The 117,220-nt window shown below is 40.2% G+C and overlaps 2 protein-coding genes and 1 long non-coding RNA gene across 3 annotated transcripts; 1 reads left to right on the top strand and 2 right to left on the bottom strand.

The window, feature by feature from the left end:
* Positions 1–4,435: 4,435 nt before the first annotated feature.
* LOC131257897 (protein transport protein SFT2) lies at positions 4,436–31,849 on the bottom strand. Its single transcript, XM_058258827.1, has 4 exons — positions 31,413–31,849; positions 9,133–9,400; positions 7,225–7,329; positions 4,436–5,366 (listed from the first exon to the last, which is right to left on the bottom strand). Exons 1-4 carry the CDS (start codon positions 31,610–31,612, stop codon positions 5,256–5,258), a joined length of 684 nt encoding a protein of 227 aa, XP_058114810.1. The 5' UTR covers positions 31,613–31,849; the 3' UTR covers positions 4,436–5,255.
* LOC131257898 (uncharacterized) lies at positions 24,876–30,401 on the top strand. The gene is made up of 2 exons (XR_009177696.1): positions 24,876–25,014; positions 30,189–30,401. It is a non-coding gene; the product is annotated as an uncharacterized LOC131257898 (long non-coding RNA).
* A 21,490-nt stretch (positions 31,850–53,339) lies between the features above and the next one.
* Positions 53,340–82,795, bottom strand: LOC131257899 (calcineurin B-like protein 3). Its single transcript, XM_058258828.1, has 10 exons — positions 82,662–82,795; positions 78,245–78,325; positions 77,985–78,138; positions 77,295–77,377; positions 76,545–76,604; positions 71,394–71,502; positions 70,029–70,081; positions 59,294–59,374; positions 58,598–58,710; positions 53,340–53,590 (listed from the first exon to the last, which is right to left on the bottom strand). Exons 3-10 carry the CDS (start codon positions 78,106–78,108, stop codon positions 53,533–53,535), a joined length of 681 nt encoding a protein of 226 aa, XP_058114811.1. The 5' UTR covers positions 78,109–78,138; positions 78,245–78,325; positions 82,662–82,795; the 3' UTR covers positions 53,340–53,532.
* Positions 82,796–117,220: the final 34,425 nt, after the last annotated feature.

Raw genomic sequence — 117,220 nt, forward strand, 5'->3', positions numbered from 1 at the left:
ACCTAAATCACCTCCTTCAGTTGGCATTTTGTGGATGGGTGACTCATGCCCTAAGTATCTGCAAGATTTCTGAATATACTAGCTACCCATTGTACAATAGATGCATATGAACATCATTAGCTGTCTAGTAATAAGACCGTGCTGAGTGAGAAGATAAGAAGTCCCAAGAAAATGTAATAAGAAAACCATGATAAGAGGGACGTGGAATAGGTGGTGTTGCCAACACCCCCAGCTGTGGTGTGTTGGGCGTTGTGGGGCCAAACATGATGTATGGGTTTTATATCCATGTCATCCATCCATCTTTCCAGCTCATTTTAGGGCATGAACTAAAAAATAAGCAGATATGAAGCTCAAGTGTACCATACCACGTGAAACAGTGGCAATAACGACCCCACTTATGAAACATTTCTAGGGTCCACTGTAACGTTTATCTACAATTAGGGGTGTACATGAACCGAGCTAGCTCGGTTAGCTCGCTCGACTCAGTTCAAAGCTGAGTTCGAGGTGAGTCGAGCTAATTTTTTGAGCTCAAAAATGAGTTCGAGCCGTGTTCAAGCTGGCCCCAGCTCGACTCGACTCGGATCAAACCCAACTCGAATCAAACTCGGATCGAACCAGTTCGGTGACTCAATTACTTTGATATTGATGTTGCTCACCAAAGTGTTTGATGAAATGACTCAATGGAGTGTGGCTGGTGGCAAGGAAGGTATGTATAAGAAACAAATACTATTTTTTTCTTGATTTTTATGTTGCTTAGAAGGTGTTTGATAAAAATACCTGTAAAATCACTGCTGTTGTTTTACAAACGGTGAGATTTTGAAGGTGCAGTCCATGTGTTTGTGAAAATGCTGCATAGGCGAACTCGGCTCGAACTTGGCTCGAACTGGCCCAAGCTGCTGACCGAACTGAGCCGAGCTGGCCAATCAAGCTCGAGGACCTAGCCGAGCTGAGTCGAACCAAGGCCAGCTCGACTCGGTTCGACTCGATGTACACCCCTATCTGCAATCCAACGTGTTGATAAGGTCACTCAGACTGGGATGGAGGAAAAATATAAATATCATCCTGGTCCAAAACTTATGTGGTCCCCAAGAATTTTTAAATGGTGGCCATTCAATCATCACTGCGCTTACTGTGGTGTGGTCCACTTGAACTTTGGATCTACTTCATCTTTGGGTTCATACCCTAAGATGAGGGTGCAAAACAGATGGACAGATAAAACACATACATCGCGTTGGCCCCCCAGAGCCAAACACATTGATACCCCACCCAGCCTGAGTATGACTATTCTTAACCTACTCTGTAGGTAAAAAAATTCAAATGCATACACACCCCGCTATCGGTACCCGAGTATGACTATTCTTAACCTACTCGGTAGGTGAAAAATTCAAATGCGTACACACCCCACTGTTAGCCACCCTCACTAGGGAATCGATGCCAAGACCTCAAAGTTGAAACGAGGTATCTTCACTCAATCTACCACTTGAGTATCATTTACAGACACAAAACTTGACTTGATTTCATGTGTTGTCCACTTGACTTAACCAAACTCAACTTGATATTTAGCGGGAATTTGGATCTTAAGTTACTTAAGACAAGCAACTTATGCCTCAAGTAGGTTATCTTGGTTTCTACTTATTAAGTAGAAGTGAAAGTACCTATCAGTTTAAAAAAAAGTTACTTATAATTGATCGTGAACTAAACTTACTTATCTCAAATAAGTTACTTATCTACTGCTGTTAAGTATAAAAAGTAACTTAGGGCGTGTTTGGATTCACGTATAGTATTGTTCTGCACTGTAAATATGTATAGATATTGTATTCGTAATACTGTAGCTCGTGTACGTCTATTTTGTTATTGACAATCGCAACGTTTGGATTAGAGTGGAGTTGTATAGGCATACATTGCGGATTTCACAATTGATGTTTGGGAAAGGAGGCTTGGTCGTGTGGGATCCGTTTGTAATTGAATGAAGTACGACAAACCTGCTGGTGTAATTTACGTTCATACGCTACCATATAAATTCGTATATATATAAAATAGTTCCATACCCAATAATAAAACATGATTATTATCGGGTTAATACTTAGTAAAACGTCTGATCTGATGTAGGTAATGCGATGAGGGTGGGTATAGGACCATTCACACCCTCACCTGGAACATCCTCACCGGCAAAATATGAAATCATAAACACCTAAATTTAAAAAAGTACACTATACAGATGAGTAGAAGGATTGAAAAGGAGCAAGCTCAAGAAGTTTTAATGGCTGGAAGCAGGATTGAAAAAGGGCAAGCTCCACGATGTCATGACGATCTAGCTCTGAACAATAGACCACAGATCCATCACCGAGGACGAACATGCAATACCGCTGGCGAACGTGCGATCTACCTGATGGCAGAAGGATGATTTCTCTATCAGTCGACTGTGAGGATGAAGAGATACCGTGGACAAGAGAGTATATGGTATGAATGGTCATGAGAACCATCAGCGCCAGAGAGGTTTTCTTTTTCTGTTGTGGCGGTGCAGTGCAATAATAGCACTGCACTGCTCGATGCACTGTAAGCTGACACCGTTGACGCGTGGCTACCAAAACTGGTTCGGTGACATAATCTGGCTGGACATGGACAACGGGTTTGAATTCGAATTCAGACGCACGGTAATGTAAATTTTATTATAAAAAACAATACCATACCATCTGGGCCGTTCATCCAAACACGCCCTTACTTGGTAGTATCCAAACGGGTCCATAATTATAAATTATTATATTTCTACTTATGAAGAATGTTTAAATTAGTTTAGTTCGAGTCTTATAAAATAAGAGATCTGACATGGCAGAAGGTGTTATTACACTCCCGGAGGACGTGAGTTCTATTGTTGTTTGTTGCCATTTTCACATTTTAATAATTACCGATTTCACAAGCTGACTGATTTGGTTTGAGTCACAACGAGCTAACTCAGTCTCAAGATCAACTTTCCCAAAGGGCTCACCTCAAAATCTCACCGAGTTCACTCGGCCAAGTTTCAAGTCAACTCAGGGAGTGTTAGAACTAAAGACCATCATATGGAGGAGATTATTAGGCCATGCTTCGGCCAAGGTGGGACTCAACGAATCCAATAGTCTCCGCTGCCCATACATGGTCCCACACCAACTGAAAAGTGTATCAATCAAGGTAGCATCTCAGCCACTAGTGCTGGGCACCCTTCTGGCTGATCATCATCCATGGATCCTTCCCCATGCCACGTCCTTTTACTAAATAATCATATAGAAATTAAACTGACTGAGCTTACCCAAATGCAAAAGATACTACCAGAGAGAAATCTCCAACCAAGAGTCACAACTCACAAGTATCCGAAATGCAGTTAAACTGGAAATGAGTGGATCAGAATCTGACGACAGCGAAAGAAGTGTACATCATCAAGAAGCTTGAGCAGAAGAGAGCCAGGAAAGGGCATTGGCCGTGCATAAATCGGAAATCAACACGCTTGGGTGTTAGACATCAGGACAGCTGTTCCATCACAGATCAATCTAAAACCTCAAAACAGTCCAGATGGCCAGGACCCATGGATGGGCCTGATCTGTGTAGCAAAGCAAATGCAGTAACATGTGTACATGATTGATGATATGAAAGGTGCACATGAATGGAATGGAACCACGTATCAATTCAATTTGAAATACATTAGAATTACACAGAAAATGCATCAATACACGCATCAATATGCTAAGATACAATATACATGATAAACTAAGGTTCTAAGTTAAATGGCTGTTGGATGTAACAGTTCTAGTGGAAAAAAATTGAGTGCTAAGAGCCGTACCATTGCGAAAACAGGTGTTGCAGGCCCACCTTTCTAGCCACACAAAGAGGGAGAACTGGAAGAAAAGGTTAAAGCACACAGGATGGGGAAACTGCCCAATCCAGTCAAACATGATGCTTGTTTATCAGCAGCCATCCATCTCCACTTCCCAATGACCGTCCATCTCATTGTATGTGCTCGGCATTGCCAGCATTTAAAGAACAGCAGACCTTTTTCTAAAGATGAAAGGATTTCGTTTGAAGGACAAAAATAAAAAAGCAAATATTCAAGTTTGAGGAAAATGGATCCTAAATACATAGTTGGCAGTGGCTCGGACTTCTGAAAAATAAATAAACAAATAAAAGGATAGCAAACATACCAAGACCAGAAAAATAAACTGCTGCCCTGAACACTCAGCAGCATTCGGATTCGGCTCCAACCATCTGAGTTTCTCAGTTCGATGGGTCAAAATATTTAAGGCATGAGAGTCTAGGCTTTGAGGGAACCAATTTATGGGGACGATAAAATAAATGTCCAACGAAACACTCCAGCAACTATTTACAATTCCAGTAATTTTGGTATGCTTTCCAGCACAGCACATAAAATTCAATTTCCAAGTACCAGGGAACCAAAAATCAAGCATTAAAACATAACAGGACTGCACAAGCAATATAATAATGAGAGAAGATGCCCTTCAATTTGACATGTAAAATAGTCTCCCAAAACCCAAAACATCCATCTCTACATTTCCTCCAAAGAACAGAAAAATAGTCTCCAATCTCAAAAACTCTCTGCAGGTGACTAATCAGCCTCATATACCATAAAAAACCCCCAGTTTCCTATTACAATCTCATCACTTGATTGTTTTCATCCTAACCCACCCAAAAGAAGCAAGGAACTCTAAATAAAGATTTAAATGGGATCCACATAGGGGGCCCAATGGAAAGGCTCAAAAGCCATCCACAACTCTAGCCACATTGGAGGTTTGGACTCTTATGCTGAAGCTGCCGTTGGACTAACTCTTGGACCCCATGGAAAACTGTTTTGGGCCCCACTTCGGATCCAGGCTTGCTCTTAGGTCCAGGCCTGGGCCTTCACCAGGATATCCTCCTCTTCATCTTCTTCTCGTTTGCATCACAAATTTCGAGTCTCCAACGGATCCACATCTTTCAGTCTTCCTTTTTTTTTTTTTTTTTTTCTTTTCATTAATTTAAACTAGTTTTCGCAATTCAATTGGATAGTGCTTCCAACAACACCGCCAATTAATTATGGCAGGTAAAATCAGATTTGCGTTTCAAAAAGGAATGGATATGAAGCAAACAAAGCAACCAAAAGAAATATAGGAGTAATCTGATCACTGTTACAGCTGAGTATATCTAACATTTTATATCTTACTGGCGGTACCCCTGAAGAAAGAAATGGAAAAAAAAAAAAAAAAAACGAAACGAAAAAAACATTGATGTCACCTTCCAAAGCATTTCAGTATTGAAGATGTAAGAGTGGAAGAGAGGAACTTCAGTCCAGCAGATCCTCCCGGGAAGTATGAAATAGAATAGTATGAAAGTGAGAGGACCTAGATCAAGGAAAAACAAAATTATTAGAGCTCAGCATCAATTTGCACAGTGAGCACATTATCTAGTGAGCAAGCATTTCAATTCAAACCCCCATACTCTGAAATGCATGTTAGAATTCCTGACCACCATTTACTGGCTGATGGGAGATATGTGTGCCACGAATCTCAGTGCAGATTGTGTGCGCCAACTCACAAATTTTCACTTTTGTTAAATTAGAAGAGAGCCTATTAACATCCTTGATTTCCTATGGACTGATATGAAGCACACAGAAATTTGAAATTTTCTCAAGAGAAGGCTCCCACTGGTTCGTGTTTAAATGATCCGGGTCGTTCATTTAGTGCTCCTCAATGTGGATGTGCCATCATAAAAAATCAGGCTGCTTTGGTGCACTGGTGGGTCACATGTGAACAAAAAAATGGGTAGTTCGTCCACAGACCTGTCCCATCAGATGACTGGACAAGCTGATTTGAGGCGATGGCACATACAATGTTTTCAATATTAATGATATCAACCAATATATCCCACGATATCTCTTGTACTCCACCCATACGATACGAAATACACAAGTAGTGTTTAAATTTTCTTGTATCGCATGAATATTGTGAAATATTGTGACTAATCCTTTACAAAAAATACTTCATATCAACAAATATCGCATGAACACATGGGAAGTCTAGGTCTGAGGGCAGAAAAATTGAAAAAAATAAATAAATCCAAACTCCTTCGATCAAATGATCAATTGGCCCCTATTTCAGAGTATTTAAGGTGTTTGATGAAATCATTGTCACATACATTCTAATTTTGGGATTTGAGGAAGATGGGCTGCTTTTCATAAAATTGGAGATTTTTTTTACAAATTTTCTCAAATCGGAGAGGATGAGTACCAGTGTTATGGTAGAGAGAGTATCTTCACTGGTATCATTCTACCATGACCTAAGCACAGTATTTGTCGGTTTGTGGAGCAACAGTACTATGCCCAGCCCCATTGAGATGGAGATGCTGATTTTGAGCCGCCATGCAGCTCTACGTGGATCTGAGCCATAGCCACATATATTATTCACATGTATATTTCTAGTTTTCTACTTCTTCTCTTGCTTTTGAATGTATTGCTTGCATTTCCATACATGCCTTCTTACATTGAATATACTTGCATCAATTCAGTTAGACAATGCATAGATTAGGACCCCATACAAACAAAACTTATAAATGACACTTGTTTTTTTGTGATGTTTTGATTTCTAAGTGTGTATTGATGTCTTTTTTTAACAATCCCTGAATTTTCATTGAAAAATTTGATCAATTTCCCTATGTTTTCAACAACAATAATACATTACGCGATACAACCGATATATCCCATGCGATAACCGATATGTATCTGTATCCCAAGGGTGTGATACATTACGCGATAACGATACAGAAAACGTTGGGTACATACATGGTGAGGCCATCCTGATGGATGTATTAATTTGATCTCCCATGCATGCCACATGAGCACATGTGGAGAAAGGACTCAACATCCTACTCTCCAGGTAGCCTTAGCAGGGCTCCATTCCATGTGGAGAAAAAAACTTGAAATTCTTTCAGTTGCTCAAGGTCCTTGGTGATTGTAAATTGTATCAGCATGTAAAGGGATGAAATGGGTAAGGAAACAAATAAAAGGAGCCGATCATTGAGAAAAGGAAGAAAGAAGAGGCAGCCAGGATGTGCAAACGATAAAATAACAGGCAATGCAGTCATTAACCAATAAGCATTACCACACACACACACACACACACACACAAAGGGTCATTAACCAATAAAGAAACAAGGTAAAAGAAGAATAAAGCCAGAGAAACGTCAAGACAAGGAAGTGAATACCTGTATCACAGAGAAAAGCACAGAGAGGATGTAGCTGTGAAGCACCATGGACACATATATGGTACCCACCATGCTGCCAATAAATCCCACAGTGAAAGGAAGTCTCTGCCAAAAGCATAGCCAGACCCACAGAAGCAAATTAATTTCTTATTGCCATTTTTGTTTGGGTTGGTGAAAAGCATAATACTTTACAAGTAGAGAAAATTCAACTGACTAAAAATTTGCACAAAGAAACAGAATCCATGCTGCAAAGTATATTATATAGAACTCAAATTATATATTTGCAACAAGGAACGTACTCCATGCTGTAATGCGAAGAATGTTTTCTAATGCCCAGGTGCCAAAACAAACGGATGTGAAAATAGAAGCTCAGTAGAGACAATTGTCCGAGTAGGATTTGAGTCCTATTAACCCACAGAAGCCAATTTGGAACATGCCCAAGATCTGGGCCAGGGCCACTAATCTTGGGGACCCCATGGTGTATCTTCCCTGGCCCAAAATTCAGCCAGGTCCCTTTAACTGGTTGACTACACATATGAAAAAATGGATGGTTAAAAAGACCAGCATTCCACATTCAAATGTGCACTCACTTGATACCAGACTGGTCAGACTTACACAGTACAAAACATGGCAGAGCACACTTGACGACCAGCATAGATCTCGCAGATGTGGGGAGAGTATGATCTGAAATCCTATTGCATCCAAGCAATAGAAGAGCTCAAAGCATAATGATAACATCGGATTCTGTTCCATCAGCTCATCCAAGGCATATGGCTCAAATACAAAATTCAATCATCTGCTCCCCTGATTGGTAGTCAATCTCAATGTGGTGGACCTAAAAGACCTTCCCCAATTCCCTAAGAGGCATTATAAAATACAGTGCTTGGGCCAAGTACAAGTGAATGCAAGTGTGAAACATGGTTCAATGATCCAAACAGTTCATATCATAGGATTTGATGGCCCATGTGCAAAAATCCCTCAGATTGGCATTATGTTAACCCTTCAATAAGTGGTCAAGTAATTGATAGTTATGAGAGAGAATACAGCAACAGTTCACATTCAGCCAAGAGAGAGGTCAAATATTATATGAATAGGATCCTCCAACCTGAAGGGATTTTGTCTTCATCCACGGAGAGGCCTGTTGTACCAATGTTTTGGTTCATTGAAATATGGGCTCCACTAGTACAAATTAAAAACGAGAAAGGTACTACACAGCCTTCTAGCATAGGCTGGTGCATTTATTTCTCATCATGCCCTTTGATTTCAAAGTTGCTCAAACCCTAGCAAGATACAACCAATAATACCTCACACCAGATCTCCAAACTGGCCCGATTCAAATATCCTACCGAAAACACAATTTTTTCTCATTATATCCCACCCAAAACTAGCCTGATTCCCAGCAAAATCATACTGTTACTTTGGTATTACATAACATCATTATTTAGGCAATATAGCCAAGCATGCAGCTGTTCTAAAAAAGGGACGGACATATAATCGGCACAATGATAATGTTTATTTCAACATTCTTAAATTACAAGTTGAACTTTTCCCTTTGCACGATATCAGGACCTGTTTGTTAAGTGAAATGTTATTCCCACTCCCAAGAATTGTTAGTTCCAATGGAGGGGTAGCTTCAGCAATATGGTAATTGATAAATGCACTTAATTACAGTCATGTTCCTTCCAAACAAAACTTAATTACAATGTGGAGCCCAGTCCCACAATATGTCGTTACATTTTGGACACTTCCACTTTATTACACCAATTATTGCAATTTAATCTAATGATGTGTCCAAGCACAAGTTAAAAGAAAGAATGTTACACAAATACTAGCTACATCACTTACATGATAATTGGTGCAAAAAAAGAAAAAAAGACTGATCAAATAAGGTGGGAGGAGCTGAGATACCTCTCGTGATGACATGTGCGCAAGCTGATTCTTTGGACCTTTGAGGGCAAAGAACGATGCGATGATAAAGGTACAACCGAGAGTGAAACAGATAGCGAACTTTTGAGGCATCAGCACCATGACTGGAAGGAACATGGTGAATGAAATGAAAATGAAGAAAATGCCAGTGGCCAGGAACAGCCCAAAGTACATGAGCGACTTCCCAGAAGGAACACTGCTAGTGGCCGACTGCAAGTTGCCGGGTATGTCCCTCACTCCTTTTGAAACCCTAGGAAAGATCAAAACAACAGATGGTGAATCCGCTAATACTTCCATGGGAGAAGCAATTAAATCCAGCAGCCCGCCTCATAGCTATACAGACTGATTGTCACGGGGAATAAAGGAAAAATGCCAACATGAACTTCTTTGTAGCATTTGAATCAAGTGGACAATTTTAATTGATCTCAAGGAAAGTTGTCTTGATGGGGCATATAGAAAAATATAGGTCAAATTTCCTATTAAATGCGAATAGGAAACTCCCCATTTGATATCTAATTTTCACAAGTGGGGCCAAGCCATTAACCTGATATTACCCATCATGGACGAACCACGCTAAAAAATTCTCCCAAATTGGGAGATACTAACCATCAAATCTCATCTTTTCTCCGTTGAATGTGTACTCTTGGTGCATTGTTTTCTTAACCATGTATTTACATTCCAGCAATGAAAAAGGTTAAGAGTTGATCAAATAAAAAGATTTCTCTTGGCATGGTTCATCCTAGATGGGGGCCAATCAGATCAATGGATTTGATAAACCAATCATGGGCACGTGAACAGATTAGGCATCAAATAGGGAAGTTCCCTATTCGCATCGAATAGGAAACTCGGCCCCATAAAAGTAAAAGAATGTATCAGAACAGTGATAGTTTCTGCACAGTAAAAGTGCAAATAGGCATAACACCAAATTATCATGCAATTCATTCTTGTCATCCTATTCTGTCATTTCTGTATCTGTAAATGATCATGGATTGAAAAGAAATTTTGAAATAGATAACTTCTGAGAAATAATTGAATAGTTACACAAGCACAGTGATTCATACCAAACAAATTAAACACACTTATATACTACCTTCCAATACAAATTTGCAAATGCAGTTAACACCCAGTTGCGGCCTTCAGGAACCTTTTTACCTCAGATGTCCTTCCCACTCCATGTTCATGCTCCTGCTCTTGCTTCCACAGAGCTTACATTGTCTATATTTTTAAACCTAATGTTTCCATGCTCCTGTACCCAAATATACTCCTGCTTGCCCCCACAATTTGCAACTAATGCACAAATTATGAAACAAACCATACACATCTCCTTAGTGACTGGACTAACTGCATGCAAACAAGCGCAATCTTTCACAATACAAAGGCAGTCTGGTTTGTTGGAAAATGCCATCACAACAATGTGAAGGCCAATAAAGTCACAATATAACATGGCCACCTATACTATAAACGCCATGGTCAAGATCATTGCTACAACAACACATCATACAACAACCTTGGTCCCTTTTACTAACAGTCCATGCAATTTTATGTGCATCTCATCATCGTTATTCAATTTCATAAGAGTACAGGTGGCCTATTGTTGCCTGTCTCTAGTCGCATGAAGGGAGCATTTAAAACAGAGGAACAGAGGCACACAAAAATTTAGAAAGCACAAGCAGTTAAGAAGCATCTATATAAAATAATGAGGTGTTACACAATGCTAAGACTGAAAGCTTATACAAAACCTTCCAGATTTTCTGTTTGTACACTTTGGGCCCATGGTTCAATGATCCAAATGAAGCAGCACCAAGTGGGCCACGATCAAGACACCTGGCCAATCTACTTGTAAGATTATGGATCCAACATGGTCCTAGTGATTGTGGATTTGGGCCCCACAGTATCGGTGACAAAAATGCTTACTACTGTAGGGGAACTTGACGAACAAGACACTTACTCCAATAAGCTATGAACTTGTGCACCATGTTTTGACTACACCACGCGTATGGGCACTAACTGATAGGACCACCCTGTGGGCCCATATATCTGATTGGCCAGTTTGTCCAAATCTTCCATTGCAACGATCCTGTGGGATCTGTAGATAAGATTAAAAGGAAGCTTGATACAGGCCAGAATGATCTAACCTAATATGATGCCATGAAATTAAAAGACGGATTAACTAGAGCAATGGAACGACAAAATAAAGCTAATTTACCATAAATTCAGAAATTTCAGATTTATGACATGTCCAAATTCAAGCCTATGACAGTCCCACAATGCGAATCTCATAAATAACTGATTAACCAGGACCTATGGGAGATAGAACCCCCATCCTAGCATAGGGTTAAATATGATTTAATGGAAATCATGTGTCTTGAACGAGTTTTGCCATGTTAGGGCAATTAAAAGGTTAGGGAATGTGGAAAATGGGTTAGGGGCATCTAGGCTAAGAGGAATTAAGGTTGGAACATTAGAGTTGAGGTTTTGGGAAGTTTCGGGTTGGGATTTCAGATTTTGGGTTAAGGGTTTTAGGACTTAGGGTTTGTAGAGTTGGGAATATGGGTTTGAGGTTGTGGGAATTAGGGATTTATGATTTGGACAAGGGATTTTCAGATTTTGGGGATTTGGGTTTGGAAAAGTTGAGGATTTTGGAATTTGAAAATTTTAGGGTTGGGATTTGGTGAAATTAGTTTAGGGTTTTTTTTTTAATAGGGAAGCAAAGGGAAGGGAGGAGCATTCATAACGAGACAAGGGGGCCACCATACAAGGTTGTGGTCAGTTTTGGGCTTGGGATGGGTCGATTTAGGTTTTGGATGGTAACAAAGAAGGGGAAAAAAAAGGAAGAGATGGAGAAAGAAAAGAAGAAGATACCTCGTTCATAAGAGAGGATTAGAAAAGATAACTAGGGAATCGCTCGTGGTTTCACACCACCAATCTAATCACAAGATGAATTTTTTTTCTCAATCTCAGAGCAAAATGAGAGAAATCTCTTTCATTCATAACATCCATAATAGCTAGGGTGGGAACATCCAACCCTTTATAGTCTCAGAAAAGACATTTTACAAGAAGGCACTCTGAGATAAGATTCTCAACATAGACGCTTAAAGAATTAAAAGTTATTCCTAACTCCCTAATCTCAACACAAATATAAGCCATACAAAAAATAACAAAACATGTAAACAAACTAAACAACTAAACTATTTCATGGCCCATGGGGGTCCATGATCGAGATGTCTAATGATGATGACCCAACCATCAGAATGGTCCACGGTTGAAATCCGACGGTCCGATCATCATGTCCATTCGATCCAATGGTCTGATATGTCTATCAAGCTCTTATAAGCAGCCCACATGCATCTTCCTAGTGTAGGGCCCTCAAAGATGCACAAACATGCACGTAAAGTCTTCAACATGGCTAGGAATGTGAATAAGGTCAAGTGGGCCCCATGTAATGATCGTGTAGCCATAAGGAGACTAGCTTAGCGCTCCTCTAGTATGATGCTTGGATGTCCTCATTAAAGCCGAGACTCAACCACTGGTTGGATGCCTTAATCATGGTGTGTGCTATGGTTGCATTGCCAAACCATTACTATGGCACCCAACTGTGAATGGCTTGTGCACCAAAAATTCCTAGATTGGAAGATCCTAGATACATAATATTCAGTTTTTACTTCACTACACGACCATTACATGGGGCTCACTTGGCCCAATTCACATTCCTAGCTACGTTGGAGACCCCACGTGCATGTCCATGCATATTTGAAGGCCCCACACTGGGAAGATGCATGCGGGCTGCATATAGTAGCTTGATAGACACGATAATCAGACCGTTGGATCATCATCATCAGACATCTTAACTGTGGACCCCCATGGGCCACAAAATAGTTTAGTTATTTAGATTATCTACATGCTTCGTTATTTTTTGTATAACTTATATTTGTGTTGACATTAAAGAGTTAAGTACAACTTTTAATTTATTAAGTGTCTTTATGTTGAGAATCTTATCAAATAGCGCATTTTTGTAAAAGGTCTTTTCTGAAACTATAAAAAAGAAAATGGGGTGTGTGGAGCCTTAATGCCATTATTTTGAAAAAAAGAAAAAAGAAAAAAAGTTGTGTTTTCTCTTCTTTATGTGATTTGAAGAATACTCCATGTGATTTGGAGCTTGGGTGTGGTATGATTCCATTCTCCATTCAATGGAGGTGTGAGGCTTCCATCTATCATCTTCATTTCTATCCAAAAGAGGTATTTTTTCAAAAAACTTCATCTCTCTTCTTCCATTCCTATCCAAAACCATCTAAATCATCTTTTTCTTCAACTTCCCGAACCGAAATTAACCATTGAGGACCCCAAAATCCATAACTTTCCTTCATCCAAAACCATAATTCCCCTACCAATACCAAAATCCATCAATCCCCTTAATCAAATCACCCAATTTATTCCTAATTTCATCTTTTCCCAAAAAAAAAAAAACCTAATTCCAAAATTCCCAATTCTCATGAACTCCAATTTTCCAAATTTCATATTTTCCCCTTCCTAACCCTAATCATAGATCCTACAAGTTAGTCCCTTAAGTGTGGAATGTGCCTATGCTAAATTGGAAGTTTTATCCTTCCATCGGGCCTGATTCTAATTGATTTATGTGATTTCTTAACATGCGGGCATGTCGTTTAAGTTGAATCAGATTTTATTTCCTATTATTTACTCTTAATTATGTGATGGGTTAACATCTTTGTTAATTGAATTACTTTGTGAATTCTTTCATAATCTCCATGTTGCATGCTATGATTAAATCATGTGTCCTGCATCAGAAGGGTTAGGATTCTTCCAAGCCAGAGGACTTTTGGTTCATGGGCCATCCAGTGGGGCACCTAGTATCAACTGTTCGGATAACTGAATCATGGGCCCTAGTTGCCCTCAATTATGCAAACTTAACCCCTATGGTATTATAACAGTATAACCTTTCGACCACCTATTTTAGGGTTAGGATTCTTTCAACACGAAGGATTTTCTGGTGCATGGACCATCTACAGTGGGCTTGGATTATGAAATCATGGGACCCACTTGCCTCCACTTCAGCAAACTGCATGGTACTATACCAGTACAACCTTTCAACCCGAGCATTCAATAACACCCAAATAATAATAATACTACCCCAAAAGTAATATTGAATTATTCTAAAATACATTTTATATTTACCAAAACATAAAAAATACTTTATTCAAAGATTATCTTTAGAATGTCTAGAATGAGAAATAATAAAAAGCTACAACCAGTACAGAATTGATATGTTAAACATGGGAGGTCCTGCCCATCAACAGATGTGCAATTTGCTATCGTACGGCAGTACCCCAACTTCTGAAAAGCTCTCCCACCTTCTCATTGAAATTTGAAAGGCCCGACTATACTAAACAAATTTAGGAAGGAGCAGCAAAGCGATCTTACCACCCTGCAGTCAATGAATAAATGATGCAAAGCTTCCTCATTGACTGGGTGTGTTGATTATAGTTGCACAAAGTGTGAAACAAAGCAGCGACAGATTCAGGTATGAGGGCAGGAAAGAGTCTGTTTCAAAATGTTAACTAGTATAAATGGCTAGAAGCAGGGAGCAGGAGCACGTTTCCTGGTGCAATTCAAAAAGGGAGAAACACCTTATTAGAAGGATCATGCAGCTAAGGTCCTGATCGTTGATCATTCTAGGCTGCATCACCTCACCATGGATGGAGGATGCCTAAAATCTTCCAAATCAAAAGATTGTAATGCTTCAATCAATAGCCTAAAAATTGACAGTTGAGAAGAAAATACAAGGCTCAACCTTTGACTGGAAACAATTGAAAGATTGAAGGGTTAAAATCTTCAAGTCCTGGAGATTTTCAGGGTTCTTCCATGCAAGGTGAGGCCCATTAGATCAATGATTCAGATCAAAAGAACTGTGGGCCCCACGCATATGGATTTTTTACCTAGCAAGCTAAATGGTATGTTGATAGCAACACATGATAATTCCTCCAAATATGGTCATCATTGAATTGTGGTACCAGTAGTTGCTGGTGGGTTAGAAGTGAAAGCAGCAGCACTTCAGGTAGATGGCTCCTAAGACTAACTTTCATGCTCATTGTTTTTTTTCCCCATCCCGTGATGCAAATAGTTGACGAATCTAATGGAATAAAGTGATAGAAGAAAATTCTAAATGACCTATGTTCAACATGAACCCACTTTGATCTTGACATTGATTATGAACTTTTTTCAAGTTACAAATTTTATTAGAGAAGGAGAAGTATAAATAAATAACATCAGAAAAAGAAGTGACTCCCTAGTACAAATTAATAAGATGTCAACCATAAAATCCTTTAGCAAGGGAATCGGCAGAAATGCTTGCTTCACCTGAAACATGGTAAAAATAATATTTAGGATCACCAAGACTTGAATTTCACCAATAGTAATTGACAATCCTGAAAGACCTAGTTCCTGATGATGCTCATGTTATCACATCCCAATATTTCATAAGTTCACTCTGCTATTTGTGAACTCAAGAAGGCAAAAGAAAAGGTCATTAAAAGCCCTTGAAGCAAGGTATTCCATATCGGTAACGGTCACTATCGTTACCAATACGGGTATCGGCTATAACGGCCGATATGGGGGCAAAATGACATTTACAACCTCCGTAACGGTTGATTTTATTATTTTTTTGCCCAAAAAAATTCTGAAAAATATTTAGAAAATCGAAAATAATGTAAATATTCCAAATTTGTATTCATTTTTTTTAACATGTTTATAGTAGCATAATGGTTCGCTTTTTGGTGAGAATGTTGTATCTGGTTGTTTGGTGAATTTATGAACATGGTTATGACTGTAATATTTACACATCACCATCAAGCATTAAAACTAGAAATCGGAAAAAAAGGGAAAAAAAAAAAGAAGAAAAAGCATTCATACCACTTTTTTTGATTTTTTGTAAAAAAATAAAATGCCCTTAAAGCAATCACTTCAATCTACGATTTTAATCCTAAAAGCTATAGTAAGAGTTGTTGAAATTTGTTGTAAAATAATCTAGGAAAGTTCTTGATATAAGAAAAAAAAAAAGTGGATTAAATAGGAAAAAAAAAAAGTTATTGTTTTTCGACCGTTATAGGGGTAATGGTCGTTATGCCTTGTAACAGTCGTTACAACCCCCGTACTGGTTGATGCGATCCCAAAAAACCAACTGCCCCGTTTCACACTTGTATTGTGTAACGGGTTACAGCCGTTACCTATATGTATCGGCCTTTACAGCTGTATCATAATGGACATGGAACACCTTGCCTTAGAGAGCTTTTGCTTCTTCTTGTAGTTACCTGAATCACAATTCAACTAATTCGCATTTTGTAGTTCGTAGTTCAAAACATTTTAATTTCAAGAATTCTTGAGGTAGATTCATTTAGTTTGTTTTTCAATTCGTTGGATTTGTAACTCAGGTTCACCTGGTTTGAGAGAGTAGTAATTCGACATTGCTCATTCCAATTCATGAAGTCAACTGTCCAAATTCACAAACATATTGACTAGAGGTTTCGGTTGTTTAATTGGCCTTGCATGACAACGATCTATCTACAATGGGTCCCATAGTTGGAATGTTTAACTTGAGTTAGTGTATGTCATCTCTACAAGTGCCATCATAATTGGTAAATTGTACACATCCATTCTTTTCCAACACAGCCCTATAAGAGTATAAAATTTTGAATATGTGTTGTCCGTATACACTGTCATATTATCAAATCTCTCACAGGGCAAACCACTTTTTAATGCACATGTGATGTTGAAAACACCCCACCCTACGTGGGATGACCAATTATAGCAGGATCCGAACCATTTCAAAACTGCACATGTTTACCCCTAAAAAGCCCCAAACTAAACTCAATTCCATATCTAAATTAGGCTAAAAACCAAGGCCAATTCCATACTCCTATAAGGCCCCAAACCAAGCCAAATCCTAAGCCATTCCCTAGGCCTAGCCAAATTCAAAACCTAAGTAATAAATAAGCTCTCACCTCAAATTGAGAATCATGCCTTCCAATTTCTTAAAATGCCCCTCACACTTCTTAAAATTATAAGAAATACTACATTCAAGAGGTGCATTAAGAGGAGGCTTAACTAAGGAAAGGCACATCCAAAAGTCAAATATCCATCTAAAATGCCGCTCACACTTCTCAAAATACAAGAAATAACAATCTCGAGGTGCATCAAGGAGAGGCATATTTGGGGGAGAATACATCCAAAAATCAACTTCCCCTCTAAAATGCCCCTCACACTTCTCAAAATAACAAGAAATACCACATCTAAGAGGTGCATCAAAGGGAGGCTTATCCAAGGGAGAACACATACAAAAGTCAACTCTCCCCCAAAATGCCCTTGGATTTCTTCTTAAGTACACCATCTACCACTCTTAACGACTAATGAGGGAATGCTATCTAGTATCAAACTCTATTATTCAATCACAAGGCACCATTTGGCATTTTACCTCTCACTTACTCCCATATTACCAAGTTGTCATCCCCTCACCTCCTCCATTCTCAATACACATCAAGAGGGGATGAGGGAGAGGGCTCCCATCCAACCTAGCTACCTATTTTCCAAGCTTAGTCCATCTAGCCCAAGCCTAACCCATCCTTCCCAACTAGCCTAGCCCATCCAAACCAATCTAGTCAATCCAGCTCATTGCTCACATCTAAACCAATCCAATCCGTTCAAAACCATCATCCAACCAATACAAGTCATCTCAACAATTTATATCTTGTGGAGTAGGGTCGAGGTTGAAGACATCCGACTATCTCCTCTACAAATAGTGTCGGGCCACTTTTTTTTCTTTCCCACATCTCCATTTGCCGGTCACCAAACATGGTCCATTTATTGCCTTTAAAAAAAAAAAAAAAAAAACTTTGCTTATAATTAGTCACAACATTTATTCTCTCTCCAGCCTCCCTGCCTCTCTAGTCTATTCAAGTGCATGCTCTGGGGCTTGTCAATTATCCGGATGTTGCCACATTAAAAACTAGAATCGACTGGAGCAATTTTTGTTACCGTCTTTCTCAGGCAGGGTATTCTGCAACAGTAATGGTGGCCGTAACTGCCACAACCATTACCTTTACGATACGGGGTGTAACAACTGTTATGGGGGTCGTAACGACCTCTTTTTTTTAATATTTAAATTGAAAAAAATCTGAAAAAAAAAACTATATCAGCCCTGTAACAATCCATTACAGGGCCATTACGGCCTTTATGACCCTTAACATGTAACGGTTGCCACCTTACCTTTCTATAATGGCCTTTACAGCCCCTTAATGGTGCACCATGCTCTCAGGTAAATAGGTCCTGACAAATTGCCTGTGTTTTGATCCCCCACTCCGACTCCTAAGTTGGACATTGCACCCTTTACATATTTTCATCCTCGCATTTCACATCTACATCATCACATCTCTTCTCAACCTCCCAATTTCTCTAGTCAAATCAAGTGTATACTCTGGGGTTTAATGGCTCTTGGGATCCTACCACATCAAAAACTCAGATTGACCGAAACATTTTCTTTTCTTTATTATATCTTTCAGGTAAATGGGCCCTATTGGATCACCTATGTTTCGATCCCTCACTCCTGAGTTGGGCATTGCACTATCACATCATTCTTTTTTTTTAACTGTCACTCTCAGGTAAACGGGTCCTAGTGGATCGCCTATATTTCAATCTCTTACTCCCACTCCTGAGTTAGGCATTCCACTACTGTAGCAAGCATTGTACACGAGTCGAGTTAGTAGACTCGGAAAAGCTTGACTCGCCTAGGCTCGAAAAATTGATTCGGACCAAGTCGAGCTGGTTATTGGAGCTCGAAAAAATTTTGAGCCAAGTTCGAGCTTACCCAAGCTCGAATCGACTCGGCTTGAACCTTGACTCGGATCAAATCAGCTCGGTGGCTCGGTCATTTTGATCTTAATGTTGCTCATCAAGTGTTTGATGAAATGTCTCGACGAAGTGTTGTTTCTTGGACTGCCCTCATACCGGGTTATTTTCGAAATAAGTATTCAAGTAAAGATTAAAGAAACAAATCCTCACAAAAAAAAAAGATAGAAAACTTTACATTGTAGGGTTGGCCTCATATCTTAATCTTGATGTTGCTCGCCGAGTGTTTGATAAAATGCCTGCAAAGCACTTTTACTGATTTTGCATTCGAAGCGTGGAAGATTGAAGATGCAATCTATGTGTTTGAGAAAATGTCGCACAAGCTTGAACTCGGCTCAAGTTGGCCTGAGCTGCTGACCGAGCCGAAGCAGAGCTGGCTAGTCAAGCTCGAGGACCGAACCGAGCCGCGTTGGAGCTAGGGTTTGCCGCTACCCGAGTTGTGCCAAGCTTAGCTCGGTTCAACTCGTGTACAACTCAACCAATACATCATTAATCTATCTACAGAGTTAGGACAATCGAATCCCTTGAAATTCATTGAATCCCAAAAAGTAAAGACTGTACTCGTGTGGTCCCTTACTCTGAATCCTAGATCAGGAGCCATTATAAAACAAAGGATCCTCATATACCTAAAGATTCTGCAGGGTCTAGCAAATTGCAAAAATCGGAGTTAACTGTCTAGTGAAAACTCCAAGTCAAACATTTTATATCCCGAGTCAAGCAATAAAAAGCATACGAGCAAGAGCCTAAAAATGGCCCCCGTGAGAGTGATCCTAGCGTTTAGCCTTCACTCACAGCTGAAGTTGTACACGAGTCGAGATTGGCATAGCTCGGCTCAGCTCGGCAAGCAGCCAACCCCACCTCGAACTCGACTCAGCTTGGTCCTCGAGCCTGACTGGCCAACTCGGCTTAGTTCGGTTAGCAACTCGAGCTAGCTCAAGCCAAGTTCGAGCCTGTGCGACATTTTCTCAAACACATAGATTGCATCTTCAATCTTCCACACTTCGAATGCAAATCAGTAAGAGCGCTTTGCAGACACTTCATCAAACACTCAGCGAGCAACATCAAGATCAATATATGAGGGCACTCTTATAACGTAAAGTTTTCTATTTTTTTCTGTAGGGATTTGTTTCTTTAATCTCTACTTGGATACCCATTTCGAGAATACCCTGATATGATATCAGTCCAAGAAACAACACTTTGTTAAGGCATTTCATCAAACACTCAGCGAGCAACATCAATATCAAAATGATCGAATCACCAAGCCGGTCGAGGTTCGAGCCGAGCTGAGTTGGGCTCGGGTAAGCTCGAACTTGGCTCGAAATTTTTTCGAGCTCCAAAAACCAACTTAACTTGATCCAAATCTAGTTTTGAGCCGAGGCGAGTTGAGCAAGCTGACCGAGCTAACTTGACTCATGTACAACTCTACTCATAGGTGGGGTGTCTACAGTCTCAAGGCTCAATTCCCCAGTGAAGTCACCATTCTCTGAATGTTGTATTTTGGCATCGCGCTCACGGGGGGCCCTTTTCAGGCTTTTCCTCGTGTGCTTTTATGATTTGATTTGGGATATGAAATATTTGACTTGGAGTTGCAACTAGCCAGCTAAGTTAGTTTTTTGCAGTCGGCTAGACCCTGCAGAATTTTTAGGTATTGGAGAATCCGAGGATCCTTTGTTTTATAATGACTCCTAATTAGCGAACCGGGATTCAAAGTAAGGGACCTCAATGATAGGGAAGGAAGGTTTTAGGCACTTTCTTCGTTCGCACATGAGTGCGGTCTCTACTTTGTGGGATTTAGTGAGTTTCAAGGGATTAAATTATCCTAATTTCTAAGACAAATGAATGGTGTAAGGGAATGAATGATGCGTGATGTAATAGCGCAATGCCTAACTCAGGAGCGGGAGTGAGGGATCGAAACATATGCGATCCTCCAGCACCCATTTACCTGAGAGAGACGATAAATAAAAGGAAAACATGAATGAATTCAAGGTGCAATGTCCTACTCAAGAATGGGAGGGAGCGAAACACGAGTGATCCACCAGGACTCGTTTACCTGAGAGAGACGATAAAGGAAAGGAAGAAAATACCCCGATCACTCCGAGTTTATGGTGTGGCAAGATCTGGAGAACCGATAAGCCCCGAAGCATACACTTGGATGGACTAGAGAAATAGAGGGTTAAGGAGGGATATGATTATGCAAATGCTAAATATAAGAATGATGAAGATGATGAATGATGCATTGTGCAATGTCCAACTCCGGAGTGAGAGTGTGGGATCGAAACACAAGCGATCTGCCAAGACCCATTTACGTAAGAGAGACGATAAAGAAAAGGAAAATATTCTAGTTCGTCCGAGTTTTTGATGTGGTAAGTTCTGGAAAAACTAGCAAGCCCCAAAGCGTACACTCGAATAGATTAAAGAAGCAAGGGGGTTGGAAAGAGAATAAGTATTACCACTAATTATAAGCAGAGTAAAAGAAAATAGTAAATGTACCACTTGAGGTGACCAGCATAATGGAGATGGGGGAGAGGGAAGAAAAGACCCAACACTCTTAGTAGAAAAGATGATTGGATATCCGCAACCCCTACCCTATTCCCCAAGATCTAGACCGTTGAGATGACTTGTATTGGTTGAACGATGGCTTTGAACAAGTTGGATTGGCATGGATATGAACTAGGCATTGGGTGAGTGACTTGAAACTAGATTATATTGCAGGGTTTATATGGTTTGGATGGGCTAGGTTGGTTTGGCAAGATGGGTTAGATTGAGTCAATAGGATGGGCAGGATGGGCTAGGTTGGTTTGGCAAGATGGGTTAGATTGAGTCAATAGGATGGGCAGGATGGGCTAGGTTAGTTGGGTAAGGTGGGTTAGGCTTAGGCTAGATAGGCTAAGGTTGGAAAATGAATGATTGGACTGGATGAGAGCCCTCTCCCTCCTCCCTTCTTAGTGTGTGTTGAGAATGAAGGAGGTGAAGGATATTTATGGGTGTGGGGATGACAACTTGGTAATATGAAAGTAGATGAGGGGCAAACATGCCAAATGATGCCTTGTGATTGAATAATAAAGTTAGGTGCCGCATGGTATCCTCTCAATAGCCCTTAGAGTGGTAGAGGATGTAATTAAGAAGAAATCCAAAGGCATTTTAAGGGGAGAGTGGACTTTTGAATGTATTCTCCCTTAGATAAGCCTCCCCTTGATGCACCTCTTAGAAGTGGTATTTCTTATAATTTAAGTAGTATGAGGGGCATTTTAGAAGGACTGAGGGAGAGCTGACTTTTGGATGTGTTCTCCCCCAAATATGCACTCCCCTGATACACCTTGAGGTAGGAAATTCTTATAATTTGAGAAGTATAAGGGGCATTTTAGATGGATAATTGACTTTTGGATGTGCCCTCCCTTTGTTAAGCCTCCCCTTAATGCGCCTCTTGAATATAATATTTCTAGCAATTTCGAGAAGTGTGAGTCGTATTTTAGGAAAATAGAGAGCATGACACTCAATTTGAGGTGATAGCTCATTTATTACTTATATTTTGAATTTGGCTCAAATTTGGCTTGAATTGGGCTTAAATTTTGGGGGTGGCTAGACTTAGGGAATGGCTTGATTTGGGGCTTTATTTGGGTATGAAATCGAGCTTAGTTTTGCGCCTAGTTTAGATATGGAATAAAGCTTAGTTTGGGGCTTTTTTGGGGTGAACATAAGCGGACTTTCGAAAGTTATCACGGTTAGGATCCTATTGCAATTGGTCATCCCACGCAAGGTGCGGTGTCTGCAGATGTAATCCGAAATACCATTAAATCCTCCAAAACTCATGGTGTGGAAACTAAGGTATTCAATAACGATAACAATAGCTATAACAACCACCACCATTAACATTATGATACGGGCCTTAACAACCATTATGATCTCTCTCTCTTCTTCTTCTTTTTTTGGAAAAAAAAAAAACCTGCATCAATCTCGTAACAGACCTCTTTTTTTTTTTTTTTTTCTTTTTTCTTTTTAAAGATAACCTGTAGCAAACCGTTACGGTCCGTTTTTTGTTTCCATATCGCCATTACAGCCCCATGACGTGCAATGGTTCCCACCGTTACTATTACGTTATAGTTGTTACATAACTGTTTTTGAATACCTTGGTAGGAAATGCTAAAACAGGTCCCAGCATTGGGCATCCTTGGATGGAAAGAAAACGATTTCCACCAGTCATGTTGATCTCTGGTTAGCAGAAGTACTATTCTCGCGACCAAGGGATCCCCCTCTAGAACGCTTACATTGGCTCTCCCAGTGTTTTCAGTAGCGCTGTAGCGTACGCAACGTAGCGTAGCGTAGCGTAGCGAAAACGCTACATAGCGTATGCATGTAGCATAATTCCTTGGTAGCGTAAGCTACAAGGTATGTAGCGTAAGCTACGCTGCATGTAGCATAGCGTAGCGTGTAGCATGGATAGCGTAAGTTGCCTGAAATCTCATTTTTTTAAAGTGTTTTTTCTATGTTAGTTAAACACCTATTTTAAAATGGTGATGACTTATACCTATGACACATGGCACTAGATTAAATTAATCCAGACCATCCAAATTGTGGTCCATACCATAGATAGAGCACTTAGATCAATCCGGACCATTCAAATTGTGGTCTATATCATGAATTTGTGATGTTTCAATAAATAAAAAAGAAGTCATACTCAGAGATGTCTGAAGGCAAAGAGAGGGATTTTGCATGGAAATATGTGGTTGATGATCTGGATTCATAGTCAAGAACTCATAGAAATTATGCATTTTGTAAATTTTATCATATGTTCTATTATTTTAATTAAAAATATTAAGGATTGTGTAGCTTACACTATACGCTATACGCTATAGAGGGTCAAACGCCACGCTATACGCTACACGCTATTTAAAACACTAGGCTCTCCTAATCGGTGACCTCATGGAGGCATAAATGGCCCATGGTTCAGGTACAACCTAGGGGGCTTCTCTCTAGGTGTTCTTCAGTGCATCCATATTTCCAGATGTACTCCACCATCTTCCTCCTTGCGACTCATTCAGCCTATAAAGGTGTCTCAATATTCAAAGTAGGAACTATTATTGTCAATGTCACTAATGTTACAAAGCGAGCACAATGAAAAACATCCAGATCGTCTCAACATCCATTGACAAGCCAATAGACAACAACCCAACCCACCTTCTAATTATGCGTACGTTCCTCATTGAAGGATCTTGGGTTATCTTTCTTGGCAACTAAAAGACAAATTGTGTACCAAATTCATCTACTAGTCCATGCTCAGGCCAAAAATACCCATAGTGAACTGGCCATAACTGTCTTCTACATCCAAAACTAATAAATCAACAAGCAAGATCAGTTGGCACTCACTTAGAAACCTAGACACTGAATACTTACCAACTTGATAAATTTTCAACTCTTAAGCCTTTAAAATTTTAAATCTTTGCTTTTAGATCCTCCAATGAGACAAAACAAGTAAAAACCCAAAGAAACATTTTCCCTCTCATTACCACCTGGAATTGGCCAACATTCTACCTCTTGGCCAGATTGAGATATTGTGCAAGTCATGGCTTCAATAAAGATATATAACAACTGCGTCAAGACAAAAGTGGGATGGAGCTGTAGGATTTGTGGGTTAGGTGATTACTTGAAAAATCCCATCCACTACTATCAAATAATTACCAAATGAGGATGTCATACTAAAGATTCTCCAGAACATTTGCCTCCTATGCATGCATGACAAGGAGACTATTGACCACTTCTCCATCCATTGCCCTTTTGTGAGCATTATTTGGGCGGAATTTTGAGAAGTTTTCAGATTCATTGGTCCTTTCCACAAATGGTGGGTGACCTTTTATTTGCTTGGCACGGTGCTCATTTTGGAAAGACAAGGATGGTGCTTTGGAGAATGACTCTATTGGTAGTTTGGTGGGCTGTTTGGGAGGAAAGTGTTGAGAAGTGGAGCCACATCTGGGGCCGCACACAACCGGTCGTGGAGCCCACTCGACCGGTCGTTACCAGTCGTAAACTGGCACGACTCGAACTCCAGCGAGCATCAGTTTTTGGGTCCGAGGTGCTCGACCGGTCGTGGGCCATGCACGACCGGTCGTGGGGTCCGCTCGACCGGTCGTGGTTACGCAGATTCGTTTCCGAATCTGATGCGAACTGTGGATTTCTGTGTCGCCTTTCACAAGGGTGCAAAAGGGAAGTTGTCAAAACTATAAATTGGGGTCCCTAGGGCTATTCTAGGGTTAAGGTGAATATTTGGAAATATTTCTAAGGTGTGGGCAAGGGATTTTCTCTGTACTTCCAAGGAAGAGGTTAGTATATTGCCTTGTAATCTTCGTTATTCTTCATAGTGGAAGTTTGCATCTGTGGTTTTTTACCCTAGTTTGGGGTTTTTCCATGTATATCTCGTCTTGTAGTTTCTTTGGATTGCTTTGATCTGTTTCTAGTTTATATTTCTTCTTGTTTATTGTTTGTGAGTGAGACTTGAGATTGGATCTAGGCTCACTGCGTTGTTGGCGTGCTGCGCAACAACTGGTATCAAAGATATTGGTTTTAGTTCTATTGGGAGCTATGACGGAAGAAAGGAAAACTAGAATTGAGAAGTTTGATGGTTCAAACTTTGCCTTCTGGAAGATGCAGATGGAAGATTATCTGTATCAGAAGGACCTCTATATTCCTCTAGGAGGAAAAGAGAAGAAACCAGAAAAGATGGCAAATGATGAATGGTTTTTACTAGATAGGAAGGCTTTAGGAACGATCCGACTTTCTTTGTCTAAGAGCGTCACCTTCAACATATCCAAGATGAAAACTACAAAAGAATTAATGGAAGCCCTAGTTACCATGTATGAAAAGCCCTCAGCATCCAACAAGGTTCATCTTATGAAGCAACTATTCAACATGAAGATGTCAGATGGTGGGAGCGTGGCTGAACATCTAAACGAGTTCAAGACAGTCACCAACCAGTTGGAATCCGTTGGCATTGTTTTTTAGGATGAGGTCAAGGCGTTATTGATCTTATCCAGTTTGCCAGACGGTTGAGATGGTTTGATGATTGCTGTGAGCAATTCTTCAGGATCGACAAAGCTAAAATTTGATGATGTGGCCAGTCTAATTCTTAGCGAAGAATCTAAAAGAAAGGCATCAGGAATTTCAGGGGATTCAGGAAATGCTCTAAACGTTGAAGAAAGAGGAAGATCACTGAACAAAGGAGGTAATAAACACGGGCGTTCTAAGTCGAGAAAGAAGTCCAAGGGACCGAAAAACAAAGATGGGTGTTGGCATTACGGCAAGAAGGGGCACATGAAACGTGATTGCAAGGTGCTCAAGAAACAAGAAGGAAGCTCTCAAGGTGGGAATGATTCAGTGAATCTATTTGAGGAGAGTGACACAGAGGCATTGATCTTGTCTCTTGATGCGAGGAATGAGTCTTAGGTCATAGACTAGGGTGCTTCGTTTCATGCCACCTCATGTAAGGAAGTTCTGTGTGATTATGTGTCAGGTAACTTTGGGAAAGTCTACCTTGGTGATGATGAGCCGTGCAGTATTGTTGGAAAGGGAGACGTTCATATAAATCAGAAAGACGAAATGGTGTTGAAATTGAAGGATGTCAGACATGTACCGAGTTTGAGAAGGAATCTGATCTCAGTGGGGCAGTTGGCCGATACCGGTTATGTGACAACATTTACCAGTGATTCCTGGAAGATCACAAAAGGTTCCTTGGTGATATCTCGAGGTAAGAAGGAAGGTACTTTGTACGTGACTTCAAAATCGTATAGTTCACTCGCAGTCGCATCAACTGGGGTGAATGGGCAGTTATGGCATCAGAGGTTGGGACATATGAGTAAGAAAGGGATGAAAGTGTTATTGTCAAAAGGGAAGCTACCAGGGCTAAAGTCTATTGACTTAGAATTCTGCGAAGACTGCGTGTATGGTAAGCAGAAGAGGGTAAGTTTCAAGAAGATGGGACGCGCTCCAAAGACGCATCTGTTGGAGCTTGTACACACTGATGTGTGGGGACCGGCATAGGTATCTCTTGGTGGCTCATGTTATTTTGTTTCCTTTATAGATAATGCTAGCAGAAAACTGTGGGTCTATTTCTTAAAACATAAATCTGATGTGTTTGATGTATTTAAGAAGTGGAAAGTTATGGTAGAAAACGAGATAGGTAAAACAGTAAAATGTCTCAGATCTGATAATGGGGGAGAGTACTCTACTAAGAGATTTGAGGAGTATTATGCAGCAAATGGAATCAAACATTAGAAAACGATTCCAGGGACACCGTAACAGAATGGTGTGGCTGAGCGCATTAACAGGACCATCCTTGAGCGCGTCAGGAGCATGAGGTTACATGCAGGGTTACCCAAGACCTTTTGGACAGATGCTGTGAATACTGCCGCATATCTCATCAATAGAAGTCCCTCAGCACCATTGGATGGTGGGCTATCAGAAGAAACGTGGACTGGGAAAGAAGTGAACCTTGCACATCTCAGAGTGTTCGGTTGTACTTCATATGTTCACATTGATGCAGAGCACAGAAACAAGCTGGATGCAAAGTCCAGGAGGTGCATGTTTTATAGGCTACGGGCAGCATGATTTTGGATATAAGTTTTGGGATGCAGAAAACAGGAAAATCATTAGAAGCAAGGATGTAGTTTTCAATGAAAAAGTGATGCATAAAGACAGTGTGCAGAAAAATAAGGCCGAGAAAAAAGAATTCGTAGAGTTGGAAGAGTTACAGGACACGGGTGTTACAGCGCCATAGGATGATCATGCACATGAGCATTATGAGGCAGAGCTGCATACACCGGTTGTGAGGAGGTCTACTCGGGAGAGGAGACCCATGGTCCGATACTCACCCTCCTTACATTATCTACTGCTGACAGATAATGGTGAACCAGAGTGTTTTGAAGAAGCATTACAGTCGGATACACGGGTTAAGTGGGAGCAGGCTATGGATGAGAAGATGGACTCTCTTGAGTCCAATAGTACATGGGAGCTAGTCACTCTACCCAAGGGTAAGAAAGCTCTTCATAACAAGTGGGTTTACAGACTGAAGGAGGAGCACGATGGTTCGAAACGGTACAAGGCTAGATTGGTTGTGAAAGAGTTTCAACAAAAGACATGTATCGATTTCACTGAAATATTTTCACCGGTACTGAAATGTCTACGATTCGCATGGTCTTGAGTATAGTGGCTACAGAGGACTTACATCTAGAGTAGCTAGATGTTAAGATAGCCTTTCTTCATGAGAACCTTAAAGAAGAGATATATGCATCAGCCGATAGGATACGTGGCACCAGAAAAGGAGAACAAGGTGTGCAGACTGAAAAAGAGTCTATATAGCCTGAAGCAGGCCCCGAGGCAGTGGTATAAGAAGTTCGATAGTTTCATGTCGGGAAACGGTTTTAGGAGATATCATGCAGACCATTGTTGTTATTTGAAGAAGTTTGATAAGTCGTACATCATCCTTCTTCTGTACGTTGATGATATGCCTGTGGCCGGTTCAAGCATGAAGGACATCTCAGATCTCAAAAGACAACTGTCTAGAGAATTTGCCACGAAGGATTTAGGAGCTGAAAAACAAATCCTAGGCATGAGTATAAAGCACGACAGAAAAAACAAGAAATTAGTTTTGTCACAGGCAGAGTACATAGCCAAGGTACTTGATCGATTCAGTATGGGAGGTGCTAAGCCGGTTAACACTCCATTAGCCAAGCACTTCAAGCTATCTAAGGAGCAAGGTGCAAAGACACAGGAGGAACGGGACTACATGGCTAAAGTCCCATACGCGTCAGCTATTGGGAGTCTCATGTATGCTATGGTGAGCACGAGGCCAGACATTGCTCAAGCAGTGGGAGTTGTTAGCAGGTTCATGAACAACCCCGGGAAGGAACATTGAGAAGCTGTGAAGTGGATCCTTAGATACCTGGTAGGTACTAAGGATGTAGGGCTATGCTATGGTGGAACGGAAATCAAGCTACAAGGCTACGTGGATTCAGATTTGGCAGGAGATATCGACAGCAGAAGAAGCACTACAGGTTATGTTTTTTCTCTGGGTAGTGCTGCAGTCAGTTGGGTCTCTCAGTTACAGAAGATAGTATCTATCAGTACGACGGAAGCAGAATATGTTGCGGCTACAGAAGCGTGCAAGGAGATGGTGTGGATGCAAGGTTTTATGGAGGAGTTGGGTAAGAAGCAAGCAGATTGCAAGCTGTACAATGACAGTCAGAGTGCAATACACTAGGCTAAGAATTCAGCCTTTTATTCAAGGACCAAACATATTGCCATCAGATATCACTTCATACGTTCATTATTGGAAGATGGATCGATTGCTTTGGAGAAGATTCATAAAAGTGAGAATCCTGCGGATATGCTAACCAAGGCGGTTACATGGGAGAAGCTGAAGCTCTGTTCAGCTTTGACTGATCTTCAGGCTTGAAGACGGGAAGGTGGTGCACTCCGGATGAAGAAGACAAAGGTTTATGGCGATGTGTCTCCAAGTGGGAGATTGTTGAGAAGTGGAGCCACATCTGGGGCTGCGCACGACCGGTCGTGGCCCCTGCTTGACCGGTCGTGGAGCCCACTCGACCGGTCGTAGACTGGCACGACTCGAACTCCAGCGAACATCAGTTTTTGGGTCTGAGGTGCTTGACCGGTCGTGGCCCATGCACGACCGGTCGTGTAGTCCGCTCGACCGGTCGTGGTTACGCAGATTCGTTTCCGAATCTGACGCAGACTGCGGATTTCTGTGTCGCCTTTCGTAAGGGTGCGAAAAGGAAGTTGTCAAAACTATAAATTGGGGTCCCTAGGGCTATTCTAGGGTTAAGGTGAATATTTGAAAATATTTTTAAAGTGTGGGCAAGGGATTTTCTCTGTACTTCCAAGGGAGAGGTTAGTATATTGCCTTGTAATCTTCGTTATTCTTCATAGTGGAAGTTTGCATCCGTGGTTTTTTACCCTAGGTTGGGGTTTTTCCATGTATATCTTGTCTTGTGGTTTGTTTGGATTGCTTTGATCTGTTTCTAGTTTATATTTCTTCTTGTTTATCGTTTGTGGGTGAGACTTGAGATTGGATCTAGGCTCACTGCGTTGTTGGCGTGCTGCGCAACAGAAAGAAACGCAAGGTGCTTCACAAACAAACCGAAATAGATGAAGCGAACCTCCCAAAGGGCAAGACTTCTTGTGATCGAATGGGCTTCCTGTCTTTCAAGTCTTGTAAGATGTAATTTTCTTTTTCTTGGGATGTAGCTGGGTCACCGCCTTGGCACCTCTGTCTGTTGTCTGTTTTGTTGTTTTCCTTTTTCTTCTTCAATAAAAGCTCATTATCTTTCAAAAAAGCAATAGAAGACAAGAAAATCACTTCTCATTCAGAAGAAACAAAGGAAAAAATAAAAATAAAAAATCACTCTTTTCATATGGATAACAAGAGCTCTACAAAGAAGAGATACAGCAAAGGGAGAAAGTTCTGATGTAGCCAGAAGCACCAGAATGCAGTCTGATGGAGAAAGAGATTGACCACACATGCCTCAAACCACATGCTAGCAAGGAGTATTTTCTCAAAAGGAAGTAGGAAAAAAAAAAATCATAAAACCATGAGATAAACCACACGTCCAAAAGGAGGTTTTAATATATCACAATGAATTCATGCTCCACATTGTCCCAAAGCAGCAAAAATTACTAAAAAGTAGATGACGAAGCAAGCAAATTGGTAATTTAATATAACAATTTTGACAGAGAAACAAAATTCAAAAAATAAAATAATGATCCACATAGCTCATTAAAATATGCAATTTCAACGAATTTCAGCTAGCAAATGCAAGAAATATTAGAAAGGCAGAGAAACATATTCAAATCTACACTTCACAAAATTTGCACAATTCAAATAAATAAAATAAATGGAGCAGCCAGCTTCTATTTCCATCCCACGTATAGAATTCCACGTCTAACATTCAAACAACCTAAAAATGGGATAGGTCAACAAGATCAGGACTGTTCATTAGGTAGGCCCTAATGATGGAGGGTTCATAGCTCAAAATTAACACTGGATGGAAGTTACTAGCAACAAAGCAGTGATCAATATTCGATGATAAAAATTCATGTACTGAGGGTAAGTGTTGTCTGATGAGTGCGATTTTCAAGCTATGTCCCATCCAATGTGGGGGCCATCTGATGAACGGTCCAGATCTCTTAAGAGTCCACCAAGCGTTCATTTTTCAAAACTCCGGACACAGAATTCCACGACGAGAATTCACGCTCTCTAACGCTACAAGCACAGAATCAACTCAAACTGAAAAATTAAAAGGAAAAAGATCTGGAATTCGAATTTCCTGATAAAGATCGTCTCTTACACGTTGAAAGTTCCGGTGACCGTATCGTTGGCGGTCCGCACAGCCGCTTCGAGATCGAAACCTAGGCTCGAAGATCCGCCGTCATCGGGAGCTGATTTGGAAGCAGCGTAGGAATTCCAATCGGCGAGCAGGGACGACGACTGCTGTTGCTCGCTGCTGCTGGGGCCCCCCATAAACCAAGATTGCGCTGTATTCTGCATCTGGACAGAGAGAGAGAGAGAGAGAGAGAGAGGAAAAAGGATGTTCAGATCTGGAACTGGAAAAGGCCAGGGAAGGATGCGTCGGGATTCGTGCCGGAGTTATGGTGTCCGTACGGATCTTCTCTCCAATTTCAGTGGCAGTGGGGAACGGAATGACGGAGACGGGCGAAAAATGGAGGGTAGAGATCTAAGAAGGAAGAAATATTGGCGGTAATTGGATGCGTACTCCGCACACCGCGTAATTCTTCAGGGTGGTTGCTAACGTGCACCGGATTCATGACAAGATGATTGATGTTTGGCTTGCATTTTCTGCACGGTGTACATGGACTTTCATGTGTGAGTAGTGGGACCCATGCAGAGGTAATCTAGACCGTTTGTATATTGTTTCTTGAAGTGGATGGACTAATATTTGGAATTTTTTCTTGATAAGTGGTTACTGACCTTCAGATTTGTGGCATTAAAGTTAGATGGCTAGGAAGAGAAATAAAATGGTGTTCAAATTTCACATAAGAAAGATCCCAATAAGTGGGCTCACGGTTCATTGATCCAAACCGTTAGTCCGGTGGATATCTATGTTTAAAGTCTATTCCGGCATTCATGAAATATTCAGTGTTTTTATGATTGAATGTGAACGGTTAATACGTTTTTTTTTTCTCAATCGTCTATTTTGCAAATATTGAAGGGCTAGGACTATTCCGATCTGAGGATTTTCAAGTGCATGGACAATCAATGGTGATAGCCACAATACCAGAGTTTTGAACGACTGAGATCATGGGCACTACTCGTGTGGATTGAAAGGCTGAGCACTACTGTACAGAAATCCCGCAGCGGATTGTATAACACCTCTCCTTTGTTAGGACACGGATTGCCTGTGCCGCCTGTTTTCAGAAGCTGTGTGGGGTCCAAAGATATGCCTGTGATAAATCCATTCCGTCCATCAGTTTTGCAGGACCACGATGGGACAAGAATCTAAAAATAAGACAGATCAGGTAAGCTACACAACACGAAACAGTGAGAACGGAAATGTCCACCGTTAAAATCTTCCAGGGGCCGACCAAGATGTTTATATGCCATCTAAACCGTTCATAGGGTTATTACCACTCAGATAAACTGTAGGCACAAATATTGTCCTGACACGAAACTTCTGTTGCCCACAAAGTTTTCAATGGTGTGGTGTGGTCCACCTGAGTTTTGAATCCGCCTGATTTGAGAAATTTACGACTGTGGACTCCACCTTTTATCCAGCGGTTTTTATGAAGTAATACAAACTTAGAATACGCACTTGGACCTCTTCATAAGGAGTTGGAATTTCAGGACGAAAATACCCCTCCTTTTGACGGAAACGGATTCGGTACTCCCCCTGCCACCAGCTAATGCGGACGGTCGGTGGTCTGTGGACCCCACCATGTTGTATACTTTTCATCCATGCCGTCCATATATTTTTCCAGATCATTTTATGGTATAAGACCAAAATTAGGTATATCCAAATCTCAATTGTACCACATTACAGGAAACAATTTTGAATGAGCGTCGACCATTAGAAACTCAAGTGGAGCCCACTGTGATGTTTGTGAGAAATCCTCCCGTCTAAGTTCATTCATAGGGTCACAAAGACCTGGATGAATAGGAAAAACAAATTTCATAATGATCCAAAACTTGTGTAACCCCTAAAAGGGTTGCAATGGTAGATGTTTAATTCCCCACTACCTTTTCCAGTGTGGTCCACTTGATTGCTAGATCTGTCTTATTTTTCACGTCAAGCCTTAATTCGAGTTCTCCAAATAGATGGACAGTTTGGATATAACACATACCTCATAATGGGACCCACAAAAATCGGTGGGGATTACAATAGGGAAAAAGAAGGAAAAAAAAGAAGAAGAAGAAGGAAGCCAGCGTGTTGGGGGTCAGAGCAGGGTCTATCGCTACGGATTATAACCGTAGCCAAAACTTAGTGTTATGCACCTTTTTTTTTTATTATTTATTTTTATTTTTATTTTTATTTTTTACATAGAGAACGTTTTCCCTTTACATTTTTCTATAATACATAATTATGTAAATATGCATATATAAGTATATAAAAATATTTTTCTATCTTTTAATTCATTTCTTTGTCTATTTATTTAATAAGCATATCTCCTAAACTAGAATAATTTACTTAACTTACCACATATGATTTTGGGGTAGGAGAAGCTAATTTAGTCAATCAACCTAGTTATTTTTCAAGATTCCATCGGGTCATTGGTCGAAAATCCATTTCATTCAGTTCATGGTCAATTTGAATCACTTCGTGGTCAAACTAGAAATTCAGCGGGGCAAACATGAAATTGAGCAGGGAAAACTAGAAAGAACTTTATTTTTATTATATTTCAATATAGGACTTATTACATTAGTTTATTATATTTCAATTACGTGCTAATATTTTTGTTATTACATTAGTTTGTTATTTCAATTACGTGTCAATCCATTACATGTTAATATTTTTGTTATTACATTAGTTTATTATATTTCAATATAGGATTTATTTTTGTTATCTATGATTTTATTAATTATATACGTGATTATTCATCATAAAGAACTTTATTTTTTTCTTTAAAAAACTAAGCTAAAATATATGACTATTCCTTTAATAAGTCATGTAGGATAGCACGCAGTCTATTTGGGAGAGAGAAATCCGGCATATCTTGTTAGCTTGAGTCCTTGGAAATGACGTGGACAAATGAGACCCGACATTTGCCCCGTTGTTTTTCTTGTTTGCCCTACTCATATTTCAGTTTGTCTCGTTGTTTTTCTAGTTTGTCCCGCTGTTTTTCTTGTTTGCCCCACTATTTTTCTAGTTTGTCTCGCTCATATTTCAGTTTGCCCCGCTCATATTTCAATTTGCCTCGCTGTTTTTCTAGTTTGCCCCGCTTATATTTCAGTTTGTCCCACTGTTTTTCTTGTTTGCCCCGCTCATGTTTCAGTTTGCCCCGCTGTATTTCTAGTTTGCCCCGCTCATATTTCAGTTTGCCCCGCTATTTTTCTAGTTTGCCCCACTCATATTTTAGTTTGCCTCGCTCATATTTCAATTTGCCCCGCTATTTTTCTAGTTTGCCCCGCTCATATTTCAGTTTGCCCCGCTGTTTTTCTAGTTTGCCCCGCTCATATTTCAATTTGCCCCGCTGTTTTTCTAATTTGCCCCGCTCATATTTCAATTTGCCCCGCTATTTTTCTAGTTTGCCCCGCTCATAATTCAGTTTGCCCCACTGTTTTTCTAGCTTGCCCCGCTCATAATTCAGTTTGCCCCGCTCATAATTCAGTTTGCCCCGATCATATTTCAGTTTGCCCCGCTGTTTTTCTAGTTTGCCCCGCTCGTATTTCAGTTTGCCCCACTGTTTTTCTAGTTTGCCCCGCTCATATTTCAGTTTGTCCCGCTGTTTTCATGGTTGCCTAACTCATTTTCATGTTTGCCCTACTGAATTTCTAGTTTGCCCTGCTCAATTTCATATACGGCTGAAAGTTGAGCGGGTTCAACCCGACCGACCCGACATTGGGTTGGGCTCGGGCAGGATATATCGGGCACGATCTCTAGCTTGGGCTATAAAAACACCAACCTGATAAAACTTGGGTTGGGTTAGGCTTGAGCACCAACCCGAACCAACCCGCCCGACTTTCAGCCCTAATTTCATGTTTGCCCTGCTCAATTTCATGTTTGCCCCACTGAATTTCTAGTTTGCCCCACCGAATTTTTAGTTTGACCGCGAAGTGATTGAAATTGACCATGAACTGAATTAAATGGATTTTCGACCATCGACACGATGGAATCTTGGAAAATAACTAGGTTGGTTGGCTAAATTTGCTTCTCCTACCCCAAAATCATATGTGGTAAGTTAAGTAAATCATTCTAGTTTAGGAGATATGCTTGTTAAATAAATAGACAAAGAAATGAATTAAAAGATAGAAAAATATTTTTATATACTTATATATACATATTTACATAATTATGTACTATAGAAAAATGTAAGGGGGAAAATGTTCTCCATGTAAAAAATAAAAATAAAAAAAATAAAAAGAGAAAAGAGAAAAAAGTGCATAACACTATAGCTATGGCTACGGTTATAATCCGTAGCGATGGGCCGAGCTTTGACCCGATCGACCGGGTCCCAACCCGGTCGATCCCAACTCGCTGATTTTGTTTTTAAGTAAGTTGGCCTATGGCTATAGATTTAGCAGCCTCTATGGCTACAGATTATAACCATAGCCATAGGTACTGCGAATCCGTAGCCATAGGTACCTTGGTCCAGGGACCTGATAAACTGGGTCAGCTAGTTGGGACCCGGTCGACCGGGTCGGTTGTCTTGCCCACTTGTGTTTTTTAGATTTGTCTCATTTTTTGTCTTATATCATAATGAGAGTAGTCAATTCATTTTTTTAGATTTATCTCATTTTTTGTCTTATATCATAACGAAAGTAGTCAAAATGAATTGACATGAGACCCACATAGCTTTCAATAGTAAGGGATTCCTACCCTAAGTTGTTGTGGGCAATCTGCATCCCTTTGGATTATAGGGAATTCATCTAACCCTAGGTTACAGGCAAGTTGCATAACTTTTAGACAATTTAGTTTGCATATGGCTCAATTGAGTTTCAAAACTCAAGATAAACTCGACTCGACTCGAACCACTAGCTCGAGTCGAAAGCTTTGGCAAACAAGCCAAGCCTCAATGTTGAGCTCGAGGGCAAGCTCGAGATCGAGCTCAAACTCGAGTATAGCATGGACGAGTCAAGCCGAACTTGGCCCATCTCGACTTGACTCGGCTTGATGTACAACCTTATTTACAGATAATGTGCAATAGTTAGGCCTCAAGTCCAGTTTAGGCATGATTTTGCTGACATGTGAGTGGTGTAATCATGCATCAGTGAGCTATGCCCTATTCTCGGCAATAAATACTCGAACATATCTTATTTCACTCGGTATTGGATAGTGGCATATTTGTATACATGCTTAGCGGGCTCATCTAGCACTACAAGCTCTAGATGTCCTGCTTGTGTAATTCAGATAAGGTATGGATACGAGGAATAAGACATGTAAACTAGACATGACCCATTCATGATGGTTTCCTCCGTATCAATGGCTTGGATAAATATACAACTGAGTTTGAATAGATGGTTCTTGTGAGCTATTTTGGATGCTTAGCTAAAAGCATAGACTTCTTTAACTTAGCCACGGAATGTTGTGGTTAGATTTCTTTCGTTCATTGGAATTCCTGAAGAAGAGTTTTAATGGATAATTGAAGTTTAAACATTGTAAACCCCATGAAATTAGATTTTTCAAGAAATCATTTTTAAAAAATCTGTTTTATTGAAAGATCAAAACATCTCATTTCCCATTTCCCATTTCCTATGAAATATGAGCGAGGCAAACTAGAAAATCAGTGGGGGAAACTAGAAAATAAGCGGTGCAAATTAGAAGATCAGCGGGGCAAGCATGAAAATGAGCGAGTCAATCATGAAAATGAGCGGGTCAAGCATGAAAATGAGCGGACCAAACTAGAAAATCAGCGGTGCAAGCATGAAAATGAGCGGGTCAATCATGAAAATGAGCGGGTCAAGCATGAAAATGAATGGGGCAAAGTAGAAAATCAGCGGGGCAAACTGAAATATGAGCGGAGTAAACTGAATTATGAGTGGGGCAAACTAGAAAAACAGCGGGGCAAACTAGAAGATCAGCGGGGCAAGCATGAAAATGAACGGGGCAAACTAGAAAATCAGCGGGGCAAACATGAAAATCAGCGGGGGAAACATGAAATTGACCAGGGGAAACATGAAATTGACCGGGGCAAACATGGAATTGAGCGGGGCAAACTAGAAATTGAGCAGGGCAAACTATAAAATCAGGGGGGAACATGAAATTGAGCGGGGCAAGCATGAAATGAATGGAAATGACCATGAAGTGAAGCAAATTGACCATGAAATGCATGGAAATGTGGGTTAGCTTGCTAGTAAACACCCATGCCAGTACACACCCTCCATGTTAGCCACCCCCACTAGGGATCAATACCAAGGAAAACGTACCTAAATAAGACTTTAATTTCACTACTAAACTATGGAGGTATCCTAAAAGAATACTTTATGGATCTTCTGAGAATGCTTTGAATCATGCTCGAAATGTTCGTTTCAATAAGCACATTGCAGCTGTCTGGCTTCAATAAATGCCCAATGTGATGAATGTTGCTCTGGTTGCTTTGGTAGTTCACATGGTTGGAGTTGGTTATAAAGAGTGCTCCATGTAGAAACCTCTGCCATGTACTTCCTAAAAGCCAACCCAAATTCTTAGGAGAAGACTAAGATAATAATGGTGATGATGATGCATTTATAAATTCATACACATATACAAACATACATACTTATAGAAATATATAGATATGCATATGCACATACAGATACAAATACAGGCATGCAGTTTTAATTATATATGGTGATCACACAATGCAATTCTTGAGATTCCAGAAAAGTCCATCTTTTTCATAGCCAACAATCATGGCCACCTAAGACTTATCACTTGCCATGAAAGAGAAAAAGTCCTTAATTTATTTTCAAAATTGCAACAAACCCAAGACATCAGTTCAGTAGCAATAGTGTAGGATACGATGTAAAGTAAAAACCTACTACACCTCGTGAATCAATGTAATTTCAAATGAAATTATGCATGCATATAGGACTGATTTAGATAGTGGACTCAATCCAATTCCAAACAACATATTCCATCCAATTCCATTGCAAAATTCTTTTAAAAAATTCCGAATCAAGTTGAGAAGTATTAACAATATCCACTAATCAATGCAAAAATGATACCTATCAAGTTGAGATGTGACATGCCAAAGTATGCATATTACACCATAACTCTTTCAAGTTGTTTTGAACTTTCAGTAACATTCCTCCATATTATCATGCAACAAGAAAGGCTTGTTATTTGATTAGTTGCTCTTGAATTTAACAGGGACTCAACGTTTTAATCATTTTATGAACATGTTTGATCACAAACAAACATCACTGTTGGGCCTAATATGGTTTCAATGGTGGAAATCATTATGTCCACTGTTTCCCGTGGTATGATCTACTTGATCTCTTGATATGCTTCAATTTGGGGCTTAACCTTTTAAATTAGATGGAATAACGGATGGACGACGTGGATATACTGCATACATTTAATGTGGGCCCAACTGAGTTTACTCAGTACGATGGGAGCGTACTGACTAGCTCAGTACGCAATCCGATTACGCTTGCTACGCCCCACAATGGTGTTTTATTTGTAATACATCATGTTCATCGGATTATGTAATACCCCTCCATTTTCATCGTAATATGTATACACCAAAACCTCATATGTGGAAGGGAACCTAGACATAGAGGGAGGGAACTTAGACATTCAACGAGACAAACATGAAATTCAGCGGGGAAAACATGAAATTCAGTGGGGAAAACATGAAATTCAGCGAAGCAAACTGGAAAATCAGCGGGGCAAACTAGGAAATCAGCGGAGGAAACTGGAAAATCAGCGGGGTAAACTGAAAAATCAACGGGGCAAACTAGAAAATCAGCGGGGCAAATTGAAAAATTAGCGGAGGAAATTAGAAAATCAGTGGGGCAAACTGAAAAATCAGCAGGGCAAACTAGGATATCAGCGAGGCAAACATGAAAATGAGCGGGACAAACATGAAAATCATTCTGCCTACTATTTCTCATAGTATGATCCACTTGATCTTTTCATATGCTTCAATTTGGGGCTTAACCCCTTAAAATAGATGGAAAAATGGATGGCTTAGATATCAAACTTATCTGCCACATAGGCTCTTGTGGGGGTGTGTTGATGGATATTCTTTGAAGTATTTGTCTCTTAGTGTACTCGTAGTGCAACGATTCTTCGGTACAGTAAGATCTCCAATCTTAAGACCGGTAATGAGGGCGAAGTCCATCTCCGAAAACTGCACTTGCCTCCCCCTGATCTCAAATACTAAATCACCTTTGTATCTTAATAAAAGAATGTGAAATAGAGCCCCTATAAATCTAAAAGATGTAACATGCAATAAAAATGAGAAAGGGGAATGCTTAAACAGATTTAGGCGACTATTGTGCTTCTCCACTCCACCCTTCGCCTTGTCAAACCACCATGTCAATATACACCTGGATGTTGGGTTGGACATAACGGCAGAATATTCGTCGCCTGCAGAGATGAATTGAAAAATATATCAAACATAAAATTCACAAGATAAACATAGTGTACAAAATCAGACATAATTGAAAACAATGTATCATTTCATTAATTTGAACAAGCTTCATATGAAATAGAAATAGAAATTGAGCGGGGAAATACCGAAAATTGTGCGAGACAAACTATCAACATAAGCTATAAATTGATCGGGGCAATCTGCAAATTGTGCGGGGCAAAGTGGATATTGAACAGGGCAAGCTAGACATTGACTGCTGGAAGGGTTGTTTTCAGTTTCCTTTTATTGATTGCTAGAACGGCCGTTTTCTCTCAATTGGTTGAAGATCTCTCTTCTTAGATCTGTATCCATTCATTTTTGGAGGCAAAAACTCATTTAAGTTAATTAAGTACCATCATTTGCCCTCCCTTTTTGTTGTATATCAATCCACATCTCAGTTAGCTCGTGGATAGTGTGATCTGCGCAATTTAGGTAATATGTGTCTTTAGGTATGGGTTTAGAAGATGAGTAAGGTTTGGAATAATACACTCTAAATAAATATGCATTCTCACAACATCTTTTAACATAAACATCCTGATGAACATCAAGCTGTTTCTTTGTTTCAATAGAACATCGTTCCACAAATGAGAATCAAAGGAGACCTATGAAATGTTGTTAGCAAAATCTCCTTCAAAGTAGTATCCTTGTGTCATGAGCTCGTATAAGTGGAGGCTATGGTCTTATGATCTAGAATGTTAGCCAGATGGGCTCCACTGTGGATGATCCATGCTCGGAAAAATACAAATAAGATGATCACAAACCTTATAACCATTGTCGACCAGATGGAATCTTGGAAAATAACTAGGTTGGTTGGCTAAATTAGCTTCTCCTACCCCAAAATCATATGTGGTAAGTTAAGTAAATCATTCTAGTTTAGGAGATATGCTTGTTAAATAAATAGACAAAGAAATGAATTAAAAGATAGAAAAATATTTTTATGTACTTATATATACATATTTACATAATTATGTATTATAGAAAAATGTAAGGGAGAAAATGTTCTCCATGTAAAAAATAAAAATAAAAAAATAAAAAGAGAAAATAGAAAAAAGTGCATAGCACTATAGTTATGGCTACGGTTATAATCCGTAGCGATAGGCCAAGCTCTGACCTGGTCGACCGGGTCAATGGCCATTATAGCCAGATGGGGTCGACCGGGTCAAGTCAAAACAGTGAGTTGCGGTCGACCGGGTCAATGGCCATTACAGCCAGATGGGGTCGACCGGGTCAAGTCACAATAGTGAGTTTATAATGTGTTTTTAGTTTTTTTCCTTCACAATAATCCTGATGGTATTTTTCTTTTTTGTCAACCTCACTTAGCAAAACCAAGTTTGAACTCATTTTGTCAACCATACTTAGCAAGTAATGTTATTATCAAGCCCACACAGGCATTTCGTCGAACACAATACACATCAGTGGGTTTGCATATTTATATAATCCAAATATAACATATGTATAACATTTTTACGGATATTTGGAAAGAGAAAACCCGATTAAATGTTTCAACCTAGGGTTTGGGTCAAGGGTCGTCAGAACCTATCCAACACACGAAGTTTATAAGGATAGTTGGAAAGAGAAAATCCAATTAACCTAGGATTTGGGTCAAGGGTCGGATCTCACCTCTTGGTTGATTTTAGCGAACAACAAAGGAGTTCTTAGCCTATGATTCTAGCGAGGCACATGCATGAATCATAGCCTAAGACTTTAGTGCTGAAATTCCCCGAACGGTTTGTCTTCCGGTTCTCTTTGTGTTAGTTGTGTCAGGACACATGCATGCGGCCATAGCTACGAAAATTGGAAGAGAGCTCGAATTTGTTACCTTTTATCAGCCACACTTCGCATCTACTACGGTAGGACCGAGGTCTCCGGCGAATACACCCACACACACTCCGTCAATGTTGCTGGAATTGTTGTAGGAGTGAGTGAAAGAGAGAGGGGTTAAAGGGTTTTATACCCTGGTTTTAGGTCAGTTGGCCCCAGCTTTCGCTAATTCATCCAAATGGCCTTGTTGGACCCAATTCCGGTCACCATTTCTCAATCAAGGGTCAGATTTGACTGCCCCGCTGCAAGGACATATCTTCAATATTCAAAGTGTAAATTTAGGTGAAATCTGAAGGCCGAAATGCCCCAGTTCACTGTCCCAATTGGCAGGGCCATTTGTTTAAAAAACACAAGATTTTATTTCAGGGCTATAGCGATTTGCACTTTACAAGTGCCCACTGGTCGATGCGATTCGTTCATTTGCAGGTGCGGTCCGGATCTATCGTCCGTGATGTACCACAAGCCCAGTGAGCCCAATGACCTCCCATTCAGTCAGATTTTTTTGCCCTTCACTGGGCGATGCATAGCCTGAAAAGACAGTCGCCAAGTACAATTTGCACAGATCGGCTCTACGGCCCGTGTTTAACGAGGCAAAATGAAAGTTGGACGGGGCAAGTATGAAATAAGACTTATTAGATGTTGTAGCTTCAACTGAATCACCAAACCATGCGTCACAGTTGAATAAATTGAAGACCCCAGAGTACTATTCATATTATCTTTTCCACGATCATATCATTCAAATCAGCGGGGCAAGCATGAAAATCATCGCGGCAAACTAGAATATCAGGAGGGGATACTACAAAATCAGCGGGGCAAACTAAAAAATTAGCGGGGGAAACTGAAAAATCAGCGGGGTAAACTATAAAATCAGCGGGGCAAACTAGAAAATCAGCGGGGGATACTAGAAAATCAGTGGGGGAAACTGGAAAATCAGCAGGGGAAACATATAAATGAGTGGGGCAAACTAGAAAATCAGCAGGGGAAACCGGAAAATCAGCGGGTCTTTAATTTTCATGTTTATTTTCAAAGATGTATAGATGTATAAATGGCCTGTTGTCTTTGCGCATGACAGTTAAATGCGTGCTATCATTTATCTTCAAAGATGTATAGATGGCCTGTTGTCTTCCTTTTTAAGCAATCAGCCAAGGAAAACGTACCTAAATAAGACTTTAATTTCACTATTAAACTATAGAGGTGTCTTAAAAGAATACTTTATGGATCTTCTAAGGAATGCTTTGGATCATGCTCGAAAAGTTCATTCCAATAAGCACATTGCATTGATAGGTATGCATCCCAAAATAAGACTTATTATATGTTGTAGCTTCAACTGAATCACCAAACCATGCGTCACAGTTGAATAAACTGAAGACCCCAGAGTACTATTCATATTATCTTTTCAACGATCATATCATTCAAATCAGCGGGGCAAGCATGAAAATCACCGGGGCAAACTAGAATATCAGCGGGGGATACTACAAAATCAGCGGGGCAAACTACAAAATCAGCGGGGGAAACTGGAAAATCAGCGGGGTAAACTATAAAATCAGCGGGGCAAACTACAAAATCAGCGGGGGATACTAGAAAATCAGCGGGGCAAACTACAAAATCAGCGGGGGAAACTGTAAAATCAGCGGGGCAAACTACAAAATCAGCTAGACAAACAGTGATTTTGATGGGGACATGTAACTAGGTATGAATCATAACTTACATTTCCGGCGAATATGTAAAAAAATTTCAAAATATGCTATCCACCAAAATTACAAAGTATGCTATACATCAAAACTTACAAAGTTTGCTATACATCATAATTTACAATGTATATTCAACGATGTATATAATACAATGTATACAACATATTTCCAAAATCCATCTCATGCCTTGGACAAATATCATCTAAAAACTAGAGACAAGCAATCATATGCTATTGACTTCCTCCAATCGGCCGTGAATTTTTGTATATCTATTCCCGCCAAGGTGAGACCGTTAGACAAAATGTCGATATATTTCATTATGAATATACCATAGTCATAACCATTGTCTTGCTTCGGCGCAGATTCATCGACTCTAACGGTCCACTTCTTCCCTTCAAGCGCAGTGCTGTCTCCAGTGACATGGAAGAGAATGGGGAGTGCATCAGTCATCTTCTTCATCTTTTACTTGTACTTCGGCAATAAATTGGTGCACAAGCTATCCACAACAACAATTTTTCTTGCTCTAGGATAGATGACTAGCAGAAACCAATGTGAATTTTCGTGATTTATGGGCGCATAGACCTGTTCATGATTCATAAAATAATATATTACTCAAACATGATAGAAGACATAATAGTAAGAGATGATGTTCTGTGACAAGTGCATTACCCGTTCATAACACCAAATTGCTTTACCGTATGGTTTATCTCGCTGCTTGGCAATTGCGTAGGCCGTACCCATCTGACCTAATAGCTCGGCCCGTTCTGACGCCGATTTGGAGGCCTGGTATACAATCAAAACAGGTAAACACCCCTCAAGGCTTTGCTGTTACAAACATGATGAAAGTTCACGTCATGTAAGAAAATCAAATTTTCAAACAGATTACAGATTAGCGCAATAAACAGTTAACGTAAAATATGTAGGACAGAACTTGCAATCTTGAGGATATGCTATTGAAAGGTCGTTATGCCTTTTCTCAAGAAACTCGATGTATGTGTCGATAGCCTAATCAATAGGATAGTATGATTTAGTCATAGATTAATATAACACATAATTATATGTCAATCAATGCATATCGAGAATAAATTAGTAATGCTTACCTCGCTATCAACCCACGCATCCTTCAACCATATTGTACTGAACCATTTTCCCACTGCCATGGCCTTGTTTGCTTCGTACCAGTCATCTGCCTCTTCTACCTCATGTGCGGATAGTATCCTGAAAGGATCCATCTGTAGAGGAAATGGTATCGGAGAAGTTGCAGAAGCTATTACTTGCTCGGGTTCAGGAACCGCCGCAGGGGTTGTATCGAATGCAGACAGGGACAAGTACGGAGAAATCTTGTAATATGACGGCTTCGGTATCCTTTTGATTCTCCTTTCATAAACAGGATGAGAAGTGGATGCATTCAATACATTAGCTTTGACATTACTATACGATTGCACATCTAGGTCCTCATGTCCAAGTTCTTTATCTTCAATATCATTTACTTCCCCTCTCTTCCTCAACTCCTCACCCTCCTCCATCATAAAACATCCCCTTCGTGTACGACTACATTCATTCTCCTTAATAAACTCCTCCCTCTCATTCACTAACTTTTTCTTGTCCTCAAAAAACAAATCCTTCTCCCTCTTCAATTGTTCTTTCTCATTCAGCAACCTCTCCCTCTCAGCAAACATTGCTTCTTTCCTTCTCATCTCTTCCCTCTCTTTTCTCAATTTGTCCCTCTCCTTCTTCAATTCCTCTCTCTCCTTCTTCAACTCTTCCCTTTCAATTCGAAATTCCTCCATAAAAACAACATTCTTCATAATACCCCCCTCGGTCCCTCTCCCTCCACGCCTTTCTCATCGTTATCATCTGACTCATCCTCCTCATGATCAGTCTCATTACCCTCATCATCATTATCTTCCTGGGTCTCGGTAAGCTATAAGATGTATAGATGGATATGTAAGAGTAAGGATAACTTTACAATGATAGAAAATTATAGTTCATTTTTCATGACATCTCACTTGGAAACTGTCACGCACCGAGCGAACGGCATCCGTTTTCCATTCTCGTAGAGTTGGTTCTAATTTCATTACTACTAATGTCTGGAAAAGAACAAAGAGTAATGTTAAATAATTAAGCTATACGTCAACTTAAGCAAAGTAAATGCCGGAGATATATAAACTTACAGCTTTACTCTCGAAAATAATATTTATTCTGTTATACCTCCAACATTTCCAGCCTCGGTATTGAATGAACCGTGGAATTTGATGGGGAACATATGAAACAATACACACTTGTAGGGCCGGAAATGTCTCTACTACCCATAGCTATTAGAATGAAATTGTATATGGTTAAAAATCCATAATTGAATATAGAAGGAAAACATATAGAAAATAAAAGGTGTTTTTACTTATAGGGGAAAGATGCAACCACATACAGTGTACCGAGGGGACCTTGATGCGGCAACAACAAATTCGATTCCTTACAACATTGTATAGTATCCCAGACTACCCCAAGGATACATATAGAAATCATCTAACGAGTCCACCAGGTGAATATAATCCAAGTTGCACATGATTTTCGGTTCGGTTCCCCTAAGAAAGCACTCTACAACTAGAAGTAGGGTAACCTTCATGACGTCCTCATGCTTTTTGGTGTCAACTAATCTCTCAAACACATCCATTATGTGCTTCTTTAAGACTGGATATTCTTTGAAGTATTTATCTCTTAGTGTACTCATAGTGCAACGATTCTTCGGTACAGTAAGATCTCCAATCTTAAGACCGGTAATGAGGGCGAAGTCCATCTCCGAAAACTACAATCACCTCCCCCTGATCTCAAATACTAAATCACCTTTGTATCTTAATAAAAGAACGTGAAATATAGCCCCTATAAATCTAAAGGATGTAACATGCAATAGAAACGAGAAAGGGGATTGCGTAAACAGATTTAGGCGACTATTGTGCTTTTCCACTCCACCCTTCACCTTGTCAAACCACCATGTCAATGTACACCTAGATGTTGGGTTGGAGATTACGACAGAATATTCGTCGCCTGCAGAAATGAATTGAAAAACATATCAAACATAAAATTCACAAGATAAACACAGTATACAAAATTAGAATCATTTCTGAAAACAATGTAGCATTTCATTAATTTGAACAAGCTTCATATGAAATATAAATAGAAAATGAGCAAGAAAATACTAAAAATTGTACAGAGACAAACCATCAACATAAGCTATATATTGATCGGAGCTAACAAGAAATTGGAAATTGAACAGGGCAAGCTGGACATTTTACCAAATTCAACGTTGGCCAAATTAGTGAACATTTATAGTGGTAGTATCAACAAGAAGATGTTATTTGCAACTAGTTTTATAGTTGGTGAATTGGTCATATTTTCTTCTTCAAGAGAGTTGTCATCTTTAAAGAAGCACGCCTAAACCCTGTTATGAAAACATAATAGTCAGCGGGGAAAACATGAAATTCAGTGGAGAAAACATGAAATTGAGGAGGGCAAACTAGATGATCAGTGGGGCAAACTACAGATTCAGTAAGACAAATCATTAAAATTAGCGGGGCAAACTGGAAAATCAGCGGAGAAAATTAGAAGATCAGCGGGACAAACTAAGAAATCAGCGGGGCAAACTGGAAAATTAGCGGGGGAAACTGGAAAATCAGCAGGGCAAACAAGAAGATCAGCGGAGCAAACTAGAAAATCAGCGAGGTAAACTGAAAAATTAGCGGGGCAAACATGAAAATGAGCGGGGCAAACTTAACAAATAATTTTGTAGCTTGAGCCGAAAAATCTAAACATATCCAATGTTGAAATGGACCACACCACATGAAATTTTAAATTGAACTTCTAATGTTGATCATTTCTTAGGGGCCACAGAAGTTTTGGTTTAAGCTTATAATTGTGTTTTCTAGTAATCCATATCTGTATGATCTTATGAATAGGTTTGATAACAAACAAACATCACTGTTGGGCCGACTATGGTTTCGGTGGTAGAAATCATTATGCCCACTATTTCCCGTGGTATGATCCACTTGATCTTTTGATGTGCTTCAATTTGGGGGATAAACCCCTTAAAATAAATGAAAAAACAGATGGACAGTGTGGATATATTACATACATTCATTGTGGGCCCAACTGAGTTTACATAGTACAATGGGAACGTACTGACTAACTCAGTACGCAATCCGATTATGCTTGCTACGCCCCATAATGGTGTTTTATTTGTAATACATCATGTTCATCGGATTATGTAATACCCATCCGTTTTCATCGCAATATGTATACACCAAAACCCCATATGTGGAAGGGAACCTAGACATTGAGGAGGAAACCTAGACATTCAATGACAAACATGAAATTGAACGAACAAACATAAAATTCAGCGAGGAATCCTATATAAGTGAGGAAAACATGAAATTGAGGAGGGCAAACTAGATAATCAGGGCAAACTACAGATTTAGCAGACAAATCATTAAAATCATGAGCAAACCGGAAAATCAATGGGAAAGTAGAAGATCACGGGCAAACTAGGAAATCAACTGGGCAAACTAGAAAATCAGGGAAACTGGAAATCAGCATGGGCAAACATGAAAATCAGGAGGGCAAACTTAACAAATAAGTAAACTCAATGGGGAAGACATTAAGCTGGGAAAACATGAAATTCAGGGAGAAAACATGAAATTGATCGGACAAACTTGATATTCAGAGGGAAACATGAGATTCAAGCAGGCAAATCATTAAATTCAATGGGCAAACCGAAAAATCAGCGGGGAAACTAGAAGATCAACGGGCAAACTAGGAAATCAATGGGGCAAACTGAATTCAGTGGGGCAAACCGAAAAATCAGCGGGAAAACTAGAAAATCACGGGGCAAACTAAAACAGCGGGGGAAATTAGAAAATCAATGGCGAAAACTAAAAAATCAGCGGGGCAAACATGAAAATCAGCGGGGCAAACTTAACAAATAATTTCGTGGCTTGAGCTGAAAAATCTAAACATATCCAATGTTGAAATGGACCACACCACATGAAATTTTGAATTGAACTTCTAATGTTGATCATTTCTTAGGGGCCACAGAAGTTTTGGATCAAGCTTATAATTGTGTTTTCTATTAATCCATATATGTATGATCTTATGAATAGGTTTGATAACAAACAAACATCACTGTTGGGCCGACTATGGTTTCGGCGGTGGAAATCATTATGCCCACTGTTTCCCGTGGTATGATCCATCTGATCTTTTGATATGCTTCAATTTGGGGCTCAACCCCTTAAAATAGATGGAAAAATGGATGGACGGCGTGGATAGTAAATTCAATGTGGGCCCAACTGAGTTTAAAATATAAAAGGTGGGGTCCTTACTCTTGCTCGGGTGGTAAACTCTCAGGAGTTTCAACTCCCGGTCAAGAGTTCGAGTGCCATAGGTGGTGAAATTCCACCAGCGTGAGTGTGTGGGGGTGTGTGTGCAGCGTGAGTGTGTGCGGTGTGTGTCTGTGTGTAATAATAATTAAATAATATATATATATATATACACACACCTGTTTGGTGTGCTTTCTTCGCTGGACCCACCATTTCAAGAAGAAAAGACAAAATGCTGATATGAGGCTGATAAAAAGGGTGTTTTTTTTTGTCTTTCTACCGAAAATGCAGTGAGGAAATGGGGGGTGAAAGCAACGGCAGGGAAAGTGGCAGTAGAAAGGGAGAGGAAAAGCAGAGAGAGGAAATGGAGAGGAAGAGCCGTTTCCGTCAGGAGGAGGGGTATTTTCGTCCTAATATTCTGACTCCGTACGAGGAGGTCCAACTGTGTATTCTAAGTTTGTATTGCTTCAAAAAAACCGCTGGATAAAAGGTGGGGTCCACAGTCGTAAATTTCTCGCCTGATTTTGTTGTTCTTGTCCCACTGTGATATTGAGAAACCGACCTGTTCATTTGGAAGGCGCACCATTCATGGCACCATCTATGTTGATACAGGAATCTGGTTAGTCTTTTCTAGACTCGGAAACTTGTACAAGAGATAGACATAGAAGACCTTTGCTCATGTAAAGGACCTCTCGATGACTAAATTAGAAACCTAGGTCTAGTTAAATATTTAGGGTATGGGATTAAAGATTGTGTCGTACCGTTCAACATTGGGATCTTCTTATTTATAGGTGAGGAGATGCGGTGTTGTAAGGGGCACGTATACTTGTTTAGTAGGAACTAATTATAGTAGGATTTAAGTTCTTCAAACGGCAGATTTTTTCAGATCCTTGGTTGAAATTTCGAGGTGATTAGTGGGGAAGTTGATTTCTATGACCTTTGGCCGAGAACACGAAAAGACCTGATTGAGGTCAGGTCGGATCCCACAAATGATGGGCTCAGCCGTCTTGAAGTGGTTTGAGTTATGTCACAGCTAAGGTCGGCACTGTGTTTGTCTAAGGATGAGTCTTGCTGACCTGAGGTAAGTTAGCTTGCTTCATGTTATATTTAGTAGATGCATCAACCTCGTGCTTAGAGGTCGAGGTCGGCCTTTCCCTCTACTTAGTTGAGGAGGTCAAGCTCAGTCTTTCTCCATACTTGAGGAGGTTGAGTTCAGCCTTCCTCTATACTTAGTCGAGGTGACAGAGGTCCAGCCATAATAGGTTGGTTTATTTTCCTCGTAACAAGTTACATGCACAATAGGCAAACCAACATCAACATGTTGATGGATGGACAGTTAAAAATTTTCAATTGGTATTAATTATGGGCTATAGCCCATATTGGTGGGGTTTATACGTAAGGCCCACCTCTGGTGATGGAGATGATCCCAACCGTAGATAGATGGGCAAGGTGTGAGATCACTTTAGCTCATTTTATGTATGGCTAGCAAATAGGATTGTGAGTGCTGCCGTGGGAAGGAAAAACCGTCTCTCTACTTTTTAGTACAGGATAGGTGTGGAATGGACTGCAGGTGAATAAGATGAAAAAACACCCCGATCCATAGCTCAAGTGGTAGACTGAGTGAAAGATACCTCATTTCAACAATGAGGTCTTGGTATCGATTCCCTAGTGGGGGTGGCTAACAGTGAAGTATGAACTGACAATGGGTGTACTAACAAGCTAACAAAAAAAAGAAGATGAAAACAAAAAAAATGCATAAATATAAAATAGATAAAGATGTTAATGTCAAAACTGTATGGAATGGACTACATCTTGAACTTAATTGAAATGTAAAGAAAAGAAAAGAAAAGAAAGAAAAAAAAACCTAGGCTTCATTTTTTGTTTAAAATGAATGATCAAATATCTTCGATTCTAACTCTATTCCTAACCCGGTTGACTTTCTCTAATAAGTTAACTTTTCGAAGCTGATTTCACTGGATTGAACAAGATCTAAGCATTAGCGTGGGAATTTTTTTTGACATTCGTAGTTGGCGGTGTCCCCTCTCTTGGATTACTTTTTACTTAACCCTGATTTTCAGGGGCCTTCTACTATTGTTATGTTGGCTGTTGGGTGTTGAATTTATAGAACGAACCACCTTCTGATGATGAACACCTGTCAACTTTTCAACTATGCAAGATCTATAAAAGGGGATCCATATCTATGATCGGTGAAAAGGGATGCCGGGTGTCCATCGGCTTGTGATGAGCCAACCATCTACTTACTGTATTTTTTCGATCCAGTAGCCTTCGACCCTGTTTCCTTTTCTTGGGCTCTTTTTGGGTCGTACAAGGTAGGCGATCGGGTGATCTGAACCGTCTACCATCTTTAGAGGGAAGTTTAGGCATAATCCCTTCATCATATTTGGTTTCCGTCGTTTCGTTTGATAAATATGTGTAGTTTTATCAGAACATTGCCTGAGTTGGGAATTTTAGTGAATGTTGATCCATGATTTTGGTTGAAGGGTTGGAGCCGGGAATCTCTCGATCTAGTCCTGTGACCTGGTCTGGGTTGGGCCAAGGATTCCGTCTCTGAATTGGCTTGGCCATTTGATGGTGATGGGGGTTTGAGGTGCGGTTCTATCAGGATATGGCCGGCTGGTTCAAGAATAATATCTTCCGATTCAAGTAGAGTGTCTATGGGATGATTAGAAAAAAAAAAAAAATTTTAAAATTTGCCAATGTTCTAACGTCAATGCAGGAAACTGCATCACATAGATGATGTGGATTGTATGGCTAAGGTGAGTTCTGGAACGTGGCTACTTGTTGACTGCTGCATGAGTAGAGAATTTTTTCTTCTTCTTTGATTCTATTATTAAAATAAACCTCAGATAACAATCAATGGTTTAGATCATCCAAAGATAAGCTAGGTAGACAAAAAAGTAATTTTTTTTCTTCTCCTGAAACTAAGAAATACCTCCCACGAGAGATTGGAGAGGACATGCGAAGAGTCTTTCTTTCATATTTCACTCCTCTTTGAATTTAAAATTCAAATTTAAAGTATCCAAGAAAAAAAATTAAAAGGTGAATTATGGAAGAAAAATCGTGAGCCTATACCCTTCACTTCAGCCCTTGACCTTTGCAATTGAATTATACGAGCACCGGCCCAAGGAAACTGCATTTGTCAATGGGCAGAATTAATGTTTAATTGGAAGGCACATGACCGTTGTCTTGTGCCCCGCCATGCTCCCAAAATCTCTCCAATTTTGGAAGATCCTAGCCACGTTTTTCTTTTTAACACATAGGAGAGTCAGATGGAATTCTCAGTTAGTTATATGAGGTGGCCCTTTTTTTACAAAATTGCTTCGTATTTTTCTATTAAGCTACTTGATATAAGGTAAATTTAATACATCACACATCAAAACTTATACTGACGGCTAAGATTATATCCACACTGTATTTCACTTATCTATCCACTGGGCGCCAATTTTTTAGGGGATGCCTTTCTTGTGATGGAGTGTGGACAGTTTAGATCACGCCTCCCTGAGATGCACCCCAAATGATTTTTAGCAATTTCTCTAAGAAAAGTTGGAACATGTCATATCGACTTCTTGGACCTGAGACATGGTGTAATGGTAGGCCCCACTGCGAAGATCACCTTGTGGAAAATCATGCTACTCCACTCATCAGGTGGTTTACACTAGCAATATAAATGGACAACTGACGTTTACACCATTAAAATAAATGAATGATCCAACAAGGCTTAAACTATCATCCAAAATCCTTACATGTTGCCTCATACATACCATTATCACTGAGATCGATACAGACGGCCGAAAACAGCTCAATACCTGGGTGATGTGCAGAAATATGGGGCTGTGATAATACAGACAGCCAAAATCAGCCCGATACATTGGTGATGTGCAGCACCTGGTGCAGGGATGTAGATGCAAAGAGAGTAATGCCAACACAAGCACATGAAATGAACTTGGGCCACTGCATCAAACTAGTGAAGTGAGCTGGCTCGCGCATGCCCCATTCACGGGTGAGTCGGTATCGAGTCTTTGAATATATCCCATCCTATAGGCCATAGATTGCCAATTCAGATGAGTTGTTGCGTCGACCTTGCTCAAGTCGACTCGGACACGGTCTGGTAGGAAAGCTATGAATTGGCACCACGAGTCTCCCCCACTCGGACGAGTCAGGTCCGTTTACCCCGATTTGGGCATGTACTGACTTGAACCCCGACATCGACGGGCACTCTCTTTACCATTGACAGCATTAATAAAATTACAGTTGCAGTTGGCAGATGCTTTCAGCAACGTTCGTGCAGGGCCCACGCATCGTGATACCGACCATTGATTCAGTGGATGATAAATACCCTAAAAGTCTCTTATAGAATGGATGATTGGAAATCTTTTTTTTAAAGGGGCAGGGCCGGCTTTAACCTAGATGGTCCACTCACTGTCCACCGATTGATTCAGTGAATCTCACAATCTGGGTGCTTAGCACCCACCACCCACATTGATGGCCTGGATCACCAAACTACAGGGCCCCACAAATATGGAACTAAAAGCACAGGCACACTTTTTAAACTTACGGATTAATATTTTTGCCTAGGAGGAGACGATTTCTATCAAGGAAGTTGAGAATGTGTAGCAGTTGAGCATAGAAACTGATAAACAATATCATCCCTCACAAACACCAATCTCATCACACACAAATCTTCTGGGCCCCTCAAGCTTATGTGACCCATATAATCTACTAGAAATTGCAAAACCATAATAACAAACCCTCTAATCTTCGAAATTTGAAATGAAACCTTAGGTATCGTCAACTTGCGAGTGGAATACGAAGCTTGGGAATGTAGTCGTGATGTCTCTGCTCAAGACAAATAAAAAAAATCAGTACAAAAAAACCAATTATGTGTGCATTCCCTCCATGTCAAAAGAACATTAACAAATCCACTTTCTCTAAGCATAACCTCTCTCAGCCATAATGGTGAACAAAACATGGCATTGAAAAGGTTGGGTTTAACTCAACTTTAATACCCAAAAAGGACCAAAAGGTCAGTCAAAATGCCACAGAATCCTTAACACTTTTCAATCAGTTCTATCAATTGATGATGATGATGAGAAATTCCTACCCTTGAAATCCTCAAATGCCCTTAATTATTTGGTTTTACCCAAAAGGGCAATGAGTTTTACACGTTAAGGGTGTGTTTGATCGTAACAAATTTCATGAAATATCATGAAATTTTTGCATCAAATTAGACTCATTCAACTTAGGGACTAACGTATTTAAGTTATACCCATAAAAATCTATCTCACGCAGTATGAATAAAAATTTATATAAAGATGCAATTTGCAATATTGTTATCAGTATGAACATGTCAGTATGTCGAGTTTCTAGCATCTTCCATGTTGGATGTGTTTTTGTGTTCAAAAGAGCAATGTGTCAGTTTACAATTACCACAGGTTTATATGTAGGGGTGCAACTCAGGCAGGTCGGGTCGGTTTGAGGGTCGACCCGAGCCCAACCCAAGGAGGGACCCAATGCACAATGCAAACCAATCTGAATTCCAACCCAAGGTGACAACCCAAACCCAACCCAAAGTCTTCCATACTCGACCCAACCCAAACAAACCCGACCTGACCAGACCAGACCTCAACGTGACCCAAGTACATGTAATCCTTCCAACCTGAATCCAACCCGAGGACATTGACAACTTGATCCGACCCGACCTGAAATTGGGTAGGGTCAGTCGGGTTCTGGTTGACCAAAACAAAGGTAGCAGCCCTAGTTATACTGCCAGACATCATGGGGCAAATGCAGAACATACGCTTTTTGGGTCGTGTAGGACTAGCAGGAGCAGCAGTACTTGAGGCTGTTGATTGTTGTTGTTCTTGTAGGAAGCAAAAAGTCAATCAAGAACAGGAACAAATTCCAAATCACAATACAGGAAGACTTCCTCACACCCTTTTTGTCTAGGGTGATGGTGATGTCGTTAGACTCTCTACAACATGAGGTTGAACATCTATCCTAGACGCGATATAATGAATCTCATTCATGGGGGTGTCAAGCAGTATGGTTCAGAGAACGTGTCATCACTTGCCCAAGAGATGGAGTTGCTAGAATCTGCATCAGCCATAAGTTAGTGTGAGAAATAGTTCACACATTCTAAAAGCTTCTCTTAAGCCCATTTGGATCGGTTTAGCCAGCTTATAGTCCGGAATGACATCCCCATTTCAATCAAGAAGCACATTGCACAAAACATGAGGTTGTGACAGAGCTTTTCCAGAAATGGTCAACAGTGTCTGATCTCCACCAAGGTCCACATCCAAATAACTTCAAAAGTCCTTATACAAGTGCTTGCAGTGTCGAAGGATCTACTTCCGTGGCACAATCCCCAACATCCTCTTATAAAGCCCCAAGCCACCATATGGCAAAAGAAAAGCGGTTACGAATATGGTTAGTCATACATCCTACTTCATGAGGTTGAGAAATCTATTCAGGGAAGGAGGGAAGCTTCCCCAACCTACAACACTGCTATGTCTGACCAATGTTTTAAATATCGTTATCGCGTAATGTATCGCACCCTTGGGATATGGATACATATTGATTATCGCATGGGATATATCGGTTATATCGCGTAATTTATCATTGATGTTGGGAAACATGGGAACATTGGGAAATTAGTTGAATTTTTCAATGAAACTTCAGGGATAATTGAAAAAGACATCAATACACAATTAGAAATCAAAATATCACAAAAAGGGGTGCACATAATAGGGGTTTCCTTTGTATAGGGTCCTAATATGCGCTTTCCAATTGAACTTATGCAAGTATATTCAAACTCTATTCATATAATTTATAAATGTAAGAAGCCATGTATAGAAAACCAAGCAATACATTCAAAAGAAAAAGAAGAATTACTAGATGAGGTTATATACATGTTTAATTTTATGTTTGGATATAAAGATTGCAATTGATTTGCAAGAAATTGAGAAATTTAGATTTTTCTTAATTTTCCGCAACTTAACCCATCTCCCCCAAATCTCGAAATCGAAGTTCCAATGATTTTTCATGGCAAACATAAAGAATCATAGATTTGTAACCATTTGACACCGGTTTAACATAATTTACAGCAAAAACATGGATAAAAATTTCAAAATGCTCACCAGATCGAATATGTGGGATATATCGACACTAGTGCGTTTCGTATCGCACAGGTGGGATAAAAGATATATCCTGGGATATATCGGCTGATATCGTCGATATTTAAAACACTGTGTCTGACATTCTTCTTACCCCTCCTACAAGAAGGATATCGATACTTCTCTTTACCTAATACATCGGTACCCATCACAGGGCGTCATGCCCCATGGCCCCTAACCATTATTGGGCATACAAAAATGCCAAGGTGATTCATGTGAAGGCCGGCTGAAGAGGATTTTCACTGCATGCACGAGGGACAAGGGTGGCAGCCATCTCAGACTCTTGAACGCCTTATATATCATTCTTACAAAATGCATTATTGAAATATTTTTAATGAACTATTTTTAGAATATTTTTATTGATTTTGGTTCTAATTATTTAAAATATTCATATTCATATACCAGGGAACCAAATCCAACATGGAACCCATAACCCATGTTTTGTCATATCTGGCAAGGGAATACCATGTGTGAATAAGGATCAGGATATCATAGGATGGGTCACCTATTGGATAGATCATTAGCCCAAAAAGCACCAGTTAGTTGATCTCAAATATCTATGTAAACATTTCATTCAGTGTTAGCAAATCCATGCTTGTGTGAGAAGAATGATATGTCCCGTATCGGTATCGGTTGGCGTAACGGTGACCTCCAAAACCGATACGGATACGGGGCGTAACGGCGATACGGGGGTGTAACGGCGCAAATTATTATTATTATTTTTTTTTGCAAAAAAATATGAAAAAATATGGATTAAATCCGGAATATTCTAAGCATTCCAAATATGCATTCATTTATAAATTGGAACATGTTTATGGTGGTGTAACGGTCCACTCTTTGGTGAGAAGTTGTATCGGACTATCTGATGAATTTATGAACCAGATAACCTGAATTTGACTACAAAATTCATATATTTAATTTTCTAACTATCTACTATCAATGATAGATATATTAGAATGAATGTAATATGAAAATATCTTACATTTAGGTGTTTGCAATTATTTTTGAGGGCCAAAATTCATGCGTAAATAGAAAAAAATATAAAAAAATATAAAATGGCACCCCAAATATGTAAAATGCACATTAACATGTTCTACTATGATTAACACATCATATGACATCATTAAAACAGCAAAAGAATCATTAAAAAATGATTTTTCGAATTTTCAAAAAAAGGGCCGAAATAAATGCGTAAATAGAAAAAAATATAAAAAAAATATAAAATGGCACCCCAAATATGTAAATTGCACATTAACATGTTCTACTATGATTAACACATCATATGACATCATTAAAACAGCAAAAGAATCATTAAAAAATGATTTTTCGAATTTTCAAAAAAAGGGCCAAAATAAATGCGTAAATAGAAAAAAATATTAAAAAATATAAAATGGCACCCCAAATCTGTAAAATGCACATTAACATGTTCTACTATGATTAACACATCATATGATGTCATTAAAACAGCAAAAGAATCATTAAAAAATGATTTTTCGAATTTTCAAAAAAAGGGCCAAAATAAATGCGTAAATAGAAAAAAATATAAAAAATATATAAAATGGCACCCCAAATCTGTAAAATGCACATTAACATGTTCTACTATGATTAACACATCATATGATGTCATTAAAACAGCAAAAGAATCATTAAAAAATGATTTTTCGAATTTTCAAAAAAAGGGCCAAAATAAATGCGTAAATAGAAAAAAATATTAAAAAAATATAAAATGGCACCCCAAATCTGTAAAATGCACATTAACATGTTCTACTATGATTAACACATCATATGATGTCATTAAAACAGCAAAAGAATCATTAAAAAATGATTTTTCGAATTTTCAAAAAAAGGGCCAAAATAAATGCGTAAATAGAAAAAAATATTAAAAAAATATAAAATGGCACCCCAAATCTGTAAAATGCACATTAACATGTTCTACTATGATTAACACATCAAATGGCATGATTAAAACAGCAAAACAACCATTAAAATTTGATTTTTCGAATTTTAAAAAAAGGGGCCAAAATTCATGCGTAAATAGAAAAAAATATTAAAAAATTATTAAATGGCACCCCAAATCTGTAAAATGTACATTAACATGTTCTACTATGATTAACACATCATATGACATGATTAAAACAGCAAAACATATTAAAAAAAGTATAAATACCTATTTTTGACGAATTTCTGAAAAATGGCCCACCGAGCTTTGATTCAAAAAAATCTATGATATAATGTGTTTTCATCTCAAATACCTAGCTAAGGTTGGTCGAAATTAGTAGTAGAAGGAGTGAAAAACAGTTTGGAAGCAAAAGGTTTCAAAAAAACAGCAAAAAATGAGCTAAAAATGAAAAAAAAAAAAAGTTACCGTTACGGGCCCGTTACGGGCCCGTAACGGCCCGTTACGGCCGTTACACCCCGTAACGGGCCCGTATCGGCCGATACGGGTACAAAATCGGGTCAGTGTTAGCAAATCCATGCTTGTGTGAGAAGAATGATCCAGTGCTCCAGAAGCTCAAATTATAGTGCTCTCGGTTGCACAGGAAAACATGGACAGTCCAACCAATGAATTTGGAACTGAATTCGTGTATGCCACATTCACAATCTATAAAATCAAACACTTTAGTCTAAAACAAATGATGATGAGTAAACAGAGAATCAAGTTTTGACTTACTTGAGGTACTGTAGGGTCATATTCTTCAAAAGAGAAGGGTGTCGCAAGACAAGGTTCCGCCACTCTTCCTTATCAATCCTCCCATCATGTTTCGTATCAGCCTCCTCGAAGGTCTGAAGTACCAGAGAGAGAAAAAAAAAGAAGAAGCATATTTTAAGTGGATCCTGCTGAGCCCTCAGCAAAATTAATAGACAATCACATTTATTAATATCATCCACCAAATGACTAGGTTGCAGTACAGAATGTCCAAGAACTTTAAAACAAAGGGAAAAAAGGGGTACAAACTACTATAATTTTTATTTTTAAAGTTGTTCTTCTATGAATCAATGAGTCATGCCAGAGCAAGATGATGATGTGTGTGCGTGCATGCATTTGTGTGTGTGTGTGTGTGTGTAAGGCAAGCAAGATATATTAATGACTACATTTCCAAAATTGTTTACATATATAGTTTTGTGATCTGGCATTGTAAAAGGAGAAGCATGTTAGGGGCTCCTCAAGCAATAAATACAATTAGCACTGGTCATACAAACTCCTTTGAATGAACCATGCCAGTCACAAACCCTCAACATCTCATTCATTCAAAACCAATAGTTTGATTAATCAATTGATTAGAACAGCATATATATAGCATAAAAATTAAAAGAAAAACAGGCAGAAGCAAAGGCAAAGTCAAGCCAATAGGACAAGATCAAGCACCTTATCAATGATACTTTCTATCACATCATCTGAAAGGTTCATTCCAGATTCAGCCAGTGTAGCCACAACCATTTGCTTCACCTGTATAGAATAAATCAAGAGTTTACATAATAGTATTATTTAGAAACAATAAATCTATCGGCACTAAGTACATGGATGTCTAGACTAGAATTCGATGCCCCCATAGTGGGCGGTGTTCACACCGATGGATTGTTTTCTGTCTAGAGGTCACAAGTGTCAAAGTCTAGAAAGGGGAGCCAATTAAAAGTTTAATGGTTTTCTTTACTAAGTTCTTTTTTTTTTTGCACAACCAGCTGATAGGGAAGATCCACCCAAACATAGGCACGTCCAGGCTAAGTTTGACACAAGAACTACAACAAAAGTAGAGAATGAAATATATTTCTTTTATTGAATTCAGAAGTGCCTTGAGAATACTCATGTGAGGCCCTTAATTAGACATCAAAACTACGAAGCATTTCAAACTCGGGACACAAGCAGAATTCACAAACTGTAAATTAACCATGAAAACTTTGCCATATATAATGTACTCCAGTCTTGGTGGAAAAAAATTTAGACACCGCATTTGATCCTACAATAACTCGTAGATTGTAATCAACCTATGTCCTGGACCAGTAGATAACGCTTGATTGTATTCAACCTATGTAATAGTCACATTGCGTCTACGTGAGTTTTGTGCTCTCATTGCTGGTCCCAAGCCTGGATAAAGGAGGGTTGTGTCAGGTTGGGAGTTGGCATCAAACTTATGCCATAACGTCCATCATGAATCCAAAAAATATGACAATCCAAACTCATGTTGGGGCGTTCTTGTAAGCAACACACTGCATCGTAATCCGCATGTAGTGAGAAATGGGTAAAGGCTGGTTAGGGCGTCCACGAAAAGCAATGCGCCACAACAACGGCCAGTTGTTGTGAGAAGCAAGGGTTTCCATGCCATTCTAGATGCACATGGGTAAAGAAGCTAGTCAAGGAGAATAGGATTTGCCTTGCCATATGGAATATAGAAACATTGATTGATAAGAATATAGAGTTGGTAGATACGATAAAACGAATTTGTAAACATAGCTTGCATTCAGGAGACGAAGTGAAAAAAGGGCCAAAACTAAAGAAATTGGTGGATATAAACTTTGGTAAAAATGGTGTAGGGATAGTGGTAGAAAAAAACTTGAAGGATAAAGTCATAGATGTTAAGAGAGTAAGTGATAGGATTTTATTAATAAAACTTGTGTTAGTAGAGGAGATAATCAATGTCATTGGTGCATATGGGCCGCACGTAGGGTTGGAGGATAGAATCAAAGGGCAATTCTTGGAGGATGTGGATAGACTAATTGCAAGGAATTTCAAACTGAGAAGATATTTGTAAGAGGAGATTTTAAATGGTCATGGAGGAAAAGAAAGTAAAGGATATGAGAGCATACATGGAGGATATGGTTTGGGGAGAAGAAATGAGATGAGGGATGCCATCCTTGATTTCGTTATGGTACACAATTTAGCTCTAGCAAACGCATACTTTAGAAAGAGAGATGACCATTTAATAACTTAGAGATGACCATTTAATAACTTTCAAAAGTGGATCATATACAAGCCAAATGGATTTCTTTCTACCTAAGGATTGCAATGTAAGGAAACAAGATAATCAATATGTAAGGATTGCAATGTTATACCTGGGGAGAGTCTGACTGCACATTAGAGGTTAATGGTTATGGATATTTGCATTAAAAGATGGAAGAAAGGGAGTGATACTAATAGGTGTCCAACAACTAGGAAGCAAAATTAAAAAGGAGAAAAAACAATGTTATTTAGAAATAACTTGGAAGAAAGAAAGGGGAATGTCGACAAAGAAAATATTTTGTGGAATGAGATGGATGAGTGCATTAGGAAAGTGCCAAAAAATGTTTTAAGACTAGAGCAAAGTGTTCCATATCTATTACGATACGACCGTAAAGGCCAATACGCATAGGTAACAGCCATGACCGTTACGCGATAAGAGGGTGAAACGGGGCAGTCGACTTTTTTTTTTTTTTTAAACCATATCGGTTGCTATGAGTGTTGTAGCAGCCGTTACGGGGCATAACAGCTGTTACCCCCGTAACGGTAAAAAAACGACTACTTGTTTTTCCATTTAAATCCATTTTCTCCTCATTTTTCCACTTTTCGCATTCTAAAAAGTTTCCTATATTATTCTACAACAGATTTCAACCCCTCTTACTATACTTTCTAGGATTAAAACCGTACATTGAAGCGATTAGAGCGAATTGAAGCTCCAAGGGCCATTTTTTTCAAAAAAATGAAAAAAGTGGTATTTATGTCTCTCTTTTTTTCCGATTTCTAGTTCTAATGCTTCATTGTGATCTATAAATATTATAGACACATAACCATATTCATAAATTCATCAGACAACCAAATACAACACTCTCACCAAAGAGGGGACCATTACACTAATATAAACATGTTCAAAACAAAAAATGAATACATATTTGCATTATTTTGAAATTTCTAAATATTTTTCTAGAATTTTTCGATCAACAAAAATAGTCAACAATTACAGAAGCCGTAACGATCGTTACGCCTCCATATCGGCCAATACCCATATCAGTAATGGTGGTGACCGTTACGGCCACCGTTACATATACGGAATACCTTGATCATGATCAGGAGGGAAAAGCCAATTATATGAAGAAACTTGGTGGTGGAATGACGATGTACAAAAAGCCATTCACGAGAAATGTTCATGTTTCAAAGCTTGCCATTAGACTAGAAATGATGAAAATTTTGAACAATCTAGAAATGCCTAAAGACTGCCAAGAAAGTAGTACATGAGGCCAAACATAAGACTTATGATGATTTTAAAAAAGATTGGAGACCAGAGAAGGTAAGAAAAATGACTTCAAACCTGCAAAAATGAGAGAGAGGAACGGTCGGGACCTAGATCATGTTAGATGCATTAAGTGTGACAATTAGAGGGCACTAGTGAAAAAACAATGAGATCTATGAAAGGTGGAGAAGCTATTTTCAAAACTTGTTAAATGCAACAACTTTGAGAGCATAGGGATAGATGGAACCAACTCAAAAGACACCGGATACCATAGATAATTTCTTAGGACTAAGATATTTGAAGTGAAAGAAGCTTGTAGAAAGATGGAAGGAAAAAAAAAAAAGGCCCTTGGACTAGATGGTATTTTGGTTGATGAAGTTGTTCAATGAGATTGTAAGATCAAAGTAAATTTGTAACAAATGGAGATGAAGTGTCATGGAACCTATTATAAGAACAAAGGAGATATACATAGCTGCACTAACTATCATAGGATTGAACTTATGAGGTATACTAAGGGCATGTTTGGACAAGCAACTTAAGAGGGAGTGGGCGGGATAGGATTGTAAAATCCTATCCCTTCCGTATGGCTGTCTGTTTGGGCGGCAAGGGATTGATATCTCCTACAGATTTCGCTGGATTAGGACGGGACTCCTAAGAGGGATTACGAAATCCCGTGCTAAAGAAATCGCGTCGTCCGATCCCTTCTCGAGCCCATCCCATGCCCGTTCGCAATCCATCGTACGGACTGCGGGATGGGATTTCACAGGGTTTCTTGCTGGCGAGAGAGATGGCGGGTGGAAGGTTTTTGGCGCGAAATCTGGTTACAAGGGTTGCCTTCAGGTCGCGACGGCTGTTTTCATTGATCGGGCGCTGCCATCGCAAGCTGATAGTGTCTGAGGGCTGAGGTAGGTCTTCTTCCTCGCCCCCGAGCATGAAACGCCGTGGTGTAGTGTTCAGAGGTCCTGCATGTTCTAGAAAATGTTTATTTTTGTAGCGTCGAAGAGGTCCACGATGAATTTTCATGCCTGTGATGTACCCCTGTCATCACCGGCGAAATAGGCCCTCCGAGATGCATTTGGCCTGGCTGGCTGGCTGCCATGGCTTCGGGATTTCTGATAGATATGTACAGTTGGATTTCTTCTTTATACTTCATATATACTGTTATTTTATTCCTAATACTCTAAGCTTTCTTATGCACATCAGATGTATTTCCCTGCATCGTTTCATTGTCTTGAAGTTCATTGATCTCGAATGGTGGATTTGTTGTAGGAAGTATGGCCGTGTGGGTTTTCTTCCATTTCGCTTTAAAGAGAGAGAGAGAGAGAGAGAGAGAGAGAGAGAGAGAGTCTCCTCCTTCAAATTTACAAGCAGATTTAAAGGAAATCGCCCCAAACCATGTTTTAAAAAAGTAAATAAATAAATAAAGAATCGCAAAGTCTTAAAATCAAGCCCTTGCGAATGCTATAGGCCTCGACCGTCTGGATAGATGTTAGACTCACCAAACTCTCTTGCCAAAGAAATCGTAAAGTCCTTCCAAATGCTACCCACCAGGCTTACTCTAGGCTGACACACGCATGCATGCGCACATGCACATCCACACGCACAAAGAGAGAGAAGGGGCAGTGAGAGTGCTTGGGACATTTGGCAAGTAAGATGGTTTGATTTTAGGGGTAAAAAGAGGAGGATAGATCTTTTCCCAACCTCTACATTCTAACTTCCCATTGCTTTGATACAAATCATACAATGTTAGAAAGATATGAGAGAACAGAATTAGGTGCACCACCATATGCTCTCAACAGGGGCTTCATCTTCTATATCGATCTATATCAGTCAAAACACAAACACTTAACTGGTACAAAAGAGGATACACAATAATGTACAAAAAATTAAGGAAAAAACCCCTATATATTAGTGTGTACACTATACATCCTTTAGCACCCAGGATTGGAGTAATTGGGTTATTGACCATTCACAACAATTTTGATCTCTTGACACCTTGGCATAAGATACTTGACCATTCACAAAAATTTTGATGTCTTGACACATTGGCACAAAGAAGTTTGTTAATGAAAACATCAGCTAATTGTTGAAACTGCCCTTCTTCTTACAACAAACCCACACAACCATTCTCCTACAACAAATCCACCATCCGAGATCAATGAACTTCAAGACAATGATACGATGCAAGGCAATACATCGGATGTGCATAAGAAAGCTTAGGGCGTGTTTGGATTCACGGTTTCGAGTGTATAGTATCGTATTAGTGAGGTTGATGGGACATGTCCCTCGTTTGGAAACGAACGGCGGGCGACGCATTCAACGCGCTAATACGCCCGAGAACCACTTTGCATCATCGATGGGATTGTACCGCGCAACCGGCCGGACGTTCAGTCAGACGTAAACAGGAAGAAAGCATTTTCTTCTTTCACTGTGTTGTTGGTAATGCCCAGTATGGCCGTCTTTTGACAAATCCACACCGTCCATCATCTTCCTCTCGAGATTTAAACCATGAATGGTGAGCTTTGATCATCCGATGATGTGGCGCATTGAGACAATCAAGTTGAAACAATAGCCGAACAGTCTTCTTTTGATCATTGTAGCAATCATGAGGAAGTACAAGGCCATGAAAGGTCAACATGTTTTTGATGGGTTTTTCTCCCTCTACCTAATGAACGGTTCAGATCCACCTTTCACTGCATGATGGTGGCCCACAACGAAAAGACGGAACCTCTGTTTGGCAACAGAGTCGACGTACGTCGACTCTGTGAAGTTTGGTGGCCCACTTATTGAAGCTTCTTGGAAAATCCACTCCGTCCATTGGATTTAGGACGAAAAACCATCCGGAAGGGAGTGCTTTTGGAGTGAAATCAGCGTGACCCATGAGGGTGTTTACTCTGCCGTCCATTTCATGTTTAACGGTTGAGATTCTGCAATAGTTTGCATAGAAACGAAAGGATACATAGGCAAGGGTAATGCCCACCCTCTGAAGTGAATGAACGACTCAGATCATTCAATGGAACAGTGAGTGGGCCCCACTACACGCACGTATATACATTGTGTGGCCCATATCCGATCGTTTCCAAATATTGATCTGACATGAAATTATATACATGCTAAAGTAATACGTCCTATCCAAGCATCGGTTAGTGGCACGTCTCCGCTGGATGTATTCTGAATATTGCCCAACGTATACGTGAACAGTATCGGATACAATACAATACAACCAAAACGTGAATCCAAACACGCCCTTAGAGCATTAGGAATAAAAGAACAGTATATATGAAGTATAAAGAAGAAATCCAACTGCACATATCTATCAAAAATCCCGAAGCCATGCTAGCCAGCCAGACCGGCCAAATGCATCTCGAAGGGCCTGTTTCGCCGGTGATGACAGGGGTACATCACAGGCATGAAAATTCATCGTGGCCCTCTCAGACGCTACAAAAATAAACATTTTCTGAAATATGTAGGACCTTTGGACACCACACCAGGGCGTTTCATGCTCGGGGGTGAGGAAGAAGACCTACCTTAGCCCTCAGACACCATCAACTCGCGATGACAGCGCCCGGTCGATGAAAACAGCTGTCGCGACCTGAAGGCACCCCTTATAACCAGATTTCGCGCCAAAAACCCTCCACCCGTCATCTCTCCCGTTAGCAAGAAACCCTGTGAAATCCCATCCCGCAATCCATACGATAGACTGCGGACGGGCATGGGATGGGCTCGAGAAGGGATCGGACGACGCAATTTCTCCAGCACGGGATTTCGTAATCCCTCTTAGGAGTCCCGTCCGAATCTAGCGAAATCTACAAGAGATCAATCCCTCGTCGCCCAAACAGACAGTCATACAGAAGGGATAGGATTTTACAATCCTATCCCACCTACTTCCTCTTAAGTCGCCCGTCCAAACACGCCCTAAAGCAATTGACTCCTTGCACTGAATAGAAAACACCTTGAGGCTTTAGTTCGGAGTTTTCAGCTAGCATGTTTGGTAATCTTTACCATGCTTTGCCAACCATGTTTCATCTATAAATTCTTCAGTGCCCACTGCATTTTTGGATGGTAACAAACGAATAACGGTGGCCCATGGAATGTTTTCAACGGTGGTTTGATTATCACCGCACATTCCTTCGGTGTGGTCCACTGGAGATATGGACCTGCTTCATTTTCTGGAATATATATTTACATCAGTCCAATGGCGCGATGAACGGCATGGATGAGACAAATACATCACAGTGGGCCCCACAGAGCCCTGCCCGGACGGGCTGTCTGGCCTGGGCTGTGACATATATGACTTTTGAATCCCGCCCCACCAAAACCCAATCTGCCCAAACGGGCAGCCTTTGAAATCCATGGGATTGCATGCAATCCCATGCCCGGCCAAACGGGACAATTGTTTGGCATCCCTGGATAAGGCAGGCTTCCCAAACATGCAGGATTTTTTGCCATGGGATACATCAATACCATGGAATTGGCACCAATCCACTGACGCTGCCATCATTACCTTAAAACTGATCCCATCCACCCTAATACCATTCAATCCGCCTGGCCAAACAGGCCCTAAAAAACTTTGAGAGAGTAATTGAGCAAAGACCAAGACATGAGACTATTTTATTAGAAAACCAATTTGATTTCATGTTTGGGAGGTTTGCCAATGAAGCTATTTTCCTACTTAGACAACTAATGGGAAAATAAGGAAAGAAGGATCTCCACATGGTCATTATTGACTCAAAGAAAGCATGAGATACGGTCCCTAGAGAGGTAATTTAGTGGATGTTGGGAAAGACAGTAGTCTCAAGAGGATATATTAACATTGTCAAGGATATGTATGAAAGCGCGGTAACAAATGTGAGGACCACTAGTGGAGACAAATGAGTTTCCAATTACTGCAAGCTTACATTGGGGGTCAGCTTTGAGCCTACACCTTTCCCATTGGCTATGGACAAGTTAATGAGGCATTTGCAGGAAGAGATCCCATGGTGAATGTTGTTTGTAGGTAGCATAAAAAAAAATAAAATTTGGAGAGATAACGATGATTTTATTAGGAGACTCGCAAACGCGAGAAAAAATACAAGCCCGACAAGAAGAGCGGCCACTCAAACAAAAGGGCCGACCGGAGCCACCTTAACATGGACCGCCCATTCAAAAACAAAATGGTTGATCCTTTGAATGACCTCATTTACCCCGACATTGACATTATAAAAACAACGAGCATTCCTCGCTCCCCAAATCATCCAAAGGATAACCATGATGAGGAGCCGCCAAATAGCTTTTCGAGTCTTACCAACTCCCATATGCCATGCCCAAAGTAGATCGTCCACAGATTTAGGCATGACCCAACCAACGTTATACCATGATAGAAAATAATCCCAAACCTTTGATGCGCAACCCAAGTAACTCGTCGAATTCCTCATCCACAAGATCTCTACGACAAGGAGGGAGCTACCTTGTCCCCTTCCCAAGAGTAGCACTCTTCCACACAAATAAATCTGTTAGGAGCAACCATAGCTACCCTCGAGAAAACATCTTGTTACGCTTGAGAGCCACACCACACATCCACCCAAAAACGAATGCGAGATCCTCTTCTTAGCCAGAAGGGGACACCTCTGCTCACTAAATGCTAGACGCAATACCTTTCCAAGCACTTGAGTCTCCATATAGAGAGGAGGTTTTAACGAACCAACCACCCTCCTGTAAGCCATACTTTGCAGCAATCAACCTTATCCAATATTTGTCCTCCTCAACCAAAAATATCTATATCCATTTCCCAAGAAGGGTCATATTTACCATAGCTAAGGGTCTAATGCCCGCTCACCCTTCTTTAATAGGTTTAAACCTCTTCTTATTTTAGAAGATGAAACTTGCACCCTTCGCTTGCCTCATTCCATAAGAAATCCCTCAGCTTCTCAAGCTTTTCCAAAACTGAACTTGGGCATTTAATAAGGGGCCAAAAATAAGCCGGCATATTGGAAAAGGTCGTCTTCATCAAAGTTAGTTGACCACCCAAGAAGAGGCATCTTCATTGCCGAGAAGCAAGCTTCTGTTGAATTCTTTCAATAACCATATTCCACAGATGGACAACTGGCTTGCCAATACAGAGAAGTAATCCAAGGTACTTTGTAGGGAAGGAAGCAGAGCGGCATCCAAAGATATTAGCGAACCGAAGAAGTTCCTTCTTATCGACATGCACTCCCAAAATCTCGGATGTCATGGCATTGATCTTCATACCCAAAACCGCCTCGAAGCAAACTAGAACTTTGCACAGGTTCCGAATTGACTCCTCCGCCTAACAAAAAAGGATGGTGTCATTCGCATGCTGCAGGTGACTAATAGTCTCCTCAAACCCTGGGGTTTGAAAGCCACGAAAGATATCGTTCGCCTTGCCTTTCCGAAGCATCATGCTAAGGGCCTTCGCAACCACCACAAATAAAGATACGGAGAGACAGGGTCTCCCTTCCTGAGACCCCGGGAAGCTCTAAAGAAGCCTTTGGGGGTCTCATTAACCAAGATGGAAAAAGTGGCCGTACGTATGCACGATCTGATCTGGCCTCTACACTTGATACTGCATCCCAATCTGCAAAGCATGTAATCTAGGAACGCCTGGTCTACATGGTCATAAGCTTTTTTGATGTCTAACTTGCAAATGATGCCGCTTTTCCTCTCTGTGTCTGGAATTAATGGATTCATGAGCCATCAGTGTAGCATCCAGGAACTATTTGCCCATACCAAAAGCCCCCTGGCTTTCCAAGATCACCTTATGAATGAGGTCTCTGAATCTAAGGGCTAGATCACCTTAGGAATGAGGTCCCTAAATCTAAGGGCTAAAATCTTTGCCAAGATTTTATAAGACCCCCCAATTGAATTGATTGGCCTAAAATCTTTTAGTTGCTCAACCCCCTCCTTGGGAATGAGAGGAACAAAGGAAGCTCCCAATTCAACTGCAAGGCGTCCACTTTTCAAGAATTTTATCTCGAAGTCCGGGACGTCCTTCCCCACAATGTGCTAGAAAACCTTTGGAAGATGACATAATTTTGATTGACAAGATGAGTGAAAGCATAAACAATCAAGCTAGATTTATGAAGGAATACTTAGGATCGAAAGGATTTAAAATTAATTGAACTAAAATAAAGTATATGGAATGCAATCTTAGTAATAATAGGAGTGAAAACAACAAATTAGTTAAAGAGAGTTGACCAAGAAATTTTCCAAAACAACTACTTTTGATGCCTTAGATCAATTATTCATGAGATCGAAAAGGATGTTTTCCATAGAATTCAAGCTAGGTGGAAGAAATGGGGATTTGCCTATGGAGTTTGGAGTTTTATATGAATGTTGTGTACCACTTAAACTGAAAGGGGAATTTTATAGGATAGCTATAAGACCAACCATGCTTTGTGGGACATAACATTGGCCAGTTAAAGAAAACATGTTCATATGATGAGTGTAGTTGAAATGAGGATGTTGAGATAGATGGGTGGCAAGAAGGGGAAGGATATAATTAGAAATAAATGCATTCAAGGGAACTTGATAGTACTACTAATAGGTAATAAGAACTGGGAAAGTAGACTTAGATGGTTTTGTCATGTACAACGGAGACCCCGAACCACACCGGTTAGAAGGAGAGTTTGTACAATTTGAAGGCTCTAAAAGGGCAAGGGGAAGGTCCAAAAGGACATGTTAGGAGGTAGTAAGAAAAAGCTTGACTATGGTCTAACTGAAGGTATGGCCCTTGATAGAGTGGAATGGCGGAATAGGATTCATGTAACTGACCCCAATTAATTGGGATAAGGCATAAATGATGAGATGATGATGATGATTAGATCCCACGATGTGATAATTCAACAGGTACTGACTATAGCTTTCCAAAATATAGTATAACTCTTGCAAAAATATATAGCATACCTCTTGCCTCTCAATGAACCCTTGTTGCTTGAGATCGTAAAGTTGAAAAGAAACTGCAGTAAGAAACATGTAGGTTGGCTTTTGTTCAATACACTTCAACTAAAAAATTTTCATTCAGCATATACTTGAATATACAGAAGTATGATAATGTGAGTCAGAGGAGAAGATAAAACGAAAAGACAAATAGAAGAAGGTTAACATTTATGTACAAAAAATGAACTACACCTAAAGAAACTTATCAAAGTTTCGTCAAGTACATAATCATATTCACCTCTATTCACTAATCTATATCAGTAGCTGGGAGAAATTAGTGATATGAGACTTAGAACACTTGGGTACAAAAATCATTCGGTTCATATATTGTTAAACACATGGAGGCTAAATATGGAGCCACAGCTTAAAATTTGTCTAATATCAGCATCAGCTGGAACATGTAGAGTCACAAACTCTGGAACCTGTAGAAATACAAACTGGGGTTGACATATTGGTAGTATTATTTATTTATTTCTTGAGTCACCAGATTGCTAGGCACTTCATAACATGGATTACTCCAAGCAGGGGAACAACGGTGTTATTGAACTAAAAATAGAGCAACAAGTAACTTCTCTTGATCTAATTTGATGTTGGCTTTTCTTGTAAGATTCAATTTTGAAATAAAAATCCATTGGCGGATTTTCATTAATTTACAAGGATTTTATTAAAAAAAAAAAGGTAACAAATTCATCGGAAGGATAACAAGGTCTCATATACAATAGCAGATAGATGCCCCGCGAAGGGCCAACTCCTCTCTATCCATGAGGGCAAATGAAATGTTTAGCCTCAAGGCAAGACGACAAATTTCATCAAGCACAGATGAGAGTATCAAGGCCAGGATTGATTTTTGATTGCCTGCTACAAGAAGATGGCCCATTAATGCCACATAACTTCTCTGAGGGCAAAAGCCACTTTAAAAGCATCTCTAGAGCCATGCAGACCAGAGAACATGAAAATGGTATTTCCTGTCAGCAGATAACATTCCACTTGGTTTGGGATTTCCTTTTGGTGAACCATCAAAATTAAATTTACACCACCAGGGAAACTGGTTGATAATTCACACGGTCTTTTTTTCTTTTCTTTTTCTTTTTCTTTTTTTCTTTTTTTTTTTTTGAAGGATAAATGGTCAAGATTTTAGCGGACTCTTTACATTTTTACAGAATAATGCATCAACTTGGCTATTCACCGGGCCAGGTGCCTGATTTTTTATTTTTTTATTACAAAAAATAACTGAGTCATACTCGACTGGGGTGCAGCCAAGTTCCAAGTTGATGTCAATCATTTGAGTTTTGTGGAAATAAGATCTATGCCAAAAATAAGTACAAAACTTACACTCAATCTTATCGTCAATTGGTGCGTTGGGATGGAAGACAGATAGGGCACGTGCAAACTCTTCAAAACCTAATATTCCATTGTGCTTCGTATCAAATAAGTCAAAGACCTACAAATTTTTAAGCATGAGGATATTCATCAAAAGAAGAGGGTTCAAATAAATTAGAAGCACATAATTTTTTAAGCAAACATTATGCAGTAAGACAAAATTTAAAGCATGTAGATTGTTGAATTTTTTAAAAAAATTATAGCCAACAGCTTAATACATTTAGTGACGAATAACTGGGAGAGGTAGCCAACGCTCAGCTGCATACTCACAGAATGGTAGAATGGCATGTCTCAACACTCACAGTCTACAAGCAAGCTAGAATAGAGTCTCAGAAGTCTTTTGTTTTGTTTTCTTTTTTCTTTTTTCTTTTTGAAAGGTAAAGAATTTTATTGAAAAAGACAAAAGAATACAACCACAGAAAAAGAGAACTACCAAAACAACCCCTAATCAGGGGCCCACTCCCGTAAAAATGAGAAAACCTTACCAATTGCTAGGGTTATAACTAGGGCTGCAACTAGGGTTCAGGTCAAATATGAAGTCAAACAAGAAAAGGAGAAGTCAGTCTTAGAAGCCAAATATGAAGAGTGATGAATGATAACCAGTGTTCGAAATATCGGTATCCTGCAATGTATCGCACCCTAGGGATACAGATACATATCGGTTATCGCACAGGATATATCGTTTGTATCGTGTAATTTATCGCACTTTTTGGTAAACATGGGGAAACATTGGGAAAATGGTTGAATTTTTCAATGAAACTTCAGGGATTATTTTAAAAAAAAACCTTAATACCCACTTTTAAATCATAAAATTTCAAAAAAGAAGTGCACATACCCTAAGCTATGCGTTGTTCAATTGAACTAAAACAACTATATTAAAAAATGATGCATAACATTTATAAATGTATCAAGACATGTATGACAACACAACCAATGCATTCAAAAGCAAAAGATATAGTAGAACACGTACATCATGGTGGGGCCTTAGTGAGTGTTACTCTAACGTGTGGGACCCACCTCGATGTACTTTTTGTATATCCATGCCATCTATCTATTTTCCCATCTCATTTTAAGGCATGATCCCAAACTTTAAGAAGATCTAAATCTCAGGTGGACCATACCACTAGAAACAATGATGAATGACCATTAAAAAGTTTTTATGGGCCACAAAAGTTATGGATCAAGATGATCTTTGTATTTTCCCTTAATCCAGGCAGCAAAAGTTTTGGTTCAAGATTATCTTTGTATTTACCCTTAATCCAAACCTTCTGTGGTGTGGTCCACTTGAGACTTAAAAAGGTCTCCTTTTTTGGATTGATGCCCTAAAATGATCTTCCAGAATGAATGGACGGATTAGATAAAACATATACATCAAGTGGACCCTACAAAGCCTGTGATAAGAGCGTTCGTCTTAAGCTAACCCCACGCAACATGAAAGGGATTGGCTTTGTACCACACATCAACAATGTGGCTGGTGTGTTGACATCACCAAGTTTTGTGGTTCCCATAATGAGGTATATGTTATATCCAAACCATCCATCCATTTGGCGAGCTCGTCATAAGGCTTGAGCCGAAAAATAAGACATATCCAAAGATCAAGTGGACCACACTGTAAAAAGTAGCGGGGGATTGAACATCTACCATTGAAACCCTTTTGGGGTCACAGAAGGTTTGGATCAATATGATAATTGTTTTTCCTCTCCGTCTAGGTCTGTGTGACCTTACAAACAGATTGGATGGAAAATAAACGTTATGGTGGGCCCTACGAATGTTTTAACAGTGAGAATCATTGTCCCCACTTATATTTTTGGTGTGGTCCACTTGAGCTTTGGATATTACTCATTTTTGGGCTCCTGCTCTAAAATGATCTTAGAAAATGGATGAACAGTGTGGATATAATAAATACATTATTTTGGGGGCCATTTTGATCTCCTTTGGACCGTTCGTACAAGTCGGAGCTCGAGAAGAGTCAGCACTCGTCTTCTTCGCACGACACGTACCCACATGCGTCCTATTCGTGCACAAGGATGTTGGGTGGGGCCCACCTCCATGTATTTGAGAAATCAACCCCATCCACTCTATTTTAGAGGACATTTTAGGACATTTGATAAAAAAGAATTAGGTTGATCCAAAACTCAAGTGGGCCACACGAGAGGAAACATATGAGATTCAGTGAGCACCGTTGAAATATTCTTCTGGCCATAAAAGTTTTGTATCGGGCTAATTTTTTCGTGTTTTCAATTCATCAGAGTGGTAATGACCTTATAAACGATTTGGATGACATATAAAAATCAGGGTGGAGCCCGGGAAGGTTTCAACGGTAGAAATTTATTTCCCCAATTTTCCCTCTCATGTGACCCGCTTGAGTTTTGAATCCACCTAATTTTTGGTTGCATGTTCTAAAATGACCTCAAAAAACGGATGGATGGAGTTGATTTCTCCAAAACATAGTGCTGGACCCCACCCAGCATCCTTGTGCAGGAATTTCATGCGAAAGGCTTTAGCAGGAAACCTGCGTCCGTCCATCACAGTTGTGGGCCGGCCCAACATAATGTATGTGTTGTATCCACACCATCCATCATTTTGGAGAGATCAATTTAGGGCATGAGCCAAGGAATGAGGCAAATCCAAAGCTCTAGTGGACCCACCACAAAAAATAGTGGGGATGGAATGCCCACCATTAAAACAAAAGGGGGCCACAGAAGTTTCCGATAAAGCTGATATTTATGTTTTCCCATCGTTCACGTCTGTGTTAACTTGTTAACAGGTTAGATCTCAAATAAACCTCATGATGGGCCTTAGGAAGGTTTCAACAGTGGGCATCACCGTCTCCACTTTTTTCTGTGGTGGGTTCCACTCGAGCTTTGGATATGCCTCATTTTTGTACCATGCACTAAAATGATCTCTCCAAATTGATGGACGGTGTGGATACAACACATACATCATGATGGGGCCCACAAAACTTGGTGACGTCACTTCAGTCGTGAATCTCACTACTCGAAGCTAATCCACTGCCATTTTCAAAAGATTAAAGGGTTCCGAGAGGACCGGAACCCTAAAATCTCTCCTAAAATCTCGTTTCTTCTCATTTAAACCCAAATCTTTAGGGTTTTTTTTTTCTTCAGATTTCTTGCCGAAATCTCCGGGCCAATTTGAATCTAGCTTCGTTGTGGATCAATCGATCGAGTGGCCCACACACCAATTTCTACTTTCGACAAGTACCAAAATCCAATAATATATGTGATATCACCAAAAATTATGCGATATCGTGTGATATATCGCACGATACTTCAAAATCTATATTAAAATAAAAAAATAAAAAATTCTGAGGGGTTTCAGATGGTTATCATGTCGCTGGCCAGCGATAACGATATTATCGGTCGATATTACGAACACTGATGATAGCTAGGTGTGTGACTAGGGTTTGGATCAACAATGGAGCAACCCAAGTTCAGGTTGGGTTGTCAAGGTCCCCGGGTTGGGTTATATGGTAGGAAAAAATCAAAACCGATTTCAAATCGGGTTGGGTGCAAGTTGAGCAAAATCATGATGGATAAGGTCAGGTCGGGAATTATCACATGCACTGAGATTGGGTTGGGTTGGGTTAGGTCGGTCAGGTTGGGTTGGGATACAGTTGAGTATAGAGGAATTTGGGTTGGGCACCTCGGGTTAGAATTGAGGTCAGGTGGGGTTGTGGCTTGGGTTCTCTTGCGGTTGGGTTGGGCACAGGTTGACCCTCAACTGACCCAATCTACCCGAGTTGCACCCCTAATGACAACCCCAGCTCTCTAGGAATAATTAATCATATTTAGGTTCCTCACATTCAATGGGCAAACCTAAGTGGTTAAGATCATCAAATCAGTGAAAACTTTTACCAATGCAACCACCATGGTGGGCTCATCACAATCAACCTTTGGATCACACTCGGGTCTCAGGCCACATCACAAGATGTCAAACAAATGTGCCATATGAAGTGTGTTTCATAATACTATCTGCAAACCACTGTACTAGTTAAGTGAATGATGGAAGCAAGATGAGGGACCAAGATGTGTGATGGGACTCTTAGGCAATAGCATGACTCATGTGGATCTAACATAAGTTGTATGGTACTACATTGAGGTGTCCTTCTCTCACGTTCATCAGGAAGCAAATTCTATGGCAGATTCTCCAGCCAAAGAAGGTGCCACCAGGGACACACTTCGTATTTGCTGAAATAAGATATGAAGGAGAGATTTTTATTTTTATTTTTCCCTTTCTGGTGTTAGGCTTGGATGCAGACATGCTGTTGGCCCTGTATTTGTACCGTGCTTTTCTTTTTTGTTCTTAATAAAACCTATCATTGTGCATAAAAAATAGCGGTGACTCTTGTTAAAGATTTATACTGCAGAGCTCTAAAAAAGACCGTCGAAGTCTTCCAGAGACTAAATTAAATGGCTTATCAACTCCCCGGTCTTGATGACCCTGTGAGATGAGAGTTTAATAATCACCTACTTACTGGTGAAAGAAGTGGATATCTAATGACTAATAACTGATTGGTTAGTCTACAAATATGAAAAATCATTAAAAAAAACTAAGCATAATCTATGGGATAGTAACCACAAGCATGATGCTCCTTGCAGAAGATAAGTTATTACTTACATAACTTTCAGTCATCAATTAACCAAAAAGTTCATCAATGGAACAACATAAAATACATCAAAAGAAAAGAAATCGGCAACTGCCCACATTTAAAATAAAAGGACAGCTAAGTTAAAAATTAAAAAAGGCATTTTTATGAAGTCGCATCATGTCGACACTTAAATGCATTGCATATTAGACAATCCTAAACATGGCTCATATATAGAAACAATTTTATGTTTGCATTTACCTATTGTAACCTTTTATTTTGTGAAACTTCTTTAACATATAAAAAGTTATTTCAGGTAAATATTCATTATTTATTTTGAGGATTCTTTCACAATTCACATGTTATTATATAAATAAACTAAAGCATAGCAGTTTATTATTTTATGAAGGAGTGACAAGGGAAAAAATATGGGGTTTTGACAAATAGAGCAACATGGGAATTCCCAATACTAGAATACAACATTAGACGGCACATACTCGATCAGCAAATAAGCTTTCCTTTTTGTTTGTCTTGAACAAGGCCAATTGGAACTCTTCCTGCAATGACAGAGTAGCAGGTCTGCTTATTTTTTGAAGAACATACAATATTGCACAAGAAAGAGAGTGGCATGTCTCTCAAGCCAAAAGAAGAAAGTACAATAAATCAGAGAAGATGGCACGCATCATGATGAAGAATTGGGAAAACCACGAATGGAATATCCATTTTACCTCTAGGTAGTGGCTACTTTTTTGAACTCATAACAAAGTCTTTGGAAAAATCTCAACATCATCCCCAAAATCACATCCTTTGGCTCCAAATGACTAAACATTTTTTTCAATGTAATTTGTTGAATACATGGATCGACTCAGTGTGATAAATATTGCCGAGATATTGAAAATCTCCCAATAATGTCGCAAAATACAATAAATGATACTACCGTGATATTGTCACAATAATTTGAAAATCTCGACAGATTTTAAAACATCAATTTTTTCCCCCAATATTACCATAATATGAACTAAAAACCTTAAAAAACCTGTTATATAAACACATATTTAAATTTTCCCTATAATATCCCAAGAACAACATCAAATTTTGAAAATATACCGAGAAATTTCCAGGCTGAGAAATTGTTAAGAATAAGAGCTGTCACTATGGTTGGACTGACATATAACATAGGAATCAAGATCAACTAATTATATCAGCTAGATCTTTTTTTCCCTGGTTCACAGCTAAAGGAAGGCTACCTTGTTAATCAGCCCGTCATCTATTACAGCACTGCTGATCTTCTTAAAAAGCTCATACAATGCTTCAATTTCACTTACGCTGACTGCAAAGAAAATAAAGCACAAATTATCATCAATGTTATATTAGAAATTGCTTTAGCGAGGTATCGAAAAAACATAAAACATTAATGAATTAAAGCAAGAAGAACATAGCTAGCCAAAGCAGTCACACTTGAAGCAGTTTCCCCTAAAAACAAAAACAAAAACCAAAAAAAAACAAAAGGAGGAGAAGAAGAAGATGATGTTTCACTTGAAGCAGAAATTTATGCTGCTTTGATTTCGGATGAAGCTAAGCAAATTCAAAGAGAGAAATTATAATAGCAACACAAACACACCACGCCAGTAGGCATGCTTAAATCTCATGCTTTGCAAGAAAAGAAAATTAAAAAAAAAAAAAAAATCTACTTCAAAAGAATAAGATGGGAAACAGCAAGTGCGATTTCTGCAACAATTAAGGGCATTACACACAATCACAGATCTAGCCAAATTAGAATGGATTGATAGAACTATATGATTAAAAGTCATCTTCACAGTTTCATACAACCACAGAAAGGCACCCTTTTTATACAACAAAAACTCTAGACAATGTCAAAAGATCAATCTACTACTCGTCCAAAAATAAAATTTCAGAAAAAATGTCGTAGAACATACACACTGTTTCCCTTGCGAGAACTTCAGGATCTTCAAGGCCCTTCGGCTGCTTATACAAATCGAGATCACAACACCTAAGCAGGAAAGCAAATAAATGCTTGAAGCCGTCTAGGCACTGCAACATGATATTCCCCACTCGTCAAAACATCCATACCTGCACGTATAGAAAAGACAACCATGCAGTAGTCAGAGCACTCTCAATGAGGCTACATAAAATAATCAGCCAGATGACACCTTGGTAGAGAGAAATTAGAAAGAACCTTTTGAGTATTTCGTGATTCAGCCGACCCAAGCCCAAATGCTAGGGACCATGGTAATGAAGGGCAAAACCAGAACGTTATCTGTTGGTGACAATAAAATGAAGATTATAACTGCCTGTGCTAGGAAAAAATGCCCTTTCAGATGCTTAGAGGTTTCCAAATGCCAGAAGAAAACTAAACTACATATATATATATATATATATATATATATATATATATATAATCAATTAAAAAAAACAAGAGATTTTCTTGCAACATAATGCCAAAGGGCAGGAAAAAGAGTCTAAAAGAGAATGACTGGTAAGCAGTAGAAATTCTATCCTGTCCCTCTCCTCCTATTGCATGAAAGTAAACAAAATGCAGTTAAACTTTCATCATAAGAGTGTATCAATGATTGTTTACTTAAATACCCAAACTATGTGCCATCATCTCAAGACATAATTCATAAAAATGGAAGGTTTCAAAGAAGGCATGGTCAGCAACCTTCTCACATTGAGTTAATTAGGAATCTCAATGAGAACTTTGACAATATAAATACTAGTTGGTGGCCTCTGAGATTGATGAACCCTTTCTTTTTATAGGTTAACAAACCCTTTATGGACCCTCCCGATTCTTCCTAATTGATAATTGAAAATGAGATGTAGAAAAAGAGTAAGAACTAAGAAAAGACTTTCTAACCTCAAAAATATGAGCGAAAGGAACTTAACTAAGAAAATTGTCATTATAATAATAGCACTGCCACGGATATATGGGGTCAGCTTTACTAACCCTGTTTCACTTCGAAATAGGAATTTCTCATGAGTGCTGGGCAAAAGTTCAATCATGGGAGCCTACCCGACATTAATCTTTCTTTATCTGGGTTCAGTACCACTAGCAAATCATTAACACGCCAGGTTTCATATGGAATTTATAAAGTAATTAAAGAATTAGATGTTTTCCTTTCTTAAGATGAATCCTCAACATCTGAAGTTGTATTGTTGTTTTTAATGCTTTCCTTAGTAAATAATAACTACCTCTCAAGATTATTTTTTTCCTAAGGGTGCTTCTCAAGAAAATTAATGAAGGAAATTGATAACTACAACACCCTAATTGATTGGTGCACCCACTTTTCATCTTTTAAATAAAAATATTTCCCAAAATGGAAAATGGGTGCTGGCACATAGAAAGTACGGGTGTAAATAAAGAGTAGAACAGATGGCCAAGGTTTTGGCTGGATGCCTAGATTGGGGATTCTCAATTGGCAACATCCTTACCTTATAATCTTTAGTTTTAAACAAAGAGTCTAGAGTTGTAGAATATTATGAAATTTAAGTGGATCAACTGTTTGGAATGTAGATCTCCTTAGAAACGTAAATTACAAGTCGTGTGAGTTTGCCGCATTCATGGGCATCCTTCATAATGTCAGCATTGACGGACTGTATCATGATGCTAAGTGTTGGTAGTGTGCAGCTAACAGTCAGCTCTCGACCACATCTGCCTTCTGCAAATTTTGTCAGATGGGCAGTGGAGAAACGTGTCTTTGATGTGATAGCGGGTTGGACTGCCAGTCGGCTTTCTGATCGAGGAAAGCAGATTTGTCCAATGTTCCCATGTGCAATCCTGGGGGTTTATGTATGGAGAGAAACTTAGGGTATTTGAAGCTCTTCTCTTACTTCCATTAAGATTTCCATTGTTTCTTTGGTTATGGGTTCGTTTCTTAATCTCCCTGAGTTCAATGGGGTATCTTTTTGATAAATAGAGAAGGGATTGGGAAGCAATTGTTTATTAGTTCTTGCACAAGATGGGGTCTGGGAGCCCCCTTGTGAGGCTTGTTATCCTGTGTTACATGTTTTGGGGTGACGATATGGTCACTTGTCACTGTTGCCCGTTCGTTTTTCTGCTTTGTTGTTCAATGAATCAGTCAAAATAATAATAATTAAAAAAAAAAAAAAAGAAGAAGAAGAAGAAGAAGAAGAAAGAAAGAAAGAAAGGAAAAGTACAGGTGTAAAATGGCAGCTCCCTAATTAGGACATAAAAGAGCAAAAACAAAACAACATAAAACTCCAAAAAGACTGAATCATCCAAGTAATACACATAAAGAATAACCTAAGTATTCTTATCGATGACCGAAATTGTCACCCATGATGCCGTATGACTCACAATTCAACTTTCTTTTTTCCTTTTTCCAGAACAAAGTGGGTGAACCACATAATTAATCTGAGAACTCTAGCTCAGACAAGAAGAAGCACTTCCCAACCAGATCAACCATGTAACAAGCTCCCAAATCTTGTGATGGTTATTAGTGGAAAACCCAGTGCAATAGCATTTAACTTAAGATCGTCCCAAAGTTACATCTTAAATACAGCCACCTCCCATTGCATATACCTGTAACATTAAATTAAGTTCTACACAACCAGTTGAGACAACCACCTCAGCTATATGATTTTTCAGGAAGGGAACTTCTAGATCTATTTAATCCCATCAATGATAGATAGTGTTTCACTATATACATCCTGAAATGAAGAATTACAATGTACTCCAGTGGAGTATGTTATGTCATATGCATCATCAGTCCACTGTACATGTCACATATCTGTGTGCTAATTCAGACCATCCAAACCATGGGGCGATTGTGGATGGAGAATGGCCCTATAATCACACTGTGTGCTTATTCATCATCATCATCATTTAAGCCTTATCCCAACCAATTGGGATCGGCTACATGAATCCTTTTCCGCCAAATCACACTGTTCTGATTACCTTAACCATCTGAATTTACCTGTTGAATGTGGATTGTTGACCATTTTCTTTCCAACCATCCATTTGACAACCTCCAATCAGATGCTTAGTATACCATATGATTATTGTATTCTTGGAACAACAAGATTGCACCCCATGACTTGGACGATCTGGATCCCCTACATATATACCATACATCAACAGCCTGTGTTGTATGGTATAACCACTTGCCACTATATATCCTCTATATGGTTGTCCATCCTGATTCCACCATCAATTTCTAATTTTGCTATTGGAAACGATTTGGGTGCTCAGGAGAATGGATATCTTTTCTACTGAAGGTGCACATGGCATCATTTGGTGCAGGACTTAATTGATCTTTCTCCACACCACTCGAACAGTATCAAATATGTTTCCACTCAAAATGCACTCTTTTTTTATCATGGGACTTCTGTTGCCCCTAACATGCACCATGGAGACGTGAAATTGCTACCTATATGACCTGAGAAGAGTAATCCTTGCCACCAACAAGTTGTGTATTTTCAACCTCAGAAACCCTAGTAGACATCCAGATGAAATTCTTCATAATAAAATATCAGCTCCAACAGAATCAACTTTACATCCAGAGCTTGCTAGGTTGCACCAGCAATTCCTGTTTTCTACTGCATTCGAATACAGATACTCTGTTTCCAAGACCTACACACAGGCTCGCCTTCCTCTAATCAAAGGGATCATATGATCCTTCGCCAGTTGGCCCAAGGATAAGAGTTCCTTACAAGCAGGGCCCACACTTCAAATATCCAAACCATTGATCTGACGATGTTTCATAGATAGAGCTCTTGCAAAGCGATCCATCTAATCTTTCTGACCTTTTCATTCAACCTAATCTAACCTGTTGCCACACTTTCTTAACAATCTAATATCAGTATGCTGATCAGAGGGTTAGGAGACACTAAGGAGGAAGATCACATCCATCCAATCTATGATCTTTCATTCATTGAAATTTTGTTGTGGACTGACTGCATTTTTTATCTACTAACAATCCTATTTACGATTGCTGACCAATGGGCTAGGGCTCTTCCGAAAGGAAGAGTTAAACAGGATGGCCCATCAATGGTGGGGCCGATCAGCTCGATGGTCCAGATCGTCAAACCACAGTCACAAATTATACAAAATCTGTGCCTGATCCTTCCCACCATATTGCTCTTTCAGACCCTAAAATTCAAATTTTTCATTTTTTTTCTTTTTACAATTAACAGGTTCCAATATTCTTTCAACTAATTAGCATAAACAAAAACAATCCAATCATCAGCCTCACGTGGAGCAAACATACACCGTTAAAAACCATCCAAACAAAATCCCAACCGTCTGTTTTCAAATCCGTCCAAGCATTCCATGCTCAGATCTCAATAGAAACCGAGAGTTTTCAAAAAAAAAAAAAAAAACATAATTCGTAAAAAAAATATTAAAAGAAGTACAACGGTCCGATCTGAATTTTTTTACTGAAAACCAAATGAGGAATCAAACGGTCGAGATCGTACTCCTGAAAGCTCGTTGGCCTTTTAATAGGAGAATTACGGAAAAAGATCCATCGAACTTGAGAAATTAGGGTTTGAGAATTGAGATGAAGAAAACAGAAGAAGCGAGAAAAAGAGAGGAACACAGATTAACATGTTTCGCAGAGAGGTTGATAGCTTACCTGAGTAGAAGAGAAAGGGGGTGTCGAGATTCTGTATGTCTCGCAGTCTATGCCTATGTGATTTATTTCCGTCTTCAGGGTTGTCGATGATTGCGTTAGAAAAGGTACAAAGGAAGGAGAATCAAGCACCGGGATGACATATCTCTAAATGGACGTAGATTACGGTGTGCGTTTGACACAGCTCAGTAAATGGTTGCAACTCATCCACCCTACACGTGGCTGTGTAAAGAACGGTCAGAATTGTCCACGCCGTTGGCCCAGTGGCTGGTGTAGCGCCCCGGACACGCGGATTAGCTACTGAACTCGACAGTAGCGAGTCTTGCTACTGAAGTGACGTCACCACGTTATGTGGGCCCGACCATGATGTACGTGTTGCATCTACACCGTCCATCATTTGGAGAGATCATTATAGAGAATGAGCCAAAGAATGAGGCAGATCAAAAGCTAAAGTGGATCCCACCACAGAAAACAGTGAGGATTGAACGCCTACCATTAAAAACTTCTTTGGGCCATAGGAGTTTTCGATCAAGCTGATATTTGTATTTTCGCTTATTCCATGTCTGTGTTAACTTATAAAAAGGTTTGATCTCAAATAAACATCATGGTGGGCCTAAAAAGATTTCAACGGTAGGTGTCACTGTTCCCACTGTTTTTCTGTGGTGAGATCCACTTGAACATTGGATCTTACTCATTTTTTAGCTCATGCCCTGAAATGATCTCTACAAACAGATGGATGGTGTGGATACAATACATATATCATATATCATATTGTGAGGCCCGCATAATAAGGTGACGTCACCTCAGTGGCCAGACTCGCTACTGTCGGGTTCAGTAGCACTTGGGAGCGGATTTGGTGAGACCCCGGATCCACCAAGGCGGCGGGTAGGACCCCTGACTGTGAAGCTCACAGTGATATATGTACGTTAAATCCACACTGTTCAAATATTTTGAAATCTCATTTTAAGGCATGATCCCAAAAATAAAGTTGACTTAAATATTAGTGGACCACACCACTGGAAATGGTTGTGATTGAATCACTATCATTAAAAGCTTCATGATTCCACCAAAATGTTTATTTGCCATCCAAACTGTTGATAAGGTCAAAAACACCTATATAAAGAGACCACACAAATATTATCTTCATCCCAAGCTTTTGTGGCCCACAAGAAGTTTTTAATGGTCAATCACCTGCACTATGGTTCATCCGGAATTTGAAACTGCTTCATTTACTATGGTTCATCTGGGATTTGGACCTGCTTGTTTAGTGGATCATGTCTTAAAATGAGCTTTTAATAGATGGATGGTGTGGATGTAGTCACGTACATCACAGTGGGCCCCACAGTCAATGGTGTGGATCCAGGGTCTCACCTAATCCGCTCCTGCTGCCCTTACGTCTGTGTGGCCCGCATGATCTATTTGTGTTTTACACGCTCCCTCAATCCTCATGAGTTTGATCTAGGTATCAATTCCAGCACGTCACGGGAATTAACGCCCACCGTTAAAATACTTTTTAGGCCCATGTGAGTTTTGGATCCAACTGGTTCGGCGTTTTGCCATCATCCAGGTTCGAGTCACATCATTAATGGATTCGGATTCGATAGCGACCCATCCGGTACCCACGTTGGTACGGATTGCCTTTGGAAAAGCTGTCTGACGCCCCGCAAGATGTATGCGTTTTAGCTATGTCACTCGTCTATTTTCCCATCCCATTTTAGGGCAGAATAACCTCAAAAATAACATAAATCTAAATCTTAGGTGGACCACACCATATGAAAAAGTGGGTATGGAATGCCCACCATTGAAAACCTCTCGGGGACTGCAAAAGTTTTTGGGCTATAATAGAGATTACAACACTTACTTGATCACCAGAATATCTGTTGGTGGATGTTCAATGAATGGCTAACAAGAAATAAATTTTAAAGGTTTTATTTTGATGAACAAGGGTTCACAAATAAGAGGCTACCATCCATTCAACCAAGTTAATTTTTCCATTGGGTCTTATTTGGTGTTTTGGAAAGGACATTTTCTAATGTTTGTGTTTGTTAGGCATTGTTGTAAGTGATTGTATGTGAACTAATGAGCCTATGCCCATATGGATCACATAACCGAATGCCAATGGACCGCTTCAAAAATATTTATATTCTTTCATCACATAAGCAATGGCATAGTTGTATAAGCGATTGTATAAATCACATGCATCATCCATATGTCATATCATAAAATCTCATATGTTATTATATAACGTATGCGATCACATAAGCTTATATGACCACCCATACAACAACACTGTTCTTGAAGATTGTTAGAGTTGGCTTAATAATTTATAGAAAATAATTAAATTTTATTTGGTTAATAAATTAGGCTTTTGGATAAAACTTAGAAAAAGTTTAAAATTTTATTTTAGTTTTTTTAATTTTTAAATCCTCAAATAAAAATTAGGACTAGTTTTTTTGTTTTTTGTTTTTTTTTTTTAGAGAAAGAAGATAGTGAATGAAACTTTTGAGAAATATAAAAACAAACAAAAAAGTGTAAATCAAGCTTATTTGTCATTAAAAAATATTGAATTACTTAGTTGAGAATTTTTATTATTTATTTTTTAAAGCAACAAACACTCCAACATCCATGGGTTCCAAAATGTAATTAGTTTAATTGGGTTAATTTACGCCATGTGCACCATTTTCAAATTTTGCATATTAGGCATCATATGCAACTCCAAAGTAAAGGTGTATGCTTCCTGTGGATGGAGAAAATGCCGCCAAACAGTTTTAATTGTGTGCATTATACCTCCACTATTTCTTATGCCATGCCCTTCTTCATTCTCCAATTTCATGGTATTTTAGATAACATCCTAATGTGAGGCATCTCAATAGATGAATGAAGTGAACATCACATGCTCATAATTATAGGCTCCATGTAGGCTTGTATTGCCTTGCGTCCATATTAATTTCATTGATGCAAGCAATGAGCTACATGTGGAGCTCCTTTAACATGGGAGTGGGTAACATCATGGTCATTTGTGTTTTTGTGTAAAAAATTCCCAACCTTGTATTGTAAACTACACAACTGGAGTAACTGAAAATATCTTACATGTTGCTGTATTTTTATTTTTATTTAAAAAAAAACAAAAAAAAACCATCTTGTATCCATAAATAAGGGAAATTCTTCAATGGCTCAAAAATTAATTGACGAAAAAACATTACCCCACCATATATGGTGTGGATATAAATATAGACAAACCAATATTAAAATTCATTGGGTTCTTGGTGCCCTTTGAATGGTTGTTGGCTTGGTCATTCATATATATGCATGTGTTAATATTAAAATTCAGTTGGGCGCGCAGAGCAGCCTACCGAACTAAGTCCTGAACTGAGCTTGGACTTGATAGGCTCAAGCTCAAGTCATTTTAGCCCAATGGGTTCGAGTCCTTACCTCAGTGGTAGACTCCGAGGAGTTTCAACACGAGGTCTTGGGTTCGATACCCATAGGTGGTGAAATCCCACTGTGATGTGCATGGGTGTGTGTGTGTCAGGTGTGTGTGTAAAATAAATAAATAAATTTTTAAAAGAGTCATTTTAGTCCATGTATGTTTATATGTGTTCATGCAAATATCATTCCAAGCATTAGTTATGCAACATGTCAATTTGCTTGAAGACCTTAGTTTTTGCTTTTCCAAGGTCTATATATTTATGCATGTGCGGCTAACTTGATTATAGAAAGGAATAGAAACATTTAGTGTTAGGCCCAGCCCAACCACTTTTCTTGAGGTGGGAGAGAGCTGGGCTATATCCTTTTGCCTTGCCGTGTTAGTCTGGCCGAGTTCTTGAGGGTTTTTTTTTTTTTCTTTCTTATACACGCGCACACACCCCCACACACTCATGCTAATGGAATTTCACCACATATGGTCACTTGAACCCTTGACCGTTGAAACTCCTTAGAGTCTACCACCCGAGCAAGAGTAAGGACCCGAGTTCTTGAGGTTGGACAGGCCTATCTACCCCAATTTCCAACATTGATTTTTATTAGAGGGGAGAGTTAGATAGGATGTTCCATATAGCCGAGTCATGAGAAACTTACTGTTGTATCCTTAAAAAAAAAGATATATATGTTCCACAATATTGAAATACACATCTCAAATAATACTTATTAATAACTTGGGATTTGTGGTAAATATAGGGTATAATGCAAACGCTTGGGATTCATGAAAATATCCCAAGGACCATGTGTAACTTATAAATATAAAATATCATTATTCTTAATCACTTGCAATCTTCAAATGGATAGTTAGCCTATGTTTGGGATTACAAAAATGGGAATTTAGATTTGAAAAATCCTAAAGCTTATTACTTGTAATTAAACTAATATAAATTAGAGCTTTTATTGCTTGTTAGAAGAGGAATGGGATTGTGTCATATGGCAACCTCAAGGATAATCCATCCAGGCAGGGCTCTTTGGGGGCCCACTTTACCTACACCGTCTATCCATTTTGGGGGATTAATTTAGGGTACGAGCCCAACTATGAGCAGCGGTGGTAATGATGTCCACTATTAAAACCTTCCTAGGGCCCATGGTGATGTTTATTTGCCATCTCATCTGTTCTTAAGGTCATATAAACCTGGATGAAGGGAAAACAGAAATATTAAATTGATCCAAAACTTCTGCCGCTCCCAAGATGTTTTTAATGGTTAGCGTTCAATCACCACTATCTGGTCCGCTTATTTGTCCCATTTTTGAGGTGATAACCTAAAATGATCTAGAAAAATGGACGGACGGCATGTATAAAACCCATACTTTATGGTGGGCCCCACAGTGCCCGTGCCTGGACTGATTATCATCCAATAGGGAATCTCTGATTTTGTGAATTTGGTAAGGTGTGTCTGGTTGCACCAAACATTGTGATATGTGGCAATATTTGGCACAACCAAACACTCCATAAATAACAATCATTGAAAGTGGACATTTTTTTGAAAGAGTAAGGATTTGGTGAATTGCCAATGGCTGTCAATCAACAGTTTTTTTTAAATTCAAGATTTTCAAATGAAAAAATGCCTGAAACACGCTTTTAAATTTATTTGGGAAATGTAACTTTCTGATGGATGCCCATTCATGTATGGCCCACTGGATGGACAGTCATGCGAAGCCACTCATGCTCCGGAGACAGAAAAAGGACCCATCTTAGGCCAGCTCCTTGGATGGACCAAAAAAAAAACATTATCTCCAGGAGAGAATCAATGTCTGTACTACGGTGAAGCTGTACTAGGGTGAAGTTCACTGCCATTTTCTAAATGGTAGTGGCTCGTCAATTATAAAACGTGGCATAGAAGTATGGATATCTAGACCGTTGAATCATGGGCCCCACTGTGGAATGAGGTTAGGGTAAAGATCACATGGACCAGAGAATTTTAGCCATCTTCTTTGGCCCATTGAGCGTGAGCTGTTGAGAGCTTTATTTTTCACCATCCATTCAAGAGCTTCGAATGGATGGTTAGGATCATTTGATCACAGTGAATTGTGGGTCATGATCCATCCACAAAGGGATCCGATATTTGGACGGTTCCTGACTGCCATGCATTTATGCCACATATACACTTTATGACTCATCACCTGAAACGGTGGTGAACCATATAAACGAAGAAGCTAATAATATATTGCCAGATTCCTGTGTTAGTTTAGCACCATTTTTTTAAAATGGCGGTTACTCATTAATCACAGTGCCGCACTGATTTACAGCCATCCAGGCCATCCAAATTGTGGGTCCCATCATATATGGATCACAACCATGAACTCATGATGATCAAGCCATCATAACCATCCAATCAAAAACTATAAAATCGATGGTTTAATAGTAAAATACTGAGTGGTCCAAATTCAAAAGGAAAAATCAGATGGTTAGTATATATTCTTAGTGATTTTTTCAGTTAGGTCAGAGATTTGGATGGTCTGGATTGCTGCACAACTATTCCACCTGTAAGGCTGTTGAGTCACAGCCATTTTCTGAAATGGTGTAAAACTGACATACTAGTGCCGCCCTCGAAATATACGAGAGGGCACGGACTGTGGGGTCCACGACGGCCGTGTATAATGGCAGCCCATGTTTTCTCATCATAAAAGGAATGGGCCCCACCAGTGGATAATAGCACCCGATGTCTACTAATCATACTTTCTAAAGATAGTGATCGTTTGTTCGGCCGTTGATGTGTAGTCCGTTCCCACGAATAAGAAAGGTGCACCAAACCCACACACGGGTGGAGCAAACGTGCCATACGGTGCCCGTGTGTAAGATCTGATCTTTACGTAAGGTGGGATAGACGGTTTGGATCTTTCACTTCTCAAGATTAGGTGGGCCACTGGATACAAGACAAATGGACGGCTATAAAAAATTATTTCAACCATCAGTTTACTTATTCGTTGTGTCCCACATGGAAGAATATTGAGACACATTGGATGTTGATCTGATCATTGTGCCCACCCAAATGGAAGGCTGGGATTTCACACTCGTGTGCCAGATTGGAACGTGTCCCTAAGAATGGATGGTCAGGGTTGCACGCGCATGGGGCCTCGGCAAACCTACTAGATGGAATATTTCCGAAGCATTGCTTTCTTGTGGGTCCCATTAATGTAACATGTCTCACCATTATTGAATAAAATGATAAAAAATCTCTTTCCCTCTTTCTCTCTACCAACCACCCTTAAAATTAAGGGAGAAGATAAGATGAGGCGGAGCAACTCACCCATCCGACCGTTCATCTAGTTTGAACTGCTATGGATGGAAACTGGTTCGAAGTTTTAAATCAGATGATCATGACCATCTAATCAGTATCCTTCAAATCGACAGTCCATCCACAGTGGGGGCCAATAGATGAACAGTCCTGATGGACGAATCATCCTGTCAAGCGTAATGTCGAGTGGAGAGATAGTTCTAAGATGATCAATGGTTGACGCCCACCTGATTGATAGATGCAGCCTGGTGTTGGGGCTGGGCCGGGCCGAGCTTGGGTGAATGATCAACTGCGGATCTTTCGGGCTGCCCGGGCCCAATAAAATATTTTCAAGCTTGGGCTAAGATCTGGTATGCTATGTAGGGGTGTACACGATCGGAGCTAGCTCGGTTAGCTCACTCCACTCTCCTCGAAAAAGCTTGATTTGACTCGGTTTGAAGCTGGGTTTGAGCCCAGTCGAGTTGATTTTTGAGCTGAAAAATGAGTTCGAGTAGGCCCCAACTCAACTTGACTCGGATTGAATCCAGCTCGAATTGAACTCGGATCGAACCAGTTTGGTGACTCAATTACTTTACCATTGATGTTGCTCACCAACTATTTGATTAAATGGCTCAACCAAATGTGGCTGGTGGAAAGGAAGGTTTGAATAGTGGCAAGGAAGATTTGTCCGGTGGCAAGTAAGGTATGTACATTAAAGAAATATTTTTTTCTCTTTATTTTTTATTTTTGATTTTTATGTTACTTAGAAGCTGTTTGATAAAACACCTGTAAAACTATTGCCTATGTTTTACAAACAGTAAGATTGTGAAGTTACAATTCAAGTGCTTGTGAAAATGCCTCAACGACGAACCCGGCTTGATCTTGGCTCGAACTCAGCCTGAGTTGGCCTGAGTTATTGACCGAATCAAGCCGATCTGGCCTGTTAGGCTTGAGGATCGAGCCGAGCCGAGTTCGAGCTGAGGTCAGCCAATGTTCGAGCCGAGTCAAGTTAAGGCCAGCTCGACTCGGTTCGACTCAATTGACACCCCTAGTGCTATGCCATGCCAGGCGAGGCTTAAAATGGGCTTGGGCCTTGGGTCTTAAGCGTAGAGCTAGGCTGACACAATTCTGGCCCATTTCCACCGTTATATAGCAAGTGTGGGCCATTTTAGTAGTGGTCGGTGCTATCTAGGCCCCACCATGATGTATATGTTTTATCCACATCGTCCATCTATTTTTTTGGGATCATTTTAGGGCTTAATCTAAAAAATGACGTAAAACTAAATCTCAAGTGGATCACACCACAAGAAAACAGTAGTGATTGAATGTCACCATTAAAAACCTCCTAGGGCCCATTGTAATGTTTATTTGAAATCCAACCTGTTGATTAGGTCATACACCTGGATGAAGGGAAAAAACAAATATCTGTTTGATCCAAAACTTTGGTGACCCCAATAAGTTTTTAATGGTGGGTGTTCAATCAACACCATTTTCTGTGATGTGGTCCACTTGATATTTGGATCTACCTCATTTTTGGACTCATATCATAAAATGATCTAAAAAAAATGGATGGACAGCCTGGATGAAACATATACATCATGGCTCACAGAGCACCGACCGCTGGCAGGTCATAGCCAATTCACATCCCATTTTAGGGATAGCATTTTTTTTTTTTGCCCGCTTCCATGATGAATGATCTTGACGTCCATTTGGATCTATTCATCCGTCCAAAACGTCCAATATGTAGTCCACGTCTTGCATGAGAGTGATTTTATTAGGAGTTTATAAATTTCGCCAAGTCACAGTTCCAACATCAGAGATTGGTTGAACAATCCTGACCATTAATTTCTGAAGATTTGCTTATTGAAATAGAACAGTTCCAACATTAAATTGGTTGAACAATCCTAACCATTGATTTGTAAAGACTTGTTTATTGAAATAGAACTGTTGGATATTATTCATTTCTAACTGTCCACAAAATGTCCACTAATCCATTAGTAAGAGAATCAAATAAGCATAATTTTCATTTCATAATACATTTAAGCTCGGGCCCACAAAAGACAGTTTACTTCAAAATTAATTGTATACCGTGATATGAAACTTCTATGTAATTTGTAAGTGCCCGTGTATCAAAGATCACACTCCGTTGGAGTATCAAAGTTTCTCCCTTGCACATGTGTATGTATATTCTACACAAGGTAGATTAATATGAAAAACTTTAGTTAATATGATGTTACCTAGTTGTATAGATTTGGGCCCCACCCAACACAAATTGTGGGCCGTTCCAAGAGATGGTCCTATAATAGAGGCTCGCTGGCTGGGATATATAACACGGTAGAGCAGATAGAATCAGAATATGGTACATCCATCTCTTCACCCTAGAAGTGGTAAGGTAATGAATCAATCTGATCCGTCTATTTACTCGTACGTACTTTCAATGATTAGTGTTTCTAAATACACAGATATCCGATTACCTTAGGGCCTGTTTGGAACGTGGGATTAGTGGTATGGAATTGCATTGGTACCATGCAAATTCCTTCACATGTTCTGGAAACGGCAGGAAAGATTGGATTAATCTAGTATCATGTCACCCAGTGCCAATGGTAGTTGCTGTGGGATTTATGGTGTGATTTCAAAATTCACAACATCGGGGGCCTCACATTGATGCATGTGTTTTTATCAATGCGTTCATTCATAAGTGCCCTTCACATGTGACATTCAAGTTGCATTTGCTTGGAGGTGACGGCATTAGCCATGAAATCCGGTCCATTAATTACAAATTTATAGTCCATCCAACATCAGTTTCAGTCAATATAGTGTTCTTTTTCAAAGGAAGAATTTGATCCCAAATGCAAGATTGGATGTTCAAAATACCACAATATTTCATTTTATAATAATGGTGTGTAATTCCATCTAATGCAATTCCATACCATTTAATCGTAGTTCCAAACATGCCCTTATACACCTGGAGGATAGCCTTGAACCTACTGTGTGAGTTGAAAATCACTCGTTGCTAAAGGTTCATCAAGGAAAATCGGACAAATGCGATGGAAGGTATTGTCTAATTGTTGTGATTTGAGAACATGAGCTAGTTTTTATGTTTGAGCTTCGACCAAGATCCGACTAATCTGTCTAAACTTCGACCAAGCTTATATATCCGACTTTTGACCAAGCTTATATGTTCGAGCTCCGATTAAGTTTATTTGTCTAAGCTCCAATTAAGTTTACCTGTTTGGGCTCCGACTAAGCTTATCTGTCCGAGTTCTTACTAACTTGTCCAAGCTTCGACCAAGCTTATTTGTTCAAGCTTCGACCAAGTTTATCTGCTTGATTATTCAAGGGTTCAGCTCAGTTCGGCCTCATCCTGATCAATTGAGAGATCCAGTCTAGGTCGGCCTCGACCGTCCACTGTGTAATTTTGGGGCCAACTGCATTGGCCCTTATCATCAGCATAAATCTTGTGTGATGGTTGAGGAAATTGCGCCAGAATCACGCCTGATATTAGTAACCAGTTCTTATTCATCTAGCTATAAATAGAGAATCCATTTACATGAAAATGTACGCAAAATCTCTTACCCAAAACCTTTTAACGCTATCAAACCCAGATTCTTAGCCTGACTTTGGCATCGAATGGTCCCATGCTCTAGCCAGGGTCTCCTTTATATTTTTCTTGTGCAGGTGTTTGAAGGTCCAATAGCTCAGCGAGGGTGGACCGAATTTTTACATCAGCAAGTCTAAAAATGAAAAAGATCTAGATCTCAGGTTGATCAAACTGCAGCACTATAACTAAAATAATTAAAAATTATGTTGCTAGTTATATTGGCTCGCATATTCTGATTGATTACTTATCCATCCAAGTCAACTTGAACCCAGTCAAGTCTGATCGCTAGTCTCAGGCTTAGAAAACCAAAATTTCGAATAGCCTGGCCTGACAGCCCGGCTCAAACAGTTCAAAATCTGAGCCGAGACCTACCCCTGCTAACAGCCCTAGTTGCAGCAACTAGCTAGCAACGGACATGGGCTCTCACCAGCAACGGACATGGGCCCTCACGTTCCAGGGTGGGTGGGACCGCTGACTGTGGGGCCCACCATGATGTATGTGACTACATCCACGCTGTCCATCCGTATTAAAAGCTCATTTTAGGGCCTGATACAAAAAATAAGCAATCAAAAAAATTCTTACACGGATCATAGTACGGGAAACAATGGTAATCGATCATTATAAACTTCTTGTGGGCCACAAAAGCCCCAGGTCAAGATGATAATTGTGCGGTCTCTTCGGCTAGTTCTTTGCGACCTTACCAACAGGTTGGATTGGCAAATAAATATATCAGAGGTCCACCTAAGATTTGGGTCACCTTCATTTTAGGGATCAGGCCCTAAAATGAGCTCTCAAAATGGTTGGACCGCGTGGATTTAAGGCACATACATCACTGTGACCCCCACATTCAGGGTCCCATACATCACTGTGAGCCCCACATTCAGGATCCCAACCGGATCCACCGAAGCCGCACCCTCCGGAAACGGATTGGCTACTCTCCCTGCCATCAGCCAATGGCTGATGGTCGGTGCTCTGTGGGCCCCACCATGATTTATGTGTTTCATCCATGCCGTCCATATATTTTTTTAGATCATTTTATAGTATGAGACAAAAAATGAGGTATATTCCAGTCTTAAGTGGACCACATTACCGAAACAGGTTGAATGAACGTCAATCATTAAAAACTTTTTGGGGGCCATAAAAGTTTTGGATGAAGCTGATCTTTGTTTTTTCCTTCATCTGGGTCTGTATGACCTAATCAATAGATTGGATGTCAAATAAACAGTACAGTGGTCCTTAGGAGGATTTTAATGGTGGATATCCAATCACTATTGTTTTCCTGTGGTGTGGTCCAGCTGAGATATATATTCCTATAATTTTTGGTATCAGGCTCTAAAATGATCTGTAAAAATAGATGAACGGAATGGATGAATTACATACATCATGGTGGGGCCCACAGAGCACCGACTACCAGCCACGGGGCTGGTGGCAGGGGAGTAGCCAATCCGTTCCCCACCCTCCACCGTGATGTATAGGTTTCATCCACACCGTTCATCATTTTTCATTTTCAACCGCCCAATAGATGTCCACTGGCCCGATAATCAAATAAGCTAACTTTTTGGTTCATGATAAAGATACATTGTTTGGACAGTTCGATTTGACTATTTGTTTATTGCATGTGCAATTGCCAGGGGCATGCGTATCATCTATGACCCTCTGCCAGAGTATCAAATTTCTTTTTCAAAATTCAAAATCCGTTGGAAAGGGGAGTTTTTGGAACACCTATTCTATTTTCTCTGTACGGCATCCATCCATGGCTTGGAAAGAAACCCAAGGAAGCAGCCTCTTCTGCAGCGAAGCCAGGCCGATGGCAGTCCAGATCGACTACGGAAAGAGAGCCGAAGTGGGCCCCACCGGCCCCACCATGATCGAAATGATGATGCGAGGAGAAACGCACGCACCGGAGAAGAAAGAGGGAAAAAACGCCCACAACGAAGATGAGGCTGTAGCAACCCATAAAGATAAGATAAACGACTACAACCGTTTTGATAACGACAGCTACAACGAAGAAGAATGCGACTACGATGAAGCAGAAGACACAGAAGATGATGAAGATGATTCCGACTACGTTGAAGAAGAAGACGACGAAGACGATGATGACGTGGAAGAAGGAGAATATGATCTGATGGGCGAAGGAGAAGATGATCAGATGGGCGAAGGAAAGGATGATGACGTGGACGAAGGAGAAGATGAAGATGCTTGGATATTCAAATGTGGTTCCGTGGAGAAAGAAGAAGATGGAGGAGGGGATGCTCAGAATCCACCATCACTGCTGCAATGCGAGTATGGTTATGTGCAGAAAACATCTGAGCCGTTGAAAGATGGTGACTTCTTGATACGCTGTCCATTTAAATTAGTTATTTAGTTTTGCTGGACTCGAATCATCTACAGCACCTGTTTTACTAGGGCTGAAAGTCCGGCGGGTTGGGTCGGGTTGGTGCTCAACCCTAGCCCAACCTCAATCCTAACCCAACCCAACCCAACCTCGAGTTGGAAATTCTCAACCCAAGCCCAACCCAAGCGAGCTTGGTCAGGTTAGTCGGGTTGTTCGGGTAGATACATGTAAGTGTGTACACAGGTCGATTCGAATTGAACTGGGCTCAACTCGGCCCGGCCCGATCACCAACCAAACCCAGCCCGAACCCGGCCCGATCACTGGGCTAACATGTCCAGCTCGAACTCGACTTGGTTAGCAATTGAGCGAGTTCGGTCCAATTTCGAACCTTACAACAAGTTTATGGAAAGGGCTTTGGCAGGTAATCCGCATCCCATTACAAGGCCCTCGATCAATGGTTTAGATAGTTGAATTATAGACTCCATAAAAAATCTAACTAGTCAGGGCATTATAATTTTTTTTTGTATTTGGATGAATCTAGCCCATTCAAGTTATACATCTGTGAGGTGGATGAGTCACTGTCACTTCAAAGATGGCGGTGAACTATCCCAGAAGAGTAAAGGGGAAATGGACGGGTAGGGTTTTGAAATACACACACACACACACACACACACACACACACACACACCACTCGACCGAGTTGAGCCGGGTCGAGCTGAGTCGGGTTTCAGGCCGAGTCGGGCCGAACTGAGACCTATCCGAACTCGACCCAAACTCAGTTTCGGACTAAAAAAAATGGCCCGTTCCGACCCGAACTCAGTTCCGGGTCGGGCCAAGTCAAGCTTTTTCGGGCCGAGTCGAGCGAGTTAACCGGGCTAGCCCGGTTCGTGTACAGCCCTAGATACATGCTAATATTTTCATTATTACATCAGTCTATCATATTTCAATACACGTCTTATTTTTTGTATCTATAATTTTATTAATTATATACGTAGTCATTTATCATAAAAAACTTCATTTTTCCTAAAGAAACAAGCTAAAATATAGGAAAACTACTCCTTTAAAAGTCGTGTTGTGTAGCACACAATCAATTTGGGAGAGAGAAATCCGGCGTATCTTGTTAGCTTGAATCATCGGAAATGATGTGGACTAATGAGACTCGACAACACTGAAATTTCTTATGCCTTCAACACAGACGATCCATACTCAATTATAATTTATAAATAACTTATATATTGTTCGGGTTCGGGTTGGGTCGGGCAACCCAAGACCTCAACCCGAGCCCGATCCAAGTTTTATCGGGTTGGTGTTTGTATAACCCAAGCCCGTGATTGGACTCGATATATCTTGCCCAAGCCCAACCCAATGTCGGGTCGGTCATGGGTCGATCGGGTTGAACCTGCCCAACTTTCAGCCCTATGTTTTACTCAGCTCTGTGGGGTCTGCAAGCATGTATTTGTTAATCCACTCTGTCCATCAGGTGGGAACCCTTATTTGAACTGTATATGTAAAAGATCAGCCTGATAAAAAAAACTTCCATATGGCACAGCAATGGAAGTTTACATGATCTAATTTACATAAAGGAAAAGTAAATGATTACAAAATTTAATATTTGTTTTGTAGGTATTACACATTTAGACGGGCCTTTGGTTCATAGCTAACTTTAGATATGCTACTTATGTTACAAGTAGCTTATTTTGATTTCTACGTGTGCCGTTCATTGTGTGGGCCCCACACTTGATATGGTTATCCATCATACAGGGCTCACCTTTAATGTTGGCCATTCATAATTAGAATCCGACCTTTAATGTGCACCGGCCATTGTATAGAGCCATCTTTGATGTTGGTCATCCATCACGTCCATCACGTGGGGCTCATCTTCAATATCCACCGCCTATCATGTGAAACCCACTTTTGATGTGGACTGTCCATCATGTAGGCCCTGCCTCCTATGTGGGCTGTCATCATTTGGGGCCTACCTTGAATATGAGGCACTCATCATTGGGGCCGGCATTTGATGTGCACTGTTCATCATGTGGGGCCCACTATTATTAATTGCCATCATGTGGAGCCCACCTTTGATAAGGATTATCCATCATATGGGTCCCAGCTTCAATGTGGGTTGCACATCATGCGAGACTCACCTCCGATGTGGCCATTCATCATTAGGGGCCAAACTTTGTTGTGCACCGTTTTTCATTTGGTTGTGCACCGTTTTTCATTTGGGGCAACCTTGATTTAAATTAGTTACGTAAAGTTCACCATTTTGGTGGACCGTCCATTTTCTCGGCTCCACCTTTGAAGTGGGTCATCCATCATATCTGCCTATTTTGGATGTGGACTATTTATCATTAGGAGTTGACCTTCGTTGTGGACCATTGATTACGTGGGGCCAACCTTTGATATGGACTGTCCATGTGTGGGCCGCATCTCAAGAGTTGTCACCTGAGGCCTCTTTTAACATGGACTGTAGTAGAAAAAGTAAAAAGGTCAAAAGTATGCAAATTACTTTTGCAATCATGTTTTCCCAACCAACTTAATCCGAAAAGGTAATTAATGAATTAGTTATTAATATAAATAAAGGTGCAATAATCATAAGTTTTATTTTGTTTTTTAATAACATTTGGCTCTAGATTATCTTGTTTTAGTATTAGTCTATAAAATCATAATAATGACATTTTTATTATTTTAACATCAAATCACTAGATAACAAGGACCTGGAATCATAGATAGAGCTTGGTGGACAGAGTGGAATTGCACATACAACGTGGTGGCCCCAACAGAGATTCGGTATTTTAGGCTGCAGTGCGTAAAACAGACGTTGGATATTGGTGGCCCACCTGATTTAAGCCACAATATCATGTTTCATCTAATTGCTGTTGGCTACCTGATAATGTTATTTCATGCACCAGATCACTACGTGGGTCCCTTGGAAACCTTCACCATCACCGTCCAAGGCACTTGCTTGGACCCTTTCATCCCTACATCAACGAAAGCCCGATACTGGGCCTTATGCTCGAGCCGTGGTGCCATCCCCCACTCCAGATTGCACCTTCATTACGTCCCCAAAGCTGCCGCGGCGGCGGTAGTAAGTGTCGTTGAGTTGGCAGACAGCATCTGGGCCGCAACACCGGACCTCTCCATCTCAACTTTCGACGGTTGGATTGCCGATGCTAAGGAGCTTGAAGCTGCCGGTCTTGATGTTTCATTTCTGCGGGAACGCATCGAACAGCTGCGGGCGTTTGTGAGTGGGAAGCAAGGACAGCCGTTGATTGAGCAGAATGAGGCACGGCGGCGTTATGGTGCAATCACGAGGGAGCTGCGGGATATGGAAGGCCAGATCGGACGGTTGATGCGGAAGAAGGAAGAACTGGGTAGGGTTAGGCAGGAGGTGGCTGCATTGCTGCCTGATCTGTGGCCCAGGGCTGAAGCTTGTTGAGATGCGTTTGCTGAGCTGGTGGCAGCCTCGTGGTGAAAATCTCGTGATATGTGGTTTCTTTTTGGATTTTTGGATCAATGGTGTTTGTTGACTGGGCCATGCTAAGTGTTTGATAGTGTGGGGTCCACTTCCCTGATCATTTAGCTTCTGATTGGTAAAAAAGAATCAGGTTCGTTGGATCATCTGGTGGAAAATGATTGACCGACTGGTCTATGGTCCACATTCGACATACGTGTGTGGCCCACCAGATGTAAGACCTGCATGGCATTGTCATGGCGTGCAGACGTGATGAGTGGGTTGGATCGGACATGTTGATGATATTCTCTTGTTCACTTTTTGTAAAAGTCATGCACTCACATTTCTTTATTTTGATTTTTGAAAGGAAATGCTAGGTACAAACATGCCTATTTTTTTGGGCCCATCAATGAGAATCCCATGTGGTTGCTTGATTTGAGGTATCAGACCATCCATCTAATGGGCCCTAGTGTTGTTCGTGGATAGAGCCTCCAGCACAGCTCGGTTTGGCCAACAGCTAACTCTAGCTCTGAACTTGGGCCTGACTGCCAGCTCGGCTTGGTTTTGTCAGCAGCTTGGGCCAGTTTGAGCCTGCACAATACATATAATACATCATCAATTTCTCACACAATGTAAAATAAGTATTTCATCTAGGGGTGTACGTGAACCGAGTTAGGTCGGTTAGCTCACTCAGCTCGACTTGAAGAAGCTTGATTCGAATCGTTTGAAACCGAGTTTGAGTTGAGTTGAGTTGATTTTTTTTACCTTCAAAAAATTTCATGCTGAGTTCGAGCTTGACTTGACTTGGATCAAATCCCAACTTGAATCAAACAGTTCAGTGACTCGGTTATTTTGATATTGATGTTGCTCAGCAAGTGTGCGATGAAATGACTCAACCAAGGCGAGGAAGGTATGGATATGAAACAAATACCCCTGTATTTTGATTTTTTATGTTGCTTGCTGAGTGTTTGATGAAATACCTGTAAATTGATCCCATTGTCATTGCTTTACATTCCGTAAGAAATTGAAGGTGCACTCTGTCTGTTTGAGAAAATGCCGCAGAGGCTCGATCTTGGCTAGAGCTAGCTCGAGCTGCTGACTGAAAAGAGTTGAGCTAGCCAGTCAGGCTCGAGGACCAAGCTGAGCCGAGTTTGATCTAGGGTCAGCAAGTGGCCGAGCCGAGTCGAGCTGTGTTAAGCTCTACTCGGTTCGACTTGTGTACATCCCTAATTTCATCAAACAATCCGTGAGCAAAATCAAGATATGATGTGAGTTTTATATCCATTCCTTCCTCGCCACCAATTAATCCTGCGAAGAATGTATGCACCCTGAAACAACACTTCATTAACTTATTTTCTCGAACACTCGAGGAGTAGCATCATTATTAAAATAACTAATGTAGAGCGGGTCGTGAAACTTTCCTGTCCAAGATGAACTAGAGAAGGCCCGATCAGAGGCAGAAGTCATCAAGACCGTCAGAACCTTACAATAAGCATATTTCGCAAACCAGAATGAGTTACTCTACGTACCATATATGATTTTGGGGTATGACGAGCTACTTTAGCCAACCAACCCTACGCCGAATTTGCGAGATTCCATCATATCGACGGCAGAATTCATGTTTAGTTCCATTTTTACTATAAATAGTAAGTTTTAGTTTGATTATATGTAACGCCCCAAAAATCGGCACTCGAGTACATAGACTCCGATCCCGAGTTCCCATGTATTAACCAAATGAAAACGCATGTTTGTCCTTATTCAGATTCAAATTCATTTCACACACAAATAATCAAAGTAGTGCAATTCGAATTAGCGAATCCAACGCAAGGTAGAGACGGCAATAGATTCAGAAATATGGGGCTAAGAGTTAAAGATACAATTTCAATTGTGATGATTGCCCAAAATGGAATTATATAAGGTACAATATGCATACCTAAAATTATTAAAATGTAAAGCTTTTAGTTTACTCTCAATTCTCCAAAACGTGACGGCGTTGGCATAACCCGATATAAGCCTACCCGTTTGAGGTTTCACTAGTACCTGCATCAATGATATACCTGGTTGGTATTTTAAAACACCGTCCCAGGTGGGAGTGAGTAACTAACTCAGTGGTTCCATTAGTTCTAAGTTACACATGCTATCAACACAATTAACGCAGGTAATGATAAAATAAGAAATCAAACATGTCCTAAATACTCTTGTTAAATGTACATATAAAAATATGACATGATGCATGCCCTTTCCAAACAACATTTCCTCACACGCGACTCCGACCACCTGTTTTCGCAAATGACAACACTTCCTCATAACGTAACAACCACGCCTGTTCACCACATTTTAATCTAATGCAATATGGTGAATGATCATGTTAGCTAAGTAATTATTAAGTTCAATTCATCCAGCATATTGACGAAGCTAGGATACCGACGTTATATCATGAGTCCTTATTTGGATCACGTGACTTGTTGCCGTATGTAGTGATTCTTTACCAGTATCCCTTGATCCAAATTTAGGTGTCACTCGTTTATCTCATAAATTGACAATTCCAAAGGTACGATATGATACCAAAATATATGAAGATCAACCCAGTATAGGTCGTCACCCAAACCGAGAATGATCACTTAGTTCCAAAGTTGTAACAGCCTACAGCGCGCTACCCCGACCGACTAAAGCGCTATTTTTGAAGTCCGACTGATCCCACACATGGACCCGGATGACAATTCACGCTCGGACCACAACCCCGATGAACAGTGGTTGGGGTGTTACAGAGGTGCGAACTTATCACATAAAAACTAAATTACCACAAGGAAAGGGATCGTCACCCACGCCCGTGTTGTTCGAACGGTACTCTAGCACGCAACCATCAACCGGGTAATTTGACGGGAGCCATTCGAACAATGATTTATCACCTCCATCAGTGCTCACTGGTAACTATGGGGAGGCTCATCACCCCCAGCATATGCCGATAGCTCGAACACGGTGTCCTATACCACCATATCCGACTCATGAGTCTTAGTTGTTCACTGGTCACTACAGAGAGGCTCGTCACCCCAGCGTAGGCTGACAGTTCGGACACGGTATCCCATGCCATTATGCCCGGCTCATGAATCTTATTGAGATCGTATCGCACTAATGGTTATGAATGGACACATCCATTGGGAACGGAGTATCTTAGATTCAATTTGGTCATATCATCATTATAAACATATATGATCAGTTGGGTAGTGGGCTAATTTGATTGACCTGGGAGAACCACGACGCAACCGGCATTAGGTGCAAGCATCCCGTGTAGTCCAACTGCTGTCGGTCGTCCGTATTCAACCCGGGTCGATCGAATAAGTCTAGGGTGGCCGCCTTAACTCGGGCCACCCCTTGGTTTGAACGATTTACCGACTGACCCAATATTGTAAGCAACTTAAGCATCACTACAAACTTAGCAATTCGTCATGCCGTCAACATAAATTTAACGACACAACCACATAGACATTTCGTTAAACATGTAAACATACATAGGATACTACGTTCACTAAGACATTAAATTAAACATGTGAACATGCATAAAATAATACAATCACTTAAGTATTAAATCAAGCACATGAGTATCGAAAAAGTAATACATTCCACCATTTAAGCATTTCATTAAACACGTGGGCATCCATATTCAACAAATAATATATATTATAAATAAATCAAAACATTTACATGTTACCATGTACAAATTCATCTACAAGCATCTAATCATTAACTGAGACCCTCAATGGTCGATAAATGGAAACTTAGAAATAATGGTCTGTACTTATTGTCGACTGGAAGCCTTTGTAAGCGTCCTAACATCGCCGGGTCCTCAAACTCGACGTGACGGGGCCTTACGTTGCAAGAAAATGGCGATAGGATGCATACATGTTGCAAAAATCAGGAAAGATGTAGTTTAGAACCCCATCTTACCTTACATGGGTTGGAATCCCACTCCAATAACGATTAGAGTCGGTGTGGAGAGGTGAAAGTGCTGGGATTTTAACATCCTAAGCTCCAAGCTCACATACACCACATATACCAAGCACGTTCATTAAACCTATAGTAGGTGTGATAATCGACTGCCTAAAGATAATGGTCTTCACTTAATTACGATCGGAGAGTGAAGATGTGATCTTAATGGTGTTGGGTCCGTAGGCTTGAAGTACCGGGCCCTTACATTGTGTAAGATGCACAAAGATTAAAGATAAAGCTGAAATTCATGAAAATTAAATGGAGAATCACTACATTACCTTAATTAGGGTGATATCCCTCTTCCAACAGTAAGAAATTTGGAGATTTTGAGGGAGAAGGGGAGAAAGATGCTGGAATAGATGAGATCCAGCCGCCAAGGGTGCATGAAAGGTAGTGTCCCCCACTTTCTCTCTCCTCTCTCTCTCTCAGCTGTTGGAAATGGCCGAGAGAGAGAAGGGTTGGTGTCACACCCCGAACTCAGAAATCGGGCTCACAAAATTTTCGATCGCCAAATCCGGCGCCGACAGCCTCCGTAAAACCCCATTCTCAGATCCCGACACCCATTCACTAGGTTCCAATCCTGGGATACTACAAGGAGGATTTATAATCATCAGTCTGATTCATAATGAGCATAACCAAAAGCATAACCCATGAACAATAACCACAAGAACACCACCACAAAATCCGCTATGATAAAAAACTTTTGAGTACAATGCGTCTGAAAGGAAAAATACAATGTAACGAAAGAAACAAAACTCCAGAAGCTCGGCTGCACGCTTCAACTACGGCGAGACTATGTCTGTGACTACGTCCTGGCGTCACTTGCACGCATTAATCATGCATAAGCTTATAGAAAGCTTAGAGGGTGGTGTAAGTATGTGCGTAATATAAGCGTGCTTAAAATGTAAGGTCAGAGTAATGCGGAATCATGGTGATGAGCACATGAATGCAATCAGCCGTACCAAGGCTATGCGGTGCAAGATATGAATGCTATCGGCCATAACACGGCCATGCGATGCGAGATGCAACTCAAGCATGCCAATCCTCATCATGTATCAGTACAGTTCTCATTCTGGATAATCACCGGGATTTAGTACACTCCAAGAGGCACTGCCGCTCTCCAAGCCACTCAGTCCAAATAAGCATAAGAAACCTCACTATCCGCCTGGCCAATAGTCTGCCAATACCTATCCGGCACGTCGATAGCAGACCCATTCATGAGCTGGTCAAATTCAGCCTAGTATTGCCCCCTACCCTCGGGCGAGTAAGGCCACACCCCTTTCCAACCGACCAAGACACAGTGGGAGACGCGACCTCCTGGTACTCGGCCCTCGTGCGCTCATATATCCACTCGGTCTTGACGTTGGAGTCATCCTTTGGTACCATCGGGTTTAGAAATTTTCATCCAGGGACATCTATGACGCTCGTATACTAGAACCAAACATTTTCGGTATCCAACCCAGCCACCCACGATGTGTCTGTGGAGGCTATGACCCTGATGTTGCTAGGGCATACAATGATCATGATCACAAAAATGCAAGTGCATGAATCACCCTACCAAACATGCAACAATCCTGCGCGTACCGAGTGCTCATGTCGGGCGACTCCGCCTATCCAGAAGCCCATAAACGATCTGCCCAAAGGTATATGCCATGATGAATTACTTCTCATATCGGGCATACATATGATGCGTATGATCATGAATCATGAATTTAGACTAAGCATGTTATGTGGTGATGGGTTCTGATCAAAACGAATATGGGCCTAAACGGACTAAATGCTACAGGTATGGGCCTATTAATGGGCCCTAGGGAGAGAGTGACAATGCGGTCATTTAACCAACATCATCCTCACAATGTGGACATCAAACCATCATTGCTCCTGAGGTATAGCCCATTATAAAATCAATATATATTTATATATATATAGATATATATATATATATATATATATATATCATGGTGGAATCACAATACAATGGGCCTTATGTACGTCCTATTGGGCCTTGACACATGGGCCTCCAGTACATCAAATGGGCCTCATAATATCGGCCTAATACAAATCAAGGTGGGCCTCAACAAGGACCACCAATACATGAAGATAGGCCTCCACAATGGGCCTTAAATTATCTCCAAAACGGTTGGACAGTTGGATGAAACACATGCATCATGATGGAGCCCACACTAATGGAGGGTGTGGTTTACAATACATACATAAGTGGGGCCCACCATAATGCTTGTTTTCCACCCAGCCTAGGGTCCAATATAATGTTTATTTTCTACCCAACTTAGGGCCCAACATAATGTTTATTTTCCACCCAACTGTTCATAAAGCCACGTGGACCAAGGTAGGGCCCACTGTAATATTCACTTGCAATCCAATTTATTCATAAGGTCACATGGACCTTGGGAAACTGGGGCGCACCTTAACGTTTATTTGCCATGCAACCCATTAACAGGGTCACACGGTCAGGGAAGGGGTTCCACTGTAATGTTTATTTGTCATGCAACTTGTTTACAAGGTCACGTGGACCTGGGGGTGGGCCTAGGGCCCACGGTAATGTGGTCCACAAATTCAGTCCACCCACTATGCGTGTCTCACTGGACTGACGGTCCAGACCAAGTTTCAGCAACGTCCAAAACTCAGGTAGGCCCCATCACCTGGTTTTATATGTTTCAGCATGCTTTCACATGATTTTAAATGGTGTGGGCCACCGAAGTTCCGTATACGGCTGATCTTTGGGGTGGTCACCTGGTCCGAAGGGACCCATCAAATGCATGGTGTTGATGGTCGAAACGTATCAAGGTGGGGCCCATAGCTGGGGTCGTGAGCCCCAGCCTGTCCGTCCGTCAGCGGCCAACGCAGGCGCTGCCTGCACCTGCTGTCAGTAGCAGCAGCAGCAATGTTGCTGTTGGGTTTGTTTTTTTTTTTTTTGAAAAAAATCATTTTTCTGTGGTTTTTCACAGACGGGGCCCGCATCAGCAAGATCCACACCAGCCATTAGATTCCTTGGTCCAAGACCGACCAAAAGAGTCCAATATGCGCCCCGTTTTGGGTGAATAGAAGCTTCAATGTATGTTTTAATGGTATACCTTACTATTTCCTATGGTATGGCCCGCCTGAGAATCGGATTAGCCTCAAATTTCTACTCAATGCCTAAAAACACGTGGCGAATAGAATGGACGGCGTGGATCAGATTCATATATCAAGGTGGGGCCTACATAAGCGGTCCACCCAAAAGCAACCTTCCTTCCCTTTTCTTTTCCCTTTTTTTTTAAGTACACACCCACGTCAGTGTACACACTCCAGGTTAGCCTCTCCCTCCCACGGTTACACGTCCAGCGTCCTGGACAGTGTTGCTACAACACATGCACCATGGTGGGTCCCACATGTACATGGCCCACCACCATGTATAAATATATATATATATATATTAATATAAAAATAAATATAATATACTATATAACATGTGAAACTTTCCACCATCCCAAAATGGACGATGGATTTCACTTAAGATGTGGTGGGCCACACCATTGATGAATGGAGTGGATTTAACATGATTTGGTGGGGCTCACTTCATTCTAGGGAGAAAAGAAAGAGAGAGAAAGAGAGATATACAGTGATAGAGAGGAGGGACCCCGCCACTATGGGCCCTCCATTGATACAACACATACATCAAGTGGGTCCCACAACAAGTGGCCCTTAAAATTGGAAACAACGGTAGATCACCCACCTTATCTTCCTTCTTCTTGGTCTCTTAGATTCCAATGCTCCTTAGCTTCCCTTTTAATGGAGGTTGATGGGAGATTGATGGTGTGGATGAGAGATGAGAGGGTGGGCCACACTTGTGGTTTGGGAGAGAGCTTGGATATTGGAGTTCTCATGAGATTTTGAAAAATTGCTAGAGAATGAGAGAGAGAGATAGAAATAATAGATGAAGGGATGGATGGAGTGGTGGTTGTAAGAAAGGGTGATGAGAGGTATGGCTTAGTTTGAAATTGGTGGGAAAGAGAGATGGTTGTGGTTGAAAATGAGAAAAAGAGGAATGGTGAGGTGGAAAGAGAGTAGACTTTTGAAAAAGTAGGGATGGGTTGTTATACTTGGGGTAAGGGATGCATTTATGGTTAATTGATGGGACTAATTGTAGAGATTTCCTCGAAATTCGCAACGCGCGGTGTTTCTTCGGAACAAACACAGATCAACATCTTCTAGCCTAGGTATCGGTTCAGTGCGTGAGTCACGGTGTTGGAACCGCGGCGATGACTCGGTCACTATGATACAAGTTTCGGGTCGAGTCGACGTTGGTGTGCGGGACCTGGCTTAAGATCGCGAACAAACGTCGGATATGGTGCAAAGGTTGTCGAAATTTGACCGGAAGGACCGCGAAAGCTAACGAAATGGTACGGACTAAGATACGGGTCTGACAGTTGAAACTTTTATATGGGCAGAATTATTTCAGTTGGCCCCAAGGTTTGAAAAATCCCAAAAAATGGCCAAATGAGGCTTGATTTGGATTATAGGGGTTGTTTTGAAGGACCCTTGGCCCATCTAAGCCATTAGATAGATGTCTAAAGGCCTGATAAAGGGTTGGGTGAAGTTTGATCGAAAACGGAAACTGGGTTTTGCCGCAGCGGCCCGATTTGTGATCTAATGGCCTTGTGGGACTCCTCTTTTTGGCTGCTGAGGCTGTCTTGATGGTTCTCTGGCCATGAAATTTATATGATAGGTGGTCCATGGCCTGATAAAGGGCTGTATAAAGTTTGATGACAAACGGATGCGGAGTTTTATCGTAATGGCCCGATTTGTGATCAACAGTCACCGTTACTCGATCAGGGACCAGATTTGACGGATGAGTGTAAAGAATTATTTTCAGCCTTTACTGTAAATTTGAAAGAGATCTGATTGCTGAAATGCTCTGATTCCCTGTTATAAGTAAGGGCCATTGATTTAAAATTTCAAGCCTTAGGTTAAGGCCAGGGCGAGTCGCACTTTACAAGTACTAACTTGACAGCGTGAATCATCTATTTCTGGGCATCGTTTGAGTCGGTCGTTAGCGTTGGACCACAAGCCCAGTGGGATGGATATTACTCTACAATTTCGGAACTAGTGACCCACTAACGAACGGTCTAGAGCTTATTCGGGTAATCGGGGCATTTATGGAATAAATTAGGTAGGGGGATTTCTTGGGCGTAGTTGTTGAGGTATGGATTAACTAAGTTCACAGTATGACCTATTCGAAATTAGTGAAAGTGGAGATTTGGTCATGATTACTCTAAACCATCAGTTTTAGGTTAAAAGTGTAATGGGGTTGATTTGGTCCATTAGTCAAGATCTGGACCTTATCTGACTCGGCTTCGGGTAGATCTTTTAATTTAGTTACGATTATCTTGATTAATCAGTGGCAGGTCAATTAGATTTGGGCCCCATGTGAACATATCATGGGAATAAACTTGATACTTAAGTGATTGGGCAAGTTCATCAGCTTTTTACAGTTGATTTATTGAATTTGTGCAGTTCTTTACTGGTATCACCCGTGTATAAACTAATATTGAGTATTAATGGTCAGTAAATGATAATATAAGTTAATTATAAAAAAAATTTAAGAATTTTTTTGGAAATCCAAAACAGCGAAAATTCAGAATGTTACATTATAACTCTTTATTTGTTGGGCTTTAGGAGTCGTGTACTAGAATAATTAAGAGACTAACATGGTTAAGCCACATAGGACAGTTACTATAAAAGTAAATTTACTATTTATAGTAAGTTATGAATTTTAGGGAGTTTTAATTATAGTTTGCTGTTGATTTTTCTCCTATTGTTTGGTATCCCTATTTAAAGGGTTGTGAACTCATTTATTTCAATCAATTAATTAAAATTTGAATTTATTTTTATTTTCTTGCTTTCTTTCCTCGTGTATTCGAAAAGCCTTTGTGAAGAGTTCAGAGAAGCTCCATGGATTTAGAATAGTTATCCTTGAGGAAGACGGTGATTGACCTCATCGAACGTGATATCGATGATCATATTACAAACTTTTTTTGGCTTACAGTGCTCCTCGTTTGAAAGATGTTGTCTTGCTGTAATTCAATTTATACTTTTGGCATGTATAATGACTTCCTCACGATCAAAGTTGTGTCCTGTGATTTATCATCATCCGATGATGCTTTGTAGAAATCGAGGTTATGTCGTACAGCGACCACGGGTGGTAGAGCATCACTTTGAGCTCGGGGCGGAATTAGCGCATCCGCAATACGGTTGAGAGTTGCTCGCGACTTACCTGGTGGAAAGTTTCCATTCTTTTCGAAAGATAACGAATCACTGGATCACCGTCTACAAGATTTTTGTTCATACCTTCGTTGTTTGCGAGATATGCATGTTTTAAGGTTCTGACGGTCTTGATGACTTCTGCTTCTGATCGGGCCTTTTCTAGTCCATCTTGAATATGAAAGTGTTCGCGACCCGCTCTACATTAGTCCCCTCTACTTCAAAAGAACTCGTCCTCGAGTTCTCGTGTTGCTTCGGTTCATGATACTCGGTTTAGTGCGTCGTAATAATATCCGAATGAAAAGTTATGATCAATTTACGGCCCATCCTCTTTTGGTCCAGCCATGCTAGGAATGTATCTGTGACACATTCTACATCAATAACTAAGTCACCAAGTTGATTCGATCTGAGTCAATTCAAAGTTGAGATTCGATCTAAGTAATTAAACAGGCAACGAACGAATACTATATATATATATATATATATATATATATAAGTGGATAATATGATTTGATCCGAGTCAATTCTTATTGCTTAATCTCAACAGTTAGAATTAGAAATATTCAAGTGGATAATATGAATTTATTGGGATCCGCGTCTTTAGTGTCAAGCCAGTTCCGGGCCTTACCTGCCCCACCCAAGTTTTTCCTGACATCGAAAACCACGGTGGACGTCTCACCATCCATCAAGACCGTCCAATGTATAGTTCACCTCTTGGATAATAAAAAGCATGGGCTTAATACAGCAGTGCAGTTGTCACTAGAAAAGGATATAAAAAGAGTTATATTTGCACTTGTGCATATGTTTCATAAGATCAACGGTGCATGCGTGTTCTACCTCATGAACGGATGTGGTTGATTTTTTCACTAGCTGATACGTGATGGGAAGTTTTTACTCCCGAAATTCAATATCCCGTCTTTCTCGGTGGAAACAATGCAAAATTCCTACTAAAACTTGTAAGTTTAATCAGTTGGACCTGCACGAGTTTTGTATCCAGATTGTTCTTGTATATAAACTAATTCTGGTCAGTGACACACCATTAACGGGTTTTAGATACACACCATGGTGGCCCCACACACAAGATCATGGTTGGCATCCCATCTCCACCGTTCCCTGATGAGTTATGGATCTCGCTGAAAATTCCCCCAGAGTATTGAATTGATGGACAGTGATTTTACATACAATATGGTGGGACCCACGATGCATAAAATAGAAATCGGATTGGTACTGAGTTAGTAGGCTCTTATCATACTGAGTAAATTCTGTTGGGCCAACAGTGAATGTATGTGATTAATCCACACCGTTCATCCGTTTTTCCAGTGCATTTAGGAGGTTGAGACCAAAATTGAAGTATATACAAAGCACAAGTGTACCATACCACAGGAAACAGTGGGAATAATGGTTTCCACCATTGAAATCTTTCTAGGCCCTACGGTGAAGTTTATTTGTCATCCAACCTGTTAATAATATCACAAAAACATGGATGAAGGGAAAAAACAAATATAAGCTTGATCCAAAACTTTAGGGCTCGTTTGGCTGGTGGGATTGGAAGGGACTGGATGGTACTGGAAGGGATTGGAAGTTAAATCCCAGAATTGGCCGGCGTGCCAAACAGAGTCGGTGATCTGATCCCAATCCCATGGATCTTAAGACAATCCACTACAACAGCATCAACACCATCATTACCTTTAAATCCCATCCAATCCACCCTAATCTGTTCAAATTTGCTAGGGCGTGCCAAACAGACTGGATGTAGCAATCCAGGGATATAGCAATCCCATGGATCTGAAGACAATCCACCGACGACACCATCATTACCTAGAAATTCATGCCATCCACCCTAATACCGTTCAATCCCTTCCAATCTACCCGGCCAAACGGCCCCTTAGTTGCTTTATTTTTCGGCTCAAGCCCTAAAATTATATGGTAAAATGGATGGAAGGAGTAGATTAAATATATAAATCACGATGGACCCCATAGAGTTTACTCAGTACCTGCCCAATCCGCTTCCCATAAAATAGGGAAACGGATTGGGTACTCCCCTGCCACCAGGTTGGTCGCTGATGGTCGGTGCTCTGTGAGCCCACCATGATGTATGTGTTTCATCCATTCCTTTCCTCCATTTTTACTGTTCATTTTAGAGCTTGATTCCAAAAATGAGAGGCATATAAATCTAAGGTGGAGTACACGAAAGGAAAACAATAGTGGTTGGATTTCCACCATTAAAATCCTCCTAAGGCCCACTGTAGTGTTTATTTGACATCCAATCTACCCAGATGAAGGGAAAAAACAAAGATTAGCTTGATCCAAAACTTTTAAAGCCCCCAAAATTTTTTTAATGGTCAACGTTCATTCAACACTATATCTTATAATGTGGTCCACTTGAGATTGGGATATACCTTTTTCTTTTAATTTAGTAAAGTAATTTAGAAAAATAGATGGATGGCATGGATGAAACACATACATCATGGTGGGGCCCATAGAGCACTAATCACCGGCCATTGGCCGGTTGCAGCGTAGCCAATCCGTTTCCATAAAATAGGACTCAGATTGCGTATTGTATAACAAGTAACTGACTACCGCACCGTATTGACGTGGCAAAATTCTATGAGCCTACTATGGTGTATGTTTTACAACACAATCTAAAAATTAGTGATATCCAAAGCTTAATTAGATCACACTGCATAGCCTAGGACAATGATTCCCACCGTTAAAGCATTTATAAGGCCCACCCTAATATTTATTTTCCATCCAATTTGATCATAAGTTCACTTAGAATCGAATGAGAGAAAAAAATAAATATAAGATTTATTCAATACAATATTTATTTTTCGTCCAATCTATTCTAAGTTCACTTAGATTCGAATGAGAGAAGAAATAAATATAAGATTTATTCAATACTTCTTTAAATCTATTTTATTTTTGGGCTCGAGCGTGAAAAAACATCTCTCGAAATGGAGGGATAGTTTGGATAGAACACGTAACTCGTGCTAGGGTTAAGAAACTCGGTTATGTCAACACGCCTCTAAGTCGGTGGCGTGTTGTACACCAGCTAATCCAGCGCTGGAAACCTGGTTGGGCCCAACGTGATGATCGTGAGGAATCCACTCCGTCCATCCATTTTATGAGCCCATTTTAGGCCTTGAGGTTAAAATTTATCAAATCCAAGAATCAAGTAGGCCACGCTAAAGGAAACGGTGGGTAGGGAAATTCCTACGGTTGAAACCTCCATGGGTCGACAGTGATGTTTACATGGAATCTATACAGTTAATAACGTCATTTCTACTGAGATGAACTAAAAACACAAATATTAGCACAATTCAAAACTTCGGTGGTCTTACGAATATTTCAACTGTTAACGTTCAATCCTCACGTTTTAAGCCCAATTGAGTATTGAAAACAGCTTATTTTTGATATCAACTACTAAAATGAGCTCACAAAACGGATGGACGGGGTGGATTTCTCACGATCATCACGGTGGCCCCACTTAGGTTCCCAGCGCTGGAAAGGCTTTCCCTGGAAACCCGCGTCCTTAACCCGCTTCCTAGAGCTGGGATTTCCAAAGCGTTTCCGTTGAAGACGGGAGTTGTTTAAAACAAACAAGCTGTGCGGCTACCTCATTTCATATGTATATCAATCTACTCCATTCATCATATTAGAAAAATAATTTGAACCGTAAATATAAAATATCATAGAAATAAAATAATTTTACTGGCCACATCAATCAGACCTATTTAGAACTGCTCTTAAAAACTTTAATTCACACAATGTAGCTACCTATTATCTGTATCCGATTGTTTTCTCATATTTTCAACTACATCCTAGTGATTTAAACCCGATTACCAGTTCCGATGAAACAGAAACACTACATCAAACCTATGGTTTGCATCCCATCTGCATTTTTCCCTATGGGATGGCCCACATAAATAGTGGATCTTATTGAATTTTTACTCTGGATCCTAGAATTGAGGATAAAACCTTATGGACGGATCGGATTTTCCGTATACAACATGGTGGACCCCACAGAGCTTGGGTTTGTAAAATACGTGTAGTACAAGATTCCGGTCCAAGCAAGTGTCCATCTCCTTTCCAAACACTACTCTCTTTGATTATATTTTCCTTGAAGGGAGAGAGAGAGAGAGAGAGAGAGAGAGAGAGAGAGATTCTTCTTCTGCAGCTGCACCAGACCGAAGAAAGCCGTATTAGGCCCCACCACCAGACCGTTAGCTGAAGCTATGGCAGAAGCAGCCTTACACAACGGCAACGGAAAGAAAGCTGTGGTAGGCCCCACCACCACCACCACCACCAGGCCAATAGCTGAAGCGTTGGCAGAAGCAGCAGCCAAATACAACAGCAACGGAAAGAAAGCTGTAGTAGAACCCACAATAGAAAGCGAGTATGATTTTTGCAACCACGATGAAAAAGAAGAAGAAAAAGAAAAAGAGAACGAAAAAGAAGAAGCGATTTCCTGTGCAAAGAAACTGCTAGGATGTTCATCTGCTCAAGAACAAAGAAAAGGATGGGTGGGTCGGAATCAATCCTTGCATCGCCGGATTAATCGTTTTAGGGCATTTTCTCAGCTGCCGAAAGAAGGTGATCGAGTTCTTGATCCTCATGCGTTTAAATTAGTTATGATCTCGTTTTACTTATGCTGCGACTCGGGATGCATCATGTGTGGAACTCACTTGCTGATAGATGGTTGAATTGTCCCTATATCATCCTCACTACCATAAATAATCTATAATGATTCTTCAATGATCATCTGACCTTTAATTTACTTTGGAGTTGAATGTGTGGCATTTGAAAAATTTTCTTTACAAGATGGAGAATTCATTGTTTGGCATATTAGAGTTTGCATAGTATATCTTTTGGGAACGTTTAAACTGTCTTCTTTTTTTTTTTTTAGTTGGAGCACAACACCTAAAATTATGAACAGAAGATGACTCTCTACCAACCAACTAGTAAACATATATAAAGGGAATTCAGATCCTCTACTTACTACAAACAGAAAAATCCTGTTTGTTGGAATGTGATTGGGTTTCATTATCATTGACTTCATTTAATGCAGCAACGCGTACAATGTTAGAGATGATGTGGACCAATTAATATGTTGGAAAACAAGAAAACTGATATTTGAATCCAAATTCAAAGGTTAAGACTAAAAAAGAATAGGTAATGAGTAGGAGATACCATGTTTATTATATATATATATATATATATATATATAGAGAGAGAGAGAGAGAGAGAGAGAGAGAGAGAGAGAGAGAGAGAGAGAGAGAGAGAGAGAGGAATGCTCATGTGAGCACCCATGTGTACCTTTACACGTGTCATGGCCACAGAATTTGAACGGTCCATATATTGCAGCACAACGTCATAGACCATAGGCCCAAATTTTAGCCCAATACAAAACTCTAGTAGAATATATGCTAAAATAAAATAGTTTCCTCCCTTGATTTGCATTTCTCTTGCTGTGTCTCACTAGAGTTTTGGATCTGCTGAAAATTGGGGCATAAAGTTTCAAGGGGTGCCCCATCATCAAGGTGGGACCTACTGTAAGTGTAATGCCTAAGCCTCTCCCCAGGCTGGCTGGTGTTAGTAACTTAAGTTCCTTATTTTCTACGGGGTAGGAAGCATACATCCAACTGCTATTATTAATCTTATCCTGCATTTTCATGCACCAGATAACTGCATGGGTCCCTTTGACAAGTTCACCATCACCGTCGGTTCCACTTGCTTGGACGCTATCATCCATCCATCAGTGAAGGTCCTATACTGGGCCCTGTGCTCGAAATTTGGTGCCGTCTTCCACTCCGGGCTAAGTCCTAATCTCCCGAGAGAAAACATGGCGACGTTGCTGGAAGGTTTCGTCTATGTTGCATATGACATACAAGAGGCGACGCCAGACATCCCCATCAAGACGTTTGATTGGTGGGTTGATACCTTAAAAAAGATTAAATGTTCGGGTCTGAACGTGGCATTTTTTCTGGAGCGTGCAGAACAGCTGCGAGCCTTCATGTGTGGGAAGCAAGGAAAGCCGTTGAACAAGCAGAAGCATTTACGCCTGCGTTATGGTGAGATCAGCAAGGAGCTACAGGACGTGGAAGGTCAAATCCAACGGTTGATGAAGAAGAAGGAAGAACTGACCTTATTTAAGCAGGGCATGGCCACATTACTGTCTGATCTGTTCCCCGAGGCTGAAGCTTGCCGGGAGGCCTTTGTCAAGCTGGCGGCAGTCCCATGGTGAGAATCACGTGATTTTTTTGGTTTCTTTTAGGATTTTTGGATCATTGATGTTTGTTGAATGGGACATGCTGAGTGTGGGGTCCACTTCCCTGATCATGTTGGTCTTATTATTATTATTTTTTTTGGTAAAAAGAACAGGTTGGTCACACGACCGTGTCCTAAAATGAGCTTTCAAAATGGATGGAAAATATTGATCAAAAATACATACAATCCTGGATCCACCATGCTTTACATGTGAATTGAAGGTATGTGAGGAAGAATGAGTCCTCAGGATCTAATGGTCTACACGATATGAGTCCTTCACAAAGTCGACGATGAACGGTCCAAATCTAGTGGTCCATCTAATTATTATTGGATTAGATGGGTCTAATCACCCCTCGATTCTATAATATTGGCCTCGGATTATGATTTATGGCCTAGATCATTCAAAGTTAATCTTTCATTTTCCCTTTCCATTTATTCTCTCATGGGACCTACTCACTAGTGATTGCCCACCAGTGGGCTCCATTTGCCCATGTCCAACATGAATATACTCCATCCATCACATGATAACTATTGTTTGAATGGTAAATACTAAATATCAGACTCATTAAATGATTTGATGGGCCACGCCAATGAGATCGATATAGAACTGCATTTAAAACCTTTGATTCACACAGTGTGGCTATCCTATTATCTCAATCAAGTTGATTTTTCAATTTTCATCTTCATCCTAGTGATTTACACCCGATTAACGGGTTCGATGAGAGAGAAACACCATGGTGGACCCACAAGAAACCTATGGTTGGTATCCCATTTCCATGTTCCCTGTTTAGTAGCCCACATTAGGGGTGCACACGGGTCGATACAGTCCAATTTTGGGGTGAAACTGGAACCGGACCATTAGCACCGTAGAATCGAATTGGAGCTGGACTGTGAAAATCGGTTCGGTTTTGGATTGGTTCCACAGTTCTGGCTTGAGGAGCAGAGAGAGAGAGAGAGAGAGAGAGAGAGAGAGAGAGAGAGAGAGAGAGAGAGAGAGAGAGAGAGAGAGAGAGAGAGAGAGAGAGAGAGGACCGACGATAGAGAAAGGGCAATCGTAAGTAGCAGGGTCGGGTCTGGTTAGGGACTTAGGGTTTAGTTTTGTTTGTTTTGTTTTGTTTTTGTTTTTGTTTTGTTTTGTTTGGTTTTTTTGTTTTTTTTTTCTTCTAAATTTAGGTTTAGTTCTACTGTTTGGATCCATAGTTCTGTTCACAGTTCGGTTCGGTTCTACATACCCCCAAACCGAGAACCAAACCGAACTAAACGGTTCTTTGAACTTTGGAACCGGAGCCGAAACCAGTGCACTCTAGAACCGGACCAAATCGACAGTTTCTTCAGTTCCGGTCCGGTTTGACGGTTGTACTGGTTCAATGTGCACCCCTAGCCCCACATGAGTTGTGGATCTCTCTGATTTTACCTGTACATCCAAGCAAGTGGGGATTTCCAAATTATCTTTGATTATATTTTCCTTCTTCTCCAACATCCATTGCATGAAATAACCAGAGAAAGGCTCTTTTGCAGTGGCACCAGACCCATCGCAAAAGCGATGGCTGCAGCAGCAGTAGACAATGGCAATGGAAAGAAAGCTGTAGAAGGCCACACCAACACTGCTGGGATGGGAAAAAACGATAAGGAAGATGACCACAAGGACGGCTATGATGAAGGGAAAAGCAAGTACGATGATGAAGAAGAACAAACACATGATTCTAATGAAAGCGACAAAGATTCAGAAGAAGACAATGGCGAGGATGATAGTGACGAAGATTCAGAAGAAGGTTCAGAAGAAGATGATGGTGAGGGTGATAGTGATGAAGGTTCAGAAGAAGATGATGGTGAGGATGATAGTGATGAAAATTCAGAAGAAGATGATAGTGACGAAGGTTCAGAAGAAGATGGTGAGGATGATAGTGATGAAAATTTAGAAGAAGATGATAGTGAAGATAATAGTGACGAAGATTCAGA

Source organism: Magnolia sinica, chromosome 10 (genome assembly GCF_029962835.1).
Source record: "Magnolia sinica isolate HGM2019 chromosome 10, MsV1, whole genome shotgun sequence".
NCBI lineage: Eukaryota > Viridiplantae > Streptophyta > Magnoliopsida > Magnoliales > Magnoliaceae > Magnolia > Magnolia sinica.

What these genes read in the sequence shown, in the direction of transcription:
- LOC131257897 (XM_058258827.1), bottom strand. Translation starts at nt 31,612, where the DNA reads ATGCAGAATACAGCGCAATCTTGGTTTATGGGGGGCCCCAGCAGCAGC. An exon ending in GTCACCGGAACTTTCAACGT is followed by an intron (nt 9,401 to 31,412) that starts GTAAGAGACGAT and finishes GATCTTTCCTAG; the next exon opens with GGTTTCAAAAGGAGTGAGGG. An exon ending in CGCACATGTCATCACGAGAG is followed by an intron (nt 7,330 to 9,132) that starts GTATCTCAGCTC and finishes TGCTTTTGGCAG; the next exon opens with AGACTTCCTTTCACTGTGGG.
- LOC131257899 (XM_058258828.1), bottom strand. Translation starts at nt 78,108, where the DNA reads ATGTTGCAGTGCCTAGACGGCTTCAAGCATTTATTTGCTTTCCTGCTT. An exon ending in TCTCGCAAGGGAAACAGTGT is followed by an intron (nt 77,378 to 77,984) that starts GTATGTTCTACG and finishes TTTTCTTTGCAG; the next exon opens with TCAGCGTAAGTGAAATTGAA. An exon ending in ATGACGGGCTGATTAACAAG is followed by an intron (nt 76,605 to 77,294) that starts GTAGCCTTCCTT and finishes CTGTCATTGCAG; the next exon opens with GAAGAGTTCCAATTGGCCTT.